At 39.4% G+C, this 125,867-nt stretch overlaps 1 protein-coding gene across 2 annotated transcripts; it reads right to left on the bottom strand.

Moving 5' to 3' along the window:
• Nucleotides 1-15,917: 15,917 nt before the first annotated feature.
• On the bottom strand, nt 15,918-86,711 carry RXFP2 (relaxin family peptide receptor 2). 2 transcript variants are annotated; one of them, XM_025364587.1, is made up of 18 exons: nt 86,547-86,710; nt 67,395-67,541; nt 63,970-64,047; nt 60,623-60,728; nt 59,740-59,811; nt 50,815-50,886; nt 50,117-50,188; nt 47,924-47,995; nt 46,790-46,861; nt 43,592-43,663; nt 42,605-42,676; nt 38,586-38,657; nt 38,402-38,473; nt 35,513-35,584; nt 32,677-32,906; nt 31,591-32,001; nt 27,554-27,772; nt 15,918-16,642 (listed from the first exon to the last, which is right to left on the bottom strand). In XM_025364587.1, exons 1-18 carry the CDS (start codon nt 86,587-86,589, stop codon nt 16,383-16,385), a joined length of 2,214 nt encoding a protein of 737 aa, XP_025220372.1. In that variant the 5' UTR covers nt 86,590-86,710; the 3' UTR covers nt 15,918-16,382. The 2 variants fall into 2 exon arrangements, with proteins under 2 accessions (XP_025220372.1, XP_025220373.1); XM_025364588.1 differs by lacking the exon at nt 42,605-42,676 and having other exon boundaries at nt 86,547-86,711.
• Between the last annotated feature and the right edge of the window lie 39,156 nt (nt 86,712-125,867).

The following is a 125,867-nucleotide window of genomic DNA, read 5'->3' as shown; positions in this document are numbered from 1 at the left end:
ATTTGACAGTGGTTCCATAGGATTATAATGCAGTGTTTTAACCATATCTTTTCTATGTTTGGATATGTTTAGATACACAAATACTTACTATTGTATTACAATTGCCTACAATATGCAGTACAGAAATATTCTGTACAGTTTTGTAGCCTAGGAGCAATAGACTGTGCCATATATCCTAGGTATGTAGTTGGCTGTCCCATGGAAGTTTGTGGAAATAGACTCTGTGATATTTGCACACTGATGAAACTGCCTAACAACACATTTCTCTGAATATATTCCAGACTTTAAGTGATGCATGACTGTATATCATTACCATGTATTGGATATATACAGGATATATCATTTTGTATATTTTAAAGCTTTAAATAGATGATATATTGTACACAATCTTCTGTAACTTTATTTTTCATCAGTATTATGTCTTGACATTTATCTATTTTGATACATAAGATCATTTTAACTGTTCTATGATAATTGATTGAACAAACCATAGTTTATTAATCCATATTCCTACTACAGGACAGTTATTTCCACTTTTTTTTGAGACGGAGTCTTGCTCTGTTGCCAGGCTGGAGTGCAGTGGCGTGATCTTGGCTTATTGCAACCTCCGCCTCCCCGTTCAAGCATTCTCCTGCCTCCGCCTCCGGAATAGCTGGGACTACAGGCGTGCAGCACCTCACCACTTTTGTTCTACTACAGTGTGGCTATATATATCTATTTTGAGACTGTCCTGCCCTGTTGCCCAGGCTGGAGTACAATTGCATGATCTCGGCTCACTGCAACCTACACCTCCTGGGTTCAAGTGATTCTCCTGCCTCAGCCTCCTCAGTAGCTGGGACTACAGGCACCTACCACCACGCCCGGCTAAGTTTTGTAGAGACTGGCTAATTTTTGTATTTTCACCATGTTGGCCAGACTGGTCTTGAACTCCTGACCTCAGGTGATCCCCTGCTTCAGCCTCCCAAAGTGCTGGGATTACAGGCATGAGCCACTGCACCCAGTCTGCATAGAAGGTCCTTAATGCCTAATGAAAATGATTTCCCCTTGATTTTTTTTCACGATTGTATCTGCCATTCTTGACTTCTTGGTCTTCCATATAAGTGAGAGTCAGCTTTTGAAAATTCTATATAGTTTCCAGTTTGGATTTTGATTGGAATTACGTCTTTTATGATTTTCAACACATTTCCCTTTTTTTATTTTTTGGTAGATTTGGGGTCTCACTATTTTTCCCAGGCTGGTCTCAAATTCCTGAACTCAAGAAATACTCTCATCTCACCCTCCCAAAGTGTTGGGATTACAGGTATGAGCCACCACCCTTGGCTAAAGTTTCAGTTTCTATCATAAGGTCTTGAATACCATTGCAATTTGCAATTTAATACTGGATATCTTATAATTTGCTGCTATTACAAATAGTTCTTTTGTTAATCACATTTTCTAAAAGTTTGATTTGATTTTACTTATTGATTTTATGCCTAGCAAACGTACTGAACTCTCTTTTTAATACTAATAGTTTATAGACTTTCTCAAATTTTTCTATTGAATCAATTGCATAGTCAATGAATACTGAGAGTCTTATTTCTTTCTTTTACTTATTTTTAAATCTTTATGTATTTTTTTTCTCTTGCTTATTGTTTGGCCTAAGACATCCAGCACAACTTTGAACAGCAGCCTTCTTGACTTATTCCTCACTTGTGAAGAAATGGTTGTAATACTTCCCATTAATTACATTGTCCTAAAAATGACCCTTTTATCATGTCAAGAAAGTTTGCTTTCTTTAGAAAGTTTGTTATTTTATCTTTCTGTCTCTATTCTGTATGGTTTCCTCATGTCTAGTTTAATAGTTTTCTCTTCGACTGAATATCATCTGCTTTGTAAAGTATGCATTGAGTCATTACTTTTAATAAATATGTTTTTTATTCAAGAAGTTCTTTTCCAGCACTTTGGGAGGCCGAGACGGGCAGATCACGAGGTCAGGAGATCGAGACCATCCTGGCTAACACGGTGAAACCCCGTCTCTACTAAAAAATACAAAAAACTAGCCAGGCGAGGTGGCAGGCGCCTGTAGTCCCAGCTACTCGGGAGGCTGAGGCAGGAGAACCCGGGAGGCAGAGCTTGTAGTGAGCTGAGATCCGGCCACTGCACTCCAGCCTGGGCGACAGAGCGAGACTCCGTCTCAAAAAATAAAAAAAAAAAAAAAATTAAAAAAAAAAAAAAGAAATTCTTTTCCTCCCAGCTTTATTGAGCTATGACTGACAAATAAAACGTTAAGTATCTTTCAGGTTTATAACATAATGTTTTGTGCATATTTATTGTGAAATGATTACCACAGTCAAGCTAATTAACATATACATTACCTCACATAGTTTCCTTCAAGTCTGCTGTTTCTTTTTTATTTTCTGCCTGAACTATCCATTCTTGAAAATGAGATATTGAAGTCTCTACTAGTATTATATTACTGTTTGTTTTTCCCTCAGCTCTGTTAATATTTGCTTTGTATGTTTAGGTGCTCTGACTTGGGGTGCATATATATTTATAATTGTTATAGCTTCTTGATGAATTGACCTCTTTATTATTATATAATGTCCTCTTTATCTCTTGTGACAGTATTTGAGTTAAAATCTGTTTTGGCTGACATAAGTATAGCCACCCCTGCTTTCTGTTGTTTACCATTTGCATGGAATATACTTTTTCATTCCTTCCCTTTCGGCCTATGTTTGTTCTTTAAAGATAAAATGGGTCTCTTGTAGGTAGCATATAGTTGGATTAAAAGAATCCATTCAGCTGTTCTATGTCTTTTGATTGAAGAATTCAATCTATTTACATTTAAAGTAATTATTGATAGGTAAAGACTTTCTATTGACATTTTATTCATTGTTTTCTGATTGTTTTGTAGTTCCTTTCTTCCATTCTTGCTATCTACATTTGTGATATGATGATATTTTTGGAGGGTTACGCTTTGATTCTTTTTTCTTTGTCTTTTATATATCTACTATAGTTTTTGTTTGGTTTTGTTTGGTGTGGGATTACCGTGGGGCTTCCATAAAACATTTTATAGTTATAGTAGTCTATTTTAAGCTGGGAACAACTTCATTTCAACTGCATACAAAAGCATTACACTTTCACTTCTCATCTCTTCACATGTTATTTTAATGTCATAATTTATATATTTTATACTGCATATATTCATTAATTCATTAGTGTAGCTATAGTTATTTTTAATACTTTCATCTTTTAATTCTTATACTGAGGTTGAAAGTCCTTTAAACACCACTACTACAATATTATTCTGAATTTGACTATATTCTTACCTTTACAGTGCATTTTATACTTTCATATGTTTTCATGTTTTAGTTAGTATTCTTTTGTTTCAACTAGAAAGACTCCTGTTAGCATTTATTGTAAGGCAGGTCTTGTGATGAACTTCCTCAGCTTTTGTTTGTCTGGGAGTCTTTATCTCTTCTTTATTTCTGTGCAGCTTTGCTGGGTATAGTATTCTTGGTTAGCAGTTTCTGTCTTTCAGTACTTTTATTATATCAACCCACCCTCTCCTGGTCTGCAAAGGTTTTGTGAGAAATCAACTGATAGTCTTATGGAAGTATGCATGTATGTGATAAATAGCTTTTCTCTAGCTGCTTTCAAAGTTCTCGCTTTATTTTTCACTTTTGAGAATACGATTATAATATTATAATATGTTTTGGTGAAAATCTCTTTATGTTTAATTATTTGGGGTTCTTTGGGCTTCAAGGATCTGAATGTTCATTTACGTATCCAGGTTTGGAAAGTGTTCTGACATTATTTCTGTAAATATGCTGTTTATTTTACTTTCTCTGTTCTTTCTCAAACTCCTATAATGCATATATTGGTTCCGTTGATGTTGTCCCATAAGTCTCATAAGCTTTTTTCATTCTTTTTTTAAACATTTATTCCTCTAACTGAATAATTTCCCACAATCTGTTTTCGAACTCACTGACTCTTTCTTCTATTTGATCAAGTTCTGCCACTGAAGCTCTCTATGGAATTTTTTTAGTTCAGTCATTGTATTCTTCAGCCCCAGAATTTATGTTTGACTTTTTATGGCTTCTATCTCTTTGGTGAACTTCTCATTTTGTTCATATATTGTTTTCCTGATTTCATTTTGTTGTCTGTGTTCTAGTATCACTGACTGAACTTCTTTAAGATGATTGTTTTGAAATATTTGTCACATAGTTTCTAGGTCTCGAATTCTTTAGGGTCAGTTACTAGTGCTTTATTTTGTTCCTTTGTTGGTATCAAGTTCCCCTGATTGTTTGTGATCATTGTGGATTTACGTTGGTGTCTGTGCATTTGAGGAAGTAGGCATCTCTTGCAGTCTTTGCAACTGACTGCAGCGTGGAAAACTGTTTACAAATCAGCCTGTCCAGGGATTCAGGCTGGAACAGCTGGTGAGGCCTATGAGCAGGTTTGCTGCTGAAGTCCTTGGGTAGACTGTCTTGGTGACTCATCTGTGGGTATTTGGGCCTGATACCTTGGTCCATAAGACATGGGCCTTGTTCTGGGGCAGTCCTGGAGCCTCCATTTGTGGAAGGTGTCCTGGAGCTGAGGTAGGCTTGTATGGAGTCTGGGTGCTTAGGGGCCGGCCTGGGGGCGTTGTGGGGCTGGCCTGTTGTTGGAGTGGGCTTGGAGCTATAGGGGCTGGCCTGGCTCTAAGGTTCACTGGGGCTGGTCTAGTCCTGTGGTCTGTGGCAAAGTTGGGTGATCAGTCTCCTTCCCCCACACAGATGGTATCTCTCTCTGTGCATGCTGCACAGGCTTGGGTCATGGGTGAATGATATGGGTAATATGAAACTGTCTTTCTTTCCCTCTTGAATGTGTTTTTTCTTATTTCTGTGTTCCACACAGGTGCCATAACCTTTCACCTGGGTTCCTTAGCTCTTGTGAAGGTATCTTCATGCATGGATGGTAGTTCAAATTGATGTTTCTTTGAAAGGTAAGTGCTGAAAACTCCTATTCTGTGCTATCTTGTTAATGTCACTCCCAGATACTCGGGTTTTTAAGGCATTATTCACAGAGTTGTGTTCATTTTATGGTTTCAATTTCTTTTTTAATTCTTAAATATTCTTGAAGAATGTATTTTATAGATTTTAGCAGATATTTCTATTACCTGAAATTTTTTGTTTTGTTTTGATTTGGTTTTGGTTTTGATTCCCATCATAATTTTTATGTGTTTGTTGAATCTCACTTATGGTAGATTATTCCTCAAGATTTACTAACTTGGGATTATGAATTCATCCTCTGTGAGACATTATCTGTGCAAGTCTATAAAGGCTAATATAAGGATATAACATTCTGGACTAATATAAGGATATAACATTCTGGGAGGACTAAGTTGGGGATATGTGTTTTAGAGAAGATTATGTTTGCTTCTTCCAATTACAACAGAGGTATCATATTCTAAGATAAATTTTTAGGTAAATTTCTTGGCTTGGGAGTTTATAGACCACAGAAAGTCTAAATTTGTGGTACAAATCCAAATGGGTGTCACACACACACATACATATATACACACATATTCATATATATGCATACATACTTTCTTAAAATATCTGAGCTTAGAAATAAGAATATAGGCCAGGCACAGTGGCTCACGCCTGTGGTCCCAGCACTTTGGGAGGCCGAGATGGGTGGATCTCTTGAGGTTAGGAGTTTGAGACAAGCCTGGCCAGCGTGGCAAAACGTCATCTCTACAAAAAATTCAAAAATTAGCTGGGCGTAGTGGCAGGAGCTGTAATCCCAGCTACTTAGGAGGCTAAGGCATGAGAATCACTTGAACCTGGGAGGTGGAGGCAGCCTGAGTGATGGTGAGTGTGACTCCATCTCAAAACAATGAAAAATAAATAAATAAAATAGGAAAATAATCTTGTTAAAATTACGTGTGAATTATAGAAAAATGGGTTCTGAGTAGATAAGGATCTCTGCGATGACTGAAATTTATGAGATCAAGACGTATCTATCACTTGTTGAATAATTAATGAGTTTCAGGCTATGTGCTAGAGTATACTTGTTTACTTAAAACTTCCAGTAATTTTGTGAAGTGGTTATTATTTTTTATATTTTGAAGATGAATAAACTGAGAATAAATGGTAGCATCAGGCTATTTTACTCAAATGTCACCTCTTACTGAATACATTCATTGCTGTTTCTCTTCCTCTGACAATAATTCTCTTAACTTCCCTGATTTATTTTTTCCTTTAGAACTTCTCATCCTCTACTGTATTATAAATTTTCCTTTATTATTGTTTGTCCCACCTACTCCCCAAGAATGAAAGCTCCATTTAGACAGGTTTATGTTTTTACTGTCATTTTTTTCTTACCTAGAATATTTCCTCACATAGTGAGTACTCAATAAATATTTGTGAATGAATGAATAATTCAAATGAGATGCTCTGTGCTTTTTTCTATACACGTCTTACTTCTAAACTTTAATTTATGAATCTGCGACAACTGTTTGTCTTTAGTTCCTTAAAGGCCTTTAAAAATAGTGGGTTTTTTTTTTTTCAAGTTAACTGTGTTCTGAGAAGGTGAGGTTGCCAAATAAATTAATTCCAATGTGTGAGGTGTTTCTGTGTATGTTTGTGTCTGTGAAAGCACGCACTTGTGAATAAATAATGCTTGACTTCCAGCAAATTAAATGCTATTTGAAAGCATATGGCAATATATAAAGTACTATTCAGGTGGGATGTATTGATATTATTATTCTGTTGCTATATGAGGGTTGTCAGCAAGTTAGATCCATGTTACCACGTTAAGGCACTTTTAGCAAGCTGAAAGCATAAAAATGAATGTTATCAATCAGTTTGCTTTCTTATGTGCTCAATATAAGTGTCCATCTTACTTTTGGCCTCCATCCTGTCTTCACACTGCCTACACAGGGAAAGAGAGAGAACAATAGAAATATAGAGGTAGGACAGAGACCAGGAGGCGAGAAAGCAGACTTAGAGATAGATAAAGAGGTATGTATGTGTGTTTGTGTGTGTGTATAGTATGTGGTGACAGAGCAAAAGAAAAAGGGTCAGAAATGTCAGCAAAGTATTTGAAAGAGAGAGTAGGAAGAAGAGTAAAGATATTGCAATAAGAAAGAATGTGCTATGAATAAAATTGATAAGACTGGTAAACATGCAGGACTTAATATCTGAAGGCAAATCTACAGAAGTTCTACAGTTATCTTGCTATGGCTGTTGACTTAGTCTGTTTGTGTTGCTGTAAAGGAATACCTGACGCTGGGTAATGTGTAAAGAAAAGGGATTTATTTGGCTCACAGTTCTGCAGGCTGCACAAGAAGCATAGCACCAGCATCTGCTTCTGGTGAGGGCTTCAGGCTGTTTTCACTCCTAGTGGAAGGCAAAGGGGAGATGGTCTGTGCAGAAATCACATGGCAATAATGGAGGCAAGAAGGGGAGGGAGGTGCCAGACTCTTAACAAAAAGCCCCTGTGAGAACAAATACAGTGAGAACTCACTATCTCAAGAATGGCACTAAGCAATTCATGAGAAATCCACCCTCATTACTCAGACTCCTCCCTTCAGGCCCCACCTCCAACACTGAGGATCAAATTTTAATATTAGACTCGACAGAGCCAAACAAAATGTATACAAACCATAACATTCCACCCTTGGCCCCCAAATCTCACGTCTTTCTCATATTGCAAAAAGCAGTCATCTCATCCTAATAATCCTGGAAAGTCTTAATTTATTTCAGCATCAACTCAGAAGTCCAAAGTCTCACCTGAGACTCAAGGCAAGTTCCTTTCAGCTGTGAGCCAGTAATATCTAAATAAGGGTTTTACTCCCAAGGTACAATGGTGATACAGGCAGGAAAACAATGGTAATACAGGAAAACAATCCTATTCCAAGAGGGAGAAAATGGCCAAAAGAAAAGGGTAACAGTCTCCCACACAAGTCTGAAACCCAGCAGGGCAGACATTAATCTCTAAGTCTCCAAAATAATATTCCTTGTCTTCATGTCCCACATCTTAGGCACAGTGGTGTGAGGGGTGGGTTCCCAAGACCTTGGGCAGCCTAATCCCCAAGGCTTTGCTGGGCAGAGCCCATGTGGCTGCTCTCATGGGTTGGAGTTTAATGCTTCTTGCTTTTTTAGGCTGAGATTGCATCATGTTGGTGACTCCATAATTCTGGGGTCTGGAGTGCTGTGGCCTTGCTTTCATGGCTCCATTAGGCAGTGCCTTGGTAAAGTGCTCTCTGCAGGGCTCCAACTCCACATTTATGCTCTGCATTGCCTTGGTTGAGTCTCTCTGTGGGGGCCCCACACCTGCAGTAGGCTTCTGCCTGAGCATCCAGACTTTTAGATACATCCTCTGAAATCTAGGTAGAAGCTGCCAAGCCTCCCCAACTCTTACATTCTGCACACCTTCAGACTTAACAGCACGTGGAAGATGCCAAGGCTTCCAGCTGGAGTGGCAGACCAAGTAGCATCTGGGGCCTTTTGAGCTGTGGCAGAGATTCAGGGAATATACTTCAGAGGTCAGCAGCACCTCAGGCCATTTCCCCAAAACCATTCTGTCCTCCTAGGCCTCTGGAGCTGTGATGGGAGGGGCAGCCTCAAATATTTCTGAAATAATTTTCGGTCCTTTTTCCCATTGTCTTTACTATAAGCACCTGGCTCCATTTTATCCACACCGATTGCTCTAGCAAGTGGTTGCTCTGCAGCATCTTTGGATTCCTCATCTGAAAATATTCTTTCCTTTTTGAACATGCAGCCAGTCTGTGAACTTCCCAATTTTTATGCTCTGCTTTCTTTTTAATGATAAGTTTGAACTTTAGTTCATTCCTTTACTCTTATGTCTGATTATAAGCTGTTAAAAGCAGCCATGCCACCCCTTGAATGCTTTGCTGCTTAGAAAATTCTGCTGCCAGATACTCTAAGACATCACTCTTAAGTTTGACCTTCCACAAAACTCAAGGGGACAAACACCATGCAGCAAGTTCTTTGCTAGGTGTAACGAGGGTGACTTTTGCTCTAGAGCCCAATAAGTTTCTCATTTCCATCTGAGACTTCCTCAGTATAGCCTTTTGTGTCTATATTTCTATCAGCATTTTGGTCACTACCATTTAACCAGTGTCTAAGAAGTTCCAAACTTTCCCTTGTCTTTTTATCTGCTTCTAAGCTTTGTAAACTCTTCCAACCTCTGCCTATTACCTACTTCCAAAATGGCTTCCACATTTTCATGTATCTTTATAGCAACACTCCACTCTTCAGTACCAGTTTTCTCTTTTAGCCCACTTATGTTGCTAAAAGGAATACCTGAGGCTGGGTAATTTGTAAAGAAAAGCGGTTTATTTGGCTCACCATTCTGCAGGCTGTACAAGAAACATGGCAGCAGCATCTGCTTCTGGGGAGGAACTCAGCCTGCTTCCAGTCATTGTGGAACATGAAGGGGAGCCGACATATGCCAAAATCACATGGCAAGATTAAAGGCAAGTGGAGGTGCCAGACACTTTAAAAATAAGCAGCTCTTGTGGGAACTAATAGAACAGGAACTTACCCACTTGAGAGAATGGCAATAAACCATGCATGAGGGATCTGCCCCCATAATCCAAAGACCTCCTGCCAGATCCCATCTTCAACATTAGGGATCACATATCAACATGAGACTTGGTGGGGCCAAACAAACCATATTTAAACCATAGCAGTTGTTTTCTTGAGGTGTGACTTTACCTGCCCTTGGAGATGATCTTCTTGGATAGCGTGTCTGGCTCCAGGTGGCTTCACAAGGCTCATTTGTTGAATGAATAAAGGAATGAGTAGATGACAACAGAATTTTAGATGATTGCATTTTGGTGGGATTCACTTTCTTAAAAATCTTATTACTTTTGAGTTATGTATTCTGTCCAACCCTTTTCTTACTGACTTACAAAGAGAAGGGCTGGGTAGAAATAAGAAATTCAAAGGAAGTGAGGAACCAAGAATATGTAAGGGAGAGCATGAAATGCAGAAGATTGGATGATGATAACCAAAATTTTCTGTTTCAAAGCAATGGAATAATCCAGCACTCTAAGGTTATCGCCTGTGACATAAAAACAAGAAAGATGCATCAGTTAATATCACTGCCTAAAACAACCATTAAGTGAATTGAGGTTTTTACTCCACTACTCAGTGCTTCTTCAGTAGGGTCTGTGAAACTTTTCCTTAAGATTACCTTCTAGATTTCATGCTTTTAGCTGACATGTTTATGCCTTATGATTTGGTCCAGGAAAAAAATAAAGAAACAATGAGAAGTTTATGTAAGCTAAGGTCTTGGACTGAAAATAACAGAATTGAGAGGAAATGTGTATATGGACCCACTAGGGTTCTCATCTCTGCTCTCCAGCCTGGACCACTTATTTATTTTAACCTTTTGGAATTTTCTGTCCTGTTTAATAAAAATCCCCCCTGCCAAATTTAGGTGGGTCTTGAACCCATTTGTTAAATATATAAAAATCTATTACTTTTAGATGCATTTGTGAGAATAGCCTATTCTCATCAGGGAGGATAGAAATTTCAACAACATTATTATATACGTATATATAATTTTTTTTTTTTTTTTTTTTGAGATAAAGTTTCACTCTTGTTGCCCAGGCTGGAGTGCAATGGCATGATCTCGGCTCACTACAACCTCTGCCTCCCAGGTTCAAGTGATTCTCTTGCCTCAGCCTCCTGAGTATCTGGGATTACAGGTGCCTGCCACCAGGCCTGGCTAATTTTTGTATTTTCAGTAGAGATGAGGTTTCACCGTGTTGACCAGGCTGACCTCAAACTCCTGACCTCCGGTGATCCAACTGCCTTGGCCTCCCAAAGTGCTGGGATTGCAGATGTGAACCACCACGCCCAGCCATAAATACTTTTGGACCAGGGTTTCACTTTGTCACTCAGGCTGGAGTACAGTGGTACCATCATGGCTCACTGCAGCCTCGACCGCCTGGGCTCAGGTGATCTTTCCACCTCAGCCTCCTGGGTAGCTGGGACTATGGGGGGTGAGCACCATACTGTCTAATTTTTTTTTTTTTTTTTTTGTATTTTTTTTTTTGTAGAGATAGGGTTTTACCATGTTGCCTAGGGTGGTCTCAAACTCCTGGGCTCATGCGATCCATCCACCTTGGCCTTCCAAAGTGCTGGGATTACAGGCGCTAGCTACCGCACGCCTGCCTCAGCAAAACTTACTGTGTAATTTGTGGATCAGATTAAAAAGTGAGTGTCAAGATTTAGTAAGAAAAGTCAAAATAAGCTCACTCTAGTTGTATTTATGTTTTTAAAACAGAGTTTTTACAAATGAACTTATCTATGACAGCCTTAGACAGGTTGAAGTCAGGGAGATCTGTATGGAGGGCAAAGATCAGGGAGCCCAGAGTAAAACTCCAGAAATTTCTACATAAATTTAAGGGCCAAGAGGAGAAAGAGGGAAGTCCATAAAGATGTGAGAAGGAAGAGCCAGGGAAGTGGTTCAGAACAGAAATGAATGGTATCCTTCATTCCAAGAGAGGAGTTTAGAGATTGAGAAAAAGGACATCAAGCGACTGATTCTCCAGGGAGGTGAAGTAGCTGAAGAAAGGAAAATGCTCATTGGATTGTCGTCCTGGTGACCTTAAGGAGGACAACAGGCTCCCACACAAGTCTGAAACCCAGCAGGGCAGACATTAATCTTTAATGTGGTGTGGTGGTGTGGTGGTATGGTGAGTGTGGAAGCCACATTCAGTTGGTTGAGAAGTCAAAGTGAGGTAAGATGTTGATGACAAAGAGCTTATCATTATTTCAAAATGTTTAGCTGTAAAGAGCATTTGAGAACAAGACAGAAGCTATAAGAGGGTGTCTGGTGGTAGGAATGTCTTTTTAGGTGTGAGATATTTGAGCATTGAGAGCTGAGGGGAAAGAGCGAGTAGGGAGGAAGAGAAGTTGATGATACACAGGAAAGAATGTGTTGCTGATGGTGCAAGACTTGAGGTAGGCATCAACCTTGGTTAAGAACCACATGTTCTATCCTGGTTCTATGGGGAAATTAAACAGTTATCTCTTTATCCTACAACACTTTTCCCAGGAATATACCCACTCATACATACTAGACATTCCTGTGCATTTACATCTGGTTTAGCGAATAATGTAGGCAGTAGTAGACCTACACTTATGTGAAGAGACCAGTCTGTGATCTGTGGTAAAACAATTGCTTGTTAATCTTCCTGATCTCTGCATTCCTAAATTTTGCTAGCAATAGGTAACCTAATTTTTACATGGTACTTACTGTTGTTCTTTGGCAAGCTGCCATGGTTTAGAAAAGCTTCGTTGTCTGAGGTTTGCTTCAGCTTTCTTTTCACAGCAGAATGGGGTCCTGTAAGCCTCCCCTCAAAGGACTGGATTTCTGAACATTGGTGCCCTTTGCATTGACTCTTCGTGAACAATGTATAATATCCCAGGGGAATTGAGAATGGAATGATCTTTGCACTTGATGTAAATTTTTAGATGCTTACCACTTGGACCTTCAACATGTGGTTTTATCCACAAAACAGATTTTGAGAGACAGGGGACCAGACATCTGTTTATGTGATTTGATCTTAAGGAAACTCAATTACAGATAAGTGAAGAGACATAAAGATATTTGTCTGAGGTCATGTAAGCAGTTGATGGTTGAACTAAACCTACAGCTCCAGCCCCCTGACTTTTGACCTCTATTTCCTTGCCTTAAATGTGTGTTGCCTATAGCAGGAAAGGGTATGGTTTCCATTAAAAATCATTGCTAAATCAAACACCCTAGCATCATGAATTCAGAAATTTGTGAAACCGGTAAAAGCATTATTGATTCTCAGGTGGTCTAGAAGTAATTTCTTCTTATATTGAAGCCACTTGTGAGCTTATAACTCAAAATAGTTATGAGTGTGCATAGAGCTTAGAGGTAAGAAATGTCACCATGGGCTTCAGACAGCAGAAGGTTCACATTTCTGGATGTGCAGTTTTGTAACTTGGCCTTGTTGTTCACAATTTCTTCGTTTGTAATTTATTTCTCCCATATGTGGGATGTGGGGAAATATTCTGAAGACAATTCTAATGAAATACATTGAGTAATAGGTTCTATTAGTTTATAGGGATTTAGGAAGTATTTCTCAAGGACTTTGAAGTCTCCTACTGAAAAGCCCTTTAGAAAGAGAATAGTCTAATTTCATTTCATTTTCCTGGCTCAAAAATGAAAATGATCATTACTAAATATGCATCTTACATCTTGCATAAACAGAATGTCAGAAAACTGACATATAAACAGGCAAATATATAAGCAGATAAATATGGAGATCTTTGTAATGGCTCTCCCTTTCTTTATTCACCAGAGCAAGGGAATAAGGAAATACAAATTCTTATCTTTAATATTTTGTTTCTTGAGTGAAGTTGTCTAAGGCAACTTTGTATATGCCCATGTATGCTACACTGAAAACAGTGAAAAAGAAATGTGCCTTACATGTATTTCTGGTTAATTTTGGAAGATTTCTGTCAGCTCCCCTTGGGACGTTTATAAAATAATAGGTTAGATATGATTGGCGACACACTATGGTTTCTCCTTTCTATCACATGCACTCTTGGGAGCTCTGTATTGCTTACTAACTTGAGGATGGTAAAGTAAGTCTTTACCTTGGGTGAGATAAAGTCTTGAAAATGTAGCATGAGCAAATCTGTAGCAAATCACCAAATATGAACTCAATTTGGCACCAGGGTCATCCTTAAGAGATAAACCTTGGGGTGATGGACCTGCTTTTGTGGTTTCATGATGCAATGGAGACCTGCTGAATGGAGCTGCAGAGCTGGGGTGTAGGGTAGGGTTGGAGAAAGGTGATAGTGCTACCTGTACATAAAGCTCAAATAAATGTAATTTCTCCTAAAGCTCCTGACCATCGAGAGGCATTTCAGCAACTGCAATTGACATGAACTCTTTTGATAGAATAGTTTATGTCGATTGCAATTTCTGAAATAGCCTATTGAATGAAAAAAAAAAGCTATGAAAGCTATGAACAAAAGCCTCTAGGATAAAACAAAGCTATGTAAACAATCTTACTGATGTCTAATACAAATAAAACACATACCCTTTTTCTATACAGTCGTCTGAAGCTACGTATTGACTTTTTAGGGTATTTTTTTCTTATCCTCTTCAAGACATCAGTCATATACAGATGCATAGTTAGGATGTGGAGCAGATGATTTGCCCACACTCTCTCCCACTCAGAGTTGGCACCGTCTATGGCCTCTTAAATTCTACAGTGACATTTAATTGATGTTTATATTGTCACGGAAAATGGTTCATGAACACACATGATATTTTCATAACCACACAGAAATACCGTGTTTAGAAAGCAGGCTTGGCCTAGCACAAAAGTTCTCACTCAATCCAGATTAAAGACTATTATTTGCTAAAATAATACATATTTCTAATGCTTTTCTAGTTGTAGAGCAGTACAGACTAAGACTGTAAATCACCAAGCTATCAGATATGAAGTGCATGCTATTTGTTGGCATGTTGCTGACCTATGCAGAGCTTCCATTTTTCCATACAGCTGCCACCTTCCCCAAAGCATCTGGTCGTGTGCCTCTTCTCATGCCCACTCAGTGCACTACGGCAAAGTGTGGGCTCTTACAAACCATGGTTCCCAGAGACTTGGTTCATGGACAACGGATGATGCTTTTCAAGAATGGGAGACACATATTGGTGCTAAATTACAATACTCTAGGCTCAGGGTCTACCCCTTATTTATGCTCCTGGTGTTAGAAAATGTATTAGGAAATAAATCGTAAGATGATCAAGGACTGGCAAAGACATTTAATAAAATGTCAGCAAACCTGGAAAATAAGTGAGGACGCAATTCATCATACTGAGGAGACAAGATGGAGAAAACTTTAAAGCCATAAGGGAAAGGGCAGCATAGTCAATGAGTGGGAACATTATTTCTAGAATCCTAATGAAAATAGTTTATTATACATGAGAAATATCTTACTTGATCAAAATGAAGGAACTCAGGTTATGATTTTAGTCAATAGTAAGTAGGAACAAGTAAATTACCAGAATGGCTGGGACCCATGAACTCTGCATTTCTTTCTCTTCCGGATGCTACTGGATAAAGGGTGTCCATTTAATATGTAATAGGAGGTGTTGTGCTGGTCTTAGTCAGCTGCTTACATTTTATCTCATTAAAGGAACTCAGAATGAAGTGAACAGTGAAGAAATTAAGTAACTGCCTCATACTGTGGCAAAAGGGGAAGAGAAAGAAAAATGTAGGATGTGTCTTGTGAACTGAAACACTGTGTTTCCTGGCTATATTCTTTATCAGGAGAAACATGCTTAACAGTCAATAAACCCCATCCATGGTCTTTGTTAAGTTTAAAATAATAGATGGACAAATGTAAAACGTAATTTTATTTACCCAATTCTCATTTTTCACATATAATTTTTTTCAGTTTCGTTTTCAAAAAACAACCCCAAACTTAGTTGCTTTTTTGTTAAAAACAATGAGAACAAAACCAATGTGAGTATGCAGACAGTCCCAAATAAAACCACAATTCTTGAATCCCCCTTAACACTTCTTATCTGCATATTTTATGAAAGCAGAACTTGCCAGCAATAGGGATACTGCTCTAAATAAATTATACTTTAAGAATATTAAAGTGTAGTTTTTGGCAGTGAAGGTGTCCAATTTTGCTTTGTGCCCTGGGCAACCTTAAGAAAAATATCTTAAGAATTCATCTCTTCTGACATTAAATAAAATCCAAAAGGTGAATGGTATTAGGCTTCATCAGTGTGACTCTCTGGTCATAGATTAGACATGGTAACCTGATCTGAAGTTCTGTTTTCAAAGTGCCTACTCCACCGGCCTTCACAGAGGAGGACTTCGGGTAGATGAATGTTTTGGAAATCCTTTGCTGTCAATCCAGCAGGATGCTGACGGTTTTATTTGATATTGAAAAAGCAAGGAAAGAGATGTTAGACTTCTGTTATTATGGCCACGCTGGAATCAGATGTTGTGAGTGTTTCTATTTCATGGACAGTGCAACCCGATGTGAAAGACCACACAGTGCCAACCTGTGGTCATTTGTTGGTGGGTTGTGATGGTTAGCTAGAGATCAGTGGCACCTCAACCCATTATATACAAATTCACATGTGCTTTTCAGGCATTTCGGGTGAGGAGAGGAACCTTTGGTGCTGTCCTCAGCACGATTGGTAGATAGTACAGCTGCCATTGGAATGCAGTGACAGGAGCCATTCTGCTGTGCTCTCTGTGCAGAAAGGCTTGCCGTTGGTAAAGATGAAAAGCATTGCAGATATCATCTTCCAAAAGCTGTCCCCTGTTTTAGGTAGTCCACTGAAAGTCCAGTGATCCAAAATGATTGCTAGGAAACTGGTTTCATTATACTGTCTCCAAGTGTTATTTTGTTCAAAACCCCAAGTTTCAGGGAAGAGGAGTCATCTATCCACACAATGGATGTAGATAAACTTTTTCTTTTAATTTTGAAAATTGATTTCCTCCGATGTTTGTGCAGCAGCTGTTTCAACTTGTCCTTAAAAAAGCTGGTTGTGAGAGTATAGAGGATCGGATTCAAAGCACTGTTAACTGGAAGGAAAAAAATCACTATCCAGGAAGTCATTGTGTCTGGAAAAGGAAGCAAAGTGTGAAAAAAAAGTTGAAGTTTTAAATAGACATAACATACAAATAACACTTTGCAGTCAATGCTATTTATGAGAGGGAGACATAGTACATTTTAAGTTTTCTCTCACCTGAAGGAAACTCTCTTTGTTGGAAGAGCACAGAAGCTATGAATTCAAGGTCTTAATGATTTAACTTTTCTGAGTTTCAGTAAATAATGTGAAGGTCATTGTGATATTAAGAGGAAATATGTGAAAATATTTTGTAAACCATAAATTGCTGTATAGTGCATTTTTTTCCTATTTTATCACCTTCCTTTATAGGAAAATAAAAAAATAAAGAAATAATCTTTAGTCAATAGCGTGGGGTTCAGGAAACTTCTGGTCCAAGAGCCAGATCTGACCTTGGTCTTATCTCCATCCAGTTCTGAAAGCTTATTGCCCTGCCGTGGTGTTCTGATTATCCTGTTATCCTATTAAAAGCTTTGAAGAGCGAAGTGGAATGCATCCCCTAAACTTGATGAAATTCTCTTGTGTGCAACCCTACAAATGCTAATAGAATATTCAGGGAAAGAGGTCACAAGAAGTTCTTTTTGAGGTGAAATTTGGAATGATAGTGTCCTTCCTGAGGGCATCATTTCATTTGCTTGGTTAGCATGAAATGCATCTTTCCCTTTACCCGTGGCCTAATCCTGTGGTCAGACACTTAACTAGGTGAGTGTGAGCGAATCACTTATGCTTCCTCAACTTCATCTGCTCTCTCTGTCAAAGGGGGTTGGTGATAACTTGCTCACTGAATCCAGCGGGCTGGGCCAGAGTCAGCTCTGCTGAGGTGCTTTTTTGGCACTAAGACTTGAGATCCTCAAACCTTACCACATAATGCTACTTCCTCTCACATCTTCACAATTTCAGGGAACTCCCCATTCAGGTGAAGAGTTGGCTGGTAAGACCATTGATGCTTTCTCTCATCATCCTTTGTCTGCTCTCTTCCTTCTCAATCCCATAATGTTTTTTTATCCTTCAGCCACTGTTATTTTGTTCTTCTCTTGACCCTGCCTTGTTTCTTGTATCTTTCTGTTCTTCCTGTGTATGTCTTCTTCCTTTTCCATTTCTTCTCTGACTGCTTATCTGACCTTCCTTCTTCTTTTCCTTTGATCTCTTTCCTCTCCTTTTCTATATTTACCTTCCTCTCTTCCTATCCTATCTTCTCTTCCTTGTCCTTATTTTTTAACTGAAAGGAATATGAAAAAAATTATGTTTTAGCCTGTCTTAAATTAAGTGAACTTTTATATTATTTGTCCCTAATCTAAAAAAATTAGACAATCTGAACAGTTAGTGATTGAAGAAAAACAAAATAAGTGGCTTTTTCTGTTGTGCCCGCAACGGGAATTTTGATCATGAATCCCACCCCAACCTCGTAGAAAAACAATGCCTGATAACACCTGCTTTCACTTAGGTAAAGGCAAATAGGCCACGTGAGTTCTACTCTGAATGAGATCAGGCATGTTCAGGGTGGTATGGCCGTAGACTTAAGTTCCACTCTGAATGAGACTTCTTTTTGTTTTTGTTTTGTTTTCTTTTCTTTTCTTTTGTTTTTGAGATGGAGTCTCACTCTGTCACCCAGGCTGGAGTGCAGTGGTGTGATCTCGGCTCACTGCAAGCTCTGCCTCCCAGGTTCACACCATTCTCCTGTCTCAGCCTTCTGAGTAGCTGGGACTACAGGCACCCGCCACCACGCCCAGCTAATTTTTTTTGTATTTTTAGTAGAGACGGGATTTCATCATGTTAGCCAGGATGGTCTTCATCTCCTGACCTCATGATCCATGGCCTCCCAAAGTGCTGGGATGAGACTTCTCATAAGATTAGCAGCAGCTGAGTTCTGAGATAAGCTAACTCTGGCCTATCTTTTGGGTGACCCCAGGTACTGTCAGTGACATGCCATGACCAGTAAACACCAGACTTCTTGGAGGGTGGGGACAGGCTTGGTGTAGGTCAGTGAAGGCAGCATTTCTTACAATACCATGGGAAGCTGGGCAAGCAAGAAGAAGCTTTGTCAACTGTGATCATGACATTTTTCCTGGTTCCACTGAGGTGTTCAAGACAAACCTCAGACTATTGAACTATACATGTAAAGAAAGACTGGTGTGTGGCTCAGTAATGTTTCCACAAGACAATGGGGGTATTTACTAAGCTTATCATGATCTGAGGTGTCATGGACTCATGGAGGATGATGAGCCTTGCTGCCATGTGAGGACACAGCAGAGTGGATGCCTCCTGTGAGGCAATGAGAGGGACTCAAGAGAAATCAAACCTGCCAACACTTTGATCTTGGACTTCCAGCCTCCAGAACTGGAAGTCCTTTGTTATAGCAGCCCTAGTGGCCTCATACAGAGAGAAAAAGCCTCAAAGAAGATTAAAACTAGCAGGAATTTGAGAGACCATCTAGAGATAGTCTCATTGAGGTGAGGTGAGATGGTCTCCTTGAGATCCCTCAACAGGTCATTGGCAGGGGCAGGAGAGGAACCCAGAACCTCTGCCTTGCTTGTTGCCGAGTCCTTCTTCCACCACACTGGGCTGCATCCCCCTACAAGCGGGAAAGCACATCAAAATGTGTGGAGACGGGGTCAGTCATGGTGGCTCACACTTGTAATCCCAGCACTTTGGGAGGCCAAGAGATGGGGCAGGTCACTTGGGGTCAGGAGTATGAGACCAGCCTGGCCAACATGATGAAACCCCATCTCTACCAAAAATACAAAAATTAACCTGGTGTGGTGGTGCACGTCTGTAATCCCAGCTACTAAGGAGGCTGAGGCAGGAGGATCACTTGAACCAGGGAGGCAGAGGTTGCAGTCAGTTGGGATCACACCACTGCACTCCAGCCTGGGCAACAGAGCGAGACTTCATTTTTTTTTTTAAGAAGGTGTGGAGACAGTAGTGGTGAGGGGGTGGTTGATGAGACTGATCCTCTCTATTCCATCACTCTTGGACCAGCTCACCTTCTTTAGTTGACTAAGCATTTACTTGAAAACACTGTGAAAAACACTGTGGAAAATGCACAGAGGAATAAGACATGCATGCCTCCCCAAGCTTATCATCTAAAGAAAGCAACGGACACACTCGGAAGCAGTGTCGCTATGAGGCAGTTCACATGAGGCCAATAAGCGAGGTGTAAACAAACCATCCTGGATGTTTAAGCAACTGGGTTGCATGGAAGTGGGGTGAGGAGAGATAGAAAATGGCACCGTACTATAGAAGAGGGAGCATTTGGGTTGAGCCTTGGAGGATGGGAAGTGGTGTTTAGTAGGTTAGAATCTTAGAAGCTGAAAGTATAATCCAGGTTGGGAGAACAGCTTCAGGAAAGGCTGATGTCTTCTCAGAAAAGCACAGAAAACAAAGCCCACGGGGGTGTGCCCAAGATGGCCGAATAGGAACAGCTCCAGCCTCCAGCTCCCAGCATGAGCGACACAGAAGACGGGTGATTTCTGCATTTTCAACTCAGGTACCGGGTTCATCTCACTGGGGCGTGTCAGACAGTTGGCGCTGGTCTGCGGGTGCAGCCCGACCAGCGAGAGCTGAAGCAGGGCGAGGCATTGCCTCACCTGGGAAGCACAAGGGGGAAGGGAATTCCTTTTCCTAGCCAAAGGAAATTGAGACACACAACACCTGGAAAATTGGGTAACTCCACCCTAATACTGTGCTTTACCAAGGGTCTTAGCAAACGGCACACCAGGAGATTATATCCTACACGTGGCCCAGAGGGTCCCACGCCCACGGAGCCTCCCTCATTGCTAGCACAGCAGTCTGAGATCTAACTTCAAGGTGGCAGCGAGGCTGGGGGAGGGGTGTCTGCCATTGCTGAGGCTTAAGTAGGTAAATAAAACTGCTGGGAAGCTCGAATTGGGTGGAGCCCACCACAGCTCAAGGAGGCCAGCCTGCCTCTGTAGACTCCTCCTCTGGGGACAGGGCATAGCTAAACAAAAAGCAGCAGAAACCTTAGCAGAGGTAAATTCCCCTGTCTGACAGCTTTGAAGAGAGCAGTGGATCTCCCAGCACGGAGGTTAAGATCTGAGAACGGACAGACTGCCTGCTCAAGTGGGTCCCTGACCCCTGAGTAGCCTAACTGGGAGACATCCCCCACTAGGTGCAGACGGACACCTCACACCTCACACGGTGGGGTACACCCCTGAGACGAAGCTTCCAGAGCAAGAATCAGACAGCAACACTCACTGTTCAGCAATATTCTATCTTCTGCAGCCTCTGCTGCTGATACCCAGGCAAACAGGGTCTGGAGTGGACCTCAAGCAAACTCCAACAGACCTACAGCTGAGGGTCCTGACTGTTAGAAGGAAAACTAACAAACAGAAAGGACACCCACACCAAAACCCCATCAGTATGTCACTATCATCAAAGACCAAAGGCAGATAAAACCACCAAGATGGGGAAAAAGCAGTGCAGAAAAGCTGGAAATTCAAAAAATCAGAGCACATCTCCCCCTCCAAAGGAACACAGCTCATCGCCAGCAACGGAACAAAGGTGGACAGAGAATGACTTTGACGAGTTGAGAGAAGAAGGCTTTGGTCAATCAAACTTCTCAGAGCTAAAGGAGGAACTATGTAACCAGCGCAAAGAAACTAAAAACCTTGAAAAAAGAATGGATGAATGGATAACTAGAATAATCAATGCAGAGAAGACCTTAAAAGAACTGATAGAGGTGAAAACCATAACATGAGAACTACGTGACAAATGCACAAGCTTCAATAACCGACTCGATCAACTAGAAGAAAGAGTATCAGCGATTGAAGATCAAATGAATGAAATGAAGCGAGAAGAGAAGTGTAGAGAAAAAAGAGTAAAAAGAAATGAACAAAGCCACCAAGAAATATGGGATTATGTGAAAAGACCAAATCTACATCTGATTGGTGTGCCTGAAAGTGACGGGGACAATGGAACCAAGTTGGAAAACACTCTGCAGGATATCATCCAGGAGAACTTCCCCAACCTAGTAAGGCAGGCCAACATTCAAATTCAGGAAATACAGAGAATGCCACAAAGATACTCCTTGAGAAGAGCAACTCCAAGACACATAATTGTCAGATTCACCAAAGTTGAAATGAAGGAAAAATGTTAAGAGCAGCCAGAGAGAAAGGTCAGGTTATTCACAAAGGGAAGCCCATCAGACTAACAGCAGATCTCTCGGCAGAAACTCTACAAGCCAGAAGAGAGTGGGGGCCAATATTCAACATTCTTAAAGAAAAATATTTTCAACCCAGAATTTCATATCCAGCCAAACTAAGTTTCATAAGTGAAGGAGAAATAAAATCCTTTACAGACAAGCAAATGCTTAGAGATTTTGTCACCACCAGACCTGCCCTACAAGAGATCCTGAAGGAAGCACTAAACATGGAAAGGAACAACACGTACCAGTCATTGCAAAAACATGTCAAAATGTAAAGTCCATCGATGCTAGGAAGAAACTGCATCAACTAGTGAGCAAAATAACCAGCTAATATCATAATGACAGGATTAAGTTCACACATAACAATATTAACCTTAAATGTAAATGGACTAAATGGTCCAATTAAAAGACACAGACTGGCAAATTGGATAAAGAGTCAAGACCCATCAGTTTGCTGTGTTCAGGAGACCCATCTCACATGCGGAGACACACATAGGCTCAAAATAAAGGGATGGAGGAAGGTCTACCAAGCAAATGGAAAACAAAAAAAAGCAGGGGTTGCAATCCTAGTCTCTGATAAAACAGACTTTAAACCATCCAAGATCAAAAGAGACAAAGAAGACCATTACATAATGGTAAAGGGATCAATTCATCAGGAAGAGCTAACTATCCTAAATATATATGCACCCAATACAGGCGCACCCAGATTCATAAAGCAAGTCCTGAGAGACTTACAAAGAGACTTAGATTCCCATACAATAATAATGGGAGACTTTAACACCCCACTGTCAACATTAGACAGATCAACGAGACAGAAAATTAACAAGGATATCCAGGAATTGAACTCAACTCTGCACCAAGCAGACCTAATAGACATCTACAGAACTCTCCACCCCAAATCAACAGAATATACATTCTTCTCAGCACCACATTGCACTTATTCCAAAATTGACCACATAGTTGGAAGTAAAGCACTCATCAGCAAATGTAAAAGGACAGAAATCATAACAAACTGTCTCTCAGACGACAGTGCAATCAAGCTAGAACTCAGGACTAAGAAACTCAATCAAAACTGCTCAACTACATGGAAACTGAGCAACCTGCTCCTGAATGACTACTGGGTACATAACGAAATGAAGGCAGAAATAAAGATGTTCTTTGAAACCAATGAGAACAATGATACAACATACCAGAATCTCTGGGACACATTTAAAGCAATGTGTAGAGGGAAATTTATAGCACTAAATGCCCACAAGAGAAAGCAGGAAAGATCTAAAATTGACACTCTAACATCACAATTAAAAGAACTAGAGAAGCAGGAGCAAACACATTCAAAAGCTAGCAGAAGGCAAGAAATAACTAAGATCAGAGCAGAACTGAAGGAGATAGAGACACAAAAAAACCCTCCAAAAATCAGTGAATCCAGGAGCTGATTTTTTGAAAAGATCAACAAAATTGATAGACTGCTAGCAAGACTAATAAGGAAGAAAAGAGAGAAGAATCAAACAGACGCAATAAAAAATGATAAAGGGGATATCACCACCGACCCCACAGAAATACAAAGTACCATCAGAGAACACTATAAACACCTCTACGCAAATAAACTAGAAAACCTAGAAGAAATGGATAATTTCCTGGACACTTACACTCTCCCAAGACTAAACCAGGAAGAAGTTGAATCCCTGAATAGACCAATAGCAGGCTCTGAAATTGAGGCAATAATGAATAGCCTACCAACCAAAAAAAGTCCAGGACCAGACGGATTCACAGCCGAATTCTACCAGAGGTACAAGGAGGAGTTGGTACCATTCCTTCTGAAACTATTCCAATCAATAGAAAAAGAGGGAATCCTCCCTAACTCATTTCACGAGGCCAACATCATCCTGATACCAAAGCCTGACAGAGATACAACAAAAAAAGAGAATTTTAGACCAATATCCCTGATGAACATCAATGCAAAAATCCTCAATAAAATACTGGCAAGCTGAATCCAGCAGCACATCAGAAAGCTTATCCACCATGATCAAGTGGGCTTCATCCCTGGGATGCAAGGCTGGTTCAACATATGCAAATCAATAAACGTAATCCAGCATATAAATAGAACCAAAGACAAAAACCACATGATTATCTCAATAGATGCAGAAAAGGCCTTTGACAAAATTCAACAGCCCTTCGTGCTAAAAACTCTCAATAAATTCGGTATTGATGGAACGTATCTCAAAATAATAAGAGCTATTTATGACAAACCCACAGCCAATATCATACTGAATGGACAAAAACTGGAAGCATTCCCTTTGAAAACTGGCACAAGACAGGGGTGCCCTCTCTCACCACTCCTATTCAACATAGTGTTGGAAGTTCTGGCTAGGGCAATCAGGCAAGAGAAAGAAATTAAGGGTATTCAGTTAGGAAAATAAGAAGTCAAATTGTCCCTGTTTGCAGATAACATGATTGTATATTTAGAAAACCCCATCGTCTCAGCCCAAAATCTCCTTAAGTTGATAAGCAACTTCAGCAAAGTCTCAGAATACAAAATCAATGTGCAAAAATCACAAGAATTCTTATACACCAGTAACAGACAGAGAGCCAAATCATGGATGAACTCCCATTCACAATACCTTCAAAGAGAATAAAATACCTAGGAGTCCAACTTACAAGGGATGTGAAGGACCTCTTCAAGGAGAACTACAAACCACTGCTCAGTGAAATAAAAGAGGACACAAACAAATGGAAGAACATACTATGCTCATGGATAGAAAGAATCAACATTGTGAAAATGGCCATACTGCCCAAGGTAATTTATAGATTCAATGCCATCCCCATTAAGCTACCAATGACTTTCTTCACAGAATTGGAAAAAACTGCTTAAAGTTCATATGGAACCATAAAAGACCCCGCATTGCCAAGACAATCCTAAGCCAAAAGAACAAAGCTATACCACAAGGCTACAGTAACCAAAACAGCATGGTACTGGTACCAAAACAGAGATATAGACCAATGGAACAGAACAGAGTCCTCAGAAATAATACCACACATCTACAGCCATCTGATCTTTGACAAACCTGACAAAAACAAGAAATGGGGAAAGGATTCCCTATTTAATAAATGATGCTGGGAAAATTGGCTAGCCATAAGTGGAAAGCCGAAACTGGATCCTTTCTTTACTCCTTATACGAAAATTAATTCAAGATGGATTAGAGACTTAAATGTTAGACCTAAAAGCATAAAAACCCTAGAAGAAAACCTAGGTAATACCATTCAGGACATAAGCATGGGCAAGGACTTCATGTCTAAAACACTAAAAGCAACAGCAACAAAAGCCAAAATTGACAAATGGGATCTAATTAAACTAAAGAGCTTCTGCACAGCAAAAGAAACTACCATTAGAGTGAACAGGCAACCTAAAGAATGGGAGAAAATTTTTGCAATCTACTCATCTGACAAAGGGCTAATATCCAGAACCTATAAATAACTCAATCAAATTTACAAGAAAAAAACAACCCCATCAAAAAGTGGGCAAAGGATATGAACAGACACCTCTCAAAAGAAGACATTCATACAGCCAACAGACACATGAAAAAATGCTCATCATCACTTGCCATCAGAGAAATGCAAATCAAAACCACAATGAGATACCACCTCACACCAGTTAGAATGGCAATTATTAAAAAATCAGGAAACAACAGGTGCTGGAGAGGATGTGGAGAAATAGGAACACGTTTACACTGTTGGTGGGACTGTAAACTAGTTCAACCATTGTGGAAAACAGTGTGGTGATTCCTCAAGGATCTAGAACTAGAAATACCATTCAACCCAGCCATCCCATTACTGGGGATATACCCAAAGGATTATAAGTCATGCTGCTATAAAGACAGATGCACACGTATGTTTATTGCGGCACTATTCACAATAGCAAAGACTTGGAATCAACCCAAATGTCCATCAGTGACAGACTGGATTAAGAAAATGTGGCACATATACACCATGAAATACTATGCAGCCATAAAAAAGGATGAGTTCATGTCCTTCGTAGGGACATGGAGGCAGCTGGAAACCATCATTCTCAGCAAACTATCGCAAGAACAGAAAACCAAACACCGCATGTTCTCACTCATAGGTGGGAATTGAACAATGAGATCACTTGGACAGAGGAAGGGATCATCACACACTGGGTCCTATTGTTGGGGGAAGGGAGGGAAAGCATTAGGACATACACCTAATGTAAATGACGAGTTAATGGGTGCAGCACACCAACATGGCCCATGTATACATATATAACAAACCTGCACATTGTGCACATGTACCCTAGAACTTAAAGTATAATTTAAAAAATAAATAAATAAATAAAATAAGTGCTCAATAAAATGACATCATCATAATAAAAAAATGAAAACAAACAAACAAAAAAACAAAGCCCAGTCATTCCAGTGGGCCTGGATCACGGTGTATGAGGGTGGGGTGGGAGGTAAGAAGTATTATAATGCTCACCCCAGCACTTGGACTTTATTCTATGAGCAATGGAGACCAACAGACACTTTTGTCCTGCTGAATTTGAAAGGTTAGGGTGTAAAATTGAGATGTGCAGGTAGCAGTAATAGATTGGAGGCTGTTCATGAAGTGAACAACTGTGACTATTACATTTAATTAACTCTGTTCTTCACATGCAACTGGCTGTCCCCACATGACCTCCCACAAAGCCCTCTTATGGCTTCTTGTCTCACCACCCAGCAAAGGTTTCCAAGTATTCAGCCCTGACCTGATCTCCTTCGTAATTTTCACTTTCATATCCTACACGGCCTGAGGAACATCTGTGCCTTGTGGAGACAGAACTGATAGGTTAAGAGGATGTTGTGAATGTTGTGTGGTATTTTGCAGCAAAACATTTGACACAGCCTCACAACTGACTGCACAGGAAGGACATAGGTTGTTACAGCTGTTTATCGTCTGTGCATTCATCACTCTTTCATAAGGGCTATCAAAGTATCAGGCATCCTGCTTGGCACTGAGGAGTCAAGATGTATAAGACACAATTACTGTCTTGGATCAACTCCCAAGTAGCTCTGCTATAGGCTGGAACAGTAGGTTGATGATGATTCCAAGGTACTTTACTGAGAGTTAGGTTAAAGCCCTGGATGGTGGTCCCTAAATAGCTGTGATCTCTAGATCCCAGAAGGGCATTCAGATGAAATTCTGCTAAGGAAAGGTGATTTTCTCTGGTTGAAGTAGGGGTGTGTTCAGGGAACTTTGGAAGAGACTCTTTCAGGAAATATCTCATGCTCCACAGAGCCCAGCACGACATTTTATGGCTAGGACCATGGAATAGAATGGTGGTTCTAGCCAGATGTGTGTGCATCAGAATTAGAGGGGAATTTTTACATAACATCCGTCTATAGGTCTTAGCTTTTAGAGACAAAACAGTCTGGGGTGGAACCTGGGCATGTATATTTTGATTTTTTTATGCATACTCCTAGTGAAGAACCAATGTCTTGCTCGGGTGGAAGCAAGATATTCAGACTTATTTTCTCTGTAGCTCCTGCTTTTTATTATTCCTAGTTGAACTGCACCACTACTCAGTTTCTATTTTATACTACTGATTATAAAATATGGAGGGAAATAACTCTTTGTATTGAAATTAAAAGTTTTTATGGATAATTAACTATGTGTCCTAGACTCTGGGCTTGTCAAAAGAAGGACGTAAGAAGGCACTATGTATTATACTTGGGAATGATAGAAGAGACTGACCTGGTATTTCCACCCGGAAGAGGGAAAGGATTTTAATTACAAATACAGGAATCCAGCAGATGGCATCAGAGAACACTATAAAAAAGAAACGATTTGCAACAGCCACCTCTCTTCCAAAATGATTCCTTACTTCTGTGGTCTGCAAGGCGGTTTTTTGAATGGAACAGAACATAGTAATATAGGAAAACACAATGATGAGAAAAGCCAGCAAGTTCACACCTGTTGGGAAAAGCACACTTTTAACATCTCAGGCATAAAAGTCAACAGTAAAATTACTGTGGTACAGGTTGAGTATCCCTTATCGAAAATGTTTGAAACCAGAAATGTTTTGGATTTTGGATTTTGGAATATTTGCACATTCATAATGATATATCTTGGAAATGGTTCCCAAGTCTAAACACAAAATTTATTTATGTTTCATATACATCTTATATACATAGTCTGAAAGTAATTTTGTATAATATTTTAAATAATTTTGTGCATGAAACAAAGTTTGTATACTTTGAACCATCAGAAAGCAAAAGCTTCAGGTGTTGAATTTTTCCACTTGTGGCATCATGTTGACACTCAAAAAGTTCCATATTTTAGAGCATTTCAAAGTTTGGATTTTCAGTTACAAATGCTTAACCTGTACTTAGATGTTAAATACAGTGCCTCTTCCACGGCCCTGCTGGGAAGCCTTCTTTTATATAAGCCCCATGGTATTAGGTAAAACCCAGGTTCAAGGAAATAAAAACAAAGACATTGGGTTGGCCAGATGAAAAAGAGATTTCAAATACATAAACCCTTATGAGGAATTATAGACTTCTAAAATTCAGATCTAGGCATATCATGAAGTAATCTCTAGCTCTTTTAAAGCGTGAAAAGAAGCTATTTTTGTTTTTTGCTCTCTGCAAATTCAAACCTTAAGGGATTGATGTAATCTTATGCACATCTCAAAAAATCAAAACAACCCCACTTTATTATCCTATAAACATGAATAATAAAAGAATAAAAATAATTTTAAAAAATGAATAAAATAACCTTGGAATTTATCGTGAATATAATTGTCTGAGAAACATTATTCCTAATGTTTTTGGTCTTAAGAATAATACATAGAACAAAAATGTATTTTTGTTTATTTTTCTTCATGTTTCTTACAGTAATTTAAACTACTATGGTTCAGAAACTTTAGACTAATTTTATAATAAACAATAAGAAAAAAGTTAAAAATTCAGCTATGTGAATTACTCTTTTGGGCCCAAATGTATGCACAAGATTCCCACCCAACATCGCTGTTCCCTTTCATGCTGACTTCTTAGTGACTCAGGTTTGCTTTATTCTTGCTGTCGCTGAAATCCTGAGTGATCATCTCATTTCTCACAGTGAACATAAGACTTGCATGTATTTTCAAAGTTGTTAAAAAATATGAATCTGAACCTAGACTGTGTGTAAGATTGGTGAAGTCTAGAGTAAAAATACTTTAAATTCAAGGTGATCTGTTATTTTTATCCAAATCATTTCATATTCAATGAAATCGCAGTATAAAGCCATACGGTAAAATTTTATAAAACTGGTTTGTCTTAGGCCTCTTTTCAAAAAATTTCATTAAGTGTAAAAAATAATCACTCTCTTAGAAGATGCTCCCCTGCCCCAAATTCTGATAGCAGACTTACAGAAAGGATCAAAAGTGTATGTTCTAGGCTGGGCGTGGTGGCTCACACCTATAATCCCAGCACTTTGGGAAGCCAAGGTGGGTGGATTGCTTGAGGTCAGGAGTTTGAGACCAGCCTGGCCAACATGGTGAAACTTGGACTCCACTAAAAATACAAAAATTAGCTGGGCATAGTGGTGGGCACCTGTAATCCCAGCTACTTGGGAGTCTGAGGCGAGAGCATTGCTTGAACCCAGGAGACGGAGGTTGCAGTGAGCCGAGATGGCACCACTGCACTCCAGCCTGGGAGACAGGGTGAGAATGTCTCAAAACAAAAAAAAGTGTATGCTCTGAATGCACGATAGTAATATAAGAAATATGTTAACAATAGGGGAAACCTGATGGGGCATATGTGGAAAATTGTACTGTCTCTGCACCTTTCCTAAAATGAAAACTATTTTCAAATAAAAAATTAATTAAAAATTATATATTCTTATATTCTTCAAACAGAAAAAAAAATTGTACTTTAGAGTTCTAGGACTCTTCCTCTCATATACAAATTGATGATGATTTTGTGTGTGTGTGTGTGTGTGTGTGTGTGTGTATGTGTGTGTGTGTTTGTGACTATCTCTTTATCTATCTGGAATATATCCCAGATAGTTAACCCCTTTGGGCCGAGCTCCATGCCCGCATGGTATGCTCCACCAAAATGAGTTTCTTCAGCCCTTCATCTTAGTCTGTTTCCTGGCTTTGGGCCTGGGAATCCACTATGTGTTCCTGGAACACAGACCCCACCTCACCCTCCTCTGCCTTCACTTGGCTAATGCCTCCTCATCCTTTGGGCCTCAGTTTGAATTCATTTCTTTTGGGAAGCCTTCCCTGTTCCTCAGATCTGGGGCTCCTAGAACATTCTGTACTCTTCTGTCATGGCATTTATCAGCCTGTGTGTGATGTGAGAACATGTTGACTTGTCTGCCTCCTCCTCTGTGGTCTGTAAGGCCTTTGAGGCTGGATCTGTTGTATCTCCAGTACCCAATATAGTATATAGTTCACAGCCTATAGGAAGTGCTGAATAAATGCCTGTTGAAACAATGCATGTCATGGGGTGTGTGTGTGTGTGTGTGTGTGTGTGTGTGTGTGTGGTGTGTTTCAGGGAGAGTCTCTATTAAGGGCACCTATGTTAGGAGTAATGAGGAAATGAATGATAAGGAAATACAAAGAACAGCCTATAATACTCTGGATCCTGGGAATGACATATCTATAACCAAATAACTACCAAATAGGGTAGTGTGTGATGGGTATTACTAAAATGGAGTAAACTAAATATTTTGTTTTTCAGAGGAGGAAGAGGAGTAGATGGAGAAGAACTGGGCATGATGGTTAGGGTCATGTCATGAGGAGTTCTAAGTGACTAATTTAAACTTGACCTTGATAGTAATAGGGAGTCATTGAAGGTCTCTGAGTGGAGGTGTATACAGTCCTTTTGATAGAGAATATAACAATGGTAGTGAATAGATAAATGAGAGGAAGGGGAAGACCCCAGAGGTTACGAGACCAGTAAGGGCTAAGGTAATAATTCAGGGTTGAGGTAGTAAGGTGTCTAACTAAGGCAATAGCAGTGGGTAGAGACTGGAAGGAACAGCAGCAAAAGCAAATTTTGAAGAAAAAGAAAGGACAGGAGAGCTTGTTGGTTCCTTGGATGGGAAGAAAAGATTAGGAGAGTCAAAAGAAGATCACCCCAAAGAGAGGACATGGGAAAAGCCTTAATTTTAAGCAGGAGGGATACATATTAGAAAATAGAAAAATAGTGTTTTTAACTTTAAAGGGCTAAACTTGTCTTTCATTTATAAAGAACACAGGATCTTCTTTTCCAAATATTAGGAGGAACTGAGAGAACTGGAAAGAAAATAGCTTTATTAAGCATCCTTACATTGCTGACTCAAGAGCAGCATTTAACAAAGGCAATAAACCTTCCTGGTATTTCCATTCAGGTATCTCTTACTTGTCAGTTTCCTGAGTTTTATTATTATTTATTTAACTCATAACTAGATTGTAAAAAAAAGAGTTTAAATAACTTGGTAGGTTTATAGGACGAGGCACTAAACTGGAATTCCTCCAGCTTATAGTCATTTCATATAAACATGAAATCAGAGGATCTTATGGATAATAAAAAGATAATCCAGAGATCCTGGTAGTATGTCTTTATTTTCCACACTAAATATTGTCTAATAAAAAGTTTAATAAAAACGTCAATAAATGCAATAGTAAAAACTTTTTTTTAAAGAAGGACACAGTCTTGACTATATTACCTCACTTTCTGAAACAAACAAATCCACCTTTGCTGAAATTTAAAGTATTTCTAGCAAAATTATGTTTTTCCAGGAAATGAAAAAATATAATTTACCTAGAAAAATTCCAAGAGAATACCCTTTACTTCCAACATCTTCTGTTTGGTCATAATAAAGTGGGAAACATACTCCATTTTTCCCATAAAAGTTTCCAAAATACTCCTCATTCCAAAATGGAATTACAGCTATTAAAAATCCTGCCATCCAGATGCAAATGAGGATGACTGAGGTCTGCCATTTTCCAGGCCGAATGTTATTGAAGGGGAAGACAATGACCAGGAACTTCTCCAAAGTCAAGTAGGTCAGTAGCAGGACAGAGACTTCGGTGGACAGCATGGCCAGGAACCCCATGAGGCGGCACTGCACGCTCTCCATCCACAGCAAGGCATACTTCTGATACTGCCCTCGGTATTTTAGATCAAAAAAGCCAACAAAGAACAAGTAAACACCCATCAGGCAGTCAGCACCTGTGAAAGAATCGAAACAGTGTATGTCATCAGTTTCCAATGCCTCTGTTTTAGTTTTCTGATTAAGTCTATTTCCAGCATTTTAATTGTCTAATTAGATCTAGTTCCCTTCATCTGATATCAAATGAACTAATGTAAACATCTACCAGAGTACCAAGAAGCTAGTGGACTTAAAAATCTGTCATATTTCTAAAGTACTACACTATGTTTTTATTTTGTAGTTTAAAAAAATGGGAACAGGAATTTTCTGGAAGGAGGAAGGATTAGTTGTTAAACAGTTAACTTATATTATCTTCATAGTTAATAAAGGGAATAATTTTCTGGGCTTAATGAGCATAGGTATCATTGTAATTGAAGTTGACCTTAGTTTTATCACCCACAAAACTTTATAATCTGTCACTTGACTCATTGGTTCCCTATTAGCGCATTCCCAAGACATATTCCTGAGAGCAGGCCACTGTAAGGTCGTGCAACCTAAAAAAAGCCACAAAGAGCCAGAACTTTTATATTTAGAAAAAAAAAATGTGCCCAGGATGTATAATTCACATTAAATGCCATTTGTTGAAAGCCAATAAATGTGTGTGTGTGTGTGTATATATATATATATAATACACACGTCTAGCGCACAGCTCACAGAAGGTACCCTAAATCTACCTATATTGGAAACATACTTACAACAAAGGATTTTGATGGACATAGCGTGAGTTGTATTTTCAGCTTTAATGAAAGATCTCATGCCAATGACAAAAAGATTTCCAAAGCAGGTAATGAAAGCTATAACCCAGACAAATATTCTGAGGATATTGTTAGCCAAGAGGTCCTCAAATGAAGAAATGCCGTCCGTCAAGGGCATACATATTCGGACATGGGGAGCATAGGAGCAGTATCGAAAGTTTTTGAAATAACTAAAGTCAAAGGGAAAAAAAGTGTCACTTTGCAGCAATGATACAGAAACTACAGTTGCAATCCTATCGGGGCTGCAACTCCATGCTAGGTATACAACTTCACTAGGTTTGTTTATTTTTGTTTAGTAGTGTTTATGTAATTAAAGAGTTCTTCATGAAATACGAGGCAGTATCCTTTTAAAGAGGAGGAACCTAAAGGACATGGGAATTCAGTAACTTGGATGAGGAGAGTTCGGGAGGACATGAAAATTTGAAATCTCAGGGGCTCTGTGTTCCCTGGTCACATTGGTTTATTGATTATTCTGTAAGGTATTATGAAAAGTGGATTATCATTGTCAAAGTGATCTCCAGCAAACTTTCAAGGGCTTGGGCTTGGGATGGGAAAAGCCTGTTGTCACTCACCTAGAACATTTCTGTCTTGTCCTGAGTTTTAAACACCAAGGTCTACTCACTTTAACTAGCCCCCTCTTCCCTGACACTGGCAGGAAGGGAGGACCTCTGACACTAGGAAAATGCATTCTCACTGGATCTGGGAAGAGAAGCAGCTGCCTTAAACACAGATTTCTTATGAGGGTCTGGAAGGACTTAATTTCTATGGGAAAATAAGTTTGTTTGTGGTCAGTGGAGTTGGGATCTGGGCACAAGGCATCTGGAAGTGCTGGAATTGGTGAGGTCATTTGGCTGTCGCCATCCCTCAAAACTGTGTGTTTAGAATTTTCTCTCATAAAACTTATTCTGTTTTTATTTGTTTGCTACTTCTTTCAGTTCACTTTTCTGCTCTTTGCTGTCAGTCTAATTCATTTTTTTGTCATTTCTCAATTCAGTTTCTAGACCAAGGCAGCCTGGCGTCAGACCCCTGACTGCCTGCACCACCTCGCCTCTTACCCTGCAATGCTTACGCCACCCAGACACACACCCTCAGACAAGCCATGCTCATGCCGTACTCAGAGCTTTGCTTTTGCTTAAGCCCCTGCCTGGAAGATTCTTCCCCTGGATACTGCCAGGGCTGCTTTCTACCTCCGCTCAGGTCTGCTCAAATGTCACCTCATTCCATCTTCCATCCACCCCACCTCAGTGGTAATCCTCAATCCTCCTTCTGTTCCTTACATTGCTTTATTTAAATTTGTAGCACTTATTGACTATTTACTCTCTTGCTCCTTTACTCTCTGGTTCCCAAAGCTAAATGGAAGCTCTCAGGCACAGACATCCTCTCTTTTGTTCATCATTGTGTCCCTGGTGTCTAAAGCAGTGCCTGGCACATGTAGGTACTCAACAAATACTACTTGGATCAGCAAGTGGATGATGAATAATTTAGCACTGGGTGTGTCAGGAAGAGAAACAGGAGGCAATTCTTGCCTTCAAGTAGCTTACAATTCAGCTTCCTAATATCTGGCATCCAATTAAAGGAACCTGACCTATAACAAACTCTCTTTTCTTCTCCTTCCCTGGAGTTCCTGGCACACACTTGGCTTGACTTCTTGGTCCTTTTAGGATTCCATTATGTCTGCTATCTTCAGATAGGTTCAGGGCCACCTTGCGCTGTGACCACACTACTTGTTGCCAGGTGAAAGGGATGGGGGTGACGAGGTGGGGATGTTTCAATAAATAAAGGACAAGGAATATGAAAGCAAAGTAAGTAGGTTACTTAGTAGGGAAGTAACTTAGCTAATGTGTTTTCTCTTAATTGTTGAGCCCTTCTTGACCTTGGCCTGAGGTCTATATTTAACACAGCAGTTTCTCCATCAAGTTCTAAATAGGTTGCATTTCTCTATTCTAAGAAGACCTCATATTCTGCCTACAACAAGGAAATGATATCCTCATTAAATATTTATCTAATAGTGCCACAAAAGAAAAAGAACAAAACCATGTGGAAATGCATCAAACACTTGTCTCTTAGTAATCACACCTACTGCACAGACATAAACAAAATGTTCTCCCAAAAGAGCACCTTCACAGCAACCATTTCATCCACTTGCTGCACCCAACTTGTAATCTTACATTGAATCCTCCCTATTTTTGTAGATAACAGTGGTTAATTTTTGAAATCATGAACACACAGATTACACAGTTGATAAAGAAATAATTATGAACACATATATTCACACAACTTACACAGTGCACTTTAGCCAAATACACTAAAGTGACTTATCAAAAACTACTATAAAGATTAATTACCTCCATTTTGTAGTGCACTTAGTAACAGTAACAACACCTGGAATTTATATAGCACCTTTCTTCCTAAGGGCTCAAATCTTAGAGCAGCCGACTGCTCATTCATGTGAGGTGAATTAATGTTTCCAGGTCGCCTGAGTACCATTTAGCCAGTGACTTCATCTTGTGTAATATGTGGCATTCTGGTACCCTGATCTCTTATTGGACCTCAATTGGATAAACAGCGTGTTTCCAGAGAGAAGGGTCATTCATGTCGGCACATCATAATATTGAACTCTATTTGAACAGGGACCAAAGGTGACAAAATTAAAAAGTTCTCAATAAAACGACTTTTGTTGCATAGAAACACATTGCAGTGATACATTAGACAGTTTACAGGAGATAATTTGAAACATTTTACCATGCTTCCTCCTCCATTTTTTATACATACATACATGTGAGAAAGATTCTTCATGGGTTGAAACATTCGTGTGTTTATATTTGGAATCTCTATCCTTTCCAGGTCTCTGGAAAATACACACAATAGGTTTAATGGTGTTGAGCTGAAACGCTTTAATAATCGCATTCTTCATCATATCCGAAAAATAATGCTTCAAGATCTTATGTTACCAAGGCAAATGAGGATGAAAGTTTTACAGTACACTGTCTTAGAAAATGGCTATTTCTATTTATGCCTCCTGTAGTTTGGTACTGATTGTGTCACTTCACATGCAGAATTATGTTCTTATACAACACATTCATTCATTTCTTTGATTTAAGGATGATAGTGGTGATTTGTGTGATTATGACGTTGGCTCTTTAGTTTGATTTTATTAATATAAGTAATGCCATAGGAATTAGAGGGTTTCATTCAGGAGATGATATTTCCAACCTGAGAGCGTCACTGAAGTGAGTTTTGTGAGAATCTGGATTTAAATATGATCATTTCTTCCTGGCCTATGTGTCTTTAGGATGGAAAACCATGAAGGTAGCAAGAGGAACTCCAATTCAGAAGTTTGCTAAGACACCAGTGGTATGTCTTAGAATTCCTTTAATTAAATTTAAGTTAAATTTAATTAAATTCCTTTAAATCCTTCAGGCCCCATAAAATGTCCTCAAAGGGATCCAAGGATCACTTCTGTTCTCTTAGTTGACCTCAATGCTTGCTGCTACAAGTGTGGACACTTTGAAGATCTCTTTAGGGTGGTATGAATTAAGAGCTACCATGTTCTCAGGAAGCAGCTGGAGAGAGGACAATCTAAAAAGACAGAGGCCTTTTGCTTTTAATGTTTGTTTTAAAATATGTCTGATTCTCACATGGTTTCTTTTTAACTAATCCGAATAAGGATTTCTCAACATGGTTCTGAGTTTTCCTTTGCCCAAGGAGTCCTTGCTTTTTGGAAGTCAGAAACGAAATCTGGGAGAGCTGTTATACGACTGAGTAATTGCATGGCCCCTCCAGCAGGAGACTCTAAGCCCTTTCTAGAGGTTTAATTTTCCTTCTTCTTCTTTTTTTTTTTTTCCCCCTCTCTGGCTTTCTCCTTGACTTACACAGTTTTAGCTTTATGTGGATTCTGTGATTATTTGATTAATAACCTATAACATCCTAAAGAGCAGAGGCCACTGTACCCCGAGTGCTAAGACAGTGCTTTTTGTAAGTCGATGGCTAAGACATGTTTGTGAAATAAATGGGTAAATGAATCTTAGGTAAAAAAAGAAAGAACGGGCAGGTGCGGTGGCTCACGCCTGTAATCCTAGCACTTTGGGAGGCCGAGGCAGGTGGATTGCCTGAGCTCAGGAGCTTGAGACCAGCCTGGGCAACACAATGAAACCCTGTCTCTACTAAAATACAAAAAAAGTAGCCTGACATGGCGGCGTTTGCCTGTAATCCCAGCTACTTGGGAGACTGAGGCAGGAGAATCGCTTGAACCTGGGAAGGGAAGGTCGAGCTTGCGCCATTGCACTCCTGCCTGACAGGGCGAGACTCTGTCTCAAAAAAAAAAAAAAAAAAGACCCTAAGGAAAAAAAGTAGAAATGAATAAAGAAACGAAGTAGAAATGAAGTTAAAAAGGTATGTAATAAATAGTTGCTACTTTGACTTTCAGGAAGGCATTATGTAGTGACTTGGTATTTTGGCTTTCAGAAATGCAGTATGTGGTAAGTAAAGGGAAGAATCATGCTGTCCACATCCTCAGGTCTGTCCTTATATTTTAAAAAATAAACATATATGTTTAATATTATGGCTTCTTAAGAATAGGGACCAGATCTTTTTCATCAGTGGATGCTCACTAATATCTGCTGAGAGAGAAACCTAAATCTTGCATTAATTTCAGATAGAAAACTAGCAAGAATAAAAGATGATATTAAGAATTGGTCTTTGGACGTAAAGGAAGAAATACTTTTGGCTACAGTCAGGCAATGTAGTCTGCTGTCTGTGTGAAAACAAACAACCTTTAGCCAGCAATTGCCATCCATTGGAAAGAAATCATGAAGTTCAAAGGAAAAGTGGCAGAGTTCTTGACACCATTGAAACTTATTATGGTAGAAATGTAGCTGGGCACGGTGGCTCAAGCCTGTAATCCTAGCACTTTGGGAGGCCGAGATGGGCAGATCATGAGGTCAGGAGATAGAGACCATCCTGGCTAACACGGTGAAACCCTGTCTCTACTAAAAAAATACAAAAAAACAACTAGTTGGGCATGGTGGCAGGTGCTTGTAGTCCCCGCTACTTGGGAGGCTGAGGCAGGAGAATGGTGTGAACCCGGGAGGCGGAGCTTGCAGTAAGCTGAGATCCGGCCACTGCACTCCAGCCTGGGTGACAGAGCAAGACTCTGTCTCAAAAAAAACAAATAAATAAAATAAAAAAGAAATGTAAAAATACTGTACATAATTTTCTGAATGTTCATATTTGCGGGATAGCTTTTTAAAAACTTATTTAAAAGTAAAACAATGCACTGTAGACTAATATCAAGTAGATTCTTGTAGGAAAGGGCAAAGGGGAAAAGCAGGCAAGTCTTACATAATCTGTTTTAACCAAACTTTTAGAAACAAAACTATTGCAAGTTTAGTTTGTGAAAACTGTAGAAAGAGATTTTGCCACATGAACCCAGTTTTCAAGAAGGACATTCTTGAAAACTTCCTCAAGTACAGAAATGGACTTCATACATGTTGAATGGTAAATAATGAGTCTTATTTGTCATTCAGTGTGTACTTGATGGGATCAGTGACATTCACAATTGTCTGAAATGCATGCTCCTATGTGCAAAATGCCCATTTAAAAATAAATGTGTCTCTAAGTACATCCACTAAAATTATAATCAATATAATTGTAATATTTCACTTACAGAGACTGAAGTTGTTTAAGACTTTCAAACTGGTTCTTGTGAAGATACATAAGAGGATTGGATGACAGGTTCCTTTTTTTTTTTACCATTAGATGAGAGAGGAAAAGAAGTTTGAAGGTATTATTATTTCGGAAGCTCAAAATGTTGCCCTTTAAACCTGATTATGATGATAAGTAGAACTTACAGTTTTTGTAGAAGCTTCAAGTCTTTAAAAAGGTGAGGTGATAGCTCCATTATCATATTGCCAGACAGATCCCTGTTGACGACAATGAAAACCCAAAGCAATTACTTTGGAAGAAAATGACAGACTTATTACTCCTCACAATTATCGTCATCCCTTTTGATGTAACAGAAAATATGAATCCAATTTAACCAACCTGATAACTTGTTACACAACAGGGCCCTATGAGTCAGCCAGATGGATACGGTTTCCAGCACTTACAGACATGCAACATTTTGCTCATCCAGTTCCCATCTGGAATTTCCTTTTACCCTCTCTCCAACGCATTCCCAGCCTGGCTTTCATATCTGCTTTGGTTAATTTCCCCTGCTCTAGGTATTCTTTGTACACTTCTACTCTTCATGCTTCTGTGATTGCTACTTGCTTCATATACATGGTCTCTTGTTTATCCAACTACGCTTTTCAAGGTCAAGTCTTGCATCTTTAATTTATTTTGCATTCCAACCAAGACAATATTGTCCACTCAGCATCTGCCCAGATAATCTAGAGTAAGTTCACACACTTTTAATATGTTCTTATACAGGACTATTTTTGCAGAAGAAATTGCGAGTTTAGAATTAAATATAATAGGATTGTCCAATCCAGACAGAATCCTAAGTGACTCTATAAAATGTGGAAAAGAGACCTGTTAAAATCAGAAGAAATGAATCTTTAAGAGTCCAGAGTATTTTTCTGAGCCAGAGAAGATGTTAAAGATAAAACAGATATACAGTTGCCTAAGAGTCAAACAAAAATGATCTCTTTTGGTATTCTGGAACTGCTGATGTATATGTGGGAGTTACAGATAACTACGACTTAGCTCTTTCTGTAAAGAAGCTTCCATTTAGAGTAGCAACTAGATAAAAACAAGGAAAGAATCAAACAGGTGCTGTTATAGAGGTGCAGAGAAAACATAGAGGAAAGAGTCATCGATCTTGGCCTGGGACATTAGGAAATGTTTGAAGAAAGCTTGATGATTTTAGGTGGGGTAAAACAAGAACACCTTCTCAGGTGGGTGTAAAAAATGATCTGAAGCACAGATGCTTGGAATTCAGTGACACTTTCAGGAGTCAGGAAGTGATCCAACATGAGTAGAGGATGGAAGATGTAGGGAGAGGTAGAGGACGTCATGGAGAGTGCGTGGAGACAAGATGGGAAGGCCAGGCCGGGCGCGGTGGCTCAAGCCTGTAATCCCAGCACTTTGGGAGGCCGAGACGGGTGGATCACGAGGTCAGGAGATCAAGACCATCCTGGCTAACACGGTGAAACCCCGTCTCTACTGAAAAATACAAAAAACTAGCCGGGCGAGGTGGCAGGCGCCTGTAGTCCCAGCTACTCGGGAGGCTGAGGCAGGAGAATGGCGTGAACCCGGGAGGCGGAGCTTGCAGTGAGCTGAGATCCGGCCACTGCACTCCAGCCTGGGCGACAGAGCCAGACTCCGTCTCAAAAAAAAAAAAAAAAGATGGGAAGGCCATGCATGCACTTCAAGGCAGTAGTTTTCACAGTACGGTCCAAGCATCCAAGTCCCCAAGGATGCTTATAAAAAGAGCACATCGCCAGGGCCCACCCCAGAGCTATCACATCGGACTTTCTGGGAGGGAGCCGAGTAACAAGCCAACATCCCATGTGATTCTTCGGCACATTAATGTTTGAGAACTGTGTCAAGGACTTTGCTAAATGCCAAGCAACAAGGAGTGAGAACATTAACTAGGGCAATGGCATCGTTTGCTCCGGGTTATGGAATGATTATTCTGTCAGAAGCATGAAAGACAGGCAACAAGGCCCGGGAGTTAGGGGAGGAAGACCAGGCAGGAACTTCTAGATGGACCAGGTGAGAGCAAATGAGGGTTGAGGGCGTCAGCGGCAGGGCTCAGGGTCTGGCTGAACACGTGTTAAGAGAAAGCTGGAGGGAAATGGAATGGTCTTCAACCCTGGCTGCCAGGAAGGAGGCACTGAGATGGCAAGTCCAGGTGAAGAAGATGGCCATCGGGTCGGGGTCTCTTGTTTGTTTTGTTTCAAACGGGTTGCTTTTGAGGTGCTGTCATGACACCAAAGTCTGAGGTCCTGCCAAGTGAGATGTCTCATCTGGTCCTCCAGATGAGAGGAGCACACCTAGATCACAGCCCAGAAGGGAGACCACAGGTGCGCCCAGGCCAGAGAGAGCCTGACAATAAAGCAGTATGATGATGATCTCATACACCTAGAAGATGCCTTTCAAAGGGTTACCCAGAAAAATAAAGCACACTCTTTTGGAGGAAAGGACTTCAGGGGCCTCAAGTACTTGTGCTTATTCCTCCCTTATGGGTTTGTTGTCATGAAGGCACAGTAAAATTATTTAACATTTGTAAACTCAAGACATATGAATGCCTTGTTCAAGTTAAGCCTACCAGCCTCTGAATTTCTTTTAGCTTTCTGAGGCTAAGTGAATTGCAATGGATCGCTATAGATCTTAATAGCAAGCTGGCATCTCTGAAGTGGGCTCTTATTTTTGCTGTGCCTCTGCCTATATGTAGGATGAGAAGAGGGTTAGAAAAAGTTTAAAAATATGGGCTCTGTACCACTGTTTCCTTAAGTTTATATATAAAATACCCGTCTGGGTCAGGCATGGTGGCTCACGCTTGTAATCCTAACACTTTGGGAGGCCAAGGCAGGTGGATCACTTGAGGCTAGGAGTTCAAGACCAGCCTGGCCAACATGGTGAAACCCTGTCTTTACTAAAAATACAAAAATAAAAAATAACAAATTAGCCAGGCGTGGTGGCGGGTGCCTGGAATCTCAGCTACTCAGGAGGCTGAGGCAGGAGGATCACTTGAACCCACGAGGCAGAGGTTGCAGTGAGTGGAGATCGCACTATTGCACTCCAGCCTAGGCGACAAGAGCTAAAAACTCCATCTCAAAACAAAACAAAACAAACAAACAAACAACAAACCCCTCTGTTTTTACTGGGTTATTCCTCCACCCCACCGTGCAACCCAAGTCCACAGTCACCCTCCACAGCCTGGGCAGGAATGCCCTGGGAGGAAGTCTTTTCCAGGTGAGATGCCTTTACGTTTTTGCCATAAAATGACCATACTTTCAGTTCTTTCAGTTCTAACGCAGTACCTTGCACATACCAGGCACTTCATAAATATGTGTGGATTTGATTTATGATTCTCATTAATTACATTGAGTTACCTTAATTATTCATGAGTTATTTTTAGATTACTGCTATTGAGTTATTTTCTCCAGTCCTTTCTGGATTTCAAAATAGTGTGTAAAGAATGGGGAAAGGTTAATTCAGAAACTAATTTCCATTTTAAGGCCTCAATCAGAAACATGAGTTTTCTATCCTAATCACTGCTATGTGCATTGTAAGAGACTTAATTTTAACTTCCATTGATACACAATTATGTGGGGAGCAATGAGTTAATAGCAAGATAAATGATTTTAAAAGGCTTAGATCCATAAAACAAATATTTGAACAGAAAAAATTCACATGAGCTCTCTGAATATTTTTTCAGTGAGCCTAACCCTCATTCTCAACATTGGGATTTGCTTCACCTGCTATATAAGTCATAATTTCTCAAGGAGTAGTAAGCATCTTTGTTCCTTTGTTCAGTTATAATGAATTAATATTATTTCAGTTAGTCAGTTATTCATTATCAAACATTTATTGGGAATTAACTATACTCCAGCCAGTAGAAAGAAATGATCCCTATGTTTAAGAAGCCATGGAAAACTCATTTAGTCCCAAACACACATAAGTAAGAAATCACCCAAAGAAAAGTAGAGTAACTAGGGTAGGCTAAATCCGTATTAAGCCCACTGTCTGATTTGAATGTGCTTTGGACTTCAGGATAATGTTGGTTTTCTTAACTGATTTTTAATATCCAATAGTCTACAGGATTTTGATTGCTACTAGTGGCAAAGCAGTCTCACTAGTCATTTAAATTTATAATCTCGGAAGAAGCAATCATATTTTCCTAGTAGACGACGCTACTTACAGTTCTCCTAAATTTTTTAATGAAGAAAATGTCTTCTCTGGAACAAAACCAATTTGATTTCTAGGCAGAAACCTGTAAGACATGGCGAAAATCAGCATGTGGGTTTGCGTCTGCTGTAGTAATCAGTTCTCATCGGGAGAGGCCACTGATCCAGGCAGAATTGTATAAGCCTCCTTTGAAGTCTTCAAGGGAGGCGTCTTTTAGAGTGGAACCTAAAGCGGGACTTTCTCACCGTGGACATCCCCATGTTCTCTTCAGGAAGTGCTGTCACGAGCAATTTGAGGTCCTGAGTGCGGTCTAGAAAGCTGCACTTTGTTTGGATCTAATTATTTTAGAAAATGTCTCTTTTAATTTTCCTTTTCCATTCTTTTTTCCAATCACCCATCCAATCAACAAACATTACTAAGTGCTTACTAAATGTGGAAAACTACCATTGAAACAAAACCAAAACACTCATGTTTCAAAGCTTTCCAGCACGAATGAACTGATTGACCAAACCATCTGCCTTCCTGCCCCATAAAAACAGAAACAGCGATCAGAATCATGAGGCTGAATCTTTGGCCAATCAGAATGCTTTCGATGTTTTTCCTTTTAGGTGAAATTATGATTTTTTTTTCTTTAGGGAGAAAGACATCAAATGCTAAGGGTCATTGGCTAATCATTGTACAGCTAACCACTTTCACATACATTATTTCCCTTCCTTGGTGACCACGGGGTTAGGAAACTGGAACTTTCAGGTCCCAGTTCAGCTGAGAAGGTGCACAGAAATAAGGAAGTCACATGATGTCCCTAAAGGGTGGGCACCTTAACTTGAGGCTCAGCCCCAACATCCAAATCAATAAATCGGTGTGTACGTTTTCTAGCACTGCAGTGTCAGACCAAGGCTGTAAACAAAATGCTACTTTAAAATTCTTTGTCAATGTTTTCTTTTTGACTTCCAAATATATAGGGTTTCCCCTCATTTAGTGAAGTCCATTGTATACTTACAGCACTGTGAGCGAATTGCACGACAGAAACGTAGAATTTGTGAGATACTTTATTCGATTGCCTTCCAAATCCCTGGAAGTCATGGAGGAAAGATAATTTTAATATTTTTTTTGTACAAATCATTTGCTTAGAGATACTTTTTAAAACAGTTCTCAAGTTTATTTTTACTTCATTTCAGTTGTTACTATGCTTTCCTCCTAATTATTGCAAGGTTAGTACTAATATTATAGTATTGCAAGGTTAGTACTAATATTGCAAGCATAACTAATATTATGCTTCTTTCCCCCTTCCAACTAATGTTAATAAAATTGAGGAAACGGCAGCCTAACATTTAGTGGGTGTCTTTCTGTGCTGAACACTATGCTATTAATTATAATATTGCCCAACCCATCATAAACTACCATTGATTGGGCTTTTATGGTGCCAGGTGCTGTTCTACATGCATCACACAACACACCTGCCAAATTGCTGTTATTACCCCCCATTTAACATAAGAGAAATCCGAGGCTCTTGGTGATTTACTTTCCTTCTGACCACACAGCTAGTAAGTGGTAGAAATGACCCAGCCCAGATCTGTCAGAATCTAAAGCCTAGACACTTAACTACCGTGTGTGGCGTCATTGATCATTACATCCTCACATTCCCTCCAACATCGGGTAGACGCTTTTGTCTCTGTTTTGCTGAAGGAGAATCTCGGGCCAAAGTTATCCTGTACATACTGAACACCAGAGTCAGGATGCGAATCCTGATCTGTGTGATGCCAAAGTGCAGGCTCTTTCTGTGATTCCTCAAGGACGCTAATGCCAAGGGCAACACTGCTCAAAATGGCATGGACGCAGCCTCAGCGCTGCCTGGAACTTGCTAGAAATGCAGATTCTTGCCCTAGACCGACTGAATCAGAAACTCTAGCACTGAAGTCCAGCCGTCTGTGTCTCAGCATGTCCGCTCATTGTTTACGATGCATGCTGACGTTTGACAAGCACTGCTGGGGAGATTTCATTCTGCCAGGTAATTCTGCAGGTCAGTGGCATCCCACATACTCGGACAGTGCCCTTCGCAGCACTGTGATATTCCTGTTTCAAGCAATGCGGAGGACTAAGAAACAGCCCATTTTTCTTTCAAGTCTCCTGATTTCTCTTCATAGTCAGCTCCTTACAGTCTTCCCCAAATATGGCAATAGCTACTTTTCTGCTTCTGAACTTTTCTCATAGTCACACTAAAATCACCAATCCCTTTGTCATTTTAAGAAAATCCCATTTTAAAACTATCTTGGAGATTTGTATAGGAACTTGAGATGTACATTTTTTCACACAATATACTGTGATTAAAAATAACAAACACCGTACTCTCCTAAAAATCCAAATATTGTGACATAGAATGGAAAAAATGTTTTTCATGATCTCAGAAGTAGGACACTTTGGGGTTGTGGGAGCCATTGTCCAACTTGATGGCAAGTAAGCGAAGAGGAAGACCCTCCCCAGAACGGGTTTTCTCCTGTCTGGCCGTCTGGCCTCTCAGCTTCCTACCCTCTGTGTTGAAAGGCTATCAGTTGCAATCAGGCCGTCTTGCTACCTATGTGTTTTTATTGCGTGTCTATTTTTTCCCATGTGTTTGTGGGAGCCCATTGTGAAAATGAGTGTCTCAGGAACCCTGAGCTCTGAGGCTGGTTCCTCACCTGCTGCTGACTGATGCCCCTTTTTGGGGAGGGAGAGCATGCTGAGCCCCTGATATTTGTCTGCTACCTTTACTCTTTCCTGTGTGCTTCCCATTGTGTATACGCACTTGTTTAGTTTCTAAGTATTTTCTTTTCACCTATTCTTATTCTCATGGTGTTCAGGTCATTATCTCCATTTTTAATAGTGGCACACTTATGTGAGACCTCTATTGTTTTAGAAGCCTTTTGACAGCATGTATTTAAATAAATACATAAAAATAAACATTAGAAAATAAACACAACACTACCTAATAGTATTGTAACAAGAGATTTTGAAGTTAGTTCAGGTAGGATCAAAAGCTGAAGTACTAAAACTTTATCATCTTGTGGGTCTTGAGTTCCATGATTTGACTGAGAACAGTTCCAGCAGTGGTACCATCAACATTTTCACAGAACAGGAAAGCAATGGACATGACAATCCTGGTTGCTGCAGAAGACTGTGAAGGTGTATGTGGCAGGGAATGGTGGGTAATGGTGGTGAAGCTATGACGTAAATTAAATGAATGTTTTAAACGGGTATTGGTTAAAAGCTAATAAGGAGTAAAAATGGTTTAGTACATCCATTCTAACAAAGGCTTATTGAGCACCTATTATGTGCTTGTCATTGTCCTGATGCTGGGGTAGGAAATCACATGATAGGTTTCTGCCTTCCCAGAATTTATGGAACAGTACAGAAGACATAAGCACCGAGGCAGGTGGATCACCTGAGGTCAGGGGTTGAAGACCAGCCTGGCCAATATGGTGAAACCCCATCTCTACTAAAAACATAAAAATTAGCCAGGCCTTGTGGTGCATGCCTGTAATCCCAGCTACTTGGGAGGCTGGGGCAGGAGAATCACTTGTTCCCAGGAGACAGAGCTTGCAGTGAGCTGAGATTGCACCACTGCACTCCAGCCTAGGTAACAGAGTGAGACTCCATCTCACAAAAAAAAAAAAAAAAAAAAGACATAAACCCAATGACTATATGGTGATAGTACCCTGAGATAGGGATGAGGTGTAGAAAATGGTCTGTGTGGTGGAGTTTTGTACATGATGCAATGGGTGGCAGTACATAGGCGGCTGCTGAAATTGGTTTGTGTGTCAGGAATGGCTTCCTGGAGGTGATGTTTAAGTTGTCTTTTGAAGGAAATGTTTAAGTTATCCAAAAGAATAAGGGAGCAAGACTTTTTAAGTCCAAGGAACAATATGCTTAGGGAATTGACTATAGGAGCAGTAGTTTGATACATGCATAGGAGGGTCAGGGACAGCATCTAGATGGGGTAAGGAATGGAAAATGAAGGTCTTGGATGCTCAAAGGGAAGGTCAAACTTTACCCTCACCCTTTGGGAACCCTCAAATAATTTTGAAACTGGGAAGGTAATATGATCAGATTTTGGTTTGGGAAAGAAATTATAGATAGACTTTCTAGGTAACCTTGAATTAACTTTATGGCTAGTTTCCTTAATCAGGGCAAATAACAAATTAATTCCTAAATAAATACTCACACCCAGTTGAGTTGAGGCATTTGGGCACACATCTGCCTGGGAAGAGCTTCTAAGTAGTTATTAACCATAGACCTTTACACAAAGAAAATATTAATTAGAAATAAAATGATATGACACTTTTAGGACAGTCTTTTTATTATTTTAAAATTTCAAAACTTGCATGCTAAAATTAATATGATAAAGAACATATATAGCTATTTCAAAATGGTCTTTAAAATATGTGTATGGCAAACATTAGGGAGCAGATGTTGTCAAAGAAACTATGAATGCATAAGTATGATACATATCCTAAGAACAGATGTTACACAGTTTAATTTTATGAGATGAAACAAAAGTATATATTGGGTAATAATTTTGAAGTTCATGGCAATTTTCCTTGTAAATGTCAGGTTGTAAACTTCAGGGCCATACATCCAAAGTTTCTTCTTAAGGGCATCATTAATCATTTATAATATTAAAGGGCCACATTGGAAACTGCATTAAATCGGAGAAGTAACAGTAAGGGGAATTTGGGGAAAGAAAACAACTCATGAGCATGTTAAGCTGCACGATTAATTTATGATATTGTGATTCCTTTTGACAAATGGAAAAATAATGATGTTATATGATCAGTTGTAAAGGAACATAATAATCCCCTGCTGATAAATCATTCCAGTGTATTAATAAACAGTGAAAATATTATTGTGAGAACAGCTCTCTTGGTAGGACAAAGATTTTGAAAGTTTCAGTGAGTCTTGCTGGGCAAAGGCACGTTTTCCTCCATTAAAAGCGGAGTTGGAAATGAACTCCTGGGAGATTCTAAGAAAATATAAAAGTAGTTAGGATATGAAAATTAATACTACCTTTGGTCAACCACTGCAAATAAAAACATGCCTTAGTACTAAAGGAAATTAAAGGGGATAGAAAAATCAACTAGTAGGCTTAAAATATTCATCGTAGTCTGGTCAGCTTTTCCCTTTGAGCCATGGCTAGAAAGTGTTATATTAACAATAACTGTGGCTGGGAACACAGGAGAAGTTTTGACTAATAAAAATTTTTGTGGGCTTGATTTTGTTAAAAGTTCTTTTTGTAAGCTAGTGCTAGATGTCATTGCAATGTATCGATAGACATATTGAAAGGTTGATGAATACTTACAGGAAAAACAAGGAATTTAATCCCGTAAACAAGCGCTGTGAAATTCTGGTTATTGGATTGTCATCTAGAATTCTGATAAAATGTATCAAGAAACATTTCCAATATTAGAGACATTTGTGAAATAAAACCTGCCTCCCCTCAATACCTGGCTTACTCCTTTGTGTGCTTCCATACTTGGCTCACCTGTCCCTTCCCTGAGAGCTTTTCCTTCCCTCTGTGGTTGGAGCAACTCTTTCCTCCAAATTCCTACGGCTTCCATCCCACTTATCAAGTTGGATCCTGATTGTTTTGTTTTCTCCCTGCTGCCTCCACCTCCTGCTGGACTTAACAACCCAGGTTGTATCTGTCACCTCTGGGTACCTGGGTCTGGCACAAACTCTGTGTATTGAATGCATTTGGCCCCATAAATGCTCTAACCTACTGATTGAGCTGAAGGATGAACAAAAATATAATTTTTAGGAAATCACAGAGGGTTCTTTGGTCTCATGGTGTTAAACTGATGTATTAAATAAGGTGTGTATAAATCAATGGATGGATGTCATGCTATCCATAAGGAGCTTTCTAGGTGAAAGAGTGAAACTATTTGCATATTCAAACCACTGTTTTAAACTGTATTTTGTAGAAGAAATGAGAGTAAGGGGAAATAGGCCTCTATTCCTCTTGTTGCCTGTGAAGCCAGTTTGTGTTTCCTCTTACTTGCAGTGGCTGGTGAGGGCAGGATTGGGAGAAGGGAGACACATTAAGCACCTACTATATGCCAGGAGCTTTGCCTGTGGAACTGTTATGTGATATAATCCTCACAACATCCCTCTTGAAAAGGAATTATAGTTTACAGATGAAAATAAAGAGGTCTAGGAAAATTAAGAAAGTTGCCTGGGCTGGGCACGGTGGTTCATGCCTATAATCTTAACACTGAGAGTATGAGGCAGGCAGATCGCTTGAGCTCAGGAGCTGGAGACCATCCTGGGCAACATGGTGAGACCCACCCCGTCTCCACTAAAAATGCAAAACATTAGCTGGGTATAGTGGCTCACACGTGGAGTTCCAACTACTCAGGAGGCTGAGGTGGGAGGATTGCTTGAGTCCTGGATATTGAGGCTGCAGTGAGTCAAGATTGTACCAGTGCACTCCAGCCTGCATGACAGAGTGACACCTTGTCTCAAAAAAAAAAAAAAAAAAGGAAAGAAGGAAGGCAAGCAAGCAAGCAAGCAAGCAAGAAAAGAAAGAAAGAAAGAAGAAAGAGGAAGGAAGGAAAGAAGGAAGGAAGGAAGGAAAGCCTGGAAGAGTAAGCATGGGGCTAAGGGTGAGAAAGAAAGAGAGAGAGAAAGAGAGAAAAGAAAAGAAAAGAAAGAAAAGAAAAGACAAAAGAAAAGTTGCCTGGAAGACTAAGCATGGGACTAAGGGCAAGGCACACAGAAGGGCCTGGATGAAGCTGAGGCCCTGGCTTTTTCCACTAGACCAGGCCAACTTGCAGAAAATGGGCAAACAATACAGAAAACCTTCTAACCGCCCCTTGTGTATTTTCCTGGTGAAAGCACAGACATCTGATGTGAGGTTTCTTGGAATGGAGCTGGTGGCTAAGTCTGAAAAGTGGTGAAATACCACAAGCTATCATGTTTTCAGACTTCTCTCTGAATGCTCTGGAAAGCAGAACAAGTTCTTAACTTGCTTATTTTCAGTACAGTGGTTGTCAGCAGAGGTCAATTTTTCCTCCCAAGGGACATTTAGCAATGTCTGGAAACATTTTTAGTTGTCACAACTCTTGGAAGAAGGGGTATACTACAGGCATCTAGTGGGTAGAGGCCACAGATGGTGCTTAGCATACTAAAATGCACAGGACATACTCTGACCTTCCACCCTACCCTTCCCCAAAACAAGCATTAAGTGAGCAAAAATGTCGGTAGTCCTGAGGTTGAGGATTCCTGCTCTTGGTGAGCACTGGATGGATGGATGGCTTAGCAAGCCTACTGCAGAGCTCAGAAGGCCTCCTACAGAAGCTTGGCCAGCTTTCTTTTCACATAACCACTACTTGACATGACATTGAATTGCCTGGGTAAAGTTCTGCAGATTATATGATAATCAGAAAAGTAAGTATAAAAATAAGATATGTCAAACAGTGGAAACGATATGAGCACTGTTGTATATCATCAAGACTAGGATCCTTTATGGAGAAAGAAGAATTAGAGTACTTACAGCCAAGTTAGCTGATGTAAGTCTTTGAATATTCCAGGTCTGAGAGTTGTGATGCGGTTGTGGTTGAGATATCTACAAAGAGCATGGGTGAGTTAATTAGGCAAACTCAACACCCCATTTTAGTCACATATAATTAGAATAGGAGTCACTGAGGATGATTATGAATATGGACATCTGTGTCTGAAAGCACTCGGCTGAATGAGCAGAGGGGGCAAATTCAAGGGGTATCCAAAAGGTACAGATAACCACAAGCCCAGTGTGTGCAACACCAGGGCCGGGGCAGAGAAAGTGGTCCTAAAATATTTTGGGATATTACATCATGTTAGATTGTAAGGGTATAATAACTAAGTATGTGGGGCAATTTTTGCTTTTGTCCTTTTTGGTGACATCCTTGGTAGACTAGCATTTTGAGAAAATACATAGCAAGTTATCAAGAGTTAGAAAAGAAATAAAATGTTAAAATATTGCGGAAGCGACCCAAGCTAGAGAAGACAAGCTTAAGGAGAACCTTTATATGTCTTCTGGTAAAGGTAGGAATCTTTTAATAATTCTTTCAGTGTAGTAACTAATCTCAGTACTTTGTGATAACCTATTCCTCCCATTTCCCTACGATCAAGTTGAGGCTTGAAAAAGTACCGTTCTATCCTTTTAGTCTTTACTTAAAATTATACCTACAATATGAGAAAGAAGTTACTCACAATATTTGTAGATTATATAATCCAAAAAATGCTTTCCTGGATATGTGTCTAATGCAATTACGCTGAAGAAATCTGGTAGGAATAAGATAGGAGAGTCAGGTGATTATGGTTTATGGACTATATTAGGTTGTTGAACATGTTCTCCACTTTCTTTACCTGAAGACAACTATGAAATTGCCTTATAAAGTACAAAGTCCTATTCTCATGTTGGGGAGATGTTGTCAGTGAGAAATGGCTATAAACTAGCCAATGCTTTTCTCATAGTACTCGTGCAATGAGATTGAGGCATTTCTGATTCATACCACTGAACTCCAGTGTGATGTGTCTGCGGAGGATCTAGTCTTGTTTTGGCAAACTGGAACTACGGTGACCATCCTGTTCTGACGGGCGGGAGTTTCTGGCCTTGTGAGACTAGCCAGCCTCTCACTGCTGGACTTTCTTCCTCTTTGTGCACAGAGATGCACCTTTAACTCCCCATTTATCTTTATTCTATTCCCGTGAATAAAGGAGAGGGCAAGTTTTAATTCTTTTCTATTTCATGATGCAAAGTGAGAAGGACAAGGCAAGTTAGGTACTCAGAATATCAAAGGACATCAGTAGTTGAACCAGGGCAGGTATGCCAATTTCAAGTCACAGGATCAGCACTGACTTAACCTCTGAAGCAACTTAACAATACAGTATTGATTCAGTAATTGCACTGTCAGGAGTATCTAAGTAAATAATTTCCATTTGCTGTCTTCATTGTACAATGGGAAGTTAGCTCTGAATTCCTATTCTCTGAAGGCTCTCAGGGTCAGGCAATACCTACACTAATAGTAACAAATTGTTACGTAGTCTTTTGAATGGCTTCCATTTCTCTTATTTTGGTTTGAATTGCTTCCTAAACTATTACACAATGCTGTTTCATTGCTATGATAGTCTACTGCAAAACTATTTGTAGATCACATGCTCATTTGACATCTGGCTATACTGTGAATTTTATTATACCATGATTATTTCCTAGCAGAGCTCCCAGCCTTTGCCTCTGAGTCACGATTGTGTTATAAGAGTGCCAGGATGGCTGGGCGCGGTGGCTCAAGCCTGTAATCCCAGCACTTTGGGAGGCCGAGGCAGGCGGATCACGAGGTCAGGAGATCGAGACCATCCTGGTTAACATGGTGAAACCCCGTCTCTACTAAAAAATACAAAAAAACTAGCCAGGCGAGGTGGCGGGCGCCTGTAGTCCCTGCTACTCGGGAGGCTGAGGCAGGAGAATGGCGTGAACCCGGGAGGCGGAGCTTGCAGTGAGCTGAGATCGCACCACTGCACTCCAGCCTGGGCCACAGAGCGAGACTCCGTCTCAAAAAAAAAAGAGTGCCAGGATAGTGACTCTCTCAGACCCCAAGGGAGCCAGGTAAAGCCAAGATCGGAGCGGTTACCAGAGGCCAGGAAGAGGGGAGATGAAGGGGGACAAATGAATATTTACTACCACTAAACTGTACACTTAAAAATGGTAAAGATAGTAAATTATATGTATTTAACTTCAATTAAAAAAAAGAAAATGAAAGTAAATAAAGGTTATTGGAAAGGAAAAAAAAAAAAAAAGCCAGGGCAGGCTTCCAGCTATCAGCAAACACTTCTTTCACCCCAAGTACTTTACAAACATTGTCATTTTCCCGGTGTTCCTCCATGTGCAAAGGGTTGGCACTACAGAGCATTACATCTGTGGTAATATGCAGAGCATCAATTTCAATCCTGCAAAGTAAACTTGAAACCCAGTGTGACCTTGTGCCATCTTAACCCCCATTCCCTGTACCATATCTGTGGGGAGATGCTTCACAGAGCAGCATACATTCTGCTTTTGGTTTAAGATTCTGCTATGAATAGGATGAACTCACACAGATCAATATCTGTTTTAGCATTTTTAGAGCCTTGAGACTGATGCAATGAAAGTTAATATGAATTATGTTACAGTAGCAAATGAAAATAGAAAAAGAACAAAGTACTGTATTGTAGGTATATTGAAGTTTCTCTTAAATATACAATTCACTACCTAACTAATGCTATTCACATTTTATTCAGGATGATAAATTCAAAAATGGAATGTATGTTTTACCTACATGTTGTCACATCTTGAAGAGATGAGTGCAGTTGCAAATTGTGAATTTGACCTTATGCTTTTTTCTTATAAGTCAAGGGAAAGAAAGAGTAAAACCAATGATCCACACAACTCATCTGATGTGTACAACCTATCTCCCTTCACTGACATCACTTAAAACTCAAACTCTTACATAATGAAGAGCTTCTCATCTTCTATTTAGTTGGCTGGCTGCCACCCCATAGAGAACTGTAGTCCCTCCCACATTCCATGTCTCAGACTTAGGCTGCTGAACTTGAACTCCATCCTCTAGTCTCTGCTGTCTTCTTTGCAGAATAGTAGCTTAAAGAATGTGAGGGGATATCTGGAAACATGACAACTTGGCAAGTGGTGCCCTCTTTTTATTCAGAGCTGAGATATGAGCCCATTTAATATACTTTACACTGAATGCCTTTTCTAAGAATAACTTACAGGTTCATGAATTCCTGCTGTTTCAGCTGTCAGGACTTTTCAAGCAGAAATGCCAGGAATTTATGTACCCAAAACTAAAGCAAATAAATGCTTTAATGACATGCATGTTTATAGGCTATTTTTGAATGTGCCATTTTGTATTCAAGAGCCAGGCAGACACCTTGAATTTCGTTTTGTTGCCAGTGATTGTATTTAACAAGAACCCAGATTAAGAAGGAATTCCTAATTTATAAAAGGTTTTTATTACAATAAGGAGGAGAACTGCTGTTTGTTTCCATGGTAGCAGTGATAAAGTATTATAGTCAATCCCACAAATTGTATTTTATTTCTCTGAAAGGTCATTTGAAACTGCATCCACCCCCAATTTAGAAAGGCCTGACATTTTAAAAGATTATTAAAATGAATAAACTGATCAATAGTAAAAGCATTCAGATCAGTTAAGCAACACTTATTCATCTGGCAATTAAGATTTAATTCTGATTTAGGAATTCGGTTTTTTTGTTTTTTGGTTTTTTTTTGGATGCCTAAATGACCTCAACTCCACTGTGAATATTCAGAGTATTCCAGACAGGAGACTGCCTTGACATTAAATTTGGGGATCTCGCAGGACAACAGTCCCCAACCTTTCTGGCACCAGGGACCGGTTTCGTAGAAGACAATTTTTCTTTTTCTTTTTTCTTTTTTTTTTTTTTTTTGCTTTTAAGACAGAATTATGCTCTGTCGCCCAGGCTGGAGCGCTGTGATGAGATCTCGGCTCATTGCAACCTGGACTTTTTGGGTTCAAGCGATTCTCCTGCCTCACCCTCTTGAGTAGCTGGGACTACAGACACACACCACCACGCCCGGCTAATGCTTTTGTTGTATTTTTAGTAGAGACGTTCACCATGTTGGCCAGGCTGGTCTCAAACTTCTGACCTCAACTGATCCACCTGCCTTGGCCTCCCAAAGTGCTAGGATTATAGGTATAAGCCACCATGCCTAGCCAATTTTTCTATGGATGGGGAGTGGGTATGGTTTCAGGATGATTCAAGTGCATTACATTTATCATTAAATTCTCTTAAAGAGTGTACAACCTAGATCCCTTGCATGTGCAGTTCACAATAGTGTTCACACTCCTGTGAGAATCTAATGCCACTGCTGATGTGACAGGAGGAGGCAGAGCTCAGCTTTGCTTGCTTGCATGCCACTCACCTCCTGCTGTGCAGCCCAGTTCCTAACACGCCACAGACTGGTACCCGTCCGTGGTTCAGGGTCTGGGGATACCCCTGTCATAGGATATAATCTGTTAAATATGCAGATTAACTTTATTAGCTCAATACAGTCTAAAACACATATTTGTGCATGTCTGTTCTCTGCTGAAACAGAATAAAATTCAGATGTCTTAGCTGGCATACAATCATGATGATTCAGTGACCTCTCCGGCATATGCTCCATCATCTGCTGCGGGGATGCCTTTCCTTTAGGCAAACTGCCTGTTCACTCTCTTCTCAACATCCTTTGGACGTTTCTACTTATGTTTCTTTCTTTTCCCTGGTGAAGATGCTCCCCACCTTCTCTTTAGTTCTACATGTTAGTCCTACCCATCGTTCACTCAGCAAATACTCATTAATCCTTGTGGGTTTCTTACCAGGTATGCTACAACACAGGCCTCAGTAGACTAAGAGAGAACCAGGAGGGCCGTCCAGCCCGTCAGGAGCGTATGGTGGTCAGAGAGTTATTCCTTCAAGAGGGAAAGTGAGGGCTTCATGAAAATAGAATTGGAGTTGACCCGAGTCATGTGCAAAACTCAAACAGTAGAGAATACTGTGGCAATAAAAATGTGTATCTAGTTTTATTGTAGAAGCAAGAAAGTCTTAAGGAAAGTCTCAGTTTGCCTCCTGGAACCTGTTTTATAATGTTATGAGATAATGTAAAAGGAACAACTGCTTATTTCTCAACTCCTACTTCGTTCCTGTCTTCTGGATCAAAGAAGATGGTCTCAGGATTGAAGAAATGGAAAGGCTATATGGCAGGCAGCTCAGTGAAAGCCCAAGATGGTAGAAGGTGTTAATCAAAATTAATTAAAGCTTGGAAATTTGGAAATTTTCTCCTAGAAATTGAGAAATGCCAAAAAATGAGAATATCAAATTATGGTCAATTGCTGAGGAATCCAGAGAAAGGATGAGCAGCTGGAAAGTAAAAGATGGCAGATGTAGTCTTAAGTTCTCAAAAAGGTAAGAAGTTGGTTTCACAAGCTGTGGTTGGATGAGCTCAATGCTGGTCCTGGGAACATCATAGAACAGGTGAATATGATGCTGCTTTGTCTATGCCTCAAAGAGAAAGTGACCAGGACAGTTCACAAGAAACCACATGATAGACCAACTTCATTTTCTTCTTTGAAAGACTGTGCAAAACTATGTGATAAACATTGTTACATGTCTGCTGGGCACTGATCAAGCAGTTTTATAATTTTTTATAGACAAAAGAAAGAATGATACATATTCTTATCTGAAGGATGGTGATGAAGGAATATAGAAAGACAATTTGGTGCTGTTCTCTTCAATATTTTACTCCATGACCTGGGTGAATGTAGTTAATCTTATTTGCAGATGACATGATTATGAGAGGAGTAATGACTATGATGGAAAACACAAAAAGACCTTCACTCTCTGGTAAGAAAAGCTGACTCTAACAGGATGAAACTGACTAGGGATATATTTAAGCACCCACAACTACCTCTCAAATACTAAGTGCATGAGTACAGGATGTAGCACACACATCACTTAGCAGCAACACATGGGGCATAGGATTAGACATTATAGATCAGTAGGAGTTAAGAGTATCAAGAAATCATCAAAAGAGCAATATTCTTCCCCGTTTGCCTCGGTCATGTTACAGTGATAACAGTATATTTATTCTAGATGTCACCCATCAAGACAAATGTAGGCAAACATACGCAGATTATTGTGACCAGAATGATGGACAGATTTGAAACTATGTCCTTTGGGGAGGAATTTAAAGAACTGAGGATACTTAGGGAAGAGGTTTGTGGTGTGGTGGAGGGTGATGACAGCTAGTCTTAAATATCTGTAGACACATGTAGAAGACCGATTAGATGTGTTCTGAGCAGTCTCTTGGGGAGCTTTAGAGGCACCTTGAGCAGTGGTAATGTGGACAAAGTTATTAGTGAATTGTTTGAAATTCCATTTCCCCAGCACCTTCTAATCCTCTTTCTGGTTTATTTTTAGCCCTCACCACCACCTAACAAATTGTATATTTTAAACTTTGTTTATTGACTATCTTTCTTGATTGGAAATTAAGCTCCACAAGCTTAATTTCATCTGTGGCTTTTCATCGGTGTTGTTCATGCTGTATCCTTGGTGCCTAGCACCTTGTAGGTGTCAATAAATATTCATCACAGGAGTAAATGAATATGTGGATCTTGCTAGCTGCTGCTCTCCTTCTACCGGATACCAAGAGTTCTGACTGAGGCCCACCTGGTTTCTTCCTCCCCCTGACATCCTTTCCTGGGGATAGTTTGGTATTTGCCACATTTGTTATTTGGGTCATTGTATGAGGATTGGGAAGAAGAAGGTAAGAGTAGATGGACAGGAGGGACAAGAAGTAGGACTGCTGCTGGGGTTATTTTTCTGGAAGTTTGGAAAAGAGCAGGAGGAGTTGAGGAATGTGGGTAAAGGGGATGGGGAGGAAAGGAGATTTAAGAAAGCATTGTTGAGCTTATGAGCTGCTCTAGGATATTTGAGTATAAAGAACTTGAGTTATTTTCAAATCAAAGTTTACTTACTGGGTGGTTTCATTGATAATAACACATTCTGAGCCTGGACTATGTGGGTGGGCTTCCAAAGGAGCATGGTCAGAAGGTTTGGGTTTGAGGCCAGTCTCTACTACTTGTCAGCTGACTGACTTTGGGCAAACAACCTCTCTTCCCAAGTGGCTTTCCTGATTCCTGAAACTGCTGTAACGGTGTCTGCCCTACCTCACAGACTCTGGGGATGAAAATTCCAAATATTGGAATTCTTTGTAAACTTTAAAAAGTGGTAGATGACTGTAAGCAATTGTGTTTTATCCCCCTGGGCTTTATCTTACATATAATAAACACTTGATGAATGTTTATTGATGAGAGTCTCATAACCTCTTTTCGATTAGTCTCTGGGAAAATTAATGCCTGCAAACGATCAAATAGCAGCTTGCATGGGGAGAAGCCCTGTCAGGTGATATTCAGGTTATGATGTGGTGCCTGTTTTCTCTGACAAAGTAGAATTAAACATTTACTTGGAGAAATTGCTAGCTAATCTTGGCAATAAAGTTTAATCTCTATCTTTTTTCACTTGGAAAATTATGGACCTGAATTATTAAATTGTTTCTATATTCTTCTCTTCAGTGGGCTAGCAGGGACTGGGACCACAGAGGGAGATACTGGCATAGAACACAGTTATGGGTTAATAGACCGCGGAAGGACATGGCCTGAGAAGTCTTAATTTTAACCCTCCTGCTTGAGCCTCTGGTGACCCCGCCCCCTCCCCAGAAGTCAGCTTGCCCAAAATTAGGAGGCAAAACATATACAAGGGAATTCTACATGGGGTGGGACAGTCTGTGCTGGTAGAAATTCAGTTGAATGCTAGAACAATTTCTTTCCTTCTTAAGGTTTCTTGTTATGGTAAAGTAAGCACTACTTTGGACATCAGAAGACATTGGCTGTAATTCTGGGTCTTCCACTTACTAGTTGTAGATCTTAGGTGAGTCATTTAACCATTGCAGACTTTAGTTACTTCGTGTATAATGAAAAGATTTAATTAGAAATTCTTAAAACTTCTATGACTCTAGAAAATAGAATTTCAATTGCTATGAAACAAGAATTCTGAAACAAAAAATCTCTTCCCTTCCTTTCTGCTAGTGCTATTTTTCCTCCCATATGTGTTATTCAGGCAGTGCAAAGACAATATTGATTCATCTAATGAACAGGTTGTGATTTTAGGGATTTATTGGAAGACTAGGAAGAGTGTGGTTAGAATTTCCTCTCTAGAGGAATCTGGACATGCAGAGTCAATGCATAGCTACTCTAGTGTGACAATGACATGACCACATACCCACATACTTTAGGATGAAGCAACAGGTCTGAGAGCAGCTGGGCTTTACAGAGGCCACAGTCAAACCCAGGTATGATTGAGTATTGATATTCACACAAGGTTCTACCTCATGGACTTCCATTAGCTACTTCTTTTCTTGTATGAGGAAATCTGTACCTAAATTCAGGAACACAAAATCCTTGATGGTATTTCAAACCAAATGTGTGTGCCCAGTATCAACAAAGATTCAGATAATTTTTATTCCTGGATTTTCACAAATTTCACATTTCTAGAAACTTTTCTCCTCTATGCTGGATACTGAAGGATAACACAGTAAGATGATGGTGCTGCCAAGGGGGCTTGCAGAGTGTACAGCATTCTCTTGCTAATTTTGTTATCTAGTCTAATGATCATCTCAGCAGGTGTAGCCCCTCCAGCGCCCCAGAGCGACTGGCCCAGAGGGATTGACAGACACCGATCCAACTTACAAATGACTGATATACGAACCTGAATATTCTCGATTTATAAATGTGAATAGAAAGCATCCCATCCCACTTACAGGAATGCTTTTATTCTCTATGCCATGCAGCTTTTCAAATACTTTAAAATGAAGACGTTGGGAAATTAAATTCATCATCCTAAGGTTGCTTGGTTAGTAGGGAATCAAAGCAAAGGAATTGTTTATGAAAATTGTGGTGTATCCTACCCTGCAAGAGAGATCATCTCTAGGGATTATATTTCACAGTTCACGGTTTTCTTTCTTGGATGATTCTGGAAGCATATTGGCCCTTCTTTGTCGCAGAATGCCTTCTCTGCTGATCATGTCCTATTTTTTGGCATTTTCTTTCCTCAGATATGTTAATATCACTGATTGCACAACTCCCGTGTTTTCACTCCTAACACCCTGGGGGATGTCTGTACCCTATCATTATGTATTTGAAATGATCTGATTGTTCTTGTTTATGCTGTCACTCTTTTTTTCAAGTGAAAAAGTGCCTCTGAATGTGCAATGTCATTTTCCCAATATCTTGAGGAAAATAATGGAACTGTGTATTTTCCTATTGAGATGTTTTACCTCGACTCCAAGTTAATTATCTGAAAAACTTTAAATAAAATGGGTTCAGCTCCTTTAAATTATGAAATGGAAAGATAACATACTTTTAAATGTTTTATTTTCTAATCTTAATTATATTTAGAAACATAAATGTAATGATAAAAAGCTTGATATTTTATTTTATTTTTAGATCAAAAACATCTTATACAACCAAAAGGATTTTTTTAAAAATAAATATGCTATTAATGGCTACTTACATCTTTTTAAGTTTTGTGTATTTGATGAAAACTTTGTCTGGAAGACTGTGGATTTTGTTTTTCTTAAGAGACCTAAAATAACATGTAAAGCAAACTTCATTATGGATTTTTATGACCAACCCAACTCTTCCCTAGAAGCCGCATGCTTGGGAAAAGAATATTTGATGATGTCCATTATACTAATCCATATTTGAACATGACAATAACTAAAAATTTTTTATGGAAGGGAATGAAAAGTTTATAAAGCAAAATAAAGTGGTTTGTAAATATTTGACAAATGTATCTAGTTAGTATAGCAGACTGGAAAGTCCACGGTGATTTAACTTCTTTGTTTTTACTCTCTGGGTGCATTAACAAACCAAACCAAACCAAAAACCAACCAAAGATCCCAACCCACTCTTGCATGCCCAAATGATGACATGAATGCAAATTCCTGAGGCTTTCAATTACTTTATGCAAAGTACAGAAAATTTTGCATGATATAACATATCTGCTAGCTTCATGGATCTTTTATATCTTTGCAGTCTTGGATAGATTACCAATGTTAAAAATGGCATAGAATAAGTAAGCGTGCTTCCTTTTTTAAAAACAAAAACATTTCAGCACAAGCACAATAGTAATCATACATAAATCAGAAAACAATTGAAAATAAGAACTCCAGGCCCACAGACATTTATGAGTTAACTGATCCAGGCTAATCTAACATACAGGGTGTAAACCATTTTTTCCCCCTGAATAGGAAGCATGGAGAATTATCTGATGACTGGTAGTTTTAAACAAAGTTTCTATTATTTTGCTAACACACACGCAACACTATTGGGTTTTTCCTTGGTTTTCATGTGACTATAGGGACAAATATCACCAATAATTAAGTTTTACTCACAGTAATGTCACATTGTTAGAAATCATCGGCACAGACTTTAAGTCACCATTTACACATTCCAATTCAGTTTCTTTGCAGTCACAGCATTGTGGATACTGTTTTAGAACTAATGGGACAAAAAGAGTAAGATTTCACTAGCAAACAAATACATTTCTTTAATTATGACTTTGCCTTTAATAACTGATACTGTTTTCTTTTCATTGAATGTATAAAATTTACATCTGTTAAATGAACTCATTCAGCCCCTAATAAAAGTAAATAAGAATTCTCTCCTACTCAAATGTAGACTAATGTGTTAATCTCAGTTCTAGCTTCTAGTAGTCATTTCAGAGACGTTTACCAAGTGATTAGAAAAAACGCACAAAATGTTAACTAGCATAACTCATCTAGTGAAGCAAGATTAAGTTCACTTCAATGAAAAACATTAGTATGATTAATTCTTAATGGATATGACTGAGTCAGTTCAGTTCATTTGAATACCATAAAATAGTTGCTCAATAAATGCTTTTTGTTTAAAATCAGATTCAATTTTTTTCTTCTTTCAAACTTCCCTAAGAACCATGAGAAGACTGAGATGCAGGTTCTACCATAACAACACTGGCACTTTACTAAAATCCATCCAGCCAGATATTCCTTCATTTTGGTTCTTTGTTTTTCATCACTATGAAGTTGAAAGTTGAAGGCAAAAGTTATAGAGAAGCTGCAAAGCTGAGATAACCAAAGATCTAGCTATCTGAAGCATCCAGAAGAAAGAAGGATTCAGGATGTACTCTGAAGGGACTTACATAGTTACTAAGATAATGGCATGTAAAGAAGTGAGAAATCTAAGGAGAAGCCAGGCCAAACTGGTCCATAGGACAATCACTCTGTGTGTGTGTGTGTGTGTGTGTGTGTGTGTGTGTGTGTGTGTGATAGAGAGAGAAGAGGGCAGAGGAGAGAGAGAGAGACTTTGAGAAAGAGAGTATTTTTGGAGTCTGATTTCTCCTCTGAGCCTATGAATATTTGTATGATAGAGCTAAGAATGTGAGAGTTATTTTTGAATTGATTTTGTTATTTCTTTTAATGTAATTATAAGTTCTTTTTAGTTGCCCTGCTTCTTTTAGATCACTCTTATCCAAATGTTATTTTAAAAATAAATTTTACTGAATTTTATTAGTAAAGCCAACAAACTTCTACTGAGTATATACTTAATGGAAAAGATGCTTTTAGTGTATAAATTTTTGAAAGTATTTTATGTTGTCTATACATATATGTTAATTAGTTCAACTTCCTAAAGATAACTTTCATATGCTTATATCAATATTTATTGACATAATCACCATTGAAATAGTGCTTATATGATTAAATTGAAAACCTGTGATTGGAAACTTATTTACCAATAGAATAATTTCATAGGGCCAAGCTGGGTGTGTCGCCAAAACCAGAAATGTGAGCATTAACTGTTTACCCTCCATCACCTGCAAGCCAATCATGCCCCCAGGCTCTGTGGATTCTTTTTCTGAAACGCCTTTTGCATCTCTCTCTACCTCAGTCTTCTCAATGGCATATCCTGGGGATTGGAATAAATATAATATCCAGTATCTCTTTTATCATCATTCTTTCTCCTCCATCTGAACATGATTGACATTTTGGATCAATCGTTCTTTGTCCTGGGAGGCTGTCCTTTGCACTGTGGGATATTCAGCAGTAGCCCTGGCCTCTACCCACTAGATGCCAGCAGCAACCCACCCTTCTCCATCAGGACGACCAAAAGTGTCTCCAGGCTGGGCATGGGTGGCTCACGCCTGTAATTCCAACACTTTGGGAGGCTGAGACGGGTGGATTGCTTGAGCCCAGCAGTTTGAGACCAGCCTGGGCAACATGGCAAGACCCCATCTCTGCAAAGAATATGAAAATTAGCCAGGCATGGTGGTGCATGTCTGTAGTCCCAGCTACTCAGGAAGCTGAGGTGGAAGGATCACTTGAGCCTGGGAGGTTCAAGGCTGCAGTGGGCTGTGATTGTATCACTGCACTCCATCCTGGGCAACAGAGTGAGACCCTGTCTCAAAAAACAAAAAAAGTCTCTAGACACTGTCAGACGTTCTTTGCAGGCACTGTTGCCATGGCTGAGACTCACTACTCTAATTCATTCTCTGCAGTTCTAATGAAATAATCTTCCTCACATACATTTCTGATCACGTGCTCTTCCTCCTCATTAAAAAATAAAATAAATATAAGACCAAACCAAACAAACATTAGGCCCAAAACTATGATGATTGCCTGTTGTATACAGTAGTAACCTTGAAAATGGGATGTGGGCAAGATGACTCATTGTGGGTTAGGTAGAAAATAGTAGAGCTTTTGGTTGTATTTATTTTTAATCTTATCCTTTTTTAGTTTCTAATTTTCATACAGAATATTCTTGTGCATTATAAAGTATATAAGTGGTCATTATAAACTGGTATTATAAAGTACATAAAATACTGTTAGTGTAGTATTTGATATATATATGTTATATACATATATTTACATATACATACTAATGTATGTAATTGTACATTCATCTTCCTAATGATATATCTATGTCTCTACATATACACATCCCCCCGTAAAATTCTATCTACAGGATAGAGGCCACACTTCAATGTGTGCACCAAAACCTTTCATGGGCTGGCCCCAGCCTTCTAGGCTCGGCTCCTGCCCGTCTACCTCATGCACTCAGAATGGTTGTGAAAAGGCATCCTGCAGCCTGCTGCGCATCTTCCGACCCCAGTGTTTTGCTGATCTTGCTCCCCTGCTCGTCTTGTCACCTCGTAGCTTTCCTCCATCCAAGGACTTCAAAGTCCATCTCAAATGTTATCCTCTCTGGCAATCTTTCCCCATCCTCAGCACAGCCATCATTTCTTCCAATGGGCTTCCCCATTCCCTGGTGCAAACATTATTCCTCCCTTTTAGCAATAATATTATATCATCACGGCTTTTGTAAGGAACTGTCTTTCCTGCTACATGTGAGGTGTTTGTGGGTTAGAACTCCGTCTTAGTCATCGTTGTCCTCTCAGTGCCTAACATCTTTCTTGAAGAAAATAATGAAAAGGAATAAGAACTTTACTATGAGTCACAATTATTCAATACTTATATATTCTTGCAATCAGAGAGTACTGCATGAAAATAACGTAAATGGAGATGGTTGTTTTCTTTTTTCTATCTTTCCAATCCCACAGGCAGACAGCAGACCTGTTAGCCAGTGAAATACATTGAACTAAAATGGAAATTCCAAAGGGAATTTGTCACGTTACCCATATAAATCTGTGCATCACAAATCATGTTTTTCACAAAGCTGATACTGTCTTTGAATCAAAACCACTTACAGCACTTCTGTGTTAAGGCCACGCTGTTAGCATTTCCATGGACTGTGCCAAATATAGTCGCCCATCCACTAGTGTCACCTGTGAAATGATGATTGAGATGCGTCACTTATTCTAGAAATTAAATACCGTCTTACAAAAGTTGAACAATTTGATAATGATTTTAAACTAAAATATGTTTAAGTATTAGAATGATTGATCTTTTAAATACATAGTAAGGGAGAAAAAGTCAGGCAAACATCTGCAAGGTGTCCCTTTTTTACATGAAAAATACACCAAATGTATGTGCCATAAAATTTGCAATGCAAGTATGTAATTATTTTACATAAATATAAATGTCTTGGAAAATATCAACTATTTCTAATACTGACATTTTCCACGTTTGACCTTAATTTTGAGAACCTCCGAAGAAAATATCTGAATGTTGTTTTGTCACGTGCATCCTGCTGTATATGTAGAAACATACTTGATGGATATATTGAGTTCTGATAACATTTATGTCATCTGACTTTTTTTAATAAAGCAAGGGCAAAGTTTCTTAAAGGCTTTTTTCTGGGTGCAGTGGTGCTCGTCTGTAACCTCAGCACTTTGGGAGGCTGAGATGGGAGGATCACTTGCATGTAGGAGTTCAAGACCAGCTTGGGAAACATAGGAAGACCCTCTCTTTACAAAAAATAAAAAATTAACTGGGCGTGGTGGTGCGCACCTGTAGTCCTAGCTACTTGGGAGACTGAGGTGGGAGGATAGCTTGATCCCAGGAGGTCACAGCTGCAGTGAGCAGTGATCACGGCACTGCACACCAGCCTAGGTGACAGAGGGAGACCCTGTCTCAAATAAATAAATAAATAATAAAGGTTTTTGAGTCCTGCTGAGAAAAATAACATTTCCTCGATTTGTCATATATTAATGTCAATTTGTCATATGTACATATAATTTATTTGCCAAATTTTCCTCTTCTTTTTGATAAATCATATTTTTAAAAAAGGAGGCCTAATTGTGAAGTATTGTTATTTCAGTATATGCTATAAAATAATAAAATATGCATTATAATGTAAGATACTGAAGTTCACACAAATACCTAAGTAAATTAAAATAATTGCCCACAGTCTGCTTTGATCCTTGGAATCTTTATTTCTATTTCTTATTAATATTCTCAATAATTCTACTATGATGCTGCCTCACTTGCTTTATTTAATTTGGGTTCAGAAATCCTCATGGGGTAAACATTCACGGCTTCTGGTTCCCATGCAGCAAAGAGGAAAGGATGAGAATTTGAGTAACTTGCCCATTGGCATCCAGAGAGTTGCCCCCAAAACTAAGTACTGACTGTGCACTCTACTGCTCTAAGCTCTGTGATAAGACTGAGGCCTCTTCTCAAGGAGTTCCTACCTAGGAAGATAAATGCAATGATAAGGGCTGGGCGCAGTGGCTCATGCCCATAATCCCAGCACTTTGGGAGGCCGAGGCAGGCAGATCACCTAAGGTCAGGAGTTCCAGACCAGCCTGGCCAACATGGTGAAACCCCGTCTCTATTAAAAATACAAAAAATTAGCTGGGCATGGTGGAGGGCACCTGAAATCCCAGCTACTCAGGAGGCTGAGGCAGGAGAATCGCTTGAACCCAGGAGGCAGAGGTTGCAGTGAGCCAAGATCACGCCATTGTACTCCAGCCTGGGCAACAAGAGCAAGACTCCATCTCAAAAACAAACAAACAAACAACATCAACAACAATGAAAAGATAAGGCATTCTACTTTGTGCAGCATACAGATACACCCAGGGTGCTGGGATAACACAGATAAATTGCGGCCATCCTAGAACAGTGATACAGCTTCAGGGAGGCCAGGGAAGCCCTCCTGGAGGAGGAGACACTTAACCCGGGCCCTGAAGAATGAGTAGAAGTGATCCATGGGAAGTGTGGGCAGAGGCTGTGTCCCTCAGAGGGAGGCATGCCTGAGTACCCAGGGGCAGGACAGAAGATTCTAGAGATGCATGCCGTGGGCTTTGCTGCCCCACTTTGGTGGGTGGTTGGGCAGTGCTGAAGAGAGGTAGCTCTCTGTGGGAGAAAACACGCAGGATTTTTTCTGATTAACTAGACATATCAGCCTCTCTTGGCATCAGTCTCCTCCAGAGAAAAATATTTTTTAGGTTTCAATAAACAGAGCTGAAATTGGCCTGTAAGATGCTCTGTTATCTGGCCTCTGGTTACCCCTTCATTCCCTGTGTATATCCCTGTTCACTCTGCTTGAGTCATACACCATCAAACACATAATCCTGTTTCAGTCAGCCTTGGGCCTTTGCACCTGATGTTGCCTTTGCCTGGAATTCTGCCCCTCTAGAATATTTCATAGTTTCCTTCCTTCCTTCCTTCCTTCCTTCCTTCCTTCCTTCCTTCCTTCCTTCCTTCCTTCCCTCCTTCCCTCCCTCCCTCCCTCCCTCCCTCCTTCCTTCCTTCCTTCTTTCTCAATCCAAGCGTCATCATCTTATAAAGATTTTCTCTGGTTACGTCCTTGAAGTATCCCTCCCTCCAAGTTACTTTCTATTTCATTATCCTGTTTTATTGCCTTACTTATCACTCAGATTATTTAATTCCTTACATACAGGTTTATCATTATCTTAGTTCACATTATCCATGTGAACTCCACAAGGTCAAGACACTTGTCTCTCTTGAGCTCACTGTGTCCCAGTGATTTGGAGAGCTCCTGGCACATAGTGGGCACTCAGTATAGGTCCATTCTATCAGTTAATTCTCTAGCTAGGCCCATTCACACTTTATGAATTTTTTTTTTTTTTTTTTTTTTTGAGTTGCAGTTTTGCTCTCATTGCCCAGGATGGAGTGCAGTGGCGTGATCTTGGCTCACTGCAACCTTACCTCCTGGGATCAGGCAATTCTCCTGCCTCAGCCTCCTGAGTAGCTGGGATTACAGGCACCTGCCACCACGGCTAGCTAATTTTTTGTGTGTGTTTTCAGTAGAGACTGGTGTTTCACCATGTTGGCCAGGCTGATCTCGAACTCCTGACCTCAGGTGAGCCACCTGCCTCGGCATCCCAAAGTGCTAGGATTATAGGCGTGAGCCACTGTGCCTGGCCACTTTATGAATATTCTTGGAGCTGAACCAAATTACCAGCCATAAGGAGGTAGTCATAGAAAGTCCCTTAAAATTAAAATATGAGTATTGAAGTAGATTTTCAAATATAATTTTATTTTTATAAAATATAACATTTTATGATACTGTATTTCTGACTTAAGCAACCTCAGCATACAAAAATGCAGGTCATTATCACAAATACATCGGGGAGTCATTATTTGTGTTTCCAAGGGAGTCCCTACAGAAAACCAAATCAGTTTTCCTAGTTTATCACAATCATTATCCAATGGACTCACAGTTTTGGGGTGTTCATAAAGTGAGGAACACAAGGGGAGCACTCACCACAGTTCTCTTCGTCTGCCCCATTCCCACAGTCATCCTCGCCATCACAGTGGAAAGCTCGGGGCAAGCACTTGGTAAGATTCCCACAGGGAAAATATCCTTTTTGGCATGAAGGAGTGATCATGCTAGCTTGAGTCAGTGCAAAATCTACATGAAAGAGGGGCAAAAAAAAAAAGTGTTACCATGGTCAAGCTCTCTCTGTGTTATCCCATTTAATTTTCACAAGAACTATATGAGTTGAGTTCATCTGGTGTTATTCTTAGTGCACAATTTCTTTGAATAATATTCTTAATGACAACTTTATTTTTTATTTTTAGACGGAGTCTCACTCTGTTGCCAGGCCGGAGTGCACGATCTCAGCTCACTGCAACCTCTGCCTCCCAAATTCAAGCAATTCTTCTGCCTCAGCCTCCTGAGTAGCTGGAATTACATATGTGCACCACCACGCCCGGCTAATTTTTGTATTTTTAGTAGAGACGGGGTTTCACCATGTTGGCCAGGCTGGTCTCAAACTCCTGACCAGCCCACCTTGGCCTCCCAAAGTGCTGAGATTACAGGTGTGAGCCACCTCGCCCGGCCAATGATAACATTTTAAACAGCCATAATCACACCGAATACCAGCTATATCAAGAACAGAATCAGGGTTCATTTTTAATTCACTTCCACAAGGTAATCATAAACAAAACCAGATGTATTGTCCTAGTTTTGTATGGAATCAAGGAGTCATCCACCCTTGAAAACAGAAAGGTAAAACCATGAGCTAATACGGTCAAATGGGTAGATTTATTTACTTATTAATCTTTTACAAGAAAGATTTGAGGTGACATGATAAAGATATACCTGCAAAAGGAGAGTTTAAGTGTGAGTTAGAGAGAAATCCAGAAACACATTAGAATGAGGGAAACTAGGATTGAACATTGAACACTCATCTATGGTGTCTACTGGGTCTACTGTTTGCCAGACATTTCACACAGTGGTTATCATTGTTAATCTTTCAGCCAGCCTATGGTATGGGCAATATTATCCTTCATGTTTTGGGATTAGGGAAGTTAAATATCTTGCGTGCAGTGGTTCATCTGGGAAGTGACACAGAGTGGCTTTGAATCGTCCCTCTGACTCCGTAGGCCCACCCTTAGCCATTGTACTACGAGACTATCAATCGATTTAGGAATCTGCATTTCAAGGAGCATAAATCAGGACTAGTTAAAAACAATCTTCTGGTGCAGGGTACATAAGAGAAGACCAATGAGAGTTGAATAACTGCTGAGTTGGATAAGAAATTAAAGAAAGGAAATATAATTGACATTTACAAAAGTATTATATCTATGGATAGGATGACCAAAAACAATTCTAGCAATTTAGATGTAAGAGATATTCTTTCAATTTTGAGAGAATACTTTTCAGAAAATAAAGAGACATGTTCGTAAGTTGGCTAATAAAATTACGGAAGTCATGTATTTTTAAAAAAGGAGTTCTGTCCAGGTGCAGTAACTCACGCCCGTAATCCCGGCACTTTGAGGCCGAGGTGGGGAAATCACTTGAGGCCAGCAGTTTGAGACCAGCCTGGCCAACATGGTGAAACCCCATCGCTACTGAAAATACAAAAATTAGTCAGACATGGTGGCATATACTTGCAGTCCTAGCTACTCAGGAGGCGGAGGCAGAAGAGTTGCTTGAACTTGGGGCACTGAGATTACTGTGAGCCAAGATGGCACCACTGTACTCCAGCCTGGGCGACAGAGCTTGACTCAGTCTCAAAAAAAAAAAAAAAATTGGAACTTCACAGAAATTGATTTAAGGAGAGTGTAGACACAAGAATGGCTATAGGTTGGCATGATTCATTGAAGGGAGCAAGGAATGTGGGCAAAGTGCTCCTAACCACGCCACTAAAGGCTGGCATCATGACCTGGGATTCCCTTGGGTTTGTGTGGGAGACGATATTTTTAACATAGCAGAAGGATAAGGAACAAACTTTAATAGGAACATCATCTACTTTGTGCTGGGCATTTCCTAGATACTTGATTTGATGTTAATGGCAACTGTGTACAGTTGGCATTAATATCCCCAAAAAAGATGAGGAAATGACTGAGAACATGAAGGCACGTCTACTTTGATTGCTGGGAAAAATGCCCTTGTGAGGCCTGAGCCCTCCAAGCAAATGCTGCCTTGTAGAGAGACGTCTTCCCCTGGGGCCCCTCAGGAGACTCTCCTAAAGGAGGTAGAACCTGCTGCTCTCATTAACAAAGATGTCATTTGTTAAAGGGCAGGAGTTGGAGTTTGGGCACTAAAGCTACGTCTGAATTACAAATGCACATTAAGCTTTCAGTGATGTCATTAGGGAGGATGAGTATATCATTTCAGCTTGAGTTGTTTAGTCCTGATGACCATGGAGATCCAGCAAGCACAGAAAAGCAGAGCCTCTGGCCCTCTCTGGGGGCAGCCGGGTATGCTGGTGCACACTCTTGGAGGCTGGTGTGGCCACAACCTCTGGGTCTTTTCTGACTGAGGAGGAAGACTCAGAGCGTGGCTTTTGGATGTTTTCCTGCTCGTTGGCGTTTTGTTCTTACAAAAGCAAAAATTATTGTCTCGCTATTGCTGCAGTAGTGGATGAAAGATTTACTCTCGGCAGCTAGGCATAAGACCAGTCAAATCTGTGACTATTTTAGGAAGACTTCTCCGCTCCTTGGCACTGGGGTTGGCTTGTTAAGCCTGTTCACGCAGGGAGAGGCATACTGAGTCATAGATTTTAAAATCCCTCAACTTCTTGCTTGTAAAGATTTCTGTAGGAGGCAGATTTATAAAAATGAGTAGTCCTCCTGTGTTTGGAACATGAATGAGAGAGTCAATATATCTACGTGTAGTGGCTTAGAAATTTTTTTAAGACAGTAATTTACAGTTAGAAATGTATTTTATATCACAGTCCAGCATACACGCAGCCATAACCACACTCCCAACACACACCTACACCCCCACACTCACTCTCACACCCACACACACTAGCACACACCCACGCACCCTCATCCCACAGCCACACCCACATCCACGTAATGAAAAAAGTTTTCCTGAAATATCACTCTTTTAAAGTTATGTGGGATGAGCTTTGATCCTTGCTATTCTGTCTTATTCAGTTGAGAAGGGATCACATGCCTCTCAGTTGATTTCATGATCCCCTAATGGGATGTGACCTACTATTTAAACACATTCGTTAGTGATAATGCACCTCAGAGACACTCAGACCTGGATTACAATTCTCTCTGCCACTCACTAGCCATGTGACCTTGAGCAGGCTACTTAACCTCTTTAAATCTTAGTTTCCTCACATTTAAAATAGAATTAATGAGAACATCTCCCTTGTGGGTGTGTTTCGGGGACAGACAAGCTGATGCGTATGAAGTGGGGAGAGTGCCTGGCCCATAGTAACCGTGGGTTAATGTCGGCACACAGGCAATTTCCATACAAGGTAAGAAAACAGAATGTTAAGAAGGAAGCTCTATGTAAAATGGAAGCTTGCTGTGCCTCAGCATTTCAAGATTTTTTATGTGACTTCTCTGAAAGAAATAATAGTGACCAAAATAAAAGCTTCCCCTACTTCTTTATGTTATTCCATCTTAAAAGCCATATCACATGTATGATTTTTATTTTATTTCAAATCTCTTTTGAAAGCTGAAGGAGGACTGTAAATGATAAATAACCAAGGAAAATGTCCTTACAGCCTCCTAACAATATTTTCTTAATGTTTAGAAGAAGCGATTAAGCATTCAATTAAAGAGAATTTTGAAATAGAGAGGTGAGGCGATGTGAGTAGGATCCTTTGAAGGTGGCATGTGGTGTTTCCTTCCAGGATTTATTATAAAAATAGCTGTGAGTTGTATTTTCTTGTTTTTTGTTTTTGTTTTCTTTTTTCTTCTTGAGATGAAGTCTTGCTCTGTCACCCGGCTGGGGTGCAGTGGCACAATCTTGGCTCACTGACACCTCCGCCTCCCGAGCTCAAGCAATTCTCCTGTCTCATCCTCCCCAGTAGCTGGGACTACAGACTCACGCCACCACACCTGGCTAAGTTTTGTATTTTTGGTAGAGATGAGGTTTCACCATATTGGTCAGGCTGGTCTCGAACTCTTGACCTCAAATGATCCACCCGCTTTGGCCTCCCAAAGTGCTGGGATTGCAGGCATGAGCCACTGTGCCCGGCTGACTGTGAGTTCTTTGAGGGCTGGACCTAACTAAATGCCCATCTCACATATTCAGAAAGTCTAGGCGACAGGGGCAAACAAGCAATCAACTGTCACAAATAAAAGGCGTCAAGATGGTTTCCTTTTCCCTAGAAAAAAAATTGAGTTGCATCTAGCAAGTGTGGACAAAGAAGGGGAGGAAGAGACTGAACATGTATGAATAGAACCTGCCAACTGCATTTCTCGTAATTCCCTGTTTTCCACCCCAGAGTGGCATCTTCCTGAAGACATTTCAAAACACAAATGTTTTATATATAAGGAGAATAAATGAATACAATGTATTCCCCACCCTTTTCCCTCTGTGACCTATATCTCTATTGTCTAACTTAGTGTCTTATTTGGTGCTCAGTAATTTTTTAAATGAACATGTGAATTAATGAGCCATTTAGAAATTTAAAAAAAGGAATTTAAGGAAGAACCCTTTTCAAAACTTAAGCTTCCCAAGGCAGCAGATTTAGGCTGTTATTCTGATGAGAAAATATTGTTTAGTCTTTCATGCACTTCATTTATCATTCCGCTCTGTCATTATACAAATTAAATAATAATTAGAACCCCTGCTGTACTTGGTACATAGTGAAAAAAGCATCACTAGCTATCTGTAGAAAGTGTATTCTGTTGTCTATTCTTCCTGCCATCTGTGGAAGTGGGAAGAGACAGCTTTTATTGAAGCCTAGGGATTATAAAAATGGAGGATGCCTGCATCACAGCAGTGCTGATGGCTTCTGCAGTGGTTTCCATGGGACCCCTGCCAAACACACAGCTGAGTGGGGGCTCGAACATATAAAAGAGAATTGCTCAGTAATCGTCCTTCTTCTGTCTTCTGGTCAATATTCTGGACGTGTCTGTGCCAATAGATTTTAAAATGACGTTCAGATGGCCTTTTAAAGCCAACTGGACTGCTGCCCAAGGCTATTTTTTGCTGCCCATCAACACTTCCCCTGGGTTATTGGGAAACAACAGGTGAGAATCATCTTTCAGGTCCTCAGTTTAAGAATTGATGGAGATGTACAAGTCTCTTTTTGCTTTCTCTGTTTCTCTGCCAATGCTAGTCCTATATAAAGCTGAAGAAAGCCTGTATCCTCTCAGCCAGATGTTCTGGCTCTAACACCAGGGACGATGGCTCCAGGGGGATTTAGGCCAAGGAGGAGCGCATCGCCAAGGTGGGGTGGTGTTTAACCCAAGTCAGACGATATGGTCACCAGGGATGGCAATGGTGCTGCAGGGGGGGCTATAGAAATTGCCAGAGAAGCCTGTGCCATCTGCTCCAGAGAGCCAACTAACTGCAGTACCAGAGGAAACATTCATTTAGCATCCAGAAAGTGTTAACTAAGTGCCTACTATGCGTTGCGTTTTGTTGTCCGTCAGCAAGGCAGACAGTGTCCATTGCTATTGGAACTCAGGGGCTGGGATCTCTGATGGGGGTGGCACCATCCTGGGCAGCTCCACTGAGAAGCCAAGGTGAAGCAGCTCCATCAGTTGAGTGCACCTGGCCAGAGCCCTCCCTACTTCTGCGAAGAGTGAATTTTACCAGAAGTCCACCTTTGTTGGGTAGATGATTTGTTGTTTGCTTGAAGAAAACGAGGAAAGGCTTTTATGTTAAGGTAGGTGAAGAGAAATTGGCCTCTTGGTGGTGGTGGTGGTGGTTGTTGTTATTTTCCAAACTTGGCGATCTTACCCTTTCATGCAGCTGTTTGGTACTCCCTGCCTGGATGGTGTTTCTTGGCCACATCAATTATTATATTCAGTATTTTGATCCAGTTTCACTCACATGTATTTACCCCACCTCCTTTCCATTTCAGAGATTCCTGCCCTAACGGAATTTCTCCCAACCTTTATTTTCTGTCATGTTCTTCTGAGACAAAGCCACTACTTTATGCTGGCAAAAGTCCCTCAGGACCCTACTCACAGATTTTTTTCGGCGGTGGGGGGAGCAGAAAATATTGCCCCCTCCTTCTTCAGATGACTGCCTGATGTTAGAAAGACAGATTTGGGGAAATGATGCCTAACTTCGTGCAACAGAGTGTAGACTCAATACATTTTGATTTATATTGGAAAAAAAGATAATTTCAAACTGCCAACATCATCCTTACCAGGGATGGATGTCAGCCCCACATCCTGCTTGCCTGGGTGCCTTTATGTGGGTCACAAACAGAAGTTGTGGCCGTTGGTGGGTTATAAGGGATTTAAGGGAAGAAGGAAGACTTCCCTTCCAAAAGAATTATTTCTGCTGACTGGTAAACTGCCAAAACTCCACCTTTAGAGACGCATTATTTTAGGTTAAAAATCTTATCTATTAGTATGTAAAGTTCATCTCCTTCTACATGAGTTGAGAGACTACCTTCTTCCTAAAGCTTGCCTGAGGCGAGTGAATGGAGAGAATGAGCAGTGTGGTGGGTGAAGGGGAGAAGACTATGGAAAGGGGGATTGTGAAGGAGACAGGCAAGGGGAAGCCCGATGGGAACTTGGTTTGGGGAATGTGGAGAGAAGGTGCTACCTTGGTCCCTTCACCTCTCTGTTTTAATTCCTCTCTGATTCATTGACTGCTATGTTTCATGGAACTTTCACTGGCTGTTCTTCCTCTGAGTGGGAATTATCCCCGATTCTATTCACATCAACTTATGAATGTACCTGCATCCGAGGCTGCAGCATGTGTTTGGGCAGGACCCACCTCACGTAAGCGTGGGTACCATCCACCTAGACTGCTCGTGCTGAGTGTATGGAAACTGCACAGGACTAGACCAAGTCCCTGGATTATTCTTTTGTGATGCACAAAGAATGAAGGCCTCTTGTCCTTCCCATAGTAAAGCCTTCCATCTATGTTCTGTGCTCCACTCGACCTCACTTTCTCAGACTCTGCATTGTTTCCTTTCTTTCCTATATTTTATATATATATATACACACACACACACATATACACATATATATATACACACATATATATATGTATTTTTTGAGATGGGTTTTCACACTTGTCACCCAGGCTGGAGTACAATGGCATGATCTTGGCTCTCTGAAACCTCCGCCTCCAGGTTTCTAGTGATTCTCCTGCCTCAGCCTCCCAAGTAGCTGGAATTACAGGCATGCACCGCCACACTCGGCTAATTTGTTTTGTATTTTTAGTAGAGACGGGATTTCACCATGTCAGTCAGGCTGGTCTTGAACTCTGACCTCAGGTGATCCACCCACCTTAGCCTCCCAAAGTGCTGGGATTACAGGCGTGAGCCACCCCACCCAGCTATTTTCAGTATCTTTGTCTCTCTATTGTACAGCTCCCATCTTCAAAACAAATAAACCAGTCAACCAACCCAAATCCTGTTATATCTGCCTGCCTATAAAACTGAGATATACTCTCCTCCCCTTCACAATTAAATTTCTCAGAAGAACCGTACAAGTAAGTCAATATCTCCACTTCCTTACCACACTTTCATTCTTAAATCCATAGCTTCCACCTTGACCTTGCTGCTCTGCTGACATTCTTCTCACCAGAATCACTGTCATCCTTTTTGACGCTAAATCCAATGGCTCTTTCATAGTCCTCATCTTGCTTGGTTTTCTGCATTTGACACATCCAACCTTGGTCCCCAGGTTAAAAGCTTTTTTCCCTCCATATTTTCTAAAAATTCCTTTTCTTCCTCTTTATCTCCTTAATTCATCAGCTCCATTTTCTTTGTCAATACGCTGACATCTCTAACATGCGTTAGATCAGAAGTTTCTAGATTTTTGCATTTCTTAGACCAAATAAATTCAATTAAAGAATTTAGAGAAACCTGCCAAAAGTTACTGATGTTTTAGTTTGTCAAATAAGGGTGATTTTAAAACTCCAAGTTACCATATATTTTAACATGGATTTATTAGAAAAGTAGTATTTTATTGTTAAAAATTAGAGAGAATGTATCTGGAGAAGAAAAGACAATCTTTTCAAAGGAATACATTTGGCTTTATGAAAAATGTATTCCTTTGAAAAGATTGTTTTTCATCTAATTCATGCTGATGAGACAGTGAAACTTTCATTCCTGACAGCAATAGTCAGGACCAGTGTTTGGAACCACGTGTGAGAAAACGGAATCTGGCAATGCAACCAGAATTCTTTAGGGAGGTTTGTCCTCTGTTCTGTAACTCACAAATATTTTCTTGCAGTTTGTCACTTGTTTTTAACTCTGTTTACGAGAGGTTCCAGAGATGGAACTGCCAGATCCTGACTTTAAAATAACTATGCAAACTAAAAATAGCAGGTAACTTACTTGATTTAATTAAGTGTTATCTATAAAATCCCACAGCATACAAGTGAGGTTTTGAAGGCTTTCCCTTTGAGATTGATGGTGTCCACTACTACTATATCTATTCATTGTTGTACTGGAGGGCTTAGCCAATGGAATTAAGTAAGGAAAGTAAATTAATGGCATACGTATTGGAAGAGAAGACATAAAACTGTAATTATTCATAAATAATATAACTGTGAATATTAAAATAATAAATTTTTAGCATTGGTGAATTTTGCAAAGTTTCTATAAAGTCAATTGTATTTTTATATTTCAGCAACTATTAGACAATGAAATGTTTTAAAAATCACACCTTTTACTATAGCATGAACGGTATCATATATTTAGGCATAAATCTAACAAAAGTGGGCAAGACATTTATGTAAAGTATATACTATTAGTGAAAGACATTAAAAACCTAAATAAGTGGAAGGCAATATTTTCAAGATGTTCATTCTTTCCCCAAATCAGTCTATAGATTCAAAGAAATCTCAATAAAAATCCCAGGAGTATGTGTGTGGGAATGGGTAAGTTGATTCTCAAAGGCATGTGGAAATGCAAAAGAACACGAAGAGCCAGGCTACCATCGAAGAAGGAGAACAAGGAGAGAGGACTCATTATCTGTATGGCAAGACATATTATAATGGTACAATAGTTCAGGCAGTGTGATGTTGGTGGAAAGATTGAAAGACAGACCAATGGAACAGAATAGAAAGTTTGGAAAAAGACAGACACACATGTAAACATTTGTACTACAGAGCAGTGGGGTGAGGTGATGCTCAATTCTAGATAGATAATAGGATGAAATATGAAAGGTGAAACAATACAGTTTCTAGGATAACATAAGAAAAAATCTTTATGACTGTGAGGTAGATGTATTAAGGAAACTACAAAGAAGAAAAACCAAATAAAAGCACTAATCATAAAGGAAAAGATACTTAAATTAGACAATATACAAATTAAGAATGTCTTCTTATTTATTTTTTTGGAGATGGAGTCTTGCTCTGTCACCAGACTGGTGGAATGCAGTGGCTCAATCTTGGCTCACTGCAACTGCTGCCTCCCGGGTGCAAGCGATTCTCCTGCGTTAGCCTCCCGAGTAGCTGGGACTATAGGTGCACAACACCACGCCTGGCAATTTTTTTTTTTTTTAATAAAGATGGGGTTTCACCATGTTGGCCAGGATAGTCTCGATCTCCTGACCTCATGATCTGCCCGCCTCGGCCTCCCAAAGTGCTAGGATTACAGGCTTGAGCCACCATGCCTGGCCTGTCTTTTTAAAAAGGCATCGTTAAGAGAGTGCAAAGACAAGTTGCAGAGTAGAGGATGCTTGCAAAGGGTCTGTAATTAGCAAACATATAGATGTTCTACTAATCAATAAAGAAAAAATGAATGGTAAATAGAAAAATGGGCAAAAGACTTGAATAGGTACTGAACAAAAGAGGATATCTGAATGACAAAAAACATCTGAAAAAGTATTAAATCTAATTCATAATCAGGGAAATGCAAATTAAAACCACAATAAAATATCACTAAGATTACTAGTATGGGTATAATTTAAAAATAAAAAACCCAATGATACACTATTTGGTGAGGATGTAAAATCATGCAAATTCTCATACACTGGTGGAGTGTTAATTGGAGCAGCTGCTTTGGAAAACAGTTTGTCAGTATCTACTAAGTTTGAAGTTGTGCAAACCCTATGAGTCAGTAGATTTACTTCTAGGTAAATGCCCATAGAAATTCATGCACATGTGCATCAAGAGACAAGAACATTCACAGCAGCATTATTCACAATAGCCCCAAGCCAGAAACAATCCAAGTGTCTTTGAAAAATAAAATGGATAAACATTTCTGGAATGTTTCTCAATGACGTACTATATAGTCTTGAAAATGAGCAAACTACAACATCCAAAGTGATTTCAGATCAAGCAGGGCCAGTGAACAGTTCTCCTTCACTTTTTACAGTTATCTTGTATTCAGTTAGGAAAACATTCTTTGCAGCCCTAACTTTGAAGATAATTAAGATACTAAGATTGTAGCATGTTCTATTCTCTGTATTTCCAGATACTAAGACTGTAGCATGTTCTGTTTTCCGTATTTCCTATTTCTTTGATAATCATCTCAGAAGTCATTTTTGCAAAAACTTTACTGAGACTTCAAAACCGCTCCTCAGTACAAACTTTCCCTTTTTTCTACCCAAACCATCTTGCACATACCTCTATGTAGTATTTATAGCATGTCATTATTATTATATTAAGCTGGTGCAAAACAAATTGCGGTTTTTGCCATTAAAAATAATGGAATTTATTAATTTTGATTCAATGGCTAGAGAAGTTTTCAGTTCTTAGTGTAAAGCAGATGCCTCAAAAATTGTTGTCTGAACTTAATTAACATTTTCAGGAATAGCAATGCTGTTTCTGTAAGTGAGCCACATAGACCTAAAGCTCCGTATGTGGGAGTGGAGAGCACATCAGTGCTTCAGTGCTAATCCATGTCAGAAGCTTAGGCCAAACTTGGGCATACGTCTGCTGATGATGATGTCAATGTGGGTTGAGTGCATATGATGGAAGCTTTATGCTCATTTTCTTTTTTTCATTTATCTTACACCAATGGTTCAGTTTTTTAAGTGAAAAACTTGCTTGGCACCATCTTCTTTTTTTTTTTTTTTTTTTTTTAAAGCCATTTTCTAGGGAAGAGGAGCGGTGGCAAAGGGCCTCTCGTAATTTTTCAGCTGGAGTCTATGCAGGCTGGAGTAAGGTGGCCCATATAATTTTGAGAATTGGGTCATAGCACAGGTAATTTTCTCATGCTTTATTCTTTTCAAAACTTACAATTCACAGGTAAAATGAACAAAAATAACAGCATGTACACAACCCTGTGCTTTTAGGGAGAGCAACTTATTTTTCCAAGTGGTTAATTTTAACTTTAGTTATTACAGTAAGAGCAGCGTTTTAAAGTGGGAAACAGGAAACAGCCAAAAAAGGAAATGGCTTCAAATAAGGGAAAAGAGTTTTCCCGTAACACTCAGTGTAGATTATCATCCTTTTCCTATGTATAAGAAAGTTTACATAAAGACTCTCATCTCACCCTCAGACTGAATGTTGAGGCTTTTAAGGGAATATTTTTACGGTGGCTCTTAAGGCAGAATGAAAGAGAATCAGTATCTTCTACATCTCTTATATAACATGGGTTTACATGAAAGGAAATTAGGAGTAGAAATATCTACAGCAATAGATACACTATTTTTTAGCCTATGGGGTTGAAACAGAATGTCCCAGGCAAGGTGTGAATAACAGAAAAAGAGAGAGAGAGAGGCAATGACCTGTCCGATGTCTACTGGCTGAGCTATAATCGAATAAAAAATTGGATAATGAAAGCCAGGTGACCGATAAGAAATAGAATCTGGCCCCAAACCAGAAGAGATTCTTCCTTAGCTATTTGTGTTATGAGTTTATTAATTTCTTTTAAAGGCGGGAGTGGTAATTAACATCAAGGCTGCTCTACAGGTAAACTAGCATATTAATTGCAGTTTTTGAACTATACTAATTGTTAAGAAACTTTATATTGATAATTAAACAATGTAGATTCAGATATTCTCTTCCCAAATACTTAATTTGTCCTTATTGCCTCCAAATTTGAAACACCATTTCAAGTAGAATTAGTGCGTCAAACAATCCAGGTGAATCCAGTTATCCATCCTGGCACACACAACGAATATAACAAAAATTAGCACCTCAAAGAAAAAAAAGCCCATGTATATTTTGACCAGTTTTTCCAGGTGTATGGTCCATTGAACAGGTTTATCAGAATCACCTGGGCCGCTTCCTAAACATGCAGAGCCCATGACCCACCATAGAGCTATTGAATCCTCAGGGGCTGGAGTTGTTGAATCTGTGTCTCTGACATCATGACAAGTGGTTCTTGGAAACTCGATAATTATATAAGTATTGCGGATGAAGCGGAGAAGTTATTTGGTATGCCAAAGGCCAAACTTGAACAAGGCTATGACTTGAACATGGGTTTGCTGACCCCAAATCCAGCATCCTTGTTGCTCTGCTGCCTCCCGTCTCCTAATCTGTTAATGTTTGTGTAGCACTTTACTTCACGACTCCAGATCTCTGGTGTGTGTACGTTCACCCATGTCCTATCTTTGAAAATGCACAATCTGAAGGACAAAAGCTACCTTCTTTGCTGAACTTCTGGATCAATGTCATCCATTGTGAGAAAACCCTGAATATGCTCTCACATCATACTCTTCCGTAGACACAGAAAACACCGATATTATGCTTTTCCATGAACACATTTGGGTTATAGAAGAGAAAGCTCTCCATAGAACATGAATTCAGAAAAAGGCACTGTTGCGAGAGGACGTAAAGCCGCTTGTTCTGCAGGGAGCTGGGACTGGAGAAACAATCAGAACTGGGTTCAATGCCAGTTTGAGAAAGGGGCTTAGTGCAGCCCAACTGGCAGAGGCTGGGATCTGGATGAAGTCAACCACTGGGACTGAGCCCCTGACAATGCATGGGGTATGGAATAACTCTGACCACCAAAGACTATGATTTAAATAATGCTTGCTCATGGCCAGTAGGGGAAGCTATGGTGATACCGCTGCAAATGGGCATGAGATTTGGAACTGGATCACCCACAGGCAAAATCTCTGAGATGCTAACATATATGACAGTTCAGATCTGAACACTCCCTGGGCTATGTGGAATTACTTTTGAGACTACTTTGAGGAGCTGCATGCAGGAGAAGCATTCTTCCAAATTTATGAAATGTCCAGGGCTCCACAAAAAGGGGGAATTCATACCTGGGAAAGAGATGATAGAACTTTTTTTTTTTTTTTTAAGATGGAGCCTCACTCTGTCACCCAGGCTGGAGTGCAGTGGCACAATCTCGGCTCACCGCAACCTCCACCTCCTGGGTTCAAGCGATTCTTCTGCCTCAGCCTCCCAAGTAGCTGGGACTACAGGCACGCGCCACCATGTCTGGCTAATTTTTTGTATTTTTAGTAGAGACAAGGTTTCACCATGTTGGCCAGGCTTGTCTCAAACTTCCGACCTCAGGTGATCCGCCCACCTCAGCCTCCCAAAGTGCTGGTATTACAGACGTGAGTCACCGCGCCCAGCTGATAGAGCTTTAAAGACTAGTTTAAACTCTGCATGATTAAAATTCTCAAAGAACTAATGGAAGGAAGATATCATGAAATAAGAATGAAAGTTTATGAAACCCCAGACAGCTTTAAACACAGTTGGAATGACCGGAATAAAAAATATAGTCACTGAAAAAAAAAATAACCTAGCGATTGAATAGAAAATAAACTGGAATCAGAGAAAAGGAGAATTAGTTAAAATTATCTTTCCTTCATCAGACACATTCTATTAACACAATTTCCTTGGGCAAATAAAATAGCCATTATACCACTCGAGAATAATATGGCACGGAACAGTTGGTGATCTGTAGAGGGGCATGGCTAATAGAGATCTGTACCACCATAGCAGAAACCCTTTGGAGAGATACGTTGCAGAATTTATAATATTTTTGTGATTTTAGAAAGTTAATGCATATGCTATGAACTATGTAACATTTCCTACTGGCTTGGGGCAAAGTTCCATAACCAAACACATGAACATTTTTCTATAGCACAATGTATGAAATTTTACAATAAGTGCATAAAGAATCTAAATAGCTCCTGGCCAATTCTGACCAGATTTTGTAGGCAAAGGTGATCAACTCAGTTTTCTGAGCTTTCTGGATTTTAGAATTGTAGACAAATCATTGGACCTAGAAAAAGACAGCACACCAGTATTGAAGTAATACAGAGATACAATATTCATTTGGTGGTGTTTGGGCGTGTATTCTAGCAAGCAACAGACATGGTGACCACTGGTCAGGCCAGGAGACTGTGGGATAGAGACAAATAATAGAAAGAAGGCAAAGGCCAAAAGAGGGAGACAAAGAAGATCCAGGAAGCCCCTGGGGAGGGAGCTCGGCAAAGACAGGAAGTGATTAGAGAGAGGAATACTTGAGAAAGGGGGCAAATTGAGGGATAGAGGTATTCCAAGGTGGAAATGAAAAGCCAGAATTGACCAATTAGGATGGAGCAGGTGTGAGAGTTACCGAGAATGTGATGTAGCCAGTACAAAGGCAGAGCTGGAGGACATAGGAACTCGGAGAGCAAGAGAGTTGAAGAGCAGACCCAAGGAGAGTAGAAGGGAGATTTCAGAGGTGAGGACACCAGGAAGATAGGGATGGGGGTAGAAGGGCGAGACATGAAAATGGAGGGAAGACAGGCCGGGAGAGCATCTGAGACAGATGCCTGCAAAGGCAGGGAGGAGGGGAGAATAAATAAAGGTGGGAAGGAGAGGAGAGAGGCTTGGACAGGGCCTGTGTCAGAACAATGGGAAGGGGGAGGATGGGAAAGGAGGGCTAGAACTTTATCAGTCACGCTGAACATATTGTAAAGGCTTTTTACTTTGTAATAAAGTTACATTTTCAATCGCAATTCTTTAAATTTTTTTTTTTTTTAATTTCGAGACAGAGTCTTGCTCTGTTGCCCAGGCTGAAGTACAGTGGTGCGGTCTCGGCTCACTGCAACCTCTGCCTCTCAGGTTCAAGCACTCTTCCTGCCTCAGCCTCCCAAGTAGCTGGGACCACAGGTGTGCACCACCATGCCTGCCTAATTTTTGTATTTTTAATAGAGATGGGAGTTCACCATGTTTCCCAGGCTGGTCTCGAACTCCTGACCTCAATGATCTGCTTGCCTCCCAAAGTGCTAGGGTTACAGGTGTGAGCCACCGCGCCTGGCCACAATCACAATTCTTTTTGCATCTTAAAACACTCAGAAGTCTGTTTATCACATGACTGTTGAATCAGCTGTTTTATTTTGGCTTCAGGGCACTTTTCTGATAGCAACATTGACCTTCATTGCAAACTTAATTTTTAAAAATACATACAAAACACCTGGAAGTACAGGTGAGTAAAGCATATGAGAAGCTTATTTTTTGTTTGTAGATAATTAGGCCTCTAATTCCACTACTACTTCACATGTGAAACAAGCACACGCATTTTACCCAAAGAATGTTGAGTTATATGTTGACCAAATAAGTAAACCAAGCCATTCTGGGCTCTTAAATAGATATGTACTCCTAAAAATTAGGTGCAGTTTTTGTTGCATAACTATTTATACAACACCATTCTTTGTTAATTGAATTTTATTTGGGTTACTATATTCCGGAATTAAAATGTGCCATTTTTCTTTTTCTTTTTTTTTTTTTTTTGAGACGGAGTCTCGCTCTGTCGCCCAGGCTGGAGTGCTGTGGCCGATCTCAGCTCACTGCAAGCTCCGCCTCCTGGGTTCATGCCATTCTCCTGCCTCAGCTTCCTGAGTAGCTGGGACTACAGGCGCCCGCCACCTCGCCTGGCTGTTTTTTAGTAGAGATGGGGTTTCACCGTGTTAACCAGGATGGTCTCGATCTCCTGACCTCGTGATCTGCCCGTCTTGGCCTCCCAAAGTGCTGGGATTACAGGCTTGAGCCACCGTGCCTGGCCAGAAAATGTGCCATTTTTCAATATCAACCTATTAGAAAGCAGCATCCCAATTTTGCCTCTAAAATTCACATGGCAGGCAATTTTGTCACTTCCAGTGAGAGGCCTTAAAACTCTTTGATTACATCTGGTCATATTTATTCACAGTAAGATGAGCACACAAGTAAGCATCTGTTGTGAGATGTATTTAGCTGGCATCTTCTGGGATAACACGTCTCTAAAGGTTTTAACTCCCATGTTCCCAATCTTTTTCCTTCTCCCTCACAGTGGACTTCATTCAGCCCGCAAGCAGGTCAGTCTTTGGGATGACTGGCCTGAAATATACTTGATTTTCACAACTGTCCACAGCATGAATATAAAGGTGTGAAATTAAAATTCAGGTGGAAAACCTTAAGTCAGAGTGGCCAAGTGAAACTGACATCCCTAAGAAAGGACCATGCCAGGCGTGCCTTGAGCTTGGCCACTAGGGGGCAGTCAAACACTGCTCCCCTCGAAATACTGTTCAGGCCCAATTTTGGATAACCTGTTTTGGAGGTTAAGCAAATTATTTGAGTAAGTAGCAATTGGTAGTTACCAAGTAGCAGCCTCAATACTTCATGCTTTTAATTTCCTACATAAGCCCATGTTTTTGATTTGTAATATGGTTCCTAATTTGGCCATTAAGAAATGTTTTTTAAAAGTTTAAAGTTATTTTTAATAACTTTATTTTAGACAGGTTTACTCTTAGAGACAGATACTGTTTTTAGATCTGCCTGTGGCTTTGTAGTTCCCAGTTTAATTATGTTAATGTGAGATAGTTAGTAACAATTACTTGAATTTTATGGACATATTTCAACAGGTTGAAATTCCACAAAACATAATTGGTAGTTACCAAGTAGCAGCCTTAATACTTCATGCTTTTAATTTCCTACATAAGCCCATGTTTTTTATTTGTAATATGGTTCTTAATTTGTCCATTAAGAAATGTTTTTTAAAAAGTAGTTTGAAGCTGGTTAACAAAGATACACAGTGAATAAATTAATGATAAAATACATGTAATAATAATAAGATACGTTATGCGTTATGCGTAGTTGTCTATTAGTGCCTGTAGCTTAAGGCAGTCAGTCACTCATTCCTTAGGCACTCCAGAGTGATGATGGTCAGAGGAGAGCAGATGATCACATCATTTCTAATTTTCTGTTTTGTTTAGATCTGGCCTAAGAGTCTATCACAAATATTATTTAAATTAAAAAGACAACCCTTACTTTTAGGCAATTCTAAATGAACTTTCTTTGGTTACTATGAAAAGCCTTACCATTTTAATTGTCCACAATTTTATTGTGAAAAAGAAAAAAGTTTTACTAATTATAGAGCAAATCCTATTATTTTTATAAGTAGGAATAAAATGTCAAAGCATTGATTAATGTGTCTTGCTTTGAAAAGAAATCATTTTAAACATAAATGTTTAAATTAGTAGTCAACAGTAATACAAAATTCGAAAACAAAAATTCCCAGAGATTGTAATTAATCAACAAATATTTGTTAGGTTGGTACTAGGAGTTTGAAATATGGCTTTTACTTAGAAATAAAATCAAACGACAGTTATTAATTGAATTTTTGTTTTTAGTTGAAAGGGTGACTTTACATTATGGTAAATCACAAAATGTTATTTTAATAGTAGATGTTTTTCATCTCATAAACGGTTTAAGCAAAATCAATTAAATGCATTATCATGTGTAAAAGCAAAAATATAGTAAAATTGGTTAAACTATGGTTACAGTCCTGTAAATTAAATATTTTTTTAAAGGGCACAGATGATCTCTATGACTTGTCTTAAATTCAAGAAACCACTTTGTAGCTATATATTCTTAAAATATATAAAATTCTTAAAAATATAAAATTGAATATTCAAATGTGGATAGAACATGAACTTCTGAAGTAGGACCTTAAATAGGACCTTAAATAAAGCAATAGACTGCTTACTACAACTGTATTGCATGCCAGGTGAGTTCATATATTGTTTCTTCTTAGTTAATACTAAGTTTTTCATGTAAGAGATATTAAAATATAAAATAAAAGTCATGCTAGGTGTACGGAGATATGTATTTTAAATATTTGAAGTAAAGTTTTAATATTCTTTTAAATTCAAAATAAAATTTAGATATTTTAAATCTTTTAAAAATCTTTTGTTTGTTAGAAATTTTAAAATAATTCCTCATAAATGTTGCACTTTGTTTCAAGATTTAAAATATTCACTTGGAATTCACTTAATAAAACTGAATATTTAAAAAACCTAAAACGAATTTTTCAGAAAATAAAAACAATTTCAAATTTTAACCTTTATTCTCAGAGGTTTATCAAAATTCTTTAAGAAAAAATATGAATTAAAATATAAACATTTTTGAATAATAAACCTCAGCAAACCTTGGGTATGATTAATAGGTTGTTTATGAATGTATAGGCTGACAACGAATCTTTTTCTTTAAAAGCAAGTGAAGATTTAAGTTTTATTTTTTGGTGAGCTTTACAATGAAAATGGTGCTGACTTGAAAATTAAGAGTTTGACTGAAATAAAAATTTCCACAAATTAAAAGCAAAAGAAAATTATCTAAGTAAATGCACTTTTATAGACGTTTAATAACTTTATTTTAGAGAGGTTTACTCTCAGAGACAGATACTGTTTTTTAGATCTGCCTGTGGCTTTGGAGTTCCCAGTTTAATTACATTAACGCAAGATAGTTACTAACAAGTACATGAATTTTATGGACATATTTCAACAGGTTGAAATTCCACAAAACACAATTTTAGTTTATTAATTTGTCATACTTTTTAAAACAAATGCCAAAAATATTTTCTGCGTTTTAATTGATATAGTCAACATTGTTTTTTGACGTACTTTATCTACAGCTTTAATAACATACAAAGGCATGCTTCCATGAAAAATTTGTTGCATCTAAAAATTACTAGGCTGTATGGGACTAAAAGCAATGAAAGGTAATGACAAATACAAGGCAAATTTGATGTCCTTTTTTTTTTAAACACCCTAATACATTTTTTACAATTGCCATAGAACTACATAGAAATGTATTCCTTGAGAATTGCACTCATTTAAAGCGAGAAAGTAGCAGCCTTACCTTTGACATTGATCAGAACGATGAAATGAAGTAGAAAGAACATTGTAATCAATCTGAGGCTGAAGAGATGTTTAAAAGCAGAAAAATAATCATAGGTTTACAGCAATTGAGTTATTAGACGTATCCTCCTCATACCTCAGCAGGAGTTCTGATGTAGTAACTTCAGTGCCTCCCATGTTCTGAGCATGCTCACAGCTAGAACTTTACTGGCATGAGGGGAGACGGATTCTTGTCACTATGCAGGCTGTCTTTTTTGTTCTTTCTTTTTTGTTTCTTTTAGTTTAAATCTACACTTGTGTTCTTGATCACTAATTCATTATGGTGTGTAAAAGGAGGTGTAATAGGACTTTGATATTATTCGATAAGAAACATTTTTTAATCACTTAAAAATTTTTTTCCTCCAAAGCATGTACAACAATTTGCTGTTATTTAAATGCAAACATATATCGAAGTTCTTAAATATGAAGGATATAGGCTTACACTGAATAGGCTATGAAACTCTTTACAATTATATTTTCATGCAATAAACAAATGTCAACAAGCTGCTTACTTACAGATACACAAAGAACACCCACTTCTATTCAAATGTACTTACATTTTTTCAAATGACATATAACAAGATAATTTAAATATATGGTGTTGTGTTAAATAATTACTGTAAAACATTCATACAATATTTTCACTTCACATACTTCCCCCATAATCATATTCCTTTTTCTTGAAGTGAATAATTTTATTCTTCCTTCCAGCTCTGTATTGCACACCTATTAGAAAACACTAATAATAATTTAGTTCTTACATCCTGAAAGCAGCTTTCTCAACAGCATAGTTAGTACAAGCTAAAGTATAAAAAAGGACTTTTGGTTGTAGGATTCTGTTGATCCCAGTGTAATCATTAAGACTTCTCCAAAAAGATGTAGAATTTCCATGTCTGAGTTTATATTTTACTAACAGGGAAATATCTATCTAGAATACAGTTTGTAGTTCTGATTTGGAGAGAAGATTTTGTGACTGAACGATGCAGATTCTCTTATATATTGTTGTTAACTGTGTGCTGACAACACTGAAAAAACTATCTTGTGGTGACTATTGTCATCACAAATCATAAAATATGGGGCTTTCCTTGTTCTTTCTTTCATTGTAGCCTTTGAAAGAACAAGGATTCAAACAGAATTTACAATAAAAAATACTGTATTTATCACATAATGTATTTAGTTCTTTTCTCTTTTTAAGAAGTGAGTTAAATTCCCGAAGACACCTCCCAGATACATTTATGTGTGGTCTCATCTGATCTTTCAAATCAAAAGAAAAAGCAACAGAGAGAATAAAGATGAAAAGAAATACTTCAAGATCTTTTCTTACATTTCAAGCATCTTTTTTTCCCTCACTAACCTCGAGGCCTTTTTAGGTAAAAATTACCTTATTTCACTTAAAGGAATGATTAGTTTTTCTCACGTTTTGTGTTTTGCTGTCGAGATGATGGATGCTAGTTTCTGGTACTGAAATTTTGAGCATGAGTTTTTAATAAATACCATGCAATTAAATACCATGAATTGTCCATCATAAGTGTATTTGAAGTACAAATATATTTTCTATGAAAATGTAATTTTTGGAGAAATAAGAAATGTCAAGATGTCAAAGAAATTAGTTTAGATTTCTTCATGGTATTGTTATTCCTTTCTGTGAGGCTTTTCAGTGTTAATCTTTGAAATATATTAACACAAACATTCAGGAATCAATAATTATAAATAATAAGAACATCTTTGGCTCACTGGTTTTTATAGGTAGAATATGCAAGCTTTGAAATACCATTTTATTAATATGTTTTAACTTTGACTTATCTGGTGTGAATATCCAGTCTTTTGCACTGAAACTGAAATGATTGACATTTACACAGGGATATAATATATGTGTTTAAATAAGAGTGAATGAATTTACTCTATTCTTAGAGCCACAGTTGGTAAGGAGGCTCCAGAGAGTGCTTCATGCAGAGCTGAGACGAAAGACTTGTGCAAACTGAATCCTCACTGGATAATTAACGTTGAATCTGCACAAGTGTGTTTTATTGATCCTTGCCTGAATCAGCTCATCCCTTCATCCCAGTCTCCTGTTGGTAGGACCCTTACTTTTAGCAATAATACTATAAAAGCTCATGTGAATATATTATTTACTGTATAAAACAATTCAATATAATTCTGGCTAATTCAAGGGCATTTATTTACTGAAAGCATTAATTAACCTAGTTCTATGTGGTGGGGGGAGGGCGCAGACATTTTCTTAGCTTCTACTGTCATTTTTATATACATCTTGGAAACTATTGTTAAATATAAAATTCTTAAATCAAGAACATAATTTATTTAAAAATGGTCAGAAACCCTAATTTTAACACATTTTCATGATTGCGTGATTGTTTTTTATATAGGGCATAATTCATTATCTTTCCAAATGAATGTTTTCAATTAAGATATTTACTAAACACTTACTCTGCTTAGTGAGAGTATAGCCTTGTAAACATTTCTCACTTCTATAGGCTTTTCACTTTATATAGCCTCTTATTCACCAAACCTGATCGATTAGCAGTTAGTATCACTTTCTGTTTTGGGGGAAACCAGACATACTGATATTCAAAGAACAAATTATATGAATAGGTAAGATCTGTCCTCAAAAAGATAAATTATAGAATAATAAACATCCGAATCCCAAGCTCATGATAGCAGGCCAATAATGGCAATGTTCCCTTGAATAGCCTCCTTACCATAAATCAAGTTATAGTAAAATCTGAGTAATTCGGCCATACTAGCTAAGTATTTGTGATTATAACTATATATTAGCCTTTATATGTGAGATTATAGCATTGTCATTATTCAGTAAGATTTATTTGCACCCTGTGGGCACAGCAAAACTAGCAATCACCTAATCTCATCAGCATAGTCAACATAGTGTGTCCATCAGTTGAGCAAACCAGTTCTGGCACAGGGTCCATTTTGATTAAGAAAGTCTAAATTAAGGGTTTCTTTTTTTTTTCTTTTTTTAGACAGGGTCTTGTGCAGTGGTGTTATCATTTCTCACTGCAGCCTCAACCTCCCAGGCCCAAACAATCCTTCTACCTCAACCTCCTGAGTAGCTGAGATCACAGGTGTATGTGACAACATCCACTAATTTTTCGTATTCTTTTTTTGTAGACATGGGGTCTCCCTATGTTACCCAGTCTGGTCTTGAACTCCTGGGCTCAAGCAATCCTCCCACCTCAGCCTCCCAAAGTGTTGGGATTATAAGCATAAGCCACCATGCCTGGGCTTAAGTGTTCTAATTTTGATGTTCTAAGTTTAAAATAATTTAAGTCATGCTCCATTTGTCTGGGAATTTCAAGTCTTGGCAAGCTCAACTATTAGGAGCATAGCCACGAACCCAGAGTAAAAAATAACCCTGAGACATCCACTACTGGCAGTATGGTAGATTAGATACACTGAAAAGACTTCTTGCTTGAAAATGCTGTAATAGCTCCTGCATAAAACAATTTTGTTGCATTTCTGGAGTCTTCAGAATGAGGGGAATCGAATCTAAAGGGAAAATACATGACAAAAATAAAAACCAAATGCCGAAATGGCAATGGAGCACAGTAAACAAATGTAAAAGGCAAGATTGGTTTGCAAAAAATGCAGATAGCAGCACTACAACTTTTAGGCCTTGAGTCAGTGGCCAAATCTGAGAGCTAAGCCAGAGCTTCCTCGAAGGATCAGGCTAAAGACTATGAAAGGCGGTGTCCTGTAGCACCATTGCAAAAGAAATGCAAGCTCCATAATAAAAATATCCTTAATTGAAACCCCTACATTTTATCCAGGTTAAAATCAACTAAATATGAGCTCATTATCAAAGATCAACCAGGGATATATGGGTAAAAGTTGACAGAAACAAAGCAATAAATTTAGAACCCCACGTACTTCAAATATTGAGATGATCAGTTATGGAATGTAAAATATTTAAAGACTGCAATTACAAGAATAAATAAGGAATAAGAAAGCATCAAAAAGCAACAAAGAGAATTTTCAGAAATGAAAAATATGTTCCCAAAATTTTAAAACTCAATGGATACGGTAAAGAGCTGTCAAGACATAGTTGATAAAATAAGGTGTAAATGGAAATAAGGGAGTGAAGAAAGTTCCCAGAAGGCAGCATAGATAAACAGGGAATAGAAAAAAAAATGAAAGAAGAGACTAGGAGGAAAGCAGGAAAAATTTCAACACACAGCTAATTATAGTCCCCACAGGAGAAACTAGTGAGAATGAAGAGGAGATAATATCTGAGGAGATAATTATCGAGAATTTTCTAGAACTGATAAAATACAAGAATTTATAGATATAGCAAGGACAACTTCTGCTAGGCAGGACAAATAAAATGAATCTGTATTTACACATTCAGTTTTGAAATAGTATAATATAAAAGAAACCAGAGGGAAAAGACAGATCACCTACAAAGGGAAAACTAGAATGTTAGCAGACTTGTCAACAACAGCAACGGAAGCCAGAAGTGTAGTAATGCTCACAGTTCTGAGAAAAAATAACTGACAACTAAAGATTGTGTACCCCACAAAACAATCTTTTAACAGGAATGTAAAATAAAGTCATGCACAAGATAGATGAATACTAAGAAGTTAGGTAAGAACCAAAATGAAAAACGCAGACCAAAAGTTTGATAGCGTTTCAGGGAGGGGAGCAATCTGAGTTGCGAAGGTCATTAGGTGAAACCTCAGCTCTGTCCCTCTTGATTGATGGATTGAGAGATTAAGAAATAGTGTCAACTATTCTCCCAGTGGTATCAAGGCACACACGCCAAAGTAAGTCTGAAGGGTAGAAGGAAGTAAAACAGATTCTTGCTTCTGTGTGAAACTGAGAGCCTCCTCGGGTGCCTGTAATCCCAGCTACTGGGGAGGCTGAGGCAGGAGAATCACTTGAACCCGGGAGGCGGAGGTTGCAGTGACCCAAGATTGCAGGCTAGACCAAAAACTGGGTGGATACTCAAAAAGCATATTAGAGATATTATGGTATATTCCATTATTGTTCCCAATTATTCCACTCCCTGTAATAAGAGTATGTGCCCCCACATTTAGCCATGTGCCTTGGCAGGGCCTCTCAGTGGGTAGTATATAGTTCTCTGCTCCATTGACTTTTGCCTTGGCCATGAGACTTGTTTTCACCAACTGAATGTGACTCGATGTGATATATGCCACCTTCCAGCAGAGGCTTGTTTGTTTGTCTGTTTGTTTTTTGAGAGGGAGTCTGGCGCTGTCGCCCAGGCTGGAGTGCAGTGGCGCCATCTCAGCTCACTGCGAGCTCCGCCTCCTGGGTTCACGCCTTTCTCCTGCCTCAGCCTCCCAAGGAGCTGGGACTACAGGCGCCCGCCACGCCCAGCTAATTTTTTTGTTTGTTGTTTGTTTGTTGTTTGTTTGTTTGTTTGTTTTAGTAGAGACGGGGTTTCACCGTGTTAGTCAGGATGGTCTCAATCTCCTGACCTCGTGATCCACCTGCCTCGGTCTCCCAAAGTGGTGGGATTACAGGCGTGAGCCCAGCAGAGGTTTTAAGTGTGCTTTTGTGGTATGGCATGGTCGTTTGTACTCTCCCATTCCTTAGCCAGAATGAGAGTCACATGGGCCATGCTTGAACCAGAGTTCAGCCAGGCCCAGAAGAGCCACACAACAGCCACAGACCCATAGACAAGACATACATGTTTATTGTGTAAGCCACTGGAGACTTTGACTTTATTGTTGCTGCTGTGTTTGCCACAATAAAACGTAACTCAAACAGACAGATAAATCTGGAAATCATCAGTGTAATCCTTAGTTTTACAAGACTAAATCTGATGTGATTGGCCTAGAGGCATGTGCTGTGTATATTGCATAAATGAATACACAAATTTAATTTTTCTTTCCAGAGCTTTTCTTCTTTTGGAATGTGTTCTACATTATATACTATTCCCAATTTTCTTATAGTGAATTATTCAAAGATTACTTCCAGAGCTGGCATTCCTTTTATTATTCACAAAACAATTCCTGAACATTAAATTCTTTTGTCTGTCCGAAATTCTGTGTAATGTGACTGAACCTCAATATGCATTTAGTCAACAGGTGCTATTTTCTAAGGCATATGTATCATAATCTTTCAGTGCCTTCATTTGAAAACTTCAGGGAACATAAAATAAATTAGAACGTTATTGGGGGCTGTTTAAATTTCCAAGTCTGTGTATTAAGTTTACCCTGAATAAATGTATTTTTATTTATAGAGTGCCAACCATGTATATTGCTGGGTAATGATCTTTGATTTAAAGTGAAAAGTCACAAATCATTTTTATCTAAATTCATTTCGAATTCATTATGCCAGCTCTACATTTGATAGGATTATAAAACACAGACCTGGCTGAGCCCACAGGGGCCCTCATCTGAGCTTAAAACCCACAACGACCATTCCTCTCTCTCTCTTCTCCTATCTCGCCTTTTGCGCAAGTGTGAACATTGATCTGTGCTCCGTTTCTCGATTACCTCATTTCCCTCATTCTGACAGCTGCCTGAAGTATGCAGAAAAGTTTTCATCCTGCTAACTCGGGAATTTTTTTTCAGATAAAAAGATTTTCTTTATTAATGACCCCAACTGTATTTCTTTAGATACAGGAGTTTTGAATCAAATACTTAGGAGAAAACAAGTTAAGATTGCAACTCTTTTTTTTTTTTTTTTTGAGACAGAGTCTCGCTCTGTCGCCCAGGCTGGAGTGCAGTGGCACAATCTGGCCTCACTGCAAGCTCCGCCTCCCAGGTTCATGCCATTCTCCTGCCTCAGTCTCCCAAGTAGCTGGTACTACGGGCGCCTGCCACCACGCCCAGTTAAAATTTTTTGTATTTTTTTTTAGTAGAGACGGGGTTTCACCGTGTTAGCCAGGATGGTTTCCATCTCCTGACCTCGTGATGGGCCCACCTTGGCCTCCCGAAGTGCTGGGATTACAGGCTTGAGCCACCGCGCCCGGCCACCCTGCAACTCTTTACCAGCAATATATTGCAAAGTGAAACAGCTTAGAAAAGAGGGTGGAACAGAAGGAGAATGAGGGAGGGAAGATAAAGAAAAAGGAATTAAGTTGATCAAGTGGTTTTGGTTTTTTTTTTTTTAAATTCTTGGGAGCTATGAAGTCGTTCTAGCACAGCTCTTTTCTGCAGATTATTTTTCAAATGTGTACAAAATGGAACCAAGACAGGGAATTCTTTAAGTATCTAAAGAGGTGCAACGTTAACAGCTACGATTACCAGTAGCACGTGTTCCAGCCTTCAGTTGCCAGCCACTTCCTCCTCCTGTTCCCAAGATTTAGCAGGATAAAAACATCTTCCCCAGGATGCCCTAAACAGTTTATTTTAGATGAAAGAATTAATGAGCAAAAGCAAGGCCCCAACTATTCAATACACAGATTAATCTCTGAATATCCGAGTCAACTCTGCTCCTCTTTGGGCAATCCTGGGACAGTCAGGATGCATATTTTTATTTCATTTATTGATGTGTTCGTTCATGAAATTTGGAGTTTACATTTAAGATGAAGTATGAGGGGGCGTGGCATATGTAGAAGGCTGGATGGAGTGAAGGAGGTTGTGGGAGGGCATCGCATGCAAGTAGAAGAGGGGGAGCATGTGAAGTGCTTTTTAAGCCATGGGAAGAAATGTAGACTTCACGTGGTGGGAAAGGGAGAGTAGTTGCAAAGCTTGAATCAAGGAGGGGAGAAAAGGTTGGCGTGCCCCATGGAGAGGGTGTGCTGGAGAGGACAGACCCTGAAGGCAGGAAGACCTGTAAGATATACTGCAGTCATGCAAGAAGGCACGAACCAACAGCATGGCAGGGGGATGAGGAGAGGAAACAGACGTGAGATGTATTTTGGAGGAAGAATTGATGGGATGATGAGCCATGGGAGGAAGGGGGAGAGAGAGAAGTCTTGGGTGATTCTCAGGTCTCTGGGTTGAGCCACTGAATAACAGACCTACGAAGGGGAGCATTTGGTCAGGATGAGGTTGAGTATTTCTGTGTGCTGAGCCTGAGAAACCTGAGGAACATCCAGACAGCAATGTCCAGCCAGCAGGTGGAAACAGACGTCAGAATGCAGGAAAGAGGTGCAGTCTGGGAAACAAGGAGTTTCACTTGCCAAAATATTTCCTTAAAATACTTTAAGACTAAAGGGATTGAAAAGCTAAAGGGAAATGCAATTAAATTTTTAAAACCACTCAGATGTTACATAATAGGAGATATTCATTAAAAGTCATTACAGTTCTAAGGCACTGAAGGTACTAGGGCCACATACAGTTAATATCAGATCACTATCTAATGAGCATTTATTATGTGACTAGCATACACAGGCTTCAGTTGAGTAAACCCAAGGAAAAGAGGCGGAAAAGAAAAATCACCCCTCACAGCCAGCACTGTTATTTTTCCATTTGAGATGATTAACAACCAGTTACTTAGGAAGTCATACAATAATTGTATTCTGAAATTAGCTGGATCCTTCAGTACAATACTATGGATTTCAAAATGGGTATTTAAGGCATACAGAGTTAACAAATGAACGGGGAAAATAATATTAAAACACTGAACTCGGAAAATGTTGAAATATATTCGTATATTTTCATGGGATATAGAGTAGCTTATTTCAATGAAATTGATGAGGTCAAATAACTGGACTTTTTCAAGCACACAGCCAGAGAAAGGCTGAGATTCTCTATTAAATCACAAAGCCACCTCCAAGGCAGATGCATTGCTCTAAGGCTTTATGTTAGGAGTCCCCTGGGCTCTACCAAGGACCAAGGGATCTCAAAGGGATTCAGGAAGGCAGCTGAGATAGGGGCTGAGGTACTGGAGAGAGAAATGATTTCACTGGCTGGTGCCAACAGTGGCCTGAAGTTTTTCTATGTATATATACACATCACGGAGCACAGCTAGCTGTCTAGAATCTGAACTTCCTTCGCTTTCCATGGGCCTCCTGAGGCTGCAGATACTTCCTTCTATTCTTTTTTTTTTTTTTTTTTTGAGACGGAGTCTCGCTCTGTCGCCCAGGCTGGAGTGCAGTGGCCGGATCTCAGCTCACTGCAAGCTCCGCCTCCCGGGTTTACGCCATTCTCCTGCCTCAGCCTCGCGAGTAGCTGGGACTACAGGCGCCCACCACCTCGCCCGGCTAATTTTTTGTATTTTTTAGTAGAGACGGGGTTTCACCGTGTTAGCCAGGATGGTCTCGATCTCCTTGTGATCTGCCTGTCTCGGCCTCCCAAAGTGCTGGGATTACAGGCTTGAGCCACCGCGCCCAGCCCTACTTCCTTCTATTCTGTACATCTCTGAGTCTATCCATGATGTTCACTTAGCCATATTTAACATACATATTATTCATTATTACATTATAGATATAAAAGATATATGTCATCTAATATGATGTGACTTAGGAAGAGTGGACTGGCAGGAGGACACGTCCTCACTGCTTTGTGCCTAACAACACAGTATATGAAAAGCGGATGTGCTGAGAGAAAGAACCTATGTAGTAGAGTGATCAGTGACAAACACTTACAAGGTGAACATGTACAATAGAGAACAGTTAAGAAAAATAATCTGGGGGCCGGGCGTGGTGGCTCACACCTTTAGTCCCAGCACTTTGGGAGGCTGAGGCCAGGAGTTCAAGGAACTCCTGGATTACTTGAGGCCAGGAGTTCAAGACCAGCCTGTCCAAATGGTGAAACTCCAACTCTACCTAAAAAATATACACATACACACACACACACACACACACACACACACACAAATTAGCTGGGCCTGGTGGCGCGCCTGTAATCCTAACTACTTGGGAGGCTGAGACACACGAATTGCTTGAACCCGTGAGGTGGAGGTTGCAGTGAGCCGAGATTGCGCCACTGCCCTCCAGCCTGGGCAACAGAGTAAGACCCTGTCTAAAAAAATAAATAAATAAAAATAAATTTAAAAAAGAAATATAAACTAAAACAATGCGAGGTTTCCAAATGTCATAGCCATACTTTGAAGAACACCATGGAAGTGGTCGGGGAATTCCAGAACTGTATCTATTATTTTCTTTTCTTCTTAGGGAAGATCAGAAAGTGAGAAGGCTTCTCTTCCAAGAGCATGATAATAATAGTTACAGTTTTTATTCACCTCACACCTGGCAGTGTTATTTTTCTATTTGACATGATTAACAACCAGTTACTTAGGAAGTCATACAACATATCAACAACCGTATCAGGCAGGATCACATTCAGACATCATTAACAGAACAGCAGCCCGTGGTTCAGTAATAAATACCAGTTTTTGCAGGAGTGGTTTGGTTGCTGGGTTTTGAGGAGGGCCAAAGCTTACATCATCATTGGTTTCTGTGGCATATATGTGAGCTTGGTGCTTAAGAAATATTTATCGAGCAGTTTGGCTTTACTAAAGCAGAGTTCTTCTATCAGTGTCTTGTTTTTATGTTGTTCATTTTTACCTTAAGATATTTGCTGTTGAAGTGTTTCATAAACAAATCTCTTAAGTATATAAAGAACTGTTTGGAATTATAATTCTTATGTAGTTGTTGTCAAGCTCAGTGATATATGAAGCCTTTAGTGGATATAGTGGATGCATATGGGAACTCTCCTGAAAAACTGAAACATTGTATGCAGTTCTGTGTTTCTTAGGAAACACAGATTTTTAATCTATAAGACTTTCCTAGGACAAATCCTGTGGTTGCTAGATGAGACTATGATTTGAACTGGGTCTTAGTAATAACTAGCTTTCTAGGAGAAGAGAATTTTAACTCATTCTTTTAGCACTCATAAACAAAATAAGCGAAATATGTGTTGTAGAATAATGAAAATATTTATTTAAACAAGTTATTGAAAATATTTATTTAAGGCCCGGCGCAGTGGCTTTGGGAGGCCGAGACGGGCGGATCACGAGGTCAGGAGATCGAGACCAGCCTGGCTAACACGGTGAAACCCCATCTCTACCAAAAAAATACAAAAAACTAGCCGGGTGAGGTGGCGGGCGCCTGTAGTCCCAGCTACTCGGGAGGCTGAGGCAGGAGAATGGCATAGACCCGGGAGGCAGAGTTTGCAGTGAGCTGAGATCCGGCCACTGCACTCCAGCCTGGGCGACAGAGCAAGACTCCGTCTCAAAAAAAAAAAAAAAGAAAATATTTATTTAAACAAGTTATTATAGCTTATATACAATAAAATCACTAATTTTATGTTTACACTTACACAAATTTAAGTTCCTACGTTTCAGTCCATAATAAATGTTGAGTTATTTTTTTGTTTATGGTATGTGAAAAGAGTCAAGGTTCAATGTCTTGCATATGGCTGTCCAATTGCTCCAGCAACAGCTGTTAAAAAGATTATCATTTCCCTATTGAATTACCCTGAAAACTCTGCTAAAAATTAATTGGCCATACATTTGTGGGTCTATTTCTGTTCTTTCTATTCTATTCTATTGAGTTACAGTCTATCCTTTTGCTAATACCACACTGTCTTAACTACTGTAGCATTGTAATAAGTCTTCAAAACACATTCGCAACTTTGTTCTTTTTCAAAGTTGTTTATGCTATTCTAGGCCCTTTGCATTTCCATGGGATGAGCTTGTGAATTTCTACATTTGCTGGTATTGTGATTGGAATTGTGTGGAATCTGGAAATAAATTTGAGGAGAATTTACTTCTTAATAATATAGGATCTTCTGATTCATAAACATGATATTAGTGGCTATTCATTTAGGTCCTCTTTAATTTCTTTCAGCCATGAAAGTTTCAGCCATGAAAGTAGTTTGCAGTGTATAAATCTTGCACATATTTGGTTAAAATCGTCCTTCATTCTTTTAGATGTTATAGGAAATTATACTTTTTAAAATAAAATTTCATTTCAAAATCCCAAGACTTTGGGAGGCTGAGGCAGGAGGATGGCCAGGGGTTTGAGACCAGCCTGCGTGACACGGTGAGACCCTGTGTCTACAAAAAAAATTAGCCAGGTACAGTGGTGCATGCCTATAATCCTAGCTACTTGGGAGGCTGAGGTGGGAGGATCACTTGAGCGCAGGAGTTCGAGGCTGCAGTGAGCCATGTTCATGCCACTGCACTCCAGCCTCAGCAAGAGAGCAAGACTCTATCTTTTAAAAGTTCATTTGCAATTTTTTGTTTCTGGCATGTATATGAAATACAATTGTTTTTGCATATTGACTTCATATACAGAAATCTTGCTAAACCTACTTGCTAATTCTGGTAGCTCTTTTGTAAACTACTTAGAATTTTGTTCATAGATTATCATGTCAATAAAGACAGTTACGCTGATTTCCCAATTTGTATGCCTTTTGTATGTTTTTTCCTGTGTTTTTTCACACGTTGGAACCTTCAGTAAAATGTTGAATAAAAGTGATGAGAGTGGACATCCTTGACTGTTCCTGATCTTAGGGGGAAGCATGCAGTCTTTTACCACTCAGTATAATGTAAATTTTTTTTCTAGATTCTCTTGATCAGATTGAGGAGGTTTCCTTCCATTCTTAGTTTCCTAAGAGTTTTGTGCTTTTGTTGTTTTTTAAAATCATGAATGGGTGTTGGATTTTGTCACATTGTTTTATACATCTGTTTAAATGATCTTATGCTTTGTTCTTAGCATCTAAAAGTTTTTCATAGACTATGTCAGTCTTTCACCCAAGCCTGATAGTTGTTTTTGTTTTTGTTTTTGTTTTTGTTTTTGTTTTGAGACAGAGTCTCGCTCTGTAGCCCGGGCTGGAGTGCAGTGGCCGGATCTCAGCTCACTGCAAGCTCCGCCTCCCAGGTTTGCGCCATTCTCCTGCCTCAGCCTCCCGAGTAGCTGGGACTACAGGCGCCCGCCACCTCGCCCGGCTAGTTTTTTGTATTTTTTAGTAGAGACGGGGTTTCACGGTGTTCGCCAGGATGGTCTCGATCTCCTGACCTCGTGATCCGCCCGTCTCGGCCTCCCAAAGTGCTGGGATTACAGGCTTGAGCCACCGCGCCCGGCCTTGTTTTTGTTTTTTTAATATCACTGCTTTAAATGATATTTCCCTGTTTTCTTTCTTTATTTTCAATGAGAAGCCTTTGATTATTCTTATTTTTGATTTCTAGTTTGTAATATGGGTCTTTACCCACTTCTAGTTCTTTTTAAGATTTTTCTCTTCACAATTGGTTTTAAGTAATTTGATTATAATGTGTCCTTTATTGTTTTTAAAAAATGTTTCCTGTGCCTGGAGTTTGTTGAGCTTCTTGGATCTGTTGGTGTTCAGTTCTTACCACATTTATAAAATTACAGTAATTATTTCTTCAAATATATTGATTTAAGGAGTTGTAGCACTCTTATAGGTAGACAGGAAGAAAAAGTTAGAACAGCACTATCAAAATTCCAAAGTTCAGAGGACCTTTTGAAGGCTAGCTGAAAGGCTGGGCAACAGGTGCATTTTAGGATTATGGAGAAGGAATTGAATATATTAGATGGTGCATATCATAGAGAACTTTAATTTTTGGCATGAAGCCTTTGTTTGGATTTGACGCAACAAATGACAAGAAGCCATTTGTGGCCACCAAGTAAGAGAAGAATGGAGGCAACTGTTTTAGTAAGACTGATCAGGCAGTTTATGGGAAATGGAACAGAGAAAGAAGAGACTGGAGGATGAAATAGGAATTTGAAAAAAGGTAACATTAGATATATATCTCACACAAAACACAAAAATAAACTCCCAATGGATTGGAGATCTAAAACTAAAAGGTGAAATCTTACAGTTGTACCTCAGTATCCACAGAGGACCAGCTCCAGGATCCCCCCTGTAGAAAACAAAATCCACAGATGTTCAAGTCCCTGACATAAAATGGCTTAGTGTTTGCATTTAACCTATGCACTTCCTCCTGCCTACAGTCAGGTGTCTCTTTTTGGTGGGGATACGTTCTGAGAAATGCGTTGTTCAGCAATTTCATCACTGCATGAACATCACAGAGTGTACTTACACCAACCTAGATGGCAGAGCCTACTACACACCTACATGCTTATATTCTATTGATTATAAGCAAATCACTGGTCCTACCCCCTACTCAAAGAAAGAGGATTTCACAAGGGCATGAACATGAGGAAGTAGGGATACAGGTGCATGTTACAATAGGCAAGACTGTTGCCATCTTCTCAAGCAGGAGCTTGAAAATAAGTCAAGTCTGTTTCTAAATAAAGTAAGTGTGACATTTTTGCTGCCACATTAGTGTGACTGTTAACGTACACACACACACCACTGGTACTTTCTCTTGGGAACCTTTGCGGTTGCTGCTACCTCATTCCCCACTGAAATGCTGGTTGATATCCTGGTCTTCTAGTCAAAGCTGTTGGGCCACAGTTTTACTTTTCTACCGTGGCTCTACTAGAATGAGGAGTGACTGCTTAGTGGTTCTGAAGCAGAATTTAGATCTTCCTTTGCTAGGAGCTGGAAAGTTCCTTACTACAATGACAAGAGTGCAGTACTCTCAGACGTCTTCTCCTTCCTGGCCCTGTGTGCCTCCTTTTATTTCTTAAGCTAGGCCCTTTCTGCCTTCTCCCCTCATGTGACTGGCCCCTTGAATCAGTTAGATTTAGGTTCACCGGATGAGCCCCCAAATAGCAATGTAAAATAAAAATGCACCATTTTATTCATGTAAAAGAATTCAGGAAAGATGGGTGTCCAGGGCTGACCTGGTAGCTCCGCTATGTCAGCATAGCCCAGAGGAGAAAGAGAGGCAGAGTCTTTTATTGTAGGGAGCAATATGCCTAACTAAGAGGCAGGGCTGAGTGGCTACAAAGGAATGGGAGAAGAGACACTGCAGTGGTCCACTTGCCACCTGTGAAATGTCCTTCATAGCTTTCAGGCCTTGGGAAATGCTTTTTAGAATTTTGTTTGTTTTATTTGAGACTGAGTCTTGCTCTGTCACCCAGGTTGGAATGCAGTTGTGCAGTCTTGGCTTACTGCAGCCTCCGCCTCCTGGGTTTGAGCGATTCTCCTGCCTCAGCCTCCCTAGTAGCTGAGATTACAGGCATGTGTCACCGCACCTGGCTAATTTTTGTATTTTTAGTAGAGATGGGGTTTCACCATGTTGGCCAGGCTGGCTTCAAACTCCTGACCTCAAGTGATCTGCCCACCTCAGCCTCCTGAAGTGCTGGGATTACAGGCATAAGCCACCGCATCTGGCCTCTAGGATTTTTTTAATATTATAATTTGTGTGTGTTTGTTTTACTATTATATTTATGCAAAGGCTGTATCTTCATCATTTCATCCTGAATTCTTAAGGCAGTCCTTGTCACATATAAATGTATAACATAAGGAATTACATGAACTGAACAACTGTTGCTTCTGCATTTGGTCTTTTGTAGTACTGGAAATTACAGTCCCTAAAGTTAGCAAGAAAGAGCGTTTCTTAGGAGGAAAGGGTTTGCCATGCTTGTGAAATGAGCTTGTTTCCTTCAGAAAGGGACTCTGTGGATCAAGGAGGCTGGCAGCCCACCCCATGGCCTGTAGAGTCCCCATGACTGTGAAGGAGAGGGAACAGAGACATCTGAGATGGGCTGTGCCTTTCTAGTTCACCCTCACTCTTGTACCTGTGGGCCCTACTTGGACCCTGGAGAGTTGAAGTTCTTCCAATGGGTTGACCCATATTTCCAGCATCCACTGCTTTTGCAACTTTGTACCTTGTTCTTGATTCCCCAAGCCTTTTAAAGGCTTGATTCCCCGAGCCTTCCCCGGGGGTTTGTAGGAGGCAAAGCGGTCTCCGCCAGCTGAGCTCTGGTTTATGACTGAGCTCTTACATTATAGAATTTTAGTGGGAATTTCCTTGTCCAAAAATCTCGCCAAAACTCCACATTTTTTTAGAGTTTTTGTTTGTTTGTTTGTTTTTTAACTTTACTTTAAGTTCTGGAATACATGTGCAGAACATTCAGGTTTGTTACATAGGTATATATGTGCCATGGTGGTTTGCTGCATCTATCAACCCATCATCTAGGTTTTAAGCCCCTCATGCATTAGGTATTTATCCTAATGCTCTCCCTCCCCTTACCCCTCACCCGCCAACAGGCCCTGGTGTGTGATGTTCCACTCCCTGTGTCCAAGTGTTTTCACTGTTCAACTCCCACTTATGAGTGAGAACATGCAGTGTTTGGTTTTCTGTCCCTGTGTTAGTTTGCTGAGAATGATAGCTTCCAGCTTCATCAATGCCCCTGCAAAGGACATGAACTCATTCTTTTTTATGGCTGCATACTATTCGATGGTATATATGTGCCACATTTTCTTTATCCAGTCTCTCATTAATGGGCATTTGGGTTGGTTCCAAGTCTTTGCTATTGTAAATAGTGTTGCAATAAACATACATGTGCATGTGTCTTTATAATAGAATATTTATAATCCTTTGGGTATATACCCAGTAATGCGATGGCTGGGTCAAATGGTATTTCTAGTTCTAGTTCTAGATCCTTGAGGAATCGCCACACTGTCTTCCACAATGGTTGAACTAGTTTACGGTCCCACCAACAGTGTAAAAGTATTCCTATTTTTCCACATCCTCTCCAGCACCTGTTGTTTCCTGACTTTTGAATGATCGCCATTCTAACTGGTGCGAGTTGGTATCTCATTGTGGTTTTGAATTGCATTTCTCTAATGACCAGTGATGATGAGCTTTCTTTCATATGTTTGTAGGCTTCATAAATGTCTTCTTTTGAAAAGTGTCTGTTCATATCATTTGCCCACCTTTTGGTGAGGTTGCTTTCTTTCTAGTAAATTTGCAGAACTCCAAATTCTTAATGTATAACAGAATACTGAAATAGTTCCATTCCCAACCGTAGTGTCTGTACAGTTTCTTTCCATTTAGTCTTACTTGCCCATTGATTTTCATTATAAAGCCAAAATGCCTTTCTCTGAAAACAACTTGGGCATCAGACATTAGGAAAATCATATTTTATGATACAGTAAATCCTTCAAAATAGTTTATATAAAGAAATATTTTACAGTTCAATAAAATAATTTCACAAAATGCAAATAGAATTTAAGAAAATATGAAGAAATCTAAACTAAATTTTATCTCACTTTAGCTTAAAAGTCTAAATGATACATAATGAGAAACTTACCACAATTGCTAAATAAGAATATTACAGCTTTATAAAGCTCTTTTTCCAATATTCTAAAGCAGGATATATTTCATCCTTCTTTGCTTCGCCTTTTCTCAGACATAGTTCTGAAGCCACTGCTATCAGAAAACTGGAGGGGTCAGTAGGGAAGAAGGTAAGAAAACCGATCTGGTTTTGAAGCTGGAAACCATCATTCTGAGCAAACTATTGCAAGGACAGAAAACCAAACACCGCATGTTCTCACTCATAGGTGGGAACTGAACAAAGAGAACACTTGGACACGGGGTGGGGAACATCACACACTGGGGCCTGTCATGGGGTGGGGGGAGGGGGGAAAGATAGCATTAGGAGATATACCTAATGTAAATGACAAGTTAATGGGTGCAGCACACCAACATGGCACATGTATACATATGTAGCAAACCTGCATGTTGTGCACATGTACCCCAGAACTTAAAGTATAGTAATAATAATAACTAATCTGTTTTTTAAGGAATTAAGAAAGAAAAACAGTGTCAACAATTCACAAAGTCCTGGTCATTGACTAAATCAGAAAACCTCGTTTGCTGAAATAAGAACTGACAGAAGCTGATACATCTTCAGAGTATGTCTTCAGCTAGCAATAGATTGAACTAGGTGTGCAATTTAAAAACTCTTTGTTCACTAATTTTAAGAAATTGAGTCTTTCTGAAATTTATAACAGGCACCCATTTTATATTTCATCTGTAATTGAGCACTTTTCATTTAATGTATCTTTTAAGAATATAAAAAGGTTGGCATGCCTTAAAAAAGGAGTCCCTGATTATACTCATTTTTTTAGTACATGAAACTATGAACTCAGGACATGACCTCATACTGCAGAATATTTGTTGGACCAGCATCTTAGATTACTTTGGATTTGGCAAGCCTCCAGCTCATGGGCCAAATTTGGCCCTCAGCCCTGGTTCATCTGATTCTTGGCAGATATCCTGTTATGAGTGTGAGCCTGGCAAGAGCTTCTGCAGCCCCCAGTGTGATTTTATCACTGGGATGATTTCACCTCAGGAAGAGTCTGTGGAGATTTAATGATGTGCTGTAGAGAAGTGTGATTTGCAGATTTTAGCTCGATAAAATGTTGAACGGAGGTGACTTCATCTTCCAGGTGATAACACCTCACACACTTCAGCTTTAGTAAATAGCAGTTAACCCCGGATGCCCTCTAATTCAAAAACCACTAGGCTTCTCCCATTCTTTTGATTCCATCCTTCTTTCTCCTCTTTCTCCTTTTTAGCTCTGTGCTGGGCACACATGAAACCCTTAACACATATATGCTGATTGAGTGAACGGGGGATTTTTCCTTCATCCATTTTTCTCTTTTCCCTGCATGCTTCTCTTCACCTTCTGTTGCTCTTCTCTTTTTCATTTTCTTTCTCTCTTGCTGTTTCCCTCATTGAAATGAACACAATATGGAACTCACATAGATTTAGATTCAAATAGATTTAGATTGATAAAATAATTAAAAACTATTTGTTTGAAGGAATCTTAGGAGTTACGTAGTTCATGAGTAAATTAATAAATATGTTTTGCAGTTCTCAGAAAGAAAAGCTGATTTTTCAACCTTGGTGGATTTCTCTCTTTAATATTACGTGCCCCTTATATGATTCTAAGCATAATCATATAAATCAATAATAGATATGTTGTAACTAAAGTATACTTAATTATGATTAGAAAAAGTATGTTTTCTTAAAATATTCTTTCTCCGAGATGTCGTTACTGGAGGTCATATTCTAACTTGAGATGGTGTATTTTGCTACATAGGGGACTGGAATTCTGTTGGGATATCATTGCAAATTGGGTAACAGTGATGACTGGGTTGGGGGCTAAGATTGAGAATGGATGGGTCCCCAAAAATAAGTATTGATGGAGAGAAAGCAGTGTTAGGAGGATCTGGAGGGCCAGTTTTTGAGTTACCATATTCCTGTGTATGCAGCTCTCAAAGAAGTGAGCATAAAATAGTTAGACATCAAAATTTGAAAGCAAAACAACAGGTGCTTGGGTGGGTGAGGACTGTGTCAGAGTGCATGCCACTCAGAGAATCCATGACTTCCGATGGTCTGGGAAGAGCTTTGCAGCTTCTTTGAAGCTGCTTTCTTTCTACAAGTTCCAGAGTAGCTGAAACAGTCCAGGATTCTACTTCCTCCCAGAGGAGCGATTGGTTATATGTACAGAAAAGATGTTTCTGAAGAACTTGGAGCCTGCTCTGGAAGAATATGCACTGGAGAACAAACACTGCAGGAGACTCTTCCATCTCAATATTCACATGGGTCTGTGCAAGACCAAATTTGAAATAGAGATTAACTAGAGCTAGAGAAATGCAGCAGATGAATAATGTAGGTATGCTTAAAATCGTACCACCAAGGTGTTACAGACATGGAAATGGAGACACAGCTATTCTAGCCCAGGTCAGTGCAGTAAGAAACCATGCTGTGAGAGCCGGTGAATAAAAGAAGAAAGGAATCTGAGTCAGAACAAGAGAGAGGGGTTTTCCTGAGCCAGTGCCTGAGTGGCCATTAGGGAGGATGTGTTAGTCTGTTTTTGTGTTGCTGTAAAGGAATCCCTGAGGCTGGTCATTTATAGAGAAAAGGAGTTTAATTGGTTTATGGTTCTGCAGGCTGTACAGGAAGCATGGTGGCGGTGTCTGCTCCTGGCGAGGCCTCAGAAGCTTCCACTCATGGTGGAAGGTGAAGCGGGAGCAAGAGCATCATGCGGTTAAAGCGGGAGCAAGAGAAAAAGGGGGAAGTGTCAGGTGCTTTTAAACAACCAGCTCTTGTGTGAACTGCCAGAGAGAGAACTCACCCATTGCCATGGGGATGGCACCACGTCATTCATGGGGGATCCAACCCCATGACCCAAACACCTCCCGCCAGACCCCACCTCCAACACTGGGAATCACATTTTAACATGAGATTTGGAGGGGACTGACATCAGACTGTATCAGTGGATTTCTGGAAACATGGAAACATTTTCTATATTTCTTTATCCTCCTACCCTGCCTCTTCTTTCAGTTTCAGATCCCATGAGACGGGGTAAAGAGACCTCTGAAAAGAAAGCTTTAGAGAGACCTCGACTGTTATTTTCAATTAAGGGAGCATTTGTCCTAGGGCTATCTTTTCACAGCTAGAATTGGCCCATCAGTATTATGCTAAACAGAATGCACTTTTCTCTCTGTGTAAGTCTAACAATAACTTTTAAACCTTCATTTTTTTCCTCCCTATTTCTCTAGCCGTATTTCCTTTTTGTGTATATTTTCTATTCAGGTTATTTATCTATTTACCTACTGATGTCTTAATGTTTCTCTTATTGGTTATTGTTCTCTTTTTGTTCATTTAAAGATTCCTGAATTAAGAAAAAAAATCGTGATTAACAGATGTTCCCTCTGTTATAAGCATATGGTACTATTTCTTAGTTCCTGGAGAAAATTACTCTCTTCTAGAGAATCAATACATCCTCCAAAGATTATTACATATGTGACTTCAAGCTACAAAGCAGAAATTCAAATCTCACCATATGTATATGTCAGAAGAAATTTCCTATAATCGTGTTTATTTAACTCTGGTTTATCCTGGCAATCAATGTTCCATGTTTACTCATATAAGATACCATAAATAGTCAACATCTGAATTCTACCAGACAAAACAAAATGTTTGCTTTAAATATTAGACATGTATTTATTTATTTAATCTTGAATCTTACTCTGAATAATTTGAAAATCATCTACTTCTTGAAACTTATTCTACCAAACTCAAATCCTTAGCTGGGTCTTTGAGGAAGTTATTTTGTTATTATGTCTCAGATGAAAAGAGGTAGATTTTTAGAATTAGCAATTCAAGGTTTTGTCCTTTATGTTTTCTTTAAAAATATGAGCAGTCACATAACTAGTACAAAATAATAAGTATGCCCAGCCCTTCCATCATCATTTCTTTGGGCCTCCCCGATATGCATGCAATAGTGATTATTTGAGGAAAGGAATGTGATTGTTGAGTTTGGGTGTTAACCTCACTGGGTTAAGAGACACTTAGATATCTGGTAAAGCATTATTTATTCTTAATGCTTAGGTCAGCATTGAGTCCACCTGTCTTCTGCTGAAAGGGAAGTCCAAGTGGTTTGGGATTGGATTAGAATGATTAGGCTGTCCCAAGTGTGTCTGTGAGGGTGTGTCTGGAGGAGATAGAGTGTGAGTCGGTGGACTGGTCACTGTGGGTGGGCACCATCTGTTCTGATAGAAACCTGATGGAATAAAAAGGTAGAGGAAGGGAAAATTCGTACCATCTCTCTTCTGGATATGGGATGCCTTTCTTCTCCTGCCCTTGATGTCAGAATTCCAGGTTCTCTGGCCTTTAGACTCTTCAGTGGCACCGAGGGCTCTCGGGCCTTCGACCTCAAACTGAGAATTACACCATAAACTTCCTAGGCTCTGAGGATTGGGTTGAGTCATACCATTGGCTTTTCTGGTTTTGTGGGTTGGAGACAGCTTACTGTGGGACTTCTCAGCCTCCATATTCAAATGGGCCAATTTTCCTGATAAATTCCCTTCCCTATATCTCTACTTATATCCGATTGCTTCTGTTTCTCTGGAAAACCCTGATTAAAACAGGTTTTGGTACTGAGAGTGGAATTCTAAAGGAACAGGATTTTTAGAATGAGTTTTCTTCATTGTTTTGGAATTGGTTCTATAATCTGATTTGACTTAAAAATACTAAGACCTCTATATCCAATAATAATACAGAGAGCACTGGTAGTTCATGGCATAAATTGTTTATAGGGAGACCCAAAATGTCTGCATTAGATACTCCTAATTGACCACTTTTAAGAAGCAAGAAACCTGGTAACTCTGTGTGTGATACCTGTGAACATTTTTGGAAAATGAAGGAATGAAATGATGTTGGTTAGTTGCACCTAACACCGTTGGACAAAGTGACAAAAGGAAAGGATGAGCTCACGAATTTGAATTTCTGGCTCCAGCTTCACATAAACAGTCTAAAAGCTTCTAAGTGTGCTCTGAAGGAGAATCTTCTTTCGTGTAACTACAGAGCTGAAATTGTTGAAAATCAGAAGTCTTTGTCATGTGATTGTCTGAATTATAACAAAAGTTGAACTCTCAGCCTTGTAGGTGTCTACTGTTAAAGTAAAGGCATTTATTGGGAAAGAACAGAATCCTGAAAGTTGGGATGGGGATGTGTAGGAAGACTCTGATGAAGCTGTTGAGTTCCCCAATGTGCAGGCAGTAGTGACCATTTGAGAAAAGGAGAAAGGATTTATAGAAAAAACAATTAGAATGATGCAAAAGGCATATTATAAAGAATTGACTGGGGAATCAAAATAATTATAAATATTTAAATATCTTTTATAAATAAAAATAAAGTCAAATCAAAATAAAGGCTGTAATGTCAAGGACATGAAGGTGAAATTAAAGAAATCACTATGACAGGAACTGGTTTTCTGCCAAGGGATTAGTGTGCCTCTGCTGAGGAAGAAGTTGACTGCTGGGAAATAAGAAGGTGTCAAGTGCATTGAATCACATGAGGAACCTTAACACCATCTCCAAATGGTGGTTCATGAATTCCAGTGTAAGTCTGGAGAGGTCCTCTCATGCTGTCATGCTATGTCTGGGAAGAAGGCACACTACCTTTGTGCTTTACTTGCTGCTGCCTGGCAGAGAGCCCGCCAAAATAGCACACAATTCTTATTTATCAAATCTTTCAACTGCCTGTATAAGGGGAAGAAATAATATCTTTTTCTTATTCAACACAAGGTTCACGGTGGAGGCACCTATAATAAAAAGACAGATTAACAAGAGAAAATCATAGAAATGTATTCAATATGTGTTATTTGACACAGGAGGCTTCAGAAGTAAAGACCCAAAGAAACAGGAAAACTGTTGTATTTTTATGCCAAGTTTGACCAAGTTTTATGCCAAATATGAAGTGGATAGCTGTGGGGAAGTATGATTGGACAAAAGGGCTGTGACCCAATGGTATTAGCCTGGGGAGATCACAGCAAAGCTTCTTTGTTCACATTCTTGGCACCTCTGTCTTTGAGGATAAGGATGTTCCTTTCCCCTGGGTAGGGAAAGCACCTCTGGAATTAAGGCTTTATGACCTCCTTCAGGGTGGAAGGGCAGGGAAAGGTGAGAAGCATCTTTCTGTTTCTACTGTTTCCTCAAATGCCAAAGTGCTATATTTTAGAGGGAGGTATCCTGAACTTCATCACTTGCTTCTGCTGATTCATATGGGAATAATTCATAGACACTGAATGAAACTATGTATCTCTAGTGCCTTTGAAGTGCTGAAAATAAAACAATAGGCCTTAAAAATACAGACGGTATTTTCATATTTTCTTTAATTTTGGAGGTCAGGACATTGAAAGTGAAGAGAAGTTGGAGAACATAGAAGCGGTGAAAACTTGTTTACATAATAAGCAGCTGGGTTCACTTATCTCGAATTAAACCTGTCTCTTACGAAGTCCCATGGGCTGTCAGAACACAAGAGACTGATCGTACTTATTCCTTCGAGCCAACCTGTGACCCCTGGCTCCTGCTCAGAAGAAATGAAAGGGAGAGTTAACATAAAAATAGGGACTGGCATTCTACTTTTGGGTATAAGTTGGAATCACCCAGTGAGTAGCTGATTTGCTGAGTGGGCGTAGACCTCCGCCTCTCTGTATAATCACATCACGTGTTGGGTAAGTGGAGAATTGCCACTTTTCTCCACTTCCCATTGCCCTGGTGTATTAAACTAGCTAGCCTAAGTGTATGGGGACGTTATTATGATCGGGAAACTGAAAATGGTAAACACACACCCACTTTCCCCACGTACGATAGTCTCACGGGCCTCAGCGTCTTCCTCTCCTACAGAGAGACAAAAAGGCACCTTTTTCATCTAATTAAAAAACAGCTGAATTCCAGTTCAACGTTAGGTTATACTGTACACGATGGACTTGGGTGGATGACAGCTGTCCAAACACAACTGTTGAGCAAAGTGCTTCTATGTTTTGAAAGACAAAATAACAGTCACCATCAGTCTGAAACCCATGATATAGGATGGTTAGCACCTGAAGAGTGTAATCACTCTTTTAACAGACCTTCTTTTAACAGACCACCTGTGGATGGGATGGTAACATAATTTGCCAAAAATAGGTGCTTACGCTTCTCCTTGGGAATGGCTATGGGTTTGTGGAACTCATGGCTAGCTGGACTTACCTTATAATGCGGCTGGAAGGTATACACCCTTATCTCTTGGGATATATCCTCACTAAATTGGACTCTCTCTTCTCTAACTGGGAAATAGTAAAGTCTTGCCATAGGTGACAAAAACAGGTGTCTTGGTGGTCTTGGTCTTACCCAACGGCTATAATTTCCTCACAGGCAGCCAAGGTTGATATGGAGCTGCAAGCGGAAGCCCTAGCCAAACACAGCTGCACTTCTCAATGTTACACTCCATGTCCTTCCCCTCCTAGCTGAGGAAACTTCTCAAATTAGGTAGGTGGCCTTACAGAACCAAATGGCTTTGGACATTTTAACAGTGGCTCAAAGGGGAGCTTGTGCTTTGATCAAAACTGAATTTTGTGTATATGTTCCAGACTATTCACATAATATTACCCAGGCTATGAAAGCTTTAGACACTCACATCTCTGTCACTGATGTACTGTCAGTCAACCCCCTATCAGCTTGGTTCCAACAATTGCCCAGTTCCCGAAAAGTCTTCTTATTTAGTTTACTTGGAATACTTTTGCTTATATTGCTTTGCTATTGTGGGATATATTGCTGTTGTACTCTTTGTATAGGAATGAGAGATAAGCTTTCTCAATGCTTTCTTAAATTAGACACTTATTAATCTCCCAGATGTCACCTTTTGTCAGGATTCAGAGTTGTGAATGACCCTCACCATAATGGCATCTTCTGACTGAACTCCTCCATACCCTGAACACAAGATACTCTAATAGTTAGGCAGGAATATCGTCACCCTTGTTGAGACTGAAAAAGCTACAGAAGATGATTTTTCATCCCTCTGCAACCCTTAGGATTAAGGGTCTTCTTGTAAAAGGGAGGGGGAAAATATGTCAGACACATTTGAACCACAGTGACTCCATCATGAATAGGCACTGGGTAAAATGAGGTTGAGACCTACTGGGTTTCATTCCTAGGAGGTTGGGCATTCTTAACAAGGTGTTTACAGTTAAGGGAACAAGTTAATAATATTTACCAAACAGACTTAGGACTTAACAGACCCAGGAAATAACAGACCCAGGAAATGTCCTGATTTCCCAATATCTTAAGAACAAAAGCATTCTTAGTTTAAGAGTAAGTTTCACTTTGAAGATAATAATATAGATTCTTGTAGAGGACAGTAGTGACACAAAGATTAACAATCCTTTGTCACAAGCCCTTGTAGTGGAGCCCCCATGATGTTTTGCTTTGTTATCTTATATATAAACAAGCATTGTACCTAAGGTGTGTTCCTCCTCTGGCTTTTGGGAATGCTCTGCTCTGTCTATGGAGTAATTATCCTTTCATCCATTTACTCTCTTAATACATTTGCTTTCACTTTACTCTGTGGACTCACTCCAAATTCTTTCTTGTGTGAGATCCAAGAACCTCTCTTGGGTTGGATCCTCTCTTGGATCAGAACCCCTATCTGGTAACATCTAGGAACCGAAAAATGGGACAACTCAAAGTGGGGGCTTCTAGGTCATAGATGAGTTCAAATATTTTCTGATTAAAGATCTGGAATCAATAGAAATGAGTGGCAGGTGAAGATAAGGGGTTGTGGAGACAAAGGTTGTTATTATGCAGGTGAAGCTTCCAGCTAACAGGCTTCAGAGAGAATAGACTGTAAATGTTTCTTATCAGACCTAAAAAGGTGCCAGACTCTTAGCTAATTCTCTACTGGATTGGGAAAGAGACTTGGAAAAAGAAAGGGACTCTCTATAGAATGTAGATTTTCCCCACAAGGGCCATTTCAAAACATGTCAAATAAACATATTTTGGAGATAAAATACTTTGATTTCCTTCAGTGCCTGCTATCTGTCATGTCCAGGTAGATGAGTAGCTTTTCTTCTGTTGGTATGTGATGTGATGGGTATGGGTGTGTGTGTGTGTGTGTGTGTGTGTGTGTGTACATACACACATGTTGGGTGTGGATGTGTGATATCTGAAGAGAGAATGGAACCCATTTCCCCTTCCACAGTCTTCAGTTCCTAGCAGAGCTCCTGGTGCCTCCTTCACATAGGCATGGTAAAGATGAAGGGACTAATGGAAAGAATTATAGCACTGTGCTTTAAAGAGCCCTGTTTCAGGACTCACACATTCAAATTCTTTCACTTCCTAACAACAAGACTTTGTACTTAACCTCTCTCCACCTCAAAGTCTTCATCTGTGAAATTAGAATAATAGTGCCTTCCTTTAAAAACTATTGACTCTCTACACAGAAAGGATGAGCTCCCTTTCCTTATCAATACATATAAGCTTCTTCATAGTTTGACCTCAAACTAATCACTCCAGGCTCTTACAAATTCCTAATGTACCTTACTGTGCAACCTGCCAAGCATATCAGCTTTTCATTGCAAGACAGGTTTCCTAATAATGTTGTCCACTGGGCAAAGTAAGTTATCTGGTGTGCCTTTCCCCCTTTCTGCCTACTAAACTCCTTATTCTTAGTGCTCCTCTTGAAAATCTTCTGCCCTTCTCTGACTTTTCTTCTTCATTGGAAGGAATTAGATCTTCTCTGAACTCACAGTGAGCTCTAAATTTCTAGCTCACTAGAAAATACCACCCTGTTTTGTACCATTTATGATGTAATGTGTAAGCATCTTGAGGGCAAATATATGTTTAATTTTTCTTTCTATAGCTTGTCTATAACAGTAACAGGTACATGATAGCTTATCAATTAATGTGAGTAAATTGAGTTCTTCCTGATGTGTTTTTAAACATAACTTTAAAAACATAATTTGACAAATAACTAATAACCTTATATACGAATGTATACAATAGCTCAAATTGATTGATCACTGAAGAGAATTAGTCTTCTTACTGTAACACTATGTTCAATTCTGAAACTTCAGGCTATCTTAGTTCAAAAAGAAGAAACATAAGTAACTAGTAAGCACATAAAAAGTTTATCTGAACTAATAAGCAAAGAAATTAAAATATTTTTTAAAAAAAGAAATATGTGAAAAATTTTAAAAAGATACTCAATTCAGGTGACGATTCTGTGAAAACATGAACTCTAACACTGCAGATGGGAGTAGTGGTCTAAACTGCTGTAAAGCAATTTGGTAATATGTATCAAGAGTCTTAAAAATTTCTGTATCGATGACATGACTGTATATTTAGAAAACCCCATCGCTCAGCCCCAAATCTCCTTAAAGTGATAAGCAAATTCAGCTAAGTCTCAGGATACAAAATCAATGTGCAAAAATCACAAGCATTCCTATACACAAATAATAGACAAATAGAAAGGCAAATCATGGGTGAACTCCCATTCACAATTGCTACAAAGAGAATAAAATACCTAGGAATACAACTTACAAGGTATGTGAAGGACTTCTTCAAGGAGAACTACAAACCACTGCTCAAGGAAGTAAGAGAGGACACAAACAAATGGAAAAACATTCTATGCTCATGAATAGGAAGAATCAATATTGTGAAAATGGCCATATTGCCCAAAGTAATTTATAGATTCAATGCTATCCCCATTAAGCTACCATTGACTTTCTTTACAGAATTAGAAAACATTACTTTAAATTTCATATGGAACCAAAAAAGAGCCTGTATAGCCAAGAAAATTCTAAGCAAAAAGAACAAAGCTGGAGGCATCATGCCACCTGACTTCAAAATATACTACAAGGATATAGTAACCAAAACAGCATGGCACTGGTACCAAAACAGATATATAAACCAATGGAACAGAACAGAGGCTTCAGAAAACACCGCACATCTACAACCATCTGATCTTTGATGAACCTGACAAAAACAAGCAATGGGGAAAGAATTCCCTATTTAATAAATGCTGTTGGGAAAATTGGCTAGCCATATGCAGAAAACTGAAACTGGATGCCTTCCTTACACCTTATACAAAAATTAACTCAATATGGATTAAAGACTTAAACATAAGACCTAAATGCATAAAAACCATAGAAGAAAACCTCGGTAATACCGTTCATTCAGGACATAGGCATGGGCAAAGGTTTCATAAATAACACACCAAAAGCAATGGCAACAAAAGCCAAAATTGACAAATGAGATCTAATTAAACTAAAGTGCTTCTGCACAACAAAAGAAACTGTCATAGAGTGAACAGGCAACCTACAGAATGGGAGAAAATTTTTGCAATCTATCCATCTGACAAAAGGGCTAATATCCAGAATCTGGGAGGAACTTAAACAAATTTACAAGGAAAAAACAACCCCATCAAAAAGTGTGTGAAGGATATGAACAGTCATTTCTCAAAAGAAGACATTTATGCAGCCAACAAACATGAAAAAAGCTCATCATCACTGGTCATTAGAGAAATGCAAATCAAAACCACAATGAGATACCATCTCATACCAGTTAGAATAGCGATCATTAAAAAGTGAGGAAACAACAGATGCTGGAGAGGATATAGAGAAATAGGAATGCTTTTACACTGTTGGTGGGAGTGTAAATTAGTTCAACCATTGTGGAAGACAGTGTGGTGATTCCTCAAGGATCTAGAACTAGAAATACCATTTGAACTAGCAATCCTAGTACTGGGTATATACCCAAAGGATTATAAATCATTCTCCTATTAAAACACATGCACATGTATGTTTATTGCAACACTATTCACAATAGCAAAGACTTGGAACCAACCCAAATGCCCATCAACGATAGACTGGATAAAGAAACTGTGGCACATGTACACCATGGAATACCATGCAGCCATAAAAAACGATGAGTTTATGTCCTTTGCAGGGACATGGATGAAACCATCATTCTCAGCAAACTAGCACAGGAACAGAAAACCAAACACTGCATGTTCTCACTCATAAGTGGGAGCTGAACAATGAGAACACATGGACACAGGGAGGGGAACATCACACACCAGGACCTGTCATGGGATGAGGGACTATGTGAGGGATAGCATTAGGAGAAATACCTAATGCAGATGATGGGTTGATGGGTGCAGCAAACCACCATGGCACATGTGTAACTATGTAATAAACTTGCACGTTCTGCACAGGTATCCCAGAACTTAAAGTATAATAAATAAATAAATAATTTAAAAACCTCTGTCTCTTCCCTGAGTTGTCCAATTCTAAGAATCTCTCACAAGGAAATAACAGAAATGTAGACAAAGCTTTGTGCACACAGATATTCAGGATAGCATAAGTTACAATAACAAAAATTGGAAACAAAACATTCAACAACATGGGAGGGGTTAAGCAAATTACAGCCTATACATAAAAGAAACATTATGCAGCCACCGAAAATCATGGGTGCCAAGAGTCTTTAATACTGTTGAGAAATGTTGAGGTCTTAAAGTGCATCATCAGTTTGAGCACAAAGATGATGGTAGATAAGCAGTCAATAATGTTAGCTGTGTTTTTTGTTGAATGAGGGATCATGGGTGTCGTTTTTCCTCTGTTATACCTTTTCTGTTTGTCTTAAGTTCTCTGTAACAAATGTATAGTTTATAAAAATTTAAAGCATTATTTTACAATAAAAAATTGAGCTTATCAGAGATCTTACAGTCATACCCTCAAGTGGTTTCTTTCCTAAATGGATCTCTTGGTGTCTTTTATTTAAGACTATCCCTTTGGCAAGGATCCACTAACTTTTAAGCTAAACTTTAAAGGATCAGGAGGGGTTAGTTAGACAAGAAAGGGAAAGAGCATCCAGGCAGAGGGAATAAGTGGCAGAGGCATGGAGGATGACATCTCATGAGAGATGGGAGAAGGGTCTTTAGGAACCACAGAGAAAGAGAGGGGAGATGGGTCTGAAATAGATGACCGGGTCACAGACAGAAGGGCACTGAGGTCCTTGCTGTAGAATTGGGCTCCCACCTGCTGCTCATGAGGAGCAATGGGGGATTTTAAGCAGGGAAGTGAACTGATTAATTTCATTCCAGAAATTGGTGCTATGGCTGCATCATTGGTTGTCTTAGTTTGTGCCTGATGCAAAGCAGGTGTTCAGTAAATGCTGTGTTTGAATAAATAAATGCATGTAAGAGGGGTGACGCTAGAGGCAGGGAGGCAGAACAAAGGCTGTTGCATCAATCTGAAAGATAGATGCTGGTGGCCTGAACAAAGACAATGACTGCTGGGTTGAGAAGAAGAGATAGTTTGGAACAAATTCAGGACTTCTGGTCTCCAGCCTGGCATGCAAGAAGCATGGCAGTCATTTATCCTGTTCACGCAAAAAGAAAAATAAATGAACAAACAGAAAATCAATAACTTAGATCCGTCGGAGAACTGAGGTCTTAGCTAAACCAATGAGTGAAGCCAAAATTGATAGATAGGCATATACAGAGAATCACTACCTATCAGAGCAGAAGCCCAGGAACAAAAACTCTGTGGGAACCAGTACTAGGGTAGGAAAACATAATCTGTGATTGACAAATTGGTAGAGAAAGTCAGTGTGGACAAAGTTGAGAGTTAAAAACTCCAGGAGGGCCCAGTCTTGAAGAAGCCTCCACACTTTTATGACTTTTACCTCCAGGAACCGTATCTGGTTCTCTGAAGAGCAGAGAAAAATTCCTTTGTGCTTCTGGCAGCGGGAGGGGAAAAGTAGCCATTTAAAAATATACCAAAGAAATCGAACAAATTTACAAGAAAAAAACAACCCCATCAAAAAGTGGGCAAAGGATATAAACAGACACTTCTCAAAAGAAGACATTTGTGCAGCCAACAGACACATGAAAAAAATGCTCATCATCACTGGCCATCAGAGAAATACAAATCAAAACCACAATGAGATACCATCTCACACCAGTTAGAATGGCGATCATTCAAAAGTCAGGAAACAACAGGTGCTGGAAAGGATGTGGAGAAATAGGAACACTTTAACACTGTTGGTGGGACTGTGAACTAATTCAGCCATTGGGGAAGACAGTGTGGTGATTCCTCAAGGATCTAGAACTAGAAATACCATTTGACCCAGCCATCCCATTACTGGGGATATACCCAAAGGATTATAAATCATGCCGCTATAAAGACACATGCACACGTATGTTTATTGTGGCACTATTCACAATAGCAAAGACTTGAAACCAACCCAAATGTCCATCAATGATAGATAGGATTAAGAAAATGTGGCACATATATACCATGGAATACTATGTAGCCATAAAAAAGGATGAGTTCATGTCCTTTGTAGGGACATGGATGAAGCTGGAAACCATCATTCTCAGCAAATTATCACAAGGACAAAAAAACAAACACTGCATCTTCTCACTCACAGGTGGGAATTGAACAATGAGAACACTTGGACACAGGAAAGGGAACATCACACACGGGGGCCTGTTGTGGGGTGCTGGGGGAGGGGGGAGGGATTGCATTAGGAGATATACCTAATGTAAATGACGAGTTAATGGGTGCAGCACACCAACATGGCACATGTATACATATGTAACAAACCTGCACGTTGTGCACATGTACCCTAGAACTTAAAGTATAGTAAAAACAAAAACAGAAATATACCCAGGCACTCTGTTCTTAAGCAGACTTGCCCTCAAGAGAAACTACACAAGCAAGAAGAGAGTGGGGTGAAATATTTAGTGTTAAAACAATCATCAACCTAAAATTCCATACCCAGTGAAATTATCATTCGAAGTAAAGGAGAGGGAAATTTGGAAGGCTAAATGAAGTTGAGGAGGATTTATTCCCTACTTGGTTATGGAATTAAGTGGTAATTGAGAAGATTTTATGGTTATTTTCTCTTTGCTTAAAGACTGAATGTGTTAACCAGCAGTGCATGCAAGAGAAGAGGCTTGTGAGGGAAGCTTTGGACATAATGAATTTAAGGTACTTCAACATCCGGGCCGGGGGCGGTGGCTCAAACCTGTAATCCCAGCACTTTGGGAGGCCGAGACAGGCGGATCACGAGGTCAGGAGATCGAGACCATCCTGGCTAACACGGTGAAACCCCGTCTCTACTAAAAAAATACAAAAAACTAGCCAGGCGAGGTGGCGGGCGCCTGTAGTCCCAGCTACTCGGGAGGCTGAAGCAGGAGAATGGCGTGAACCCGGGAGGTGGAGCTTGCAGTGAGCTGAGATCCGGCCACTGCACTGCAGCCTGGGCGACAGAATGAGACTCTGTCTCAAAAAAATAAATAAATAAATAAATAAAATAAAAAGGTACTTAACATATCTACATAGAAGAGGGGAAAGGGTTTGGGGTAGAGTTGTAGATTTCTACCTCATCAGTATTGGTGTCAGTGGGTTTGGTTCAATTATTCAGGGAGAATGTATTAAATGAAAAGAAAAAGGAACTGAGAACAGAACTCTGAGATAACATTTGAGAGTATGTCAGTATTGCATTCGGCTACAACTGAAAACCTGAATTGTGGCTTTAAAAAAATAGGATTTTATTCTTTTTTATAACAAAAAGTCTTGAGTTGAGTATTCAGTTGGTGTAGAAATCTCTTTAACTTACGTTTTCCCTTAGCATCCAGTCACAGGTTTGCTGGGGCAACTCCAGTCATCATGTCTGCATTCTAGCAGGAGGGAAGGAGAAGGGTGAAAATATCAGGAAAGCAAAGCTCTGCTGAAAACCTTACAGCCTTCTGCATAAGCCTCATTCATCAGAGCTCTCTTAATGGCCTATCCTGCGTGGGAGGTGGTCAGGGAGGAGGCCACTGGGAATGAAGGTTGATTAGCTAACCAACAGCATCTGCTACAGGTGGTTAAGCAGAAAAAAGAGGGCCTGGGAGGAAACATTGAGAAAATGGCAAACTAGGGTGGAGAGAGGTTGTCCAGAAAATAGGAAGCAACATTTAAGAGTCATGGAAGTAGACCTTAAACAAACAAAAAAAACTGAGATAATGAATAAGTTAATTAGCTAGACTAAATAATATATATATATATAAATATCTACACTATAAATATATATAGTTTTGTCAATTATACTCTAATAAAACTGGGGAAAAGAGAGTCATGGAGTCTTAATCCCATCAGATACCTCATAGAGTTCTGGCAAAATAAGAACGGCCACCTAGTGATGAAGAGGCCATTGGTCACATGAGCAGAGAAATTTCAATGGAGTTCTGGGGATGGGTCCAGATTCCTGTGAGTTGAGGAGCAAATAGGCAAGAAGGCAACAGAGACACACAAAGACTACTATTTTTTTTTCTTTTGTCTCCACTGATGTTTATAAAAACACATATGTAATGTACACGTAAGTTGCAAGACACAGTAATGAAATGAGTATCACCATCCATCACCAACTAAAGAACAGAACATGACCACAGCACCTCCTCCGTCTGGCTCTGAGAAGCACTCTTTCATGAAGTTTGATTCCAAAGGACAAAAGAAAGTGAGTGATACAAGCCAGAGGGATAAGACAAGAAAAGCATTTTTTTCTTTTATCTTTTTGAAATTAAATGTTTAATTTTTATGGATTTAAGGGTACAAGTGCAGTTGTGTCGCACGAATGTATTTTGTAGTGCTGAAGTCTGGGCTTCTAGTTTACCCATCACCTGAATAGTGAACACTGTACCCAGTGGGTGATATTTCATCTCTCACCCCCTCTCATCCTCTGGTATTTGAAGTCTCCATTGTCTGTTGTTCCACTCCATATGTCCATGTGTACCCACTGTTTAGCTTCCACTTATAAGTGAGAGCATGTGGTTTTTAATTTTCTGTTTCTGAATCACTTCATTAAGGACATTGGCCTCCAGTTCCATCTATGTTGCTGCAAAAGACATGATTTCCTTCTTTTTGATGGCTGAATAGTACTCCATGGCATACATGATACACTTATGGACACTTAGGTTGATTCCATGGCTTTGCCATTATGAATATTGCTGCCATAAATATATGAGTGCAAGGACCTTTTTAATATAATACTTTCTTTTCCTTTGGGTAGATGAGTAGTGAGATTGCTAGATTAAAGACAGTTCTATTTTTAGTTCTTTGAAAGATCTCCATACTGTTTTTCATAGAGGCTGTACTAATTTACATTCCCCCCCAACAGTGTATAAGCTTTCAAGAAAGGCATTTTTAAAAAGACCGATTGAGAAGTTGAACAGAGGAGAGTGGAAACATATTGAGCAGTATGGTAATACAAGTCCTACTGTTGGAATCTGCCCCCCAGATTTTATGTGTTGAAAACTTAATCCTCAAATGTATATGCTGATTTGAAGTGTGGTTTCTGGGAGGTTATTAGTATTAGATAAGGTAATCAGGCTGAGGCCTCCATCATGGGCCTGGTGGCTTTATAAAAAGAAGAGAGGCTGGAGCTGATATGCACACACCCTGGCCCTCTTGCCGTGTGATGTCCTTCACCATGTTGTGATGTTGTGATGCAGCAAGAAGGCCTTCAGCAGGTGTTGGTGCCATGCTCTTGAACTTCCCAGTCTCTAGAAATGTAAGAAATGTCTTTTCTTTACAAATTTTGTAGTCTGTGGTATTCGTTACAGCAATAGAAAATGGACTAAGTCTCTCAGAGGAGATCTGGGGAAAGAAACAGAGATGAGGCATCTGGCTAGTTTTGCAGCATGTACTGTTTCTTCAGGAGAAGTGATTAGCACTTCTTTCTCTTCTCCAGGGACAAAAAGGGGAGAACATGGTTAACATCAGTGAAAGGGATTGAGGCCAAAGCACCCTATTTAATGGAGCAATGAGGCCCTGTAACATCATTCCTGACAGGTTATAGGAGAGGCTCACAGCTCTCTGCCTGGGACAAGCTGCACAGTGGCAGGGGCTTAAGACAAATAGCTGCTTTGAGTCTCTCCCACAGGAAATTACTGTCTGTCCTCCAGTCCTCCTGAATGCGATAGGTAAGGAAACATCACCCTTGTGTAAACAAAACTCACATCTCCAAGGCAGGAGCAAAGAAGGTTTTCAAAATGAGACTCTGGGGCATGGAAACCAAGCAGGTCTTGACCATTTCCTCATGTCTGTCTCCGCATCATGGTTCTTGTTACCATGACACCTGATATGTTCAGAGCCACTTTTCTCCCTCTGTTCTCTGGACTGAATGTAGAAAAAAACATAGTTATTTTCAACGTTCCCCTCTAACTAGAACTAAAATTGTCTGGATTCAAAAGTGCAATAGTGAAACACAAAATGCAAAAACAAGCAACCAAAAAGCCTCCCAAAATAACTAGGTGAAATAAATAAATATAAAAAGTATAAATATAAAAAGTACTGAACTTTGGAAGTACCCACTTTGGGCTACACAGAAGCAATCTGCTTTTGTTCTATACCTTCTGCCAGCTCTGCCCTTGCCCAATAACACATATTCATGGAGCACTTATTATGTGCCAGGACTGAGCTAATTGCTTCAAATGGATTATCATCTCATTTAGTTTCCATAGCATTTTCATGAGGTGATTGTTCATATTACTAACATCACCCCAAATGTTTCTGTAGGTGAAGTCACTGAGGCTTGAAGAGGTTGCATGAGTCACTTGCAGAGCTGGGATTCTGGTGGACACCAGACTCAACTATGCCCGATGGCCTTGGATTTGTCTTTCAGCCACTGGAGGGCTTACTCTGTAGCCCCTCAGATATGTGCTTCTCACTCACCAGAAGGTCTCCAGTCTACCCTATCCTGTCTTCCTTTTATTTGATGAGCTGTAGGCTTTACATCTCTCTTGAAATCAAATCCACAGAATTAAACCCCATTCTCCAGCTGAGGTCTGACCTCTGCCTAGGATGAAATAGGGGGAAGTATATTACTTTCTTTGTGATGAACACAAATTTTATGTAAATGCAACAATACTTTTGTGCTTTTTAAAAAAATTTTACTTTTAAGTTCTGGGATGCAGGTGCAGAATGTGCAGATTTGTTACATAGGTATGCATGTGCCATGGTGCTTTGCTGCATTTTGTACATTTTTTTTTCTGTTAATTCACTGTTCTACAATCTGAACTTGTATCACACACTTGCTTTTAAACCTAAGTGAAAAATTTATTTTTGTTCTTGTTAAATTTTATCTTGTTTTAGCCCATGCTTATAGCATGTTAAATTTTTACCAATATCTTTTGATCCAACATATTAGTTTTTGCCTCCAACTTTCTGCTATCTGTGAATCTGATAAGTTGGCTTTGTGTATCTTCATCCAACTCATTCATAAAGAAAAATCAAAGACAAAGGTACGAGAACAGAACCCTGTACCCTACAGATCATTTTCTAGTTGCCACTGACTCTTCGTCTTCAAATAATGCTAGAATTTTTTGTCCCAACACATAGGAATATGCCTAACTATAGTATAATGTAGCAATATATGTTTTTTAAAATCTAATGAAGATTTAAAAGGCAGGCCAAGTAGCCTGCCTTTATTGCAGGTATAATATTTTCAATTAACAAATTCAGGGAAACAAAAAATGTACTTATACTGTTAAAATGTATTATATATCTTGATCCACCTATTGGACCCAATAGTGATATTCTTAATGTAGGTGAATCCAGGTAAAGTGAGCCAATTCTGTGCTCATCTGATTGTCTCTATTTATTTTAGTAACATATGAAGCAATGTCCAAGCAAACATTAGAAATATGCTAGGAGTGCCAGACAGGGTTGTGTGCTCATTTGAGAATCTGTCTATGAATTTGAAGGGAAGCTGATCTGATTAGTTGTAAATTCGTCTTGGTGGTGTTGAGCTGCGTGGGTGCAGGTGGAAATCAGGTGGCTAGCGGGACTTAAGTCAAGTTTTAGCTTTGCAAGGTCAGTGAAGGGAGGAAGGCAGGAGAGAGGGGGCCATGGAATCTGTGTTGGGTTAGATGGGGCAGAAGGGCACCAGAAGAAGGTTGAGAGTAGGAAACGGTTGAGTTGTTGCTTTGGTAGGCCCAACAATTCCTTGGGCGGCACTACAGGGTGGAAGAGCTGGAAGAAAAGGCTGTGGTTATCAGGAAGAGGGTCTTTTACAGATGCCAGATGTGCTGCTGAGGTGGGGAGGAAGTGGTGGGTCATTGGAAACAAAGAGCCTGCGGATTTGAGAGGCCAAGATGCTGAATCAGTCATCTATGTGGGTATTGAAGTTGTTAAGAAATATGACAGAAAGGAAGAAAGAGCCCGGTAGATAAAATTATCCATGAATAGAAAAAATTGGAGAGGGAGGGGTACAAACAGGAGTGACTAGGTCAAGTTTGACAGCATGAATCTCAGCTGATCCACAACGGGGTGATCTGAGGACAACAACATAGAGAACAACGTTCTGCCTGTCCTTCTCCATTTGTGTTTGACTATTGTGTTATAGGGTGGGAAGTGCTACAAATACAGGGTTAAAACCAAAATAAAACAAACAAAAAAAACCCTTTTTCAGTTTCTGAAGAGCACTCAGTGTTAATTACATGACAGTATGCTTAATGTACCCCCACTGGCAATGGCAAACATGTGCAGAACAAAAAAATCAAAATACTCAAGGACTCCTAGCAAATAATAAATAAAAAACATACTAATAGCTCAACTGTTTCTTTGACAGTTGAAGAAGGAATTTTACTCCAGGCAGATTAAACATAGAGGTTTTGCCTGGAACCATAAAAAAAAAAAAAAAAAAAAAAAAAAAAAAAAAATCCCAAGTTACTAATAGAAGCAGAGTTGTATAATAGGACTCACTTGGCAAAAATAAAATTTTGATAAAATGAAAGTTCTCTGTGAAATTATTGTGGATCATTTCTTATAATGCATCTGAGCAATATCCCCAAGGTTTTTGAGTTTGCTTTTTTCCCACAATGTCTTATGATGATTAATTCAGTTTGATGCCTGATTATATAGAATGAAACTTACAGCAAACACATAAAACATATGTGTAAGATAAAGCTACATTTTATGATTTGTTTTGAACAGGTTTTGCCATTAATTAATTGGAAATGGAGAAAATTAATACAAAGTTGAATGCATTATATGTAATACAGGAGTAAATGTATAATAGTAAATGAATAAATCCAGAAGTATATGTATAATATATATTCTCTCTTCTGTCATCTATAAAAATACTGACATGTTTTCCATCACATGTTTAAATCCTAGTCACCCATGGAGCCAACCCAAGCCCCACCTCCTTCATAAAATCTTCTAGGACTTCCCCGGGTTTCATGATCTCCTTCTCTTCTGAAATCCTGTAGCATCTTTATTCAGTGAAATGTTATTTATCACCTATTATATATCAAGTATTATATCAAACACTGGGGCAGCAGGGAAAGAGTAAGACTAATTAGGGGAGAAATAGTAAAAACAACAGTAAAACTGACTAATTCTTATTTGCCGGGAATTGTTATAAATGCTTTGAAATTTACTAACTCTGATTTCTCACAACATTGTGAGGTAAATACCATTATTATTTCCATTTTAGAGGTGAGCAAATAGAGACACAGACAGGTGAAGACATTTACTGAAAGTCATAGGGCTAGGAGGTGGTAGAATCAGATTCAAAACCAATTATCCCTGATTCTAAAGCTCTTAACCATCTAAGTCGTTCAGCTGCTTTGTGCTTTAATTTCCTCATCTCAGAAAAAAGCATAATACTCAACATTTGCCCTAATTTATAGGGTTTTATAAGATTCAAATAAGAGAATAGATTTAGAAATATTTTAAAAATTGAATCTGCTGTAGTAATGCAAAGTAATAATAATAACTATGAATTGTTTCCTGTGAACTAACTCATTCAATTCTCAAAAGAACTCCATGGTAGCTCTTCAGATAGTCCCCTAATTTATGATGGGGAAACTGGGATACAGATAGTTCATATCACTGCTGAGAATACCAACCTAGGGAATCTGACCCCAAAAGCCATGCTCTAATTTCTAAACTCTGCTGCCTTATTTCTGAACTTTGTTCTGTGACCAGCACATGGGGTCAGGCTGGCCGGGTGTCAATAGTAGTCAGGGAGGATGATGCTGAGGTTAGGATGAACTTCAGGGACCTGCCGTGGCCTCATGGTTAGCCTGGTCCCTGAGGCTGTACCAATGAGCTCTGACCCTGGAGTGAGTACCACCCCACAGCCTTCCAGCAAAATGACTGGGTAGCAGAGCCCTGCCA

This window comes from Theropithecus gelada, chromosome 17 (genome assembly GCF_003255815.1).
Source record: "Theropithecus gelada isolate Dixy chromosome 17, Tgel_1.0, whole genome shotgun sequence".
In the NCBI taxonomy this organism is placed as follows: Eukaryota; Metazoa; Chordata; class Mammalia; order Primates; family Cercopithecidae; genus Theropithecus; species Theropithecus gelada.
Note: the sequence above shows the minus strand (reverse complement) of the source record. Positions and strands in the feature narration are given on the sequence as shown.

Coding starts and splice junctions, on each gene's coding strand:
- RXFP2 (XM_025364587.1), bottom strand. CDS start 86,589: ATGTTCTTTCTACTTCATTTCATCGTTCTGATCAATGTCAAAG. Junction 46,862..47,923: donor TTAAATTCCTTGTTTTTCCT/GTAAGTATTCAT, acceptor CTTTGTGTAAAG/GTCTATGGTTAATAACTACT. Junction 32,907..35,512: donor ATGAAGAATCTTTCTCACAT/GTATGTATGTAT, acceptor CTTTGACTTTAG/TTATTTCAAAAACTTTCGAT.